The sequence below is a fragment of the Pan paniscus genome, chromosome 9 (assembly GCF_029289425.2).
Source record: "Pan paniscus chromosome 9, NHGRI_mPanPan1-v2.0_pri, whole genome shotgun sequence".
NCBI classification, from domain to species: domain Eukaryota; kingdom Metazoa; phylum Chordata; class Mammalia; order Primates; family Hominidae; genus Pan; species Pan paniscus.
The window spans coordinates 67,682,779-67,814,190 of record NC_073258.2 but is presented as its reverse complement, the minus strand read 5'-3'; the positions used below and the strand labels follow the sequence as shown (position 1 = coordinate 67,814,190).

The window sequence follows — 131,412 nt, the reverse complement described above, 5'->3', positions numbered from 1 at the left end:
CTCTGTTGCTCAGGCTGGAGTGCAGCCTTGAGTGGGGGATTTCATTTCCTTTTCATTCATTCATTCATCCATCATATATTTGATGTACATTGTCTATGGGTGTGGCAATGTGCTAGGCAGTGAAGAAGCAGCAATCAGGAAAGCTGAGAAATCTCTGCCCTCGAGTAGGTTCAGACAGAACCAATAAACACATACAGTGGAAATAATGGGGGAAAGAGGCATGGGGAGTCCTGTGGATCACCCATGACCTGCAGCCTCAGAGACATTCCCTTCCTCCCACGAGAGTCTTGGCTAAGTATAGATTCTACCTGAGCCTAACCAAGCTCTGTGATCTGGCCTTTGTGTTTCTCACCTCATTATAGTTTTATCCTATGCCTACAAGACATCATCATGCTCACTTCACAGGTGAGAAATGCTCAGAGAAGCAGAGCAATTTGCTCAAAATCTTAGAGACCAGGTCCTTCTCTGTCATCCAGGCTGGAATGCAGTGGTGCAATCATAGCTCTCTGCAGGCTGGAACTCTTGAGCTCAAGCCATCGTCCCACTTTGCCCTCCCAAAGTGCTGGGATTACAGGCGTGAGCCACTGCATCAGGCCTGCTCAGGTCTTACAGTTAATAAGTGATAGATCAAAATGTAAAACTTGTGCTTCTGTGGACACCATCAAGCAAGTGAAAGACACAGAATAGGAGAAAATATCTGTGATCATAAACCTGATAAGGGAATCGTATCTAGAATATATAAATCTTAACAATTAAGAAAGGCAAATAACTCAGTTTTTACATTGGTGAAGGATTTGAATAGATATTTCTCCAAAGATATACAAATGGCCAATGAACACATAAAAAGATGCTCAATATCATATTTACTAAAGACAGGCAAATCAAAACCACAATAAGATACCACTGCACACACACTAGGATAGCAATAGTCATAATAAAAAGGACAACATGGAGGCCGGGTGCAGTGGCTCACAGCTGTAATCCCAGCACTTTGGGAGGCTGAGGCTGGCAGATCGCCTGATGTCAGGAGTTTGAGACCAGCCTGGTCCACATGGTGAAACCCCATCTCTACCAAAAATACAAAAATTATCTGGGTGTGGTGGTGCACGCCTGTCCCAGCTACTTAGAAGGCTAAGGCAGGAGGATCCCTTGAACCTGGGAGGCAGGGGTTGCAGTGAGCAGAGATTGCACCACTGCACTCCAGCCTGGACAACAGAGCAAGACTCCATCTCAAACAAAACAAAACAAAACAAAACAAAACAAAACAAAACAAAATCATGCTGAATGAAAGACACCAGACACAAAAGATCACATATTGGATGATTCCATTTATATGAAATATCCAGAATAAGCAAATTTGTAGAAATAAAAATTAGATTAATGGTTACCAGGGGCCGGGGGAGGTTGGGGGAAATGAGAGTGACTGCTAATAGGTATGGGGTTTATTTTAGGGGTGACGAAAATACTCTAAAATTGATTGTGGTGGCTGGGCGCAGTGGCTCACACCTATAATCCTAACACTTTGGGAGGCTGAGGTGGGCGGATCACTTGAGCTCAGGAGTTCGAGACTAGCCTGGGCATGAGCTGGTAGATTTTGGGGGTCTTTGTGGGCATTAATGAGCGGAGGTATGGGAAACCCCCTGCTGGGCACAGTGATTGGGCTGCTCAGCACATAGCAGTTGCCCAGTTTGTTTTTTCTTTTTCTTTCCTCCCAGGCCAGTGGCCTAGTCTCTTAGCTGAGTTCATGGTTAAAAGCTGACAACAATTAGGAGTCTACAGGACAGAAGACTTTAATGGTTGGGGCAAAGTGGGGCAGTGGGGCTCTATGAATAGGCAGTGAGCACAGGGCCATGGCAGAAGATGAGATGGAACCAATGTCAAAAAGGACCTCCTGGCCGGGCGCGGTGGCTCACACCTGTAATCCCAGCACTTTGTGAGGCCGAGGCGTGTGGATCACCAGAGGTCAGGAGTTCAAGACCAGCCTGGGCAACATGGCGAGACCCCATCTCTAATAAAAATACAAAAACTAGCTGGGCATGGTGGCGCACACCTGTAATCCTAGCTATTTGGGAGGCTGAGGCAGGAGAATTGCTTGAACCTGGGAGGCAGAGGTTGCAGTGAGCCAAGATCGCACCACTGCACTCCAGCCTGGGCGACAGAGCAAGATTTTGTCTCAAAAAAAGGACCTCCTGGTGCCTTGTTCTCCCTTATCCCCATGGTAGCAGAAAGACACAGGCTTTGGAGTCACCCAATTTCTACTATTTATTTATTTATTTATTTTTGAGATGGAGTTTTGCTCTTGTTGCCCAGGCTGGAGTGCAATGGCACGCTCTTGGCTCACTGCAACCTCTGCCTCCCGGGTTCAGGCGATTCTCCTGCCTCAACCTCCCGAGTAGCTGGGATTACAAGCATGCACCACCACTCCCGGCTAATTTTGTATTTTTTTAGTAAAGACGGGGTTTCTCTGTGTTGATCAAGCTGGTCTCCAACTCCCAACCTCAGGCAATCTGCCCACCTCAGCCTCCCAAAGTGCTGGAATTACAAGTGTGAGCCACCGCGCCTGGTGAGATTTCTTTTTAAAAATATTTTTCTTGTTTGTTTCTGAGACAGAGTTGTACTCTGTCAGCCAGGCTGGAGTGCAATGGCACCATCTCAGTGCACTGCAATCTCCACCTCCTGGGTTCAAGTGATTCTTGTGCCTCAGACCCCTCAGTAGCTGGGATTACAGGCATGTCCCACCATGCCTGACTAATTTTTGTATTATTAGTAGAGATGGGGTCTCACCATGTTGCTCAGACTGGTCTTGAACTCCTAAGCTCAAGTAATCCACCTGCCTCCCAAAAGTGCTGGGATTACAGGCATGGACCGTTGTGCCCAGCCCTTGAGATTTTTTAAAATTATTATTATTATTATTTTTTTAAATGGAGATGGAGGCCGGGTGCGGTGGCTCATGCCTGTAATCCCAGCACTTTGGGAGGCCAAGGAGGGTGGATCCCAAGATCAAGACCATCCTGCTAACATGGTGAAACCCTGTCTCTACTAAAAATACAAAAAATTAGCTGGGCTTGGTGGCGGGCGCCTGTAGTCCCAGCTACTTGGGAGGCTGAGGCAGGAGAATGGCATGAACCCGGGAGGCGGAGCTTGCAGTGAGCTGAGATCATGCCATTGCACTCCAGCCTGGGCAACAGAGCGAGACTCCATCTCAAAAAAAAAAAAAAAAAAAAAGGAGATGGAGTCTCTGTCTCTACAAAAAAAGAAAAAAAGAGAGAGGCAGAGGCAGAGAGAAATATGTTGCAGGTGCGACTGGCTGGAGCCAGTGTTGTGGGCAGTAAAAGAATTTACCAAGACAATCATGGGGAAAGAAAGGCAGATTTATCAGAGGGAAAGTACGTTGCAAGGAAGCAATGGGCAGCACAGCAGAGAAGGGGCTGTCTGCAAAGAGGCAGGGGCTGGAGGGAAGTTTTACAGAGTTGTCCTGGAGGGGCTACATGCGAAGAGAGGTATTGGGGAACAGAAGTTGTGCCAGTGACTTGTCTGTGATTAACTGTCTCTTGGAACAATTGTTCTCCCCCACCTGGGACTCCTCTCTTGTTGCTTACTGATTTTATAAGTGTAAAAAGTAAAGTAGAGATTCCTCTTCAAAGAGATTTTCCTCCCTGTCTAATTAGGAATAAATAGTAACTTCTCTTAGAAGCAAAATGTATTCAAATATCTGTGCTAACATTCTTAGATATCTGCTAGCTGTAATAAAAAAATCAATGTGCTTTGTGTTCTTAGCTCCCACAATTTAGCCTAAATACTTGCCCTGCCATGCTTATACTGGTCCAAGCAAGCATTAGGTCATAGCCTGTTCCTCCTCCTTATTTGGAGGTGTTTTTACCTTTCTCAGCATTCCACAAGTTACTTCCTTCTTCCTTTGTTCTCTGCCTTTGCCTCTTTTAGAAAGTTCTAAGTTGCTAGCCAATCGGGACAAATACAGAATGTGAGGTCCTCTTCCAGCCAATGGAAATTGGACACAGCAGTAGGGTGGATCCATCAGGTTATAAACAACCCAGTCTCCTTTGTTCAGTGCACTCTCGTGGCAAAACTGCTGGCGAGTATACCCTTTCTGCAGGAAGTAAAAATGGCCTTGCTGAGAAAATTAAATTTATGTTCAAGTGCTATTTCTTTGTGGCACTGGGGAAGAAGCATTTCTAACATCAGGACTCCACAGATATGGCAAAAACAGAGAGAGAGAGAATTTATAATTTTTCCATTTTCTTTAAGAAAATTTTTTTGGGCTGGGCGTGGTGGCTCACACCTATAATCCCAGCACTTTGGGAGGCCGAGGCAGGTGGATCATAGGTCAGGAGATCAAGACCATCCTGGCTAACACGGTGAAACCCCGTCTCTACTAAAAATACAAAAAATTAGTCTGGTGTGGTGGCGGGCGCCTGTAGTCCCAGCTAATCAGGAGGCTGAGGCAGGAGAATGGCGTGAACCCGGGAGGCAGAGTTTGCAATGAGCTGAGATGGCGCCACTGCATTCCAGCCTGGGCAACAGAGCAAGACTCCATCTCAAAAAAAAAAATACTTTTTTTGTAGGCTGGGCACAATGACTCAGGCCCATAATCCCAGCACTTTGCAAGGCTGAGGTGGGGTGGATCACTTGAGGTCAGGAGTTTGAGACCAGCATGGGCAACATGGTGAAACTCCATCTCTGCTAAAAATACAAAAATTAGGGTGGGTGCAGTGGTTCACACCTGTAAACCTAGCACTTTGGGAGGCCGAGGCAGGTGGATCACTTGAGGTCAGGAGTTCGAGACCAGCATGGCCAACATGGCGAAACCCTGTCTCTACTAAAAACTCAAAAAATTAGCCAGGTGTAGTGGTGCGCACCTATAGTCCCAGCTACTCGGGAGGCTGAGGCAGGAGAATCGCTTGAACCCAGGAGGCGGAGGTTGCAGTTAGCTGAGATGGCACCACTGCACTCCAGCCTGGGTGACAGAGTGAGACTCTGTCTAAAAAAAAAAAAAAGAGAAAAATTAGCCAGGCATGGTGGCTCATGCCTGTAATCCCAGTTACTCCAGAGGCTGAGGCAGGAGAATCGCTTGAACCCGGGAGGCGGAGGTTGGAGTGAGCTGAGATTGTGCTGCTGCACTCCAGCCTGGGCGACAGAGTGAGACTTTAATCTCAAAAAGAAAAAAAAAATTTTTTTTTGTAGAGACAGAGTCTCACTATGTTGCCCAGCCTGGCCTCAAACCCCTGACCTCAAGCAATCCTCCCACCTTGGCCTCCCAAAGTGCTGGGATTACAGGCATGGGCCCCCCACACCCGGCCCAGACAGATTTCTTGCAGCTCTTGCATCACAGGCTTCCACACTTGTACCCACCCCCACCCCACAGATGGTGGTGTTAGTCCAGGTGTGTGACTAGCTTCAGGTTTTAAATCAATATACGTAAATCTGACCAAACCTCCAAATGACGACTTGCCAGCTGGTTAAGGCAGGGATTTAATTGTTAAGATGTCATGCCCTCCTAGGTCTGCAGGCCTCAGACCACCTAAGATGACCTTTTTAAATTAAAAGATAATTCCTGAGAAGGATTTCGCACTGAGCCCAAAGCAAGCACTAGCTGAGTATTATTATGATTGTTGTTGAATGTCTCCTCTGAGTTATGCAAAGGTGAGGTGAGTTAGAGGTCATTCTGGGATTACGGTGTAACAGGAAGCTTTTGGAAAGCTCTAAAGTGCTATAGCCTGAGATCTTGGCAAAGAAAGTAGTGAGGAGGATGTGAATCCATTTGTGTATGAGGCCCTGGGGCTTTTAGGGGTGGGAGTGGAGGTGGGGAAAGTCAGTATCCCAATCTAACTCTTGACGTGATTCAGCAGGAAGATCTGGAGGTGGATCAGAGCTGCCCACGCAAGGCTGAGGGACAGTCCCTGAGATAAATTCAGTCCAGGAAAGAAGTCTGGTCTCAAAACATGAGGCCCATGGTCGGGCGCGGTGGCTCACAGCTGTAATCCCAGCACTCTGGGAGGCCAAGGTGGGCGGATCACCAGGTCAGAAGGTCGAGACCATCCTGGCTAACACAGTGAAACCCCATCTCTACTAAAAATACAAAAAATTAGCCATGCGTGGTGGTGGGTGCCTGTAGTCCCAGCTACTTGGGAGGCTGAGGCAGGAGAATCGCTTGAACCTGGGAGGCAGAGGTTGCAGTGAGCCGAGATTGCGCCACTGCACTCCAGCCTGGGGCCTGGAATGTCTATCCTTCTATCCATCTATCCATTCTATCCATTCATATGCCCATCCATCCCCATCCATTCATTCATTCTACAAATATTAGGGCAAACCAACTAAGGGCCAAGCCGTGCCATTTTTTCACCCTTGTTGACCTTAGTCCCTCTTGGAAGCCCCAACCTTATCATACTTGATCAAGTTCACCTATACCCCATCTTAAGTAATGTGATATTGTAATTTTTTTTTTTTTTTTTTGAGATGGAGTCTCGCTCTGTCGCCCAGGCTGGAGTGCAGTGGCACGATTTCGGCTCTCTGCAACCTCTGCCTCCCAGCTTCAAGCGATTCTCCTGCCTCAGCCTCCCAAGTAGCCGAGATTACAGGCGCCCTCCACCATGCCCAGCTAATTTTTTGTATTTTTAGTAGAGACGGGGTTTCACTATGTTGTCCAGGCTGGTCTCAAACACCTGACCTCGTGATCCGCCCACCTCGGCCTCCCAAAGTGCTGGGATTTCAGGAGTGAGCCACCGTGCCTGGCAATCGTTGTTTTTGAGGCAGAGTTTTGCTCTCTTGTGCAGGCTGGAGTGCAGTGTCAGGATCTCCCCTCACTGCAACCTCTGCTTCCTGGGTTTAAGCAATTCTCCTGCCTCAGCCTCCCCAGTAGCTGGGATTACAGGTGTACGCCATCATGCCCAGCTAATTTTTGTATTTTTAGTAGGGATAGGGTTTCACCATGTTGGCCAGGCTGGTCTTGAACTGCTGACCTCAGGCGATCCACCTGCCTTGACCTCCCAAAGCGCTGGGATTACAGGCGTGAGCCACCGTGCCCGGCCGGTTTATGTTTAAGGAGGTCCCTCCAGCTGTGGCCTGCAGAGGAGCTTGTTGGAGGCAGGAGTGGATTCGGTCAGGCAAGCAATGGTGAGGGCTTGGTCATGAGCGGCGGCTGCGGGAATGGGGAGAAGTGGACAGATTGGAGAGATATTGGGGGGAGGGCTGGACTCCAGGGCACTTGGAGATGGGCTAGACGTGCGGCATGAAGGCAAAGGAAGAATCAATGACATTTCCAATTCTCTGGACTGAAGAGCTGGGGGAATAGTGATGCCATATGCTGGGATGGGAGATTCCTGAGGACGGGTGAGGATGAAAACAATACGCAGCTCTGGCTAAGTTTGACATCCAGGCGTTGATGCTATGTAGGTGGTGTGAAGCGCAGGGCCCAGATCTGTCCATTTTAACTTTTAGCCACACGTAGGGGATGTAAATTACGGCTGATTTTTATCCGGTGATGCCAAACTCCTCTCTGGCCCTGCCTCCCTGACTCAGTGGTTGCGCTTCGGAGTGCAGTGGCTGCGTGGGAGGTGAGAAGCCTGCAACTTCTTCCAGGGCTCCTGACCCTCGGGAATGCGCAGGACCGAGCCTCAACAGCGCCACCGTGTGTCGATAGTCATGACCGCCGTGGACCCCCGACTCCAGTTGCTCCGCCAGCACCCTCAGAATCCAGTCCTCCCTCACTCCCCTGCTCTTTCGGACGAATAAATCACTGTGGATTCTGGAACGCTTAGCGGTGGGAAGAAGGGGTGGCCTCAAAAGAAAGACGTAGGCCGGGCGCGGTGGCGCACGCCTGTAATCCCAGCACTTTGGGAGGCCGAGGCAGCGGATCACTTGAGCCCAGGAGTTGGAAACCTGCCTCGGCAACATGGCAAAACTCCATCTCTACTAAAATAATAATAATAAATAATAACAATAATAATATAATAGTGAAATATTGGCCGGCCTCAGTGGCACACGCCTGTAATCCCAGCATTTTGGGAAGTTGAGGCAGGTGGATCACTTGAGGTGGAGAGTTCCAGACCAGCCTGGCCAATATGGTGAAACACCGTCTCTACTAAAAATACAAAAATTAGCCATGTGTGGTGATGCTGCGTACCTGTAATCCCAGCTACTAGGGAATCTGAGGCAGGAGAATCACTTGAACCTGGGAGGTGGAGGTTGCAGCAAGCAGAGATCGCGCCATTCCACTCCAGCCTGGGTGACAGAACAAGACTCCATCTCAAGAAAAAAAGAAAGAAAGAAATCTACATTTCCATATGCACAGCCTTGGTCAGGATCACACTAGAAGACATCTGAAATGGTCATTGTGAAGTGGGACTGTTCTCTTTTTTGTTTTCTCTTCCTTCCTTCCTTCATTCCTTCTTTCTTTCTTTTCTTTTTTCAGATGAAATCTCATTATGTTTCCCAGGCTGGTCTTGAACTCCTGGCCTCAAGTGATCCTCCCTCTTTGGCCTCCCAAGCAGCTGTGATTACAGGTGTGAGCCTGGCTTGGGACCACTCTTAAATACAGACTGATACAGGCATGTTAACTTCAGAGACATGATCTTGTGAATGGTGAATGACTCCTTGTAAAGATCTGAACTCATGTAAGGAAAATTCTTTTGATTTACATTTAGCTACATTCCTGGAAAATTCAGTATATACTAAAACTGTGTATATAATATAATGTGTTTACATAACTAACAGAGGGTTTTCAGCTCATAACTATAAGCAGGTTTTCCACTCATGTAAATAACTTATAGGACATTAGAAAGTTGTGCAGGACATGGAACAATGATCTGTTTTGCAGGACTGTCCCAAACACTGCAGGGTGTCCAGCATGCCTGGCTCATGTCTACTAAAGATCAGAAGAGCCTAATCAGGCCGGGTGCTCTTTCTGTATGTACAAATAGGCTCCAAAAACAAAGTAACTTGCTCATGGTCACATAGTCAATTCGAAGAGGCAGAACCAGAATTAGAACCCAGGTTGGTCAGTCTGACTCCAAAGGCTATGATTTTACCCTCTTTTAAAATTTTTTATTTAAGAGAGATGCAGGTTTCTCTGTGTTGCCTAGGTTGGACTTGTGGGCTCAAGCAATCCTCCTGCCTCAGCCTCTCAAGTAGCTGGGATTAGAGGCACCCACCACCACACCTGGCAACTTTTTTTTTTTGAGACAAAGTCTTGCTCTGTCTCCCAGGCTGGAGTGCAGTGGTGCAATCTCAGCTCACTGCAACCTCTGCCTCTTGGGTTGAAGTGATTCTCCTGCCTCAGCCTTCTGAGTAGCTGGGGTTAGAGGTGCATGCCACCACCCCTGGCTAATTTTTGTATTTTTAGTAGACACAGGGTTTGCCATGTTGGCCAGGCTGGTCTCGAACTCCTGACCTCAGGTGATCCACCTGCCTTGGCCTCCCAAAGTGCTGGGATTATAGGCATGAGCCACCGTGTTTGGCAAGAGCCTGTCTTTAAAAAAAAAAAAAAAAGAAGAAGGCCCAGTGTGGTGGCTCACGCCTGTAATCCCAGCAGTTTGCAGCAGTTTGGGAGGCCGAGACGGGCGGATCACGAGGTCAGGAGATCAAGACCATCTTGGCTAACACGGTGAAACCCTGTTTCTACTAAAAAAATACAAAAAATTAGCTGGGTGTTGTGGTGGGCGCCTGTAGTCCCACCTACTCAGGAGGCTGAGGCAGGAGAATGGTGTAAATTAGCGAGACTCCCTCTCAAAAGAAAAAAAAAAAGAGAGAGAAAGAAAAACAAAATAAATTAAACTTTACTCCCATGTAAGCGTCTCATGCTCTACCGACTGAGCTTGCTGGGCCCTCCACTCTCTTGTAAAAATTGCTGCAGATTTTCATGCGCGTCCGTGTGAAGAGACCACCGAACAGGCTTTGTGTGAGTAACATGGCTGTTTATTTCACCTGGGTGCAGGCGGGCTGAGTCCAAACAGAGAGTCAGCGAAGGGAGATAAGGGTGGGGCCGTTTTATAGGATTTGGGTAGATAAAGGAAAATTACAATCAAAGGGGGTTGTTCTCTGGCGGGCAGAGTGGGGGTCACAAGGTACTCAGTAGGGGAGCTTTTGCTGGTTCTAGGACAGGTAAAATGGGGGAATTGTAAGGAGAGTTTATAGGCTTTAAAAGGCCATGCTGTAGCAGGCGAGTGATAACAGGCTTTAATCCTTTTAAAGCGTGCTGTGGGATGGGATCTTGGCATTGAGCGGGGTAAGGGTGATTCGGTTTTAATGAGATGGTAACGGGTGCGTGATCGGTCTCCAAGGAGGAAGTAGAGGTATCTTACACTTGTGGGTTAAGGTCGGGGGATACAAGAGGAGGACACAAAGGAGGCTTTGGATTGGGAGGAAGGGCGGCAATGAGATGTAGTTGTAGTCCAGGAATAGTCAGGGAAGCAGATAATTTAGTTAAAGTGTCTTGGCCTAATAAGGGAACTGGGCAGGTGGGGATAAGTAAAAGGAGTGCTTAAAAGAGTATTGTCTAAGTTGGCACCAGAGTTGGGGAGTTTTAAGAGGTTTAGAAGCCTGGCCGTCAATACCCACAACAGTTATGGAGGCAAGGGAAACAGGCCTTTGAAAAGAAGGTAATGTGGAGTGGGTAGCCTCCATATTGATTAAGAAGGGGATAGATTTACCCTCCACTGTGAGAGTTACCTAGAGCGTCTGTGATGCTCTTGTAGGCTTCCGAGGAGATCGGGCAGTGTCAGTCTTCAGCTGCTAAGCCGAGAAGATCTGGGAAGGAGTCAGTCAGAGAGCCTTGGGTCAGAGTTCCAGGGGCTCTGGGACTGGCTTCCAGGTGAGTTGAACAATCCGATTTCCAGTGGGGTCCCACACAGATGGGACACGGCTTAGGAGGAATCCCAGGCTGCAGGCATTCCTTGGCCTGGTGGCTAGATTTCTGGCACTTGTAGCAAGCTCCTGGAGAAGGTGGTTCTGGAGGAACGCCTGGCCACTGCGGTTTAGGCGTTTGGAAGTTCTTGTGTGCTGGAGATGTGGCTGGGGTTTGTCTCACAGTGGAGGCAAGGAATTGCAACTCAGAAATATGTTGCTACTTGGCTGCCCCTATTATTGTACACCTTGAAGGCGAGGTTAATTAAGTCCTGTTTTGGGGTTTGAGGGCCAGAATTTAATTTTTGGATTTTTATTTAATGTCGGGAGCAGATTGGGTAATAAAATGTATATTGAGAATAAGACGGCCTTTTGACCTTTTAGGGTCTAGGGCTGTAAAGCGTCTCAGGCTTGCTGCTGAATGAGCCATGAACTGGGCTGGGTTTTTTATATTTGATGAAAAGGAGTCTAAATGCTAACTGATTTGGGAGAGGTCGGATAAAGAAAAAGGAGCATTAACCTTGACTATGCCTTTAGCTTCAGCCACCTTTTTAAGAAGAAATTGCTGGGCAGGTGGGGGAGGGCTACTCACGGAATGAAACTGTAAACCGGACCAGGTGTGAGGAGGGGAGGTGATAAAAAGATTATAGGGTGGAGGAGTGGAGGCTGAGGAAGAATTGGGACCTAGCTCCGCCTGGCAAGGAGCAGCCTGGGGAGCAGGGAGGAGGGAAGAGGTCAGATGGGTCTGTAGAAAAGGAAGATTAGAAAGACTCAGCGACACTTGGGGTTGGGACTGAGGGCACAGATGGGAGGGAAAGTCTCTGTGCACTGGGCACAGAGACTAGGGAGGGACCGATGTGTAAAAGAATGCCTGGACGTCAGGCACCTCAGACCGTTTGCCCATTTTACGACAAGAATTATTTAGATCTTGCAGGATGGAAAAATTGAAAGTGCCGTTTTCTGGCTATTTGGAACCACTGTCGAGTTTGTATTGGGGTCAAGCGGCACTGCAGAAGAAAATAAGGCATTTAGGTTTTAGGTCAGGTGTGAGTTGAAGAGGTTTCAAGTTCTTGAGAACACAGGCTAAGGGAGAAGAAGGAGGAATGGAGGGTGGAAGTTTGCCTATAGTGAAGGAGGCAAGTTTAAAGAAAAGGGAGAGTAGAGACACGGAGGGAAGCGGTTCGGGGGTTCTTACCCTCCAGAAAAGCAGGAAAGGGGTCAGGGCGCAGATACGAGGTCGGGGCACGGAAATAAGGGATCAGGGCGCAGAGACATAAGAGGTTGGGGTGCAGAAATAAGGGATCGGGGCACAGAGATATGAGGTTGGGGTACTTGCCCTTCCCCCAGAAAAGCAGGACTTGCCACTAAGGGTGAAGGAGAAGGGGTTGAGGGGTTCTTGCCTCTCCCCCAGAAAAGCAGAGAAGGGGTAGAGACAAGGAGAGAAGGGGTTGGGGTACTTGCCCCTCTCCCAGAAAAGCGGGACTTGCCGCTAAGGGTGAAGGACTAAGGCAGGCATCCCTGTGTGGTCTGACACCTCTGAAACGTGGGTGAATAATCAGAGAGGCATCCCTGCAATGATTAAACACCAAGGGAAAGCTGCCTTCCCAGTCCGTGACCGGCGCCGGAGTTTTGGGTCCACGGATAAAATGTGTCTCCTTTGTCTCTACCAGAAAATAAAAGGAACTGAAATTAAGAGAAGGGAGAGATTGAAGAGTGGAAAGGAGAAAGTGGTTGAGGGATAGAGAGGTTGGAGAAGAGAGTAAGAAGAGGCTGCTTACCCGATTTAAAATTGGTGAGATGTTCTTTGGGCTGGTGGGTCTGAGGACCTGAGGTCATAAGTGGATCTTTTTCACGGAGCAAAGAACAGGACAGGGGATTGATCTCCCAAGGGAGGTCCCCGATCTAAGTCACAGCACCAAATTTCATGCGCGTCCATGTGAAGAGACCACCAAACAGGCTTCGTGTGAGCAACATGGCTGTTTACTTCACCTGGGTGCACGCGGGCTGAGTCTGAAAAGAGAGTCAGAGAAGGAAGATAAGGGTGGGGCCATTTTATAGGATTTGGGTAGATAAAGGAAAATTACAGTCAAAGGGGAGTTGTTCTCTGGCGGGCAGAGTGGGGGTCGCAAGATGCTCAGTGGGGGAGCTTTTTGAGCCAGGATGAGCCAGGAAAAGGACTTTCACAAGGTAATGTCATCAGTTAAGGCAAGGACTGGCCATTTTCACTTCTTTTGTGGTGGAATGTCATCAGTTAAGGCGGGGCAGGGCATATTCACTTCTTTTGTGATTTTTCAGTTATTTCAGGCCATCTGGGCGTATACGTGCAAGTCACAGGGGATGTGATGGCTTGGCTTGGGCTCAGAGGCCTGACACAGACCTTTTTTTTTTTTGAGGCAGAGTCTTGCTCTGTCACCCAGGCTGGAGTGCAGTGGCACGATCTCGGCTCACTGCAAGCTCCGCCTCCTGGGTTCACGCCATTCTCCTGCCTCAGCCTCCCGAGTAGGTGGGACTTCAGGTGCCCACCACCATGCCCAGCTAATTTTTTGTATTTTTAGTAGAGACGGGGTTTCACCTTGTTAGCCAGAATAGTCTCAATCTCCTGACCTTGTGATCTGCCCGCCTTGGCCTCCCAAAGTGCTGGGATTACAGGCATGAGCCACCCCGCCCTGCGGACTGTAACATTATTATGCAGATGAAGCCTACAGGTAGCAAGCTTCAGAGATAATAGATTGTAAATGTTTCTTATCAAATTTAAAAAGATGCCAGAGGCCAGGCATGGTAGCTCATGCCTATAATTCCAGCACTTTGGGAGGCCGGAAAGCCGAAGTGGGTGGATCACCCGAGGTCAGGAGTTCAAAACCAGCCTGACCAACATGGTGAAACTCCATCTCTACTAAAAATACAAAAATTAGCTGGGTGTGCTGGCACATGCCTGTAATCCCAGCTACGAGGGAGGCTGAGGCAGGAGCTACTAGGGAGACTGAGGCAGGAGAATCGCTTGAACCCAGGAGGCAGAGGTTGCAGTGAGCTGAGATGGCGCCATTGCACTCCAGCCTGGGCAACAAGAGTGAAACTCTGTCTCAAAAATAAATACATACGTACATACATACATACATATGTAAGATGCCAGATTCGGCTGGGCACAGTGGCTCCCACTTGTAATCCCAGCACTTTGGGAGGCTGAGGTAGGCAGATCACAGGGTTAGGAGTTTGAGACCAGCCTGGCCAACACAGTGAAACCCTGTCTTTACTGAAAATACAAAAAATTAGCCGGGCATGGTGGCAAGTGCCTGTAATCCCAGCTACTCAGGAGGCAGAGGCAGGACAATTGCTTGAACCCAGGAGGCGGAGGTTGCAGTAAGCTGAGATCGCACAATTACACTCCAGCCTGGGTAACAGAGCAAGACTCTGTCTCAAAAAAAAAAAAAAAAAAAAAAAGCCAGATTCTTAGTGAAGTCTCTCCTGGATCAGGAAAAAGACCTAGAAATGGAAAGGGACTCTGGAGAATGTAGATTTTCCCCACAGGGACAGCTTTGCAGGGCCATTTCAAAGTATGTCAAATAAGTATATTTTAGGGTAAAATACATCAATATCTATCATGTGATACTATACTAAAGTCAGGATGGTGTCTTTTTTTTTTGAGACAGAGTCTCACTCTGTCGCCCAAGCTGGAGTGCAGTGCTGCGATCCCAGCTTACTGCAACCTCCGCCTCCCAGATTCAAGCCTCAGCCTCCTGAATAGCTGGGGTTACAGGCACGCACCACCACGCCTCGCTAATTTTTGTATTTTATTTTATTTTATTTTTTTTTGTAGATGGAGTTTCGCTCTTGTCACCCAGGTTAGAGTGCAATGGCGCAATCTCGGCTCACTGTAACCTCCGCCTCCTGGGTTCAGGTGATTCTCCTGCCTCAGCCTCCTGAGTAGCTGGGACTACAGGCATGTACCACCATGACCCACTAATTTTTTTTTTTTTTGAGATGGAGTCTCACTCTGTTGCTCAGGCTAGAGTGCAGTGGCGCAATCTCGGCTCACTGCAACCTTCCACGTCTCGGATTCAAGCAATTCTCCTGCCTCAGCCTCCTGAGTGTCTGGGATTACAGGCGTGTGCCACCACGCCCGGCCAATTTTTGTATTTTTATTAGAGACAGGGTTTCGCCATGTTGGCCAGGCTGGTCTCGAACTCCTGACTTCAGGTGATCCGCCTGCCTTGGCCTCCCAAAGTGCTGGGATTACAGGCATGAGCCACCGCGCCCAGCCGAATTTGATGTCTTATTGCTACATTCTTGAATATACTGCAAAAAAGTCTTAAGATCTCTGGCTTTTTTTTTTTTTTTTTTTTGAGACAGAGTCTTGCTCTGTCACCCAGGCTGGAGTGCAGTGGCGCAATCTCGGCTCATTGCAAGCTCCGCCTCCCAGGTTCACGCCATTCTCCTGCCTCAGCCTCCCGAGTAGCTGGGACTGCAGGCGCCTGCCACCACGCCCGGCTAATTTTTTGTATTTTTAGTAGAGATGGGGTTTTACCATGTTAGCCAGGATGGTCTCCATCTCCTGACCTCGTGATCCACCTGCCTTGGCCTCCCAAAGTGTTGAGATTACAGGCGTGAGCCACTGCGTCCGGCCCTTTTTTTTTTTTTTTTGAAACAGGGTCTTGCCCTGTCACTCACGCTGTAGTGCAGTGGCATAATTATGGTTCACTGCAACCTCAACCTCCTGTGACTAAGAGATCCTCTCACTTCAGACTCCCAAGTAGCTGAGACTATAGGCGCACACCGTTATGCCTGGCTAACGTTTGTATTTTCGTAGAGATGGGGTTTTGCCATGTTACCCAGGCTGGTCTCAAACTCCTGAGTTCAAGTGATCTTCCCAACTCTGTCTCTCAAAGTGTTGGGATTATAGGCATGAGCCACCATGCCCAGCCTAAAATCTCTGTTGTAATGTTAATGCTGGTCAGTTGTGCCTCAATTCCAAAGGGAGGAGAGTATAATGAAACATGCCTAACTTCCACTTCCCATTATGGCCTGAACTATTATCGTTGTTGAGGTTAACGTTGGAATGTCTTTGACTGGGAGGAAGGGTCCATTCAGATGGTTGGAGGGGATTAGAATTTTATTTTTAATTTACAGAGGGAAGAGCATAATCAAGGAGAGATTAGTATCTGCTGCAATCCCTCAGATCCTCTCCTCTCAGACCTCAGCTGGCAACTGGAAGCATTGAGATGGCTCCACTCTGGCTCCAGCACTAATGTCTGAGTAGCTGGAATGTCACTTTGTCTCTCTAGACCTCTGCTGCTGTAGCAATTCTGGTTTGAACTAGATGATCTTGTAATCCCCAGATGGGTTCTTCCTGCCTACTGCACAAACAAAATCAATTCAGAGACCATAGCATTGCAGAAAAGAACGAGTTTAACTGACACAAGACCTGCCATGACACACAGAAGACAGGGTTATTAATCAATCTCACTGAAGGCTTGGAGGTCAGGGTTTTTCAAAGATAGTTTGGTAGGCAGGCGGCTAGGATATGGGTGCTACTGATTGCTTGGGGATGAAATCACAGTAGTGTGGAAAATGGCCCTCCTGCACTAAGTCTGCTTCTGGGTAGGGGTCACAGGACTGGTGGAGTTACACGTCAGTGTGGGGCCATTCCATAGTCACAAATGCAAAAGCCTGGAAGAGACAGCTCAAAAGATCAGTCTTACATTCCATGATAGTGATGTTATTTACAGGAGTAATTGGCAAAGTTGCAAATCTTGTGACTTCCAGAACAATGGCTGGTAATCCTTTAACTATGCCTACATCTTAGTAGAATTCAGGCCCCTCTCATCCTCCTAACTTGGTGGCCTTTCATTAGTTTTACAAGGGTGGTTTAGTTTTCAGGAAGGTGTATTCTAATTTAAAGTATAAGCTAAATTTATCCAAAAGTTACCTTGGCCCATGCCCAGGAATGAGTGAAGACAGCCAGCCTGTGAGGCTAGAAAGCAAGATGCAGTCAGCCATGTCAGATTTCTCTTACTGTCATAATTTTGCAAAGGCAGTTTCAATTTTTTTTTTTTTTTTTGAGATGGAGTCTCACTGTCTTACCAGGCTGGAGTGCAATGGTGCGCTCTCAGCTCACTGCAACCTCTGACTCCCTGGTTCAAGCGATTCTCCTGCCTCAGCCTCCTGAGTAGCTGGGATTACAGGCACGTGCCACCATGCCCAGCTAATTTTTTTGTATTTTTAGTAGAGACAGGGTTTCACCATGTTGTCCAGGATGGTCTCCATCTCCTGACCTCGTGATCCGCCCACCTTGGCCTCCCAAAGTGCTGGGATTACAGGCGTGAGCCACTGCGCCGGGCCTAAAAATATTTTTAGTAGTGACGGGGTTTCACCTCGTTGGCCAGACTGGTCTCGAACTCCTGAGCTCAGGTGATCTGCCCGCCTCGGCCTCCCAAAGTGCTGGGATTACAGGCGTGAGCCACTGCACCCAGCCCATCTGTCGTTCTTCTCTCTAGACTGTGAGGTCCAAGAACGCGGCACTATGCCTGTAATGCATCTGTGCATGCTTTCCCTTGGTAGACCCTGGAACACAGCAGGTGAATGCTTCAAGGGACAGTCTCAACCCTGTGCACCCTGCCTTAGTGGTTACTGAATGCTTGCATGATTGCATTTGAACCTCACAACAGCCTGAGACGCTGCCAGCACTCAAAAAATTACCTGCCATCTCGCTGTTGAGAAGAGGGGCCTGAAAGAGGCGATCAAGCTGCAAACCCAGGCTCAGAAGCCAACTGCCTGGATTTAAGTTCAGCTCAATTCCTTACCAGATATTTGGCAAGCCACTTAATATTTCTCTCTCTCTCTTTTTTGAGACGGAGTTTTGCTCTTGTTGCCTAGGCTGGAGTGCAATGGCACGATCTGAGCTCACTGCAACCTCTGCCTCCTGGGTTCAAGTGATTCTCCTGGCTCAGCCTCCCAAGTAGCTGGGATTACAGGCGCCCACCACCACGCCCAGCTCATTTTTGTATTTTTAGTAGACACAGGGTTTCACCACGTGTGCCAGACTGGTCTCAAACTCCTGACCTCAGGTGATCCACCCGCTTTGGCCTCCTAAAGTGCTGGGATTACAGGGCTGAGTCACAGAGCCCGGCCACGCCATTTAATCTCTCCAAGCCTCGTTTCCTCCACTGTACGATGGGGATAGCACCTACTTCAGAGATTGCTACGCCGAATAAAAGGAGCTGGCATATCATGCCTAACATATAAGAAGCACGTGATAGAGGTCACTGACTAGCTTTAGCCTCAGGCCAGCAGCCTCCCGCTCTCCCTACCCTGCGCGCCCCACGTGCCTCCTGTAAACAAGAGAACGCGCAGGCGCCGCAAACCAGCGCCCATTGGTCGGCGCGCCGTCGCCCGGCTGGAGGGAGGACTCAGGCCCCGCTGGCCGCGGGCTCGGTACCCGGTGTGTCGGTGGAGCGTCTGTTGGGTCCGGGCCGCCGGCTTCGCCCTCGCCATGGCGCCCTGGCTGCAGCTCCTGTCGCTGCTGGGGCTGCTCCCGGGCGCAGTGGCCGCACCCGCCCAGCCCCGAGCCGCCAGCTTTCAGGCCTGGGGGCCGCCGTCCCCGGAGCTGCTGGCGCCCTCCCGCTTCGCGCTGGAGATGTTCAACCGCGGCCGGGCTGCGGGGACGCGGGCCGTGCTGGGCCTTGTGCGCGGCCGCGTCCGCCGGGTGAGTACGCGCCGGGGGCGGGGGCGCCAGGCCCGGGTCCAAGGGATAGGAGCTTTGACCTAACATTGGGATGGGGCCTGCCCGCTGGACGAACCGATCTCTGGTGATGGGGAATGGGCAGCGCCGCACGGGCGGGGCCTTGGGCGCCGTCAAGGGCCGACCGTGCCCGCCTCACCTACTCCTCTCTCCAGGCGGGCCAGGGGTCGCTGTACTCCCTGGAGGCCACCCTGGAGGAGCCACCCTGCAACGACCCCATGGTGTGCCGGCTCCCCGTGTCCAAGAAAACCCTGGTGAGTGATGAGGCTCTTGGGGTTCCCCGCCCCGAGGTCGAGTAAAGCAGCAGTTGGATGATGACGGGTCAGGTCAAGACGCAGGGATCTGAGGTAGCTGCTGCCCCACCTTGAGCCACTTCCCAGGCCCCGAGGTTTGGAAACCAAGATGCTATGAAGGGGAGGATGCCCCGGTGCAGGCCGTGCCTCACTGTCCACTGTGATGGGGTGATTGCCTTAGGGGTGGCTCTCATCTGAGGAGCCTCCAGCTCCATCTTGGCCAGATCTTGCTCCCCAGATCCAGATCCAGGCCCCCAGAGCAGCTTCTTCCTCTCCCTCCAGCTCTGCAGCTTCCAAGTCCTGGATGAGCTCGGAAGACACGTGCTGCTGCGGAAGGACTGTGGCCCAGTGGACACCAAGGTTCCAGGTGCTGGGAGAGCCCAAGGCTGCTGGGGAGCCCAAGTCAGCCTTCACTCAGGGCTCAGCCATGATTTCTTCTCTGTCCCAAAACCATCCAGACAACAGAAACGAGACTTTCAGCTCAGTCATTTCCCTGTTGAATGAGGATCCCCTGCCCCAGGTGAGGAGCCCTCAGCTTGAGGAGCCCTCAGCTTGAGGAGCCAGCCGCTGCCTCATCACCCTTCTCCCTTCCCTCTGGAGTGGGTTTCTCTGGTCAGCCTAAAGACTGGTCTGCCTATCCAGGACTTGCCTGTGAAGATGGCTTCAATCTTCAAGAACTTTGTCATTACCTATAACCGGACATATGAGTCAAAGGAAGGTGAGGACCCAGCCTTGGCTGTACCTGTTCCTATCAGAACAGGACTTTCCCCCCAACTTGGCACCTTGGTGTGTGGGAGGAGAAAGACAAGAGGCAGTGTACCTGTTCAAGGACCCCATAATTCCTGAGCTCTCCCTAAGCCTTCCCAGCCTGGCAGCCACCCTGAGTACCTGGCCCCTTCTCCCACCTTATCTTCCCGCTCAGAAGCCATGGGTCTTGGCCGGGCGTGGTGGCTCACCTCTGTAATCGCAGTACTTTGGGAGGCCGAGGTGGGCAGATTACCTGAGGTCAGGAGTTCAAGACCAGCCTGGCCAACATGGTGAAACCCCATCTCTACTAAAAAAAAAGTACAAAAATTAGCCAGGTGTGGTGGCGCACACCTGTATACCAGCTACTCGGGAGGCTGAGGCAGGAAAATCACTTGAACCTGGGAGGCGGAGGTTGCAGTGAGCAAAGATTGTGCCACTGCACTCCAGCATGGGTGACAAGCGAAAACTCTGTCTCAAAAAAAAAAAAAAAGAAGCTCTGCGTCTCCATCACTCTGGCAGGGTGGGATGGGGCAGAGGCTGGATTTTTTGTGCTGGAGAGTCCTTGACAACATGGCCTTTCCCCACCACCTCTTGTGGGTGGTGTCCTTTAGACCCCATTTACTGCTTTTGCACCTGGGAAGTCATCACTTCAGTTTGGCCCTAAAAGTTGATCAGACCTCCCACTCCATCACTTGCATGTCTGGCCCCCACCCCTACCTGCTCCCCGGGGAAACCCCTGCCTGCTAGCCCCAATTGCCCTTCCTTTTATCTGCCTGGGGTCGAACCCCTCCTCTTCTGCTCCTTGGTCCTCAGAAGCCCGGTGGCGCCTGTCCGTCTTTGTCAATAACATGGTGCGAGCACAGAAGATCCAGGCCCTGGACCGTGGCACAGCTCAGTATGGAGTCACCAAGTTCAGTGATCTCACAGGTAGGGATAGTGGCCACAGTCCTCATGGATCCAGGAAGAGACAGGACCTTGCTCGCAAGGCCTCTGGTCAGGTCTGGCTTAGAACACTCTTCCTCCCCATGCCCTGCCCACCTTTGCCCGCAGAGGAGGAGTTCCGCACTATCTACCTGAATCCTCTCCTGAGAAAAGAGCCTGGCAACAAGATGAAGCAAGCCAAGTCTGTGGGTGACCTCGCCCCACCTGAATGGGACTGGAGGAGTAAGGGGGCTGTCACAAAAGTCAAAGACCAGGTTGGACCCCTGGAAGTGAGGGTGGGACATGGACACTGCACTGGGGCTGACGAAGGGGCCCGGCTCTGACTCCAACTCCACCCATCTCTTGTAGGGCATGTGTGGCTCCTGCTGGGCCTTCTCAGTCACAGGCAATGTGGAGGGCCAGTGGTTTCTGAACCAGGGGACCCTGCTCTCCCTCTCTGAACAGGGTGAGCATCTCGCTCTACTCCTCTGTCCCCAGCCTAGCCCCTCAGGAGGGCTTCTTGGGACCAGCCTTCTGTCTCCTAGAGCTCTTGGACTGTGACAAGATGGACAAGGCCTGCATGGGCGGCTTGCCCTCCAATGCCTACTCGGCCATAAAGAATTTGGGTATGCATTAATGGGGTCAGGAGGGGCAACCGGAGCCACTTCTCCCTGTACAAGAAGTTACTTCATAATGGGGGGGAGACATGAGCATGAGAGTCACACAGAACTGGGTCCAGGTCTTAATGCTGACCCAGCCAGGCGTGGTGGCTCATGCCTGTAATTCCAACACTTTGGGAGGCCAACTTGGGAAGATCACTTAAGGCCAGAAGTTCAGGACCAGGTTGGGCAACATAGCAAGACCCCATCTCTACAAAAAATTAAAGACATTAGCCAGGCATGGTGGCTTGCATCTGTAGTCTCAGCTACTTGGGAGGCTGAGGCAGGAGGATCGCTTGAGCCCAGGAGGTTGAGGCTGTAGTGAGGCATGTTTGTGCCACTGTACTCCAGCCTGGGTGAAAGACTGCTGGGATGAGCTCTTGGTGAGGAGTCAGAAGTTGGAGTTGAGTTCTGTCTCTGCCACTTTTCTTGCTGGCTACTGGTCCCTCCTCCCCATCTCTCCCAGCCTCAGATGTATCATTTCTAGAATGAAGACATTCTTCAGAGGGGATGGCCTGTGGCCTGGGGTGGACGAGGAATGTGAAACCTCGCGTAGAGGGCTTAGTCCATTTCTGGCTGTGAATGGCAAATGGGAGCCTGCCCTTCTCTACTCACCCCCACCGTTCCCCAGGAGGGCTGGAGACAGAGGATGACTACAGCTACCAGGGTCACATGCAGTCCTGCAACTTCTCAGCAGAGAAGGCCAAGGTCTACATCAATGACTCCGTGGTGCTGAGCCAGTACGAGCAGAGTGAGTGAGGGGCAGGGTGAGGTGAGGTCAGGTGGGGCCGGGGCCTGGGTGCCTACTGATGCCACCCCTTCCCATCTCAGAGCTGGCAGCCTGGCTGGCCAAGAGAGGCCCAATCTCCGTGGCCATCAATGCCTTTGGCATGCAGGTGAGGCCCTAGCCCCACTGCCCCTGCCCCATCTCTTGTTGACCTCCCCGACCTCTTCTTGGAGTCGATCCCCTACTCCTTCTCCACCTCCAGTTTTACCGCCATGGGATCTCCCGCCCTCTCCGTCCCCTGTGCAGCCCTTGGCTCATTGACCATGCGGTGTTGCTTGTGGGCTACGGCAACCGTGAGTTCCGCTGCCTGTCCTGCATCCAGCCAGGCCACAGGCAGGGGTGGGATCACAGCATCTCAGGTCCTCTAGAGGGGAAATAGGGGGAATGCCTAGGAACCCTGTCCTTACCCACTGCCTGGGCCATGACCAGGTGGGCATCATCTGTCCTCTCTATGGAAGGGAAGCTGAGCTGTGGGAGGGTAAATATTGATGGCCCAATAACCTGCAATAGGCGGGTGGGTGCGTGCTTCCTCCCTGCCCCAGGGCTTCTCCCTGAGGCTGGTAGGTGGGCCCCTCGCTTTCTGCTCTTTTCCTAGTCCCTGTCACACAGTAGGCCCAGTGCAAGTATTTGAAGGGTGCACAGTGATTAAGGATCTGCCTGGAGAATTAAGGACCCTGATCCTTGTGCTCTGCACTGCACCCCAGGCTCTGACGTTCCCTTTTGGGCCATCAAGAACAGCTGGGGCACTGATTGGGGCGAGAAGGTGAGTCTTGCTGGCTTGGCCCCTGGCCCTCCAGCCGCCATCCTACCCTGGTGCCCTCACCAGCTCCCCCTCTCCCCCAGGGTTACTACTACTTGCATCGCGGGTCCGGGGCCTGTGGCGTGAACACCATGGCCAGCTCGGCGGTGGTGGACTGAGGAGGGGCCCCCAGCTCGGGACCTGGTGCTGATCAGAGTGGCTGCTGCCCCAGCCTGACGTGTCCAGGCCCCTCCCCGGGAGGTACAGCTGGCAGAGGGACAGGCACTGGGTACCTCAGGGTGAGCAGAGGGCACTGGGCTGGGGCACAGCCCCTGCTTCCCTGCACCCCATTCCCACCCTGAAGTTCTGCACCTGCACCTTTGTTGAATTGTGGTAGCTTAGGAGGATGTCGGGGTGAAGGGTGGTATCTTGGCAGTTGAAGCTGGGCAAGAACTCTGGGCTTGGGTAATGAGCAGGAAGAAAATGTTCTGATCTTAAGCCCAGCTCTGTTCTGCCCCCGCTTTCCTCTGTTTGATACTATAAATTTTCTGGTTCCCTTGGATTTAGGGATAGTGTCACCCTCCATGTCCAGGAAACTTGTAACCACCCTTTTCTAACAGCAATAAAGAGGTGTCCTTGTCCCGAGTGTGGTATAAATGCTCAGTCCCCGGGGGTGAGGAGAGATGGCAGGGACTCCTGGCGGGTCAAGGTGGGATAGCTGGTCCTGCCCAGGAGCCTGAGGGGCCAGCTTCTGCTTCAGGAACTAAAAGGAGATGGGGAGAGACCCACAGAGGGATCTTTATTCAGAAGCACTTGGCTGGCTTTTCTCTCAGGCCCTTGCTCCGAGGGACGGATGGGATCAGCCACAGGGTGCACCCTCTCTCCATCTTGCATAGAGAAACTCAGTGGTTGGGGTCAAAGGTCGCTCTCCCCATAGAGGGCACTGGAGAAGGCCACGTAGTCCAGGGCTCCAGCCGGGGCCCCAGATCCCTTGTAGGGCACCATACGGCGGATGCAGTACTCGGCCTGCTCGGCAGGGAGCTCGCGCCGCAGCTCCTCGGGGGTGATGTAGTTCTGGGGAGAAGAGGCGTTGAGGACCCACAGGTCCCGTGCCCTGCCCTAGCCCACCAGCCCCTCCACCGCCTGGGACTCACCTTGTCTCCTGCCAAGATCTTGAAGGAAGCTACAACTTGCTCAGTCGTGTCAGTCTCGGCTGTCTCTCGGGTCATGAAGTCTATGAAGGCCTGGAAGGTCACCACCCCAGCTGCGTTGGGGTCCACCATGGTCATGATGCGAGCAAACTCCACTTCCCCCTGCAGGGATAGAGGCCAGGCACTATGCCCATGAGCACTAAAACCAGGAGGGCTCCCGGTGTCCCCTCCTGGGGACTGTCCAACCTCAGCTAGCAGAGCCCCAGTAACAAGGGTGTTCCCTTCCTCCAGAGACCTTAGCCCTGGCTGTAGGAAGTCCTTTATGGTAGGCTGAAATCTGCATCCTACCCACGGCAGGAAGCAGATTTGCTCCCTGGTCCTGATTTTTTTTCCAGGGCCACACCCGTTTGTGTAGTGCTGTTTCCCTACAGGTAAAAATGTTGCAAGCTCAGACTTTGGGTCCACACAGAACTGGGTCCAAGTGAGTTTTACCTCCCTGAGCCTTGCTAGCCCCTGTGTGGATGTAATGAAGATGCAGGGGATGATGTATGTGAAGATGGGAGGTGCACAGTAGGTGATCAGCACAGAGGAGGGGGTACTTTGGGACTCCTGGGAAGGAGCTGGGGAGCTCTCACCAGGTCATAGCCCATGGAGATGAGGCAAGCTCGGAAATCATCAGGCTCCATCATCCCATTCCGCTTCTGTAGGGGGTGAGTGGTTATCAGGCTTGGTCTCCAGCCTCCACCAGCCCCCAAGTGTCTTACCCCACAGGGCCAGGCCCCTGCTGACCCTGTCAAAGTGGTTGAAGGATGCTCGGAACTCGTTGAGCTGCTCCTGGCTCAGTCCCTTGGCGTCTCGGGTCAGTACCTGGTTCTCCACTTCATTGATGGTGCGGGCAATGGAGGTGAGCAGCTGCTCCCAGCCCACGCGGATGTGCTGGCGGTCAGGGGACAGGCCACTGTCAGTGGGCGGCCAGTGCCTGGCCACTGGCTCTAGCTCCACATCCAGTTCACTGAATGACCCTGGGCAAGTCCTCCCCCTCACTGGGCCTCCATCCCCATCTGGAGGCTCCACTGAGTACCCCACCCCCACCCCAGCAGTCCTTCCTGTCTTTTGATAACCAGCTATGGCCAATCTTGGCCTGGTTTTGGACGGCTTTGTGACTCTGGAAGGGTCACTTTCCATCGCTGGGTCTTAAGGGACCTGGCCAAGCTGAACTGGGGACTCTGCTGGGACACACATGCTCTGTCCAGCTGTGATCTCCCTGGGCCTCCTCAGCCAGTGCTGCCTCCCCTCTCTCCTGAGAGGGTGTGATCCCACCTCCATGCTGTAGACAGTGTGCTTATTGTCGAACACCAGGCTCTCCTGCAGCAGCTGGTGGTCACCCTCTAGCCGGTCAATGTTAGTCTTGTAGTTGATAATGTTCTGCTCCTGCTGCCGTAGCCCAGCCATCTGCTCCTCCAGAGAGCCGGCTAGCCCTGCTGCCAGCCGCCCCACTTCCTGCAGGGGTTCCCAGGCAGCATGAGGGCTCCCAACTCCCTGTGGCCCAGCCCCGGCCCCATCCCCCCAGGTTGGACCCACTATCCCAGCCCTTACCTCCACCTTCGCCTGGATCCAGGGTCCAATGGCATTGGCCTGGGCCGCAAACTGTCGCCGGAGCCTCTCGTTTACCTGCTGCCGTGCCAGCTCCTCCTGCAGTGTCTGGTCACGGCTGGGCACCAGCTTTCGGACCTGGGAGGAGGGCAGTTATGCCAGAGCCAGCTCTGGGGGCTGGGAAATGGCTTTAGGGGAGATGGGCTCCAGCTCCTCAAACCTCAGCCCCTGTTGCTTTGAGCCAACTTGTCTGGGATATACGAGAAAGCTCCTGGGCAAGTCACTAACCCATGTGGGCTTCAGTTTTCTCATCTGCAAAATGGGGCTGATGGCATCATTTATAACTAATATGGGTGGATTTATAAAAGATGTCCACACACAAGGCTTAATTCTACTTCACATCAGTCCTGGCAGGAGAATGCTGCTGTTACAGCTCATCATATACAGATGAGCCCGAGACAGGCAAGGCGATTTATCCAATCCCACTTGGAGTCTGTGGCAGACCCCACATCTGAAGATGGACTTTATTCTCCATATCTTGGGCCACCCGAGATTTCAGGGTGGTCACAGTATGCAGGAGGGGGTGGGAGGAAGGCTGCAGGTGGCACTGACCATATCCCACTTGGTGTTGATGTCCTGCGGGCTGAGGGTGATGTAGGGATTGGTGGAGCAGGGCCGCAGCCCATACGTCTGGCAGATCTTCTGGATCTCACCCTGGATGCCCATGATGGCACCTCGCTCTCGGTCAGCCTCGGGCAATGTTGCCTTGAACTGATCGTGCGCTGTCAGCAGACTCTGGGGACGACAGGCAGGAAGTGTCAGCTGGTGTCCCCCACTTACCACAGGCAACAGAAAGGGCAGCAGTGTGCCCCAGGCCACCCACCAGTCCTGGGCGGTCCTGACACAAGAACCCCGGCCTCCTGTCTTCCAGCCCAGCACTCGGAAACTGGGGTTTTCCTCCCATCCCTATGCCCCAGGAGCCTAAAGTTGTGGGTGGCAGAATTTGGGGCCAGCTTTCCTGTCATCCTATCCATCCCCTGCAACCCTGGCACCCACCTGGGTCTCCTCCACAGAGTGTACCAGCCACACGTCCTGCAGGTCCTCCACGGCACCATCCAGCCAGTTGTTGAAGGGCGCGGCCCGCCGGGCAAACTCCAGTTGCAGCTGGTCAATGGTCTCCAGGAGCTTCTCCATCCGCTAGAGGTGGGAGGCGTAGTGGGTCAGAAGCCTGCCCTGCAGACCTGGCCTCACCCACCTACCCACCCCCCAGCTCCCCGGCCCCCAGCCCCACCTCTAGCGCATCCCGCCTCTTCTGGGTCAGGGTGCCCAGGTTGTCCCACTGATCGCAGATGGCCTGGCAGCGGCTATTCACTGAGGCCGCCTCGTGGTAGTCCAGCTCACTGGGAGCGAGAAGTAGGGCGAGTGTGGGGCCAGCCCCAGCCCAGATGTCCTAACTGCACTCCCAGGGCTGGAACCTGCTCCCCGGATGGGGGTGAAGGCGTGCAGGAGCCAGGGCAGGTGGTGGGTAAAGCTGGGTGCTTTCCAAGAGGGGCGGTACCGGCGCATCCCTCTGGGCAGGTGGGCGCCCGCGGGTCCTTAGCTGCAGTCCATGGAGGTGCTTGGGTGGAGGGGCGGGGTTGCGCAAGAAGGGGCGGGTTCATGGGAGGGGGTGGCCAGGCCAAGGCTGATGGGGAGGGTTTGGAGCAGTAAGCCGGGTGAAGAGAGCCGGCAGGTTAGAGGGCAGGTCACGGAGTGAGACAGGTCAAGCGCCAGTGGGAAGAGTGTGAGCAGCAGAGCGGGGTCCGGAGGTGGGGGTGGGGTTCCAGGAGGGGCGGAGCGAATGGGACCTGGGTACCACGGCGGGGTTACAGAACCCGGAAGAGCCTAGTGTCTTGAGAAGGGCAATGGGGATCAGGGTGGGGCTCGCCACCGGGGGCGGGGCCGGGGGTGTTGGGGGCGGGCCCCGCGAGGCCCCGCCTACTTGAGCTCCTGGGCCAGCGCGGCAATGTGCTCCACGCGGTCCTGGTGCGCCGCCAGGTCGCTCTCAAAGGCCTCGTGGCGCCGCAGCAACGCCCGCACCTCCTGTAGCGAAGCCGAATCGTAGTCGCGCTGGCTCAGCATCTCCTCCTTTCCTGCTCAAAGAGATGCCGGCTCCGGTCACCCAGTGGCGGCAGGGGCAGGGGTGCGCGGCGGGCTGCGTGACCATGAAGCCTCATCTGCTAAGGTGGCGATCGCACCGGCCTAGCCCGTCCTAGGGGTTTGCTCTGCGGCGTCGGTGTAATAACGTAGGTGAAAGTCCTCTTCCGTGGCGTGATCCGCAAATGACATCAGCGTCCCCTGAGCGAGCTACGTCCAGGGGGCCCTTGGTACAGTTTTAGCATAATTTGACCTTAAAATAGCTCTCAACGATTCTGTAACCCCCATGAGCCCCTGACTCGGCCTCCTTTGTTCACTACAGAAATCCTCAACAGAACAACGAATGGATGTTTCTATCCAGAGTAATATATTTGACTCGTGCAATATTTTAGCGTCAGTATACTTTGAGTATGACATAAGTGATGTTAGGGTGAGGAATGGACTCACCTTTGAACACCTGATACATATAAAATAAAATGCTAAATTGAATTAATCAGAGCAGATCTACAGAAGACCAGAGCAGGGCTGGGGGGTGAGGGGGAAGGCTGAGTTTATAGAAAACAGGCGGGTGTGCGGTGGCTCATTCCTGTAATCCCAGCACTTTGGGAGGCTGAGGTGGGTGGATCGCTTGAGTCCAGGAGTTTGAGACCAGCCTGGGCAACAAAGTGAGAACCCATCTCTACAAAAAGTACAAAAAGTTACTGGGCGTGGTGGTGCACGCCTGTGGTCCCAGCTACTTGGGTGGCTGAGGCAGGAGGATCGCTTGAGCCTGGGAGGCAGAGATTGTAGTGAGCCGAGATTGTACTAGCCTGGGCAATAGAGCAAGACTCTGTCTCAAAAAACAAAACAAACAAACTGTGGCCCACAGAGGGGCAGTGGCCAAAAGAGAGGCCTAGGTTGCACCACAGCAAGTCAGGGTGGGACTAGAAATCCAGTCTCTGGCTTTCCTGCAGAGCACCTACCCTTGTCCTGTGCATTTTGCCAAGAACCTCCCCTCCTGCCCCTGCACACCAATCTCCACCCCAAGAGACAGTCCAGCCCCATGAGGTAGGTCTACCTACCCCGGGTCCAGGCTTCATGCAGGGAGGCCTTCTGCCGGAACTTCTCAGCCAGGTGCTGGAGTCGCTGCAGGCGCCGGATCTCCGAGAGCAGCCAGTCCTCATAGCCCTTTTCCACCTGCTCCAGCCCCCGCCAGGCGTTGGCTATGTCCTGTGGAGCAGGCAGGGGTGCGCTCCATCACGGTTTGCCCATTGTACAGATGGGATACGGACCCCAAGGTCACCTAGGGAATGTGTGTAGAGCTCACCGAGACCAGCTTGCCCTCGGAGGGCATGAAGGCAGGCCGGTGGCTGAGCCGCAACTTGGTCTGCAGTGTGTTGAAGTTGATCTCCAGCTGGCACTTTTCCTGAACACGGGGCGGCTTGTGCAGACGCCGGTAGTCCCGAAAGTCCTCTAGTTTTCGCTGCATGGCACTCATGCTGGGCTCACCCACACGGTTCTCCAGCCATGGGACAGTGCGGCGGATCCACTCCAGCAGCTGACAGGGCCAGGCAGGGGCAAGGCAGACAGCTCTGCGCTGACTTGCCCAGCTCACCCACCCCTCTCCACCCACACCCAGGCTGTGGCCAGAGTGTAGGTGGGGGTGACTTTGACAACTACGAAAGCAGGATGGGGTAGTCCCCACAAGTCAGAGAAGAAGTGGGATGGTTGATTTCTGAGTCCAGGGGCTAGTATAAGTTGGCACAGAGCAGAGGGCCATGTGACTACCTAAATACGAGTGAATGGATCGATGCAGAAGTAAATGGATGAATGATGAGTGAATCAATGACTGACCAGGAGCATGGGTTGGCAGAAGGGCAGGTGATGGGTGGGGATGGACAGGAGGAGGCTGGGAGGAAGCCAGGGCTACTCTGAGCAGAGGGAGGCTCTGCAGGCCCACGCTTGGGGTTAGCAGGGTTGGGAGAGCCAGTAGGGCTGGGGTGGGGAGAGCACAGTGGGAGCCCAGCCTCACCTCACTGGCAAGCTTCTCATACTCCTCCATCAGCTTCTCGTTTTCCTGGTTCACTGCCAGCACCTTGCAGATCCTGTTGGCAGCTGTCTCTGCCTGTGGGGGGAGTGGGCAGAGGGCTGGCATTAAAGCAAACTGCTTCTGTAAAGCCCTTAAAACCCAGAGCCCCGCCGGGCGCGGTGGCTCACGCCTGTAATCCCAGCACTTTGGGAGGCCGAGGCGGGCGGATCACGAGGTCAGGAGATCGAAACCATCGTAGCTAACACGGTGAAACCCCGTCTCTACTAAAAATACAAAAAAATTGGCCGGGCGTGGTGGTGGGCGCCTGTAGTCTCAGCTACCTGGGAGGCTGAGGCAGGAGAATGGCATGAGCCTGGCAGGCAGAGCTGGCAGTGAGCCGAGACCGCCCCGCTGCACTCCAGCCTGGGCGACAGAGCAAGACTCCGTCTCAAAAAACAAAACAAAACAAAACACAAACAAACAAAAACAGAGCCCCCAGCTGGGCGTGGTGGCTCATGCCTGTAATCCCAACAGTTTGGGAGGCTGAGGTGGGTGAGTTACTTGAGTCCAGGAGTTCGAGACCAGCCTGGGCAACATGATGAAACACTATCTCTACAAAAAATACAAAAATTAGTCAGGTGTGGTAGCACGTGCCAGTAGTCCCAGCTACTGGGGAGGCTGAGGCAGGAGGCTGAGGTCAAGGCAGCAATGAGCCATGATCACGCCACTTCACTCCAGCCTGGATGACAGAGTGAGACTCTGTCTCAAAAAACAAACAAACAAAGAATGGAGTCCCTGCAAATTGGGAAAGGGATGGGGGGAGCACGGCTCTTAGGTAGGGAGGGAGTTTCCAAACCAGGGTCCTCTGCTCCTGCTGAAGACTGAGTGTGTGCAGCTGGCACAGTGGCACTCCAACCTCCGTGGTCTGGCGCCTCCAATGTTGGACTACAGCCAAGGTTGGGCCCTTGGGTCCACAAGCCCAGGCAGCAGCAGTTGGGCCGCCTTACCTGCTCAGCCCCGGCAAAGGCATGGTAGAAGCAGGACACATAGGTCATGATGGCCTTCTCGTCCGGCTTTGGGGTGTTCACAATGTCTAGGGGAGGACAGCACGGTGTCTACTGGCCAAAGCCAGGGGTCCCTCCCCAGGCAGAGAACTCTCTCTGGGTGGGAGGGCTGGAAGCATCCAGTCATGGCCACCAGCAGCCAGCCACCCAAGCCCAGTGTTTTCTCTTCCTTGAAACCCTCTCTCCTTACCCCAGGGCTCAGCAACTTCCCCATCTCCCCACCTTGGGGTGAGCAAAGTATGAGGGACTGGGTGGGTGAGTGTGAGTGGGCAGCCACTGTGGCCCTCGTGAGGGACTGGTCCACGCTGTCTCATGCCTTGAACTATCCTATACCTCCCTCGGTCTGTGTGTCTTTCCCCCAAGTCCACAAGCTCCTCAGGGCAAGAAAAAGTTCTTCTCCAGCAGTGCCCACACAGCCTGGGCATCATGCATAGTAGATGCTCAGAAAGTGTTTGCTGCTTCAGTTGACTATTGCCTTGCCTAGGCATGGGGACCACAGGCAGGACGTGAGGGGAGCTGCCAGTCTTGGGGGACCAACATCCCAGGTAACCCAGGTAACTGGGATGTGAGGCAGAAGGTAGGGCCATTACACAGGGGAGAGGTGGCAGAGGCTGGTCCTCTTTGGGGGATGGGGCATGGGACAAGATAGAGGACTCCTGGAGAAGGGGGACTGTGACCAGGGAGTGGGGTGGGGGTGGTCGGAGCATCCCAGGAGGAGGAAACGGCCGTGCAAAGGTGTGGAGGTTGTACCAGGCCCAGTGTGGAGAATGTGGGGTCTTCCCCTGGGCTAGCTCACTCTCACCTTCTGCATCCAACATCTTGGGGATGTCCAGGTATTTCTCTGCCACCTCAAAGGCAGTGTTCAGGTTTCCGATGGGGTCATCCTAGAAGGGTGTAAGGGAGGAGGGTGAAAGGTCAGCTGCAGGCAGAGGCCTTGGGCTGGGGTGGCGGGGGCCTCTACCTTTCGCAGTTTGGCGTAGTCAATGAGGTCAGGGCGGTGTCGGTGGATGAGGGCACAGAGGGCCAGGCCATCCTTCCAGCTGGACAGAGAGAAGAGGGGGGTCAGGCCTGGGTTCAAGCTGGGGCCCCGTTCTCCCCTTGGCCCAGGAGCACCCCCCAGAAGGACAGCCTCATCTGTAAAATGGAGTAAAGTACAAATCCCTTAGCTTGGCGTTTGAGGCCCTTCATGACCAGATCTGGACCATCTCCTGCTAGCTCATCACGATTCCGTCACACACTCATGCTTAGGCCCGACCAGTTTCTAAATATTTTTGGCCTCCAGCTTCCCTCTGGCTGGAATGGCCTTCCAGGGAAGTCTCAAACACTCCCTCCTCCAGGAGTTACTGGAACCCTCCTGGATTCAATTCCATTCCACTCAACAGTTACTGAGCCCTCTTTTCAGACACTGTTCCAGGAACTGTGACCTTTCCTTCCCTGTGGCTTGTGACAGAGACCAGCTCAGTGCCCTTCACTGACCAGGGAGGGCTCCTCTCTATGCCCAGTACCCCACAGAGGCCCAGACACATTTGGTAACCAGCTGACAGACCTGGTGTGGAAGTTCTGCACGTTGACGTTGCGGTACGGTGCTGTCTTCCTCTGGCACCACAGAAGCAAGCCTTCCTTGGCTGAGGTTTCTGGGTCGGGGGGAGGTGGGAGGATTCATTGGGAAGGGGTCCAGGTCAGCCCTCTCACACTCCTTTTTTTTTTTTTTTTTTTGAGACAGGGTCTTGCTATGTCATCCAACTGGAGTGCAGTGACACGATCATGGCTCACCGCAGCCTCAACCTCCCAGGCTCAAGCCATCCTCCTACCTCAGCCTCCCTAGTATCTGGGACTATAGGCACATGCCACCATGGCCAGCTTTTTTTTTTTTTTTTTTTTTTTGTATTTTTTGTAGAGATGGGGTTTCACCATGTTGTCCAGGCTGGTCTTGAACTCCTGGGCGATCCTTCAAGTGGTCTGCCCGCCTCGACCTCCCAAACTGTGGGGATTACAGGCCCCAGCCACTGCACCTGGCCCCAACCTCCTTTCCCATTGCTCACCTTCCACAGAGATGTCCTGGATGGCGAAGCGAAGGATGATGGTCCAGATCATGCCCAGGGTCATCTTCAGGTTCCCGTCGACAATCTCTGCAGGGCAGGGGTCAGGGGACAGATTTGCCTGGCATTCAAGGTCTGTGCTATCTGGCCTCAGCTTACCTTCCCCTCTGATCAGCCCTCTGGCCCTTGTCTCCCATTTCAGGGCTGGCACCTAGTAGGTGAGCACCTAGCAGGTGCTCAATAAGCATCTCTTTTTCTTTTTCTTTTTTTTTTTTTTTTTTTTGAGATGGAGTCTCGCTCTGTCACCCAGGCTGGAGTGCAGTGGCGCAATCTCCGCCTCCCAGGTTCACACCATTCTCCTGCCTCAGCCTCCTGAGTAGCTGGGACTACAGGCGCCCACCACCACGCCCGGCTAATTTTTTTTATTTTTAGTAGAGAAGGGGTTTCACCATGTCAGCCAGGATGGTCTCAATCTCCTGACCTCATGATCTGCCTGCCTCGGCCTCCCAAAGTGCTGGGATTACAGGCATGAGCCACCGTGTCTGGCCTCTTTTTCTTTTCTTTTTTTTTATTATAATTTTTTCCCATGGAGTCTCCCTCTTTGCCCCGGCTGGAGTACAGTGGTGCAATCTCAGCTCACTGCAACCTCCGCCTCCTGGGTTCAAGTGATTCTCCTTCCTCAGCCTCCCTAATAGCGGGGACTACAGGCTGCACCACCAAACCCGGCTAATTTTTTTTGTATTTTTAGTAGAGATGGGGTTTCACCATGTTGGCCTGGCTGGTCTCGAACTCCCGACCTCAAATGATCTGCCCACCTCAGCCTCCCAAAGTGCTGGGATTACAGTCGTGAGCCAGTGCACCAAGCTGAATCTATTTTTTGGGGGGTGACAGAGTCTTGCTCTGTCGCCTGGGCTGGAGTGCAGTGGCATGATCTCAGCTCACTGCAACCTCTGCCTCCCTGGTTCAAGCAATTCTTCTGCCTCAGCCTCCCGAGTAGCTGGGACTACAGGTGCATGCCACCATGCTCAGCTGATTTTTGTATTTTTAGTGGAGATGGATTTCACTGTATTGGCCAGGCTGGTCTCGAACTCCTGACCTCATGATCTGCTTGCCTTGGCCTCCCAAAGTGCTGGGGTTACAGGTATAAGCCATCACCCCTGGCCTGCATCTATTTTTTTGTTTAGTTGGTTGGTTTTGGGAATTTTTTGAGATGGAGTTTTCTCTTTGTGTGTGTGTGTGTGTGTGTGTGTGTGTGTGTGAGAGAGAGAGAGAGAGAGAGAGAGAGAGAGAGAGAGTGTGTGTCTCTCTTGTCACCCAGGCTGGAGTGCAATGGTGCAATCTTGGTTCACTGCAACCTCCGCCTCCCAGGTTCAAGGGATTCTCCTACCTCAGCCTCACGAGTAGCTGGGATTACAGGCGTGTGCCACCATGCCCAGCAAATTTTTGTGTTTTCAGTACAGACAGGCTTTCACCATGTTGGCCAGGATGGTCTCAAACTCCTGACTTCAGGGTGATCCATTTGCCTTGGCCTCCCAAAGTGCGAGAATACAGGGGTGAGCCACTGTGCCTGGCCAAGATGGAGTTTTGCTATGTTGCCCAGGCTGATCTCCAACTCCCGGGCTCAAACAATCCTTCCGCCTCAGTCTCCCAAGTAGCTGAGACTACAGCGCTACCATGCCTGGCTTGTTATTTAGCAATTATTTCACTGAACTCTTACTAGGGTTCGGGGGCTGAGCTGGCACTTTGGGTATATTGGCTTTTCTTTCTTTTTTTTTTGAGACAGAATCTAGCTCTGTCACCCAGGCTGGAGTGCAGTGGCAAGATCTCAGCTCACTGCAACCTCGGCCTCCCGGGTTCAAGTGATTCTCTTGCCTTAGCCTCCTAAGTAGCTGGGATTACAGCCACGCGCCGCCACACCCAGCGTATTTTTAGTAGAGACAGGGTTTTACCATGTTGGCCAGGATGGTCTTGATCTCCTGACCTCGTGAGCCCCACACCTCAGCCTCCCAAAGTGCTGGGATTACAGGTGTGAGCCACCAGGCCTGGCCGGCATTTTTTTTTTTTTTCTTTCAGACAGAGTCTCTCGCTCTGTTGCTCAGGCTGGAGTGCAGTGGTGTGATCTCGGCTCACTGCAAGCTCCACCTCCCAGGTTCATTTGATTCTTGTGCCTCAGCCTCCCAAGTAGCTGGGATTACAGGTGTGCGCCACCACACCCAGCTGATTTTTGTATTTTTAGTAGAAATAGGGTTTTGCCATGTTGGCCAGGCTGGTCTCAAACTCCTAGCCTCAAGCAGTCCACCGGCCTCAGCCTCCCAAAGTGCCGAGATTACAGGCGTGAGCCACCGTGCCTGGCTGGTACACTGGCTCTTTACAGGCTCTCTTGCGAGGCAGGGATTATTCTCATTGCTGAGATGAGGAAACTGAGGCTCACAGAGGTGATTTGCTGATGTCAAGAGAGGCCCCCGTGCCCTGCCCAAGACCCTTCCTGCCACCTCCTCACCTTCAGCACCAATGGACACCAGTTTAACCCCCTTGCTGGCAATGAAGTCCAGGGCCTTGTTAACGTTGGCGATTTTGTGGAAGCGCATCTTGCCTTTATCTGGCCTAGGCAGCCTCTCACCTGGGTTTAAGAGGAGAGGCCAAGGGCCAAAGGTCATGAGAGGCAGCTGAAGCTATTATCCGCAAACTCTCCCCTCCCCACCAAATCCCGTCCAACACTCCGCCACCCTATTCCCCCTGCTATCCAGATGTTCCTGGGTCCTGGGGCCCAGGTGCACTGATTTGCCATCCTCACCTGAAATGACCTCCAGGAGCAGCATGAGTTTGAGGCCATTGCGGAAATCTTCCTCGATGTTCTCGATCTGGGTGCCTGCCTTGCGCAGGTGTGAGTTGCACCAGGCAGTGAAGGTCTAGGGGCAGAGGACAGCACTCAAACCCTACGACTGGCTCTGGGGGATGTGGGGCACAGTCCTGTCTCCTCAGTCAGGGTAGGTCTCAGAGCCTTGTATTTCTGGATTCAAGTCTCAGCTCAGCTCAGCCACTGACTTGCTGTGCATCCTGCGCCAGTCCCTTTCCCTCTCTGAGCTTTCGTTTTCCTGAGAGGGGAGAAATGGGGTCTGTGACCCATGCAGGTCCCAGTTCAGACTTGGGGCACCCGGCCACCAGCACCCCAGCCTTGGGGGTCTTAAACACTGGAGGGCCCTTAGAAAATGTTAACACATTCAAAGTGTGGGGCCCTCTGAGATTTTGAACCATAGGAGCCAGTGCAGGGTGATACTGCCTTTCTGAAATCTGAAAACTCCTGGACTCAAGCACATCTGGCCCTCAGGGTTTTGCCTAAGGGACTGTCTCTGTATTTCTGTTTTCTCAGTGCTACTGACCTTCTAGGGTTGTTGTAAATTGGCCTCCAAGTAGACCCTAGATGAGTAAGGACTCTGAGGGCTGTTGGAGCGTCAGCTGGCACTCGGGCCCAGCCTGATCTCATTTTGTTTTTTTAGAGAGAGACGGTCTTACTATGTTGCTCAGGCTTGTCTCAAGCTCCTGGGCTCAAGTGATCCTCCTGCCTCGGTCTTATTATGTTGCCCAGACTGGTCTCAAGCTCCTGGGCTCAAGTGATCCTCCTGCCTTGGCTTCCCAAAGTGTTGGGATTACAGGCATGAGCCACCATGCCTGGTCTGATCTCATTTCTGGGGGTGACTGCCCACCCCTTCCCCAAAAGTCAGCCTCAGCCTCCTTCTGAGATGGGAGGGATGGTACAGGGCTGTGTGTCTGTTGGGGATAGGGGTGACACGACACTTGGTACACAAGTTTCTGCCAACCTACCGCCCTTCAGGTCCTGAATTCTGCCTTTCCATAGACTACTTGGTAGAGTCAGGGTGGGCTCCAAGGCCAACTGAGCCACTCATGCTCTGTGATCTAGGGTCAGCCCCTTTCCCTCTTCGGGGCTTGGTCTTCCCATTTGTGTAATTAAAGGATCAGAATCTATGATGGCTCAGGTCTTTCTTCTTCCAGCCTGGCAGGATTCTTGGATTCAGAGCATCCCCACACCACAAAGCAGATACTCCTGGGAGGTGGCCCTGGGAGCCATTTGGAATTCTTCCCCTCAGCCACCTTTCCTTCCTCAGACCAGCTTGCCAGATGCCCTGGGAGCTGGACATGGAAGATGATGCGTTAAATACTTGAGGGGCTGTCATTGCTAAGGAAAGGGAGTGAGCTTCCCATCACTGGAGGTATGTAAGTAGACACTGAGTACAACTTGATGGGAACCTAAGCACTGAATAGGGCAGTTCGATTTCCCACAGTTCCCTCCAACCCTGGAGTCTAAGATGCTTTGAGTTTGGAAAGGGCAGGGGGATAGGCAGGTCTGGGTGGTGCCAAACATGACTCTTTTTTTTTTTTTGGAGACAGAGTTTCGCGCTTGTTGCCCAGACTGGAGTGCAATGGTGCGATCTCTACTCACTGTAACCTCTGCCTCCCTGGTTCAAGCGATTCTCCTGCCTCAGCCTCCCAAGTAGCTGGGATTACAGGCATGCGCCGCCACGCCCTGCTAATTTTGTATTTTTAGTAGAGATGGGGTTTCTCCATATTGGTCAGGCTGGTCTTGAACTTACAACCTCAGGTGATCCGCCCCCCTCTGTCTCCCAAAGTGCTGGGATTACAGGCATGAGCCACCACTCCCAGCCCAAACAAGACTCTTAATGAGATGTGGTTCCTGCCCTAAGGGAGCTCACAGTCCATCCAAGAGTCATTTTGGTCTGAGAAGCGCTGTAAGAGGTTGCCGAGGAATTTATGGGAGGGACGCTGCGGATCAGGGTGGGGGCCTCTTGGGGAAGGCGAGTATTTGATCAGAGCTGTGATGGGCAGGAATTATTCAGGAAGGGAAGGGCAGGCAAGGGCATTTCAGGCAGGGGCTGCCATGCAGGCAAGTGCTCGGTGGCTGTGAGAAACACTTGCTACATTTGTCAGACTACAAGGATCTGGGCACTGCTGGAATGGAGCTGGGGTTGTTGGGGTATAAGTGGTGAGAGGCAGGCCAGAGGGGCAGCAGGGGCCAGGTCATGCGCGATCTTGGGTGCTAAGCTGGGGAGTTAAAATTTGATCCGGAGGGCAACAGAGAGTCAGGGAAGCCTCAGGCAGGAGGGAGGTGGGCAGAACTGTCCATGCTGGTTGCAGAGTGGAGATGAATGGCTTGGCGTGGCAGAAGGCAGAAGTGAGGACGCAGTCACTGGGATCAGGGCAAGAGAGGAAGGGTGTCAGTGTGGGGGACAAGGCAGGATTGGATGGATGAGACAGAAATGTTGGAATGTAAGCTCCCATGGCAGGGGCTTTATTTTGTCTGCTGCCGAATCCCAGCACCTGAAACAGCGCTGGCACATGGTAAGACATCAGGTGGGAGGAGGCAGCGTGCTGCTCCAAGACTGTGTGAAGGAAGCCCTTGGATGGAGGAGTCACTGGGGAGAAAGGGAGCATAGAGCAACAGGGAGGGGTCAGGGCTAAAGCTGAGCACAAGGATGTTTATTACCACCTTGCAATAAACAACGCTGGACGAGAAAGAAATGAGCCAAATGTCCAACTACAAGGGATGCTGATTGATTTTCAGATCCTCTATGCTGTGCAGCCATTGAATGAGTAGATGATGAGATGGTGACTGCAAGTTGGGATGAACAGATGTTCCCGATAATTTGTTAGGTGACAAAGGCAAGTTACAGACTGGCACGTGTCATATGGGGGGCACGCAGACCTGGATCTCGGAGAGGCCCGGGTGGGTGGGGGTAGGGATAGGAGATGTTGCAGAACAGGTGGCAGCTGGAGCCAAGGACAGGGATGACACCACCGGGAAATTGCCAAACCTGGGACTGCAGCCGTGCTTGGAGACAGGTGCAGGGGGAGCCTAAGGGGAGGCCTGTCACCCGGGGCACCCCAGCCGAGTCAGCGGAGCCTCTCGGCCCTTGGGGTCATCTCCTGTCATCTAACCCAGCAGAAGTACTCTGATTCTAAATTCTGGGACTCTCAGATCATTTAAATTCCACTGAGTACCCCAGTACCCTGCCCTCTCCTGGAGTCATACAGTGTTGGCACACGCTGAGCAGGGTCCAATGGCCTCATAGTGCCCTCCTGGTTACCCCTGGCCTGCCACTCTCCAAAGTATTCTCCCTCTGGCCTGGATCATTTTCCCTTTGGGAACCCAAGTGTCCTGCCCCCTCTACTTGGGAAAGTCTGGGAGTGAAAATAGCTCAGGGAGGGAGGGGCCCTGAGCGCCCAACGGGCTGGGCCTGGGTAGCAGCTGCCCCTGTGCCCCTCTTTGGCGCCCCCGAGGTGCTGCCTCAGCACTAAGTGTCCATCTGGCTGGAGAGTCAGGTTACAGCGTAAGGGGACCCAGGTCTCCCCTCCTCCCCGACCTATGGCCTTTTCAGCAGACTCAGGGCCCCATGCCTGGGGTATCTTGGGAAAGAATGGGGGTAGGGAAAAGGGTAAAGATCCTCAGGTTGCGGGGGTCCTGATGTCTGACAGTCTGTGATGTGGGGCCTGTCTGTGCTCTTTCTGGGCTTCAGTTTCTTCAATTGTTAAATGAGATACAGCGACTATGGACCCCACCCTGGAGACGAGGTGGGGTGGGGTCTGAGAGGACCCTTCTCACCACCCCCACACTCCCAAGTCCACTAGTTGCCTGACTGCAAGCCTTCAGGGTGGGGTCTGGGAATATTTAACTAGAAGAAGATTCTTCTTTCTGAACCCCCTAACTTGGATCTCCTGGGGTTTGCCCAGCCTGTTTTCAGCAGCAGAAGTGGGGCAGTGGGCCCAGGGGAATGAACCCTGGTGGGGGTGGGGAGCCCAGAAACTCTCTTGTCATTTTAAACCCCTCTTGAGGGCTCCCAGCCCTCTCCTCCAGCCCTGGGGACAGCAGGCAGCTGATGGGCAGAGCCTGGGCTGGGGATTAGCACTCTAGGTTAAAGACAAGCTCTGCCCCTGCACTGCTGAGATGCCCAGGACAAACAGCCCGGCCTCTCAGGCCTCGGTTTTGCTGTCAGGAAATGGGCGAGCACTCACTTTCCGCTGCTGCTTCTCCCAGGCCGGGTCCAGCAGCAGGTCGCGGTCCCAGTCCTCCTCCTGTTCCATGTACTCGCCGCCCCCGCCGCCGCCCGCGAAGCGCCCCTCCCCGGCCCCCAGACCCTCGGGCTGCATAACCATCATCATCTCGATCGGGCTCCTGGCTTCGCTCCGCTCGGCACGCTCTCGGACACCCGGGCCCCATTAAGTAGGGCCCAGCCCAGCCCCAGATCGAATTCGCACTAAATATGGGGGAGGAGGGAGGGGCCGGATGGGGGTGAAGGAGCTCGGGTTGGACCTGGCAAGGGGTTGTCCTGAAGCCGGGAACTGCGGGACTCGGGGGCGCCGGGGTGGATCTCGCGGCGGAGATCCTGGGTTTGCATTCCTGCTCCGCTGCTGGGGCGCTGTGTGACCTTGAGAAATCCACGGGACCTCTCTGAGTCTGTTTCCTCCTCTCCACAATAGAAAGGCCGATAATAATAGTGGCCGCGGGCCGCTCTAGAGGCTGCCCTCTGGAGCTCCTCGTGAGCCTCTTCCAGCACCTCGCTGGTGGGACACAGAGCCCTAACCCCATTTCACAGTCAGGAACACAGAGGCGCCGAGCTGTTTTGCAAGTTTTCTGGGGTGATGGAGACACCCGGGCATGGGGAACGGCTCTGAGCCAGCTGGATGGGCTGCGGCAGGGCTATTAATATCGGGGCGGCTGTGGGGAGTAGGGGAGAATGTGCTGAGCCGGGAAACCCCGACACCACCCCGGCTGCAACTCAATCCCCCGGGCACTCCTGGCCCCAGCGCCAGCGGGCGGGGCTCCGACGGGATGGGAGGGGCCTCCAGGGTGGGCGGGTCAATCACTCCGCGGCGTCATCCGGGCTCCAGCGCCGCGGGATTCCGAGCGCCTCCACTGCTGGTCCGTTGGCCAGATCAACTCGCCGCGTGGGCCGGCCGTTCCCTGAGAGTCGGAGCGCTCGCCGCACCCCCTTCCGAGCTTCTATTGGCCGTAGCAGACGTCCGTCTGCCGCTATCTCCGCCCCAATACGGAAGCGGCCTAGTCCTCCGGCTCCGACAGCTGGGTGTCCAGGCCATGGGGCAGCACTGGGCGTCTGGGAGCACGGACGGGGCGCCCGCGCAGCTGCCTCTCGTGCTCACCGCGCTGTGGGCCGCGGCCGTGGGCCTGGAGCTGGCTTACGTGCTGGTGCTCGGTCCCGGGCCGCCGCCGCTGGGACCCCTGGCCCGGGCCTTGCAGCTGGCGCTGGCCGCCTTCCAGCTGCTCAACCTGCTGGGCAACGTGGGGCTCTTCCTGCGCTCAGATCCCAGCATCCGTGGCGTGATGCTGGCCGGCCGCGGTCTGGGCCAGGGCTGGGCGTGAGTGGGGTGCGGGATCGGGCGGGGAGAAGTGGGAGCCTTGGACAGGGGGGAGGGGCCCCAAGACCTGAGATGTTAGAACCAGGTTACATTAGGATCCAGGTTGTTAGAATCAGAAATTTGTTTAGAACCTGGGATGGAAGAGCTAGAATTGAGTGTTATTTATTCACTCGCAAATACTTATTGGGCGCCTACTAGGTGCAAGGTTTTGTTACAGGGACGAAGGGTACAATAGAACAAATTCCTGATTTGAGGGGGGTGCAGATGAGAAACTAGAGGAATAATAAGCAAATCATATAGAATGCTAGAAGGTGATAGTAGTTTGGAAACAAGAAGTAGAGCAGGGTAAAGGGGTTGCAAGTTTCAATATTAAATAGGTGGTTAGGCCGAGTGCGTTGGCTCACATCTGTAATCCCAGCACTTTGGGAGGCCGAGGCCGGCGGATCACTTAAGGTCAGAAGTTTACCAGCCTAGCCAACGTGGTGAAACCCCGTCTCTACTAAAAATATAAAAAAATTAGTCGGGCATGGCGGCACGTGCCTGTAATCTCAGCTACTGGGGAGGCTGAGGCAAGAGAATTGTTTGAACCTGGGAGGCGGAGGTTGCAGTGAGCCGAGATCGAGCCACTGCACTCCAGCCTGGGTGACAGAGCGAGACTCCCTCCATCTCAAATAAATAAATACATAAATACATAAATAAACAGGTGGTAAATTCTCATCACAAAAATATGAGTGTTTGAGGTAATGGCTATCCTAATTAGCTTGATTTATTCCAAGCTGTACTGATAAATCATAACATCACTTGGTATCCCATAAGTATATACAACTGGAATTTGTCAATTTATAATTAGAAAAAAAAATTACACCAGGTACAGGCTCTACACACACATTTTATGCCAGGCAGAGGCTTTCGCTGAGACTGAGGCTGTAGTGTGCTATGATCACACCTGTGAACAACCACTACACTCCAGCCTGGGTAATGTAGCGAGACTCTGTCCCTAAAAATTTTTTAAAATTAATTTTAAAAATAATATACATAAATGTGTGGTCAAGGTAGACCTCATAGAGAAGGAGGCATTTGAGCAAAAAACTTGGAGGGCGTGGGGGCGGTTAGCCATGTGGGAATCTGAGGGAAAGATGTTCCGGGCAGAGGTAACAAGTGGTGCAAAGGCTCTGAGGCAGTTGTGTACCCAGCATGTATGTTCCCAGAACAGCAAGAAGGCCAGTGTGGCTGGAGTGCAGTAAGAGAGGGGAAGAGATGTCACAGATAGAAGGATGTTGTAGGACACTGAAGGCTTTGCTTTTTACTAGAAATAAATTGGAGAACCACAGGAGGGTTTTAAGCAGAGGAGGGTCAGTTTGGTTGCTGGGGAGAGACCGTACGAGGTGGGGCAAAGGTGGAATCGGAGACCAGTCAAGAGGCTATTGCAGTAATCCAGAGAGTTCCTAGTGACCTGGACAAAGGGGTGACCGTGGAGGAAGGGAGAGATTTGCTGCTGGATGTCAGTGGCTTGAGAAAGGTCTCAGGACTGGGGATGTTAGGGCTGGAAGAGACCTGAGACCTGTAGTGCTAGAACTAGAAGGGCCTGGGACATCTTGTTTAGCCTGCATTTACTTGTAAATAAATTGAGGCTTAGCCAGGGCAAATGGCTGTTGCCACTTCCGCAGGATGGGCTCTGGGGCAGCCCTGTGCACAATATGGGGCATCTGAGCTGCTGGGGGAACTGACGCTGTGGTTCCTTCCTGCAGTTACTGCTACCAGTGCCAAAGCCAGGTGCCGCCACGCAGCGGACACTGCTCTGCCTGCCGCGTCTGCATCCTGCGTCGGGACCACCACTGCCGCCTGCTGGGCCGCTGCGTGGGCTTCGGCAACTACCGGCCCTTCCTGTGCCTGCTGCTTCATGCTGCCGGCGTCCTGCTCCACGTCTCTGTGCTGCTGGGCCCTGCACTGTCGGCCCTGCTGCGAGCCCACACGCCCCTCCACATGGCTGCCCTCCTCCTGCTTCCCTGGCTCATGTTGCTCACAGGTGGGGAGCCTGGGAGGCCTCTGCACAGAGGCAGGGGCCCTGGTATTGGGCTGGGGAGTACAGCCCATTCTGGTGGGAGACGGGCTTTCTGGCCTGGGGGACCCAGCCCCAGTGTCAGTGATGGCCAGTAAGGGCAGCTTGGTATTCACCCGGGGGTGCAGTACGGAAACTGGTGTGTTGAGACAAGTGCAGCGTTCTGGCTGGAGAATTGGGAGATTCCTGGAGTCGTTGAGAGAGGAGAAAGACTCGTGGGAGTCTCTGCATGGCGGGATGTGGAAGTGCATTCTAGGAGCATTTCTAAGTGAGAGAAGCAATAGGAACAAAGGCTTGGAGAGTGGGCAGGGAATTGTGAGAATTAAGGCCAGATTGGTAGGGGAGGCCTGGCTGGTGGGGTCCTGAGAACTGGTGTGAGGAGATGGCTCCTATTTGACTGGACAGTGGGGAGCCAGTGAAAGTGACAGGCAGGAGAAGGCCCAGTTATGGGAAGCTGGGGAGGGCAGACTTGGATCAGCAGGCTGCCTGAGATGCCATGTTCTAGACGACACATATGTTCCTCTTCCCCCATCTACAGATAGAAGCCTCGCTGGTCCTTTTTACTCTTTGTTCTCTACCCCTAGAATGCTTTGGCCTTTCTCGCCCCCATTCCTTCCTCCTGACCTTTCCATGGTTCCCTCTGTCACTTTGATCTGTGGTTGAGGAACCTCCCCGGCTACTCCGGGTAGTCACTGTGCCTCCTCATCCTATCCAAGCCCAGCTCTGTGCATGGACCCCACCTACAGCCCAGGGGAGGCCTCGGGAAGTGGCCCACTGGGGTTATCAGAATCTTCATCTGCCCACACCAGCTTCCCAATGGGTCCTCCTCTGCCCTCTTCAATGATTGCTCCCTCCATGAGTCCCGGCCCTCCAGCCGCACTGCCCTACCACCTTGTGGTCAACACTCACTCCCCTCAGTCACGGAAGACTCTGGCTCCAGTCACAGACTCTCTCTTCACCCTGGGCCCTGTGGAAATCAAGGGTGTCTGGAAGTTTGCATGAACAGCCCCCTCAATGCCTGGATGGCTTAGCTCTTGGCCTCCTCCTTCATTTTTCCTTCCTTTCCCTCCTCCCATGTCCACACCCCAGTCCTGGTCAGAATCCAAAAATGAGTCACCCCCACAAACCACCCATCTTCCTCTTTCTGCTGCCCACCTCCTCTTCTCTCCGTCTTTTACTCCTCCACGCCCTGGCACCTGCTCCATGAGCCTGCAGGCTCGTGGCCCTCACCGCCCGTCTGTGCCTTTCCACCTTCGCCACCGACGTCCAGCTCAGAGCTCATCCTTCTCACCATTCTCCTGCCAGCATCGCAAACTTCCTCCCTCATCTTCCTTCCACAGTGCTTTCCTGGCTTCTCTGTGTCTGCCTCTGGCTGCTGAGAGCCAGAGGCATTGGCAGTCTGTGGCAGGTTGATGCCATGCCATGCCATGTTCATGGCTGCTGACCTCAGCAGGCCCTCGGCTATGCCTGGCCTTCCCGTTTGCTTGTAAGCTTGCTACCCCCAGCGACAGCAGCTCAAACCTTCCCTGCTCTCCCACACTCCAAGCTCCGGCACTGAGAAAGTGAGACATCAGCTGGCACATCCCAAATTGTGCTGTCCTCAACTCCCCGAGCCCAGCTGACTGCCCCCAGCTTCTTGTATTTGGTGCCTACCTCCCTGCTTGGAGGCCTCAGGCTGTGGCATCTGCCTCTCCTGCAGGCCAGGCCTCTTCTGCCCTCCTGGTTTGCCACCTTGGACAAACCCTCCCGTGCCCTCATATCCTCCTCCAGCGCTTGCCCTGCTCTAAGCTTCCCAAGGGACTTGCCCAGGCTCATGGCTGCTTATTCCCTGCCTGCTCCAGCCTGGCTTCTGCCACCACCACTCACCCAGGGATCTGTCTCCACACACTCCAGGACCCTTTCTTGCTTTATGAGACCTTTTAGACTCATGACACTGCTGGCCCCCAGCCCCCGTGAAGCGTTCTCTGCCTGGCATCACCAATGGCTGGGACCTTGGTGCGTTCACCTTCCTTTGTGGTTGCCCTTTCTCATCTTTTATCTGATCCCCAAGAACCGATTTCCCCGTGCTCCTGTCTAGGTGCCATTCCGCCCTCACTCTACACACTTTGGCAGGTCTAGCTGCGCCCACAGTCTCAGGGTTGCTTTGCACCCCCTACTCGCAGAACTGTTTGTCCAGCCTGGGCTTCTCCCTGTGCTTGCAGACCTGCAGACTGTCCACCTGCTTGTCTCACAAGTGCCTCTGGCCTGCCTCAGGACCTTCAAACAGAATGGTTTTTTTTTTTTGATTTTTTTTTTTGAGATGGAGTTTTGCTCTTGTTGCCCAGGCTGGAGTGCAATGGCGCGATATCGGCTCACCGCAACCTCCGCCTTCCAGGTTCAAGTGATTCTCTTGCCTCAGCCTCCCGAGTAGCTGGGATTACAGGCATGCGCCACCACGCCCGACTAATTTTTTTTGTATTTTTAGTACAGACGGAGTTTCTCCATGTTGGCCAGGCTGGTCTGGAACTCCTGACCTCAGGTGATCCACCTGCCTCAGCCTCCTAAAGTGCTGGGATTACAGGCATGAGCCACCACACCCGGCCCATTTTAACTATTTTAAAGTGTACAATTCAGTGGCTTTTAGTACATTCATGATGTAGTGCAACCATCACCACTGTCTAATTCCAGAACATTTTCACCCTAAAAAGAAACCCCGTACCCATTAGTGGTCCCTCCATGTTCCTCCCTAATCCCCTTAGCCCCTGGCAACCACTAATCTTTCTGTCTCTGTGGACTTGCCTATTCAGGATGTTTCACATAAGTGGGATGATAAACATGTGACCTTTGGTGCCTGGCTTCTCTCACTTAGCGTAACATTTCATGGCCTCTCGTAGTCCGTTAGTTCAGCAGGTACTTGTTGCTGACTGTGGGCCAAGATGGCACAGGATACTGGCTTTTCTGTGGCGGCACACATTAAGTAACTGAGAATGGCTTTTTTTTTTTTTTTTTTTTTTCTCACTCTGTCACCCAGGCTGGAGTGCAATGGTGCAATCTTGGCTCACTGCAGCCTCCACCTCCCGGGTTCAAGCGATTATCCTGCCTCAGCCTCCTGAGTAGCTGGGATTACAGGTGTGTGCAACCACACCCGGTTAATTTTTGTATTTTTAGTAGAGACGGAGTTTCACCATGTTGGTCAGGCTGGTCTGGAACTCCTGACCTCATGATCCACCCGCCTCGGCCTCCCAAAATACTGGGATTACAGGCACGAGCCACCGTGCCCGGCCTTTTTTTTTTTTTTTTTTTTTTTTGAGATGGGAGTCTCGCTCTGTTGCCCATGCTGGAGTGCAGTGGCGTGATCTCAGCTCACTGCAACCTCTGCCTCCCAGGTTAAAGCGATTCTCCTGCCTGAGCCCCCCAGCCTCCTGAGTAGCCGGGATTACAGGCGCCTGCCACCACGTCTGGCTAATTTTTGTATTTTTTAGTAGAGACGGGGTTTTACCGTGTTGTCAAGGCTGGTCTCAAATTCCTGACCTCAGGTGATCTATCTGCTTTGCCCTCCCAAAGTGCTGGGATTACAGGTGTGAGCCACCGCATCCAGCCAAGAATGGCCTCTTTAATGTCTGTGAGCTCCCCAAGGGCAGAGACACCCTCTAGTGCCTGGCACCACCTCCAGGGCTGAGGAGGTGCTCACCAAGTCTGTGATGCAGGAATGAAGCCGTATCCCAAGTAGGGGGCTGCGTCTGCCCAGTTTACCAGTGCGTTCTTGTCACCCAGCACGGGCTGGCCAGCGAGTATCGACACAGGGTTTGCTGAGCGGAGGAATGAGCCCTGCTTTGTGGTGGAGGGGAGCGGGTGGCAGGAAAGCCGGACCCCACTGCCCCTCCCTGACCCTCTCTGCTCTTTTATTGCAGGCAGAGTGTCTCTGGCACAGTTTGCCTTGGCCTTCGTGACGGACACGTGCGTGGCGGGTGCGCTGCTGTGCGGGGCTGGGCTGCTCTTCCATGGGATGCTGCTGCTGCGGGGCCAGACCACATGGGAGTGGGCTCGGGGCCAGCACTCCTATGACCTGGGTCCCTGCCACAACCTGCAGGCAGCCCTGGGGCCCCGCTGGGCCCTCGTCTGGCTCTGGCCCTTCCTGGCCTCCCCATTGCCTGGGGATGGGATCACCTTCCAGACCACAGCAGATGTGGGACACACAGCCTCCTGACTCTAGGAAGAGCCAGAGCTGTACAGGGAGGAAGGGGTGAGAGGGGGGCCCCCACACCTAGACTCAGTAAGGAAGTCGGGTTGGACCTTAACATCTGCATTGGACAACTCCACCCCTTCCTTGGCCTTGCCCCTGCCGCCTACACTCCTACGTGTCCAGGGCTTGGGCCGTGACTTAGGCAGAGGAGTGCAGAGGAGGGTCTGGCAGGGGCTGCTCAGGCCGCCTAGCTGCCCCTTTGCCAGGTTAATAAAGCACTGACTTGTTTCTCAGCCTCCCTCCATCTTTGCATAGTTTCTGGCCCCTCACTTTGTTGCTGGGGCTGTTTCTGGGACCCTCTGTAGGGCCTGGAAACCGCAGGATGCCTGAGGGTCTCAGGGGCTGGGGCTCTACCTCCCCTGGCCTGGGTGAGTTGGGGGTGGGGCACCAGCACGCCAAGGCAGTGTCCTACTGATCCAGGCTATGAGAATCCAAACATTCTTTCCCAGGTTTGGCATTTTATAGTTAGAAGCATTTCTGCAACAGCAGTTTCATGGAACCTCTCTTAGCTAACCTGGTCCATGGGGCAGCAGTTACGCTCTGAGAATCCATGTGGTAAGATCATGGTGCGGCAAATGGAGGCAGGGTCCAACCCAGGTCTTTGTGCTTTTGCCTTTACCCTTGCACAGCTGGAGGAAATGAGTAGGAAAGAAATCAAGGTAAAGAAATGCGCTGGGGCTGTTTGGGCATCTGTGGAGGGTGGTGCTGACAGGGCTAGGTCTGCACCTCTCTGGACTCCTCAAGAGCTGCTTGTTAAATGTTTCTGTGTAAATAGAGTGAATAGAGACCGCCATTTCCACATGGCAGGCCTAAACACATGTGTTCGTCTCAGTTTTCTCTTAGGATCTCTCTAAGATGATAGTAAAGAAAACCAAAAATATATACAAAGGGAAAGAAAACAGGAGGGAAGACAGTAGAACACAGAGCCTGACCACATTTTCTTTTTTCTCTCTGTTGCCGGGGCTGGAGTGCAGTGGCACGATCTCGGTTCACTGTAACCTCCACCTCCCGGGTTCAAGTGATTCAGCCTCCCGAGTTGCTGGGATTACAGACACCCGCCACCATGCCCGGCTGATTTTTTTTTTTTTCTTTTTTGAGACGGAGTTTTGCTCTTGTTGCTCAGGCAGGAGTGCAATGGCGTGATCTCGGCTCACTGCAACCTCCGCCTCCTGGGTTCAAGCGATTCTCCTGCCTCAGCCTCCCGAGTAGCTGGGGTTACAGGTGCCCGCCACCATGCCTGGCTAATTTTTGTATTTTTAGTAGAGACGGGGTTTCACCATGTTGGCCAGGCAGGTCTCAAACTCGTGACCTTGTGATCCGCCCACCTTGGCCTCCCGAAGTGCTGGAATTACAGGTGTGAGCCACTGCGCCTGGCCATGCCCAGCTAATTTTTTTGTATTTTTAGTATAGACAGGGTTTCACCATGTTGGCCAGGCTGAACTTGAATTCCTGGCACCTGCCTCCACCTCCGTCTCCCAAAGTGCTAGGATTACAGGCGTGAGCTACCGTGCCTGGCTGACAATTTTTTATTTTTTTATTTTATTTTATTTGAGACAGACTCTTGTTCTGTTGCCAGGCTGGAGTGCAGTGGCACGATCTCGGCTCACTGCAAGCTCCGCCTTCTGGGTTCACGCCATTCTCCTGCCTCAGCCTCTCAAGTAGCTGGGACTACAGGTGCCTGCCACCATGCCAAGCTAATTTTTTGTATTTTTAGTAGAGACGAGGTTTCACCGTGTTAGCCAGGATGGTCTTGATCTCCTGACCGTGTGATCCACCCGCCTCGGCCTCCCAAAGTGCTGGGATTACAGGTGTGAGCCACCACTCCTGGCCGGCCAGGATGGTCTTGATCTACTGACCTCGTGATCTGCCCGCCTTGGCCTCCCAAAGTGCTGGGATTACAGGTATGAGCCACCGTGCCCGGCCGCCTGGCTGACATTTTCAAAGATGGAAAGTGGATGGAGAATTAAGAGCTGAAATTATGTGTTCCCAAAAGGTGGGGCCAAAAGGCAAGTGGAATTACCTGCCAGAGCCCCGGAGGGGCTCAGGAACTCCACCAGGACCATGGAGGGTGAGGTGAGGCTTCGGCCAACAGTGGGGACCGACGGAACGTCTATGTAAGGATCAGTGGGGTGCTGCTCCCCCACATCCCACCCACATCATGCAGCCAGCAGCTACACCTCTGGGTGGGGTGGTGTGACGTGAGGATTATTTGAAGGATAAATGGAACCAGAGAAGCTTCGGGTCTTAGGCGTACTGGGGAGGGGTGGGTGAGAGGCTAGACCAAAAAATGGGGTTAAGTGAAAGTCCATAGATACTGCTGGGGGGCCTCCCATGAAAGAACATGCTTGACCCCCAAGAACCTTCAGAGAAACCCACCCTCTGACAGGCTCTGCCCAGGCCCACAAAGATCTGAGCTGCTTGGCTGGTTGTTTTTGTAACAGGCATGCTCTGTTGCTATTTTTTAATGACAGGAGGAACTTGGTGTGCCTGGCACTTTGGGCTGCACAGACGCATTAGCAGACTCACCTTGTCCTGTTTCATCCCTCGCCCTCCACAATTTCTTATTTTCTTTCTTTCTCTTTTTATTTTTTGAGACAGAGTTTCACTCTTGTTACCCAGGCTGGAGTGCAATGATGCGATCTCGGTTCACCGAAACCTCCGCCTCCCGGGTTCAAGCGATTCTCCTGCTGCAGCCTCTCGGTAGCTGGGATTACAGGCATGTGCCACCATGCCCGGCTAATTGTTTTTGTATTTTTAGTAGAGACAGGGTTTCTCCATGTTGGTCAGGCTGGTCTGGAACTCCTGACCTCAGATGATCCACCTGCCTCGGCCTCCCAAAGTGCTGGGATTACAGGTATGAGCCACTGCGCCCAGCCCACAATATCTTATTTTCATGTTTTTTTGTGTGTTTTGTTTTATTTTTCGAGATGGAGTCTCTCTGTTGCCCAAGCTGGAGTGCAATGGCGTGATCTTGGCTCACTTCCTGGGTTCAAGCGATTCTCCTGCCTTAGCCTCCCAAGTAACTGGGATTGCAGGCACCCGCCATCATGCCCTGCTAAATTTTGTACTTTTGTAGAGATGGGGTTTCACCATGTTGGTCAGGCTGGTCTTGAACTGCTGACCTCAGGTGATCTGCCCACCTTGGCCTCCCAAAGTGCTGGGATTACAGGCGTGAGCCACCATGCCTGGACTCGTTGTTGTTGTTTTTAATTAGTGAGGAGCTACAAGAACACATTTATAAAATTAAGAGGAAACAACAGCCCCACTGCATTTGAGAAGGTTACCATTTCCTTCGAAGTTCCTGCTGTTGCCCCTCCCTGGTGGGGGAGACACTGTCCTGTTTCAGTCATTCCGTTGCTTTGCTTTATAGTTTTATTAATGTGTTTGTGTTGGCTTTGCATGTTTTCAAATATATGAATGAAATCATGCCGAGTTTATTCTTTTACAGTTTGCCTTTTCACTTGATTATGTTCCTGAGATGTATCCGGATTATTGTGTGTAGCTGTATGGCATTCCTTTTCCCTGCTGCCTAGTGATCCATTGAAAATACCATAATTGATTTTTCTATGTGGTTCCACTGGTCATTTTTCTGCCCCTGTGCCCTTTGGGAATCATCTCCTAAACTCTAGTCTCGGCCCTTGCTCTTCCATGTAACCTTGAGAATCAGCTTGTCAAATTCCCCCCAAAAACCCCTTGAGATGTAGAATGGAACCCAGCTGAATCTATAGATCAGTCTGGATAAAATCAGCACCTGTGTAAAATTGAATTTTCCCATTCATGAGCAGGGTTTATTTCTGCACTCAATGTTTTCAATAAAGTTGTGCACCTTTTCCCATAAAGATCATGCCTTTTTAAATTGGATTAATTCTTAAGTATCTGATATTGTATGCTATTATACATGCACTATCAAAATAGACTGTGAGCCTGGGCAACATAGTGAGACCCTGTCTCTGCAAAATACAAAATTAATGGGGGCTGGGCACTGTAATCCCACACTTTGGGAGGCTGAGGCGGGAGGATCACTTGAGGCCTGGAGTTTGAGACAAGCCTGGACAACATAGTGAGACCCTGTGTCTTAAAAAAAAAAAAAAAGCCTTGTGTGGTAGTGCGTCTGTAGTGTGGGGGATGGGGGTGGGCTGAGGTGGGACGATGGCTTGAGCTCAGCAGGTCGAGGCTGCAGTGAGCTGTGACCGTGCTTCTGCACTCCAGCCTGGGTGACAAGAGCTAGACTCTGTCTCAAAAAAACTAAAACAAAAACAAAAGTTGTGTCCAGGCCAGGTGTGGTGGCTCATGCCTGTAATCCCAGCACTTTGGGAGGCTGAGGCAGGCGGATCACCTGAGGTCAGGAATTCAAGGCCAGCTTGGCCAACATGGTAAAACCCTGTCTCTACTAAAAATACAAAAATTAGCCAGGTGCAGTGGTGCATGCCTGTAATCCCAGCTACTCGGGAGTCTGATGGAGGAGAATCACTTGAGCCCGGGAGGCAGAGGTTGCAGTGAGCCGAGATCACGCCAGCACACTCTAGCAGATCACGAGGTGAGGAGATCGAGACCATTCTGGCTAACACGGTGAAACCCCGTTTCTACTAAAAATACGAAAAATTAGCCGGGCATGGTGGCAGGCGCCTGTAGTCCCAGCTACTCGGGAGGCTGAGGCAGGAGAATGGTGTGAACCTGGGAGGTGATGCTTGCAGTGAGCCGAGACCGCGCCACTGCACTCCAGCCTGGGCAACACAGTGAGACTCCGTCTCAAAAAACAAATAATAAAATAAAATAAAATAAATGAAAAAAATCTTTAAAAACTCTAATGACTTTATTTTTTTTGGTAGGGACAGGGTCTCACCATGTTGCACAGGCTGGTCTCCAGCTTATGGGTTCAAGCGATCCTCCTGCCTTGGCTTCTCAAAGGGCTGGGATTACAAGTGTGAACCACTATACCCGGCCTCTAGTGACTTTTTTTTTTTCTTTTCTTTTGAGACAGAGTTTCGCTTTTTTTTTTTTTTTTTTTTTTTTTTGAGACAGAGTTTCGCTCTTGCCCAGGCTAGAGTGGTGTAGTGGCACGATCTTGGCTCACTACAACCTCCACCTTCCTGTTTCAAGCAATTCTCCTGCCTCAGCCTTCCAAGTAGCTGGGATTACACGCGCCTGCCACCATGCCTGGCTAGTTTTTGTATTTTTAGTAGAGATGGGGTTTCACCATGTTGGCCAGGCTGGTCTCGAACTCCTGGCCTTGTGATCTGCCTGCCTCGGCCTCCCAAAGTGCTGGGATTACACGTGTGAGCTACCACGCCCAGCCAGTTTCGCTCGTTTTGCCCAGGCTGGAGTGCAGTGGCACAATCTCAGCTCACTGCAACCTCCGCCTCCCGGGTTCAAGCGATTCTCCTGCCTCAGCCTCCCAAGTAGCTGGAACTACAGGTGTCTGCCACCACGCCTGGCTAATTTTTGTATTTTTAGTAGAGACAGGGTTTCACCATGTTGGCCGGGCTGGTCTCAAACTCCTGACCTCAGGTGGTCCGCCTGCCCCGGCCTCCCAAAGTGCTGGGATTACAGGCATGAGCCACAGTGCCCAGCCTTCTGGCCATGACTTTTTAAAGAAGATATCTGAGGATATGTTTCACCAAATGAGGGTGAACTGAGAAATAGGAAGCCATCAGGCCCAGGAATCAGGATCTAGCCCAGGAGAGAGGCAAAGGCAATTTACCTGGAAAACAAACAGTCCTCAGTGAAGCAGGGGATGAAGGGAAGTGTCTAGAAAAAAGAGGAGCTGTCAGATGGTGGGGGAAGAATTAGCAATCAGTCCATCAGAAAACAAAGTAAATGAGAAACTCAGGGCAACTCATTAACTCCATTAAAAAGAAAGTACAAGGAAGGTAATTTAATTATAGTCCAACTCTTGGCTCCGCAGTTAATAACTTTCACATAGTAATAGAAATAGTAATCTGAGTATTTTTTAACCTAATAACTAGGGATGGGGGAGGGTTGTTGACAAAAGAGAGCTAAAGCCTCATGTATGACAACAGGGAGTCAACAGGTAATGTCTAAGATTGATATATCAAGCAAGAGTCATATAAGCACATTTTAAAAATAGCTGAATGAACTGGAAGTGACTGCTGGGTAGGGGAGCAGTACTAGAGAATGGGAGAGACTGTTTTCTTGTTACAAACTGTGTAATTCCACATTAGTAAGTGGGTATGTGTTTTTAAATAAGTATGTTTTAGAAAGACACCAATTCTCCTTGTCCTTAATGTTCACAATTTCTCTCTAGTGTGTGCACTGGGCACCCTGCACTGTTTCTTGCTTCATGTTGCTTTATGAACACTTACTGTCCTCATGGCACGGTTCATGTATTTCTTAGTGGTAGGTACATAATATTACATTATATAAACTTACATCAGGTGCTGGGCATATGTCTCCCATTTCATCCTCAGAAATAGCTATGACGAGAAAGGCCCTGCCTTTCCTGCTAATTCTCACGATGTGGCCACTGCCCTGGGAACTTCCCACCCACATGACTGATTTGGGCTCCAGGACGTAGAAGGGCATCTATATGGGCAGTTCTGGACTTCTGCCTCCCGTGGCACTTCCCTGGAGCCCCAGAAACGCCTCTCCTGGTGCGCCTGGCCCTGGCTCTGCTCTGTCGCACTCTGCCTTCCTCTCCTGGGCTTGCTTTCTGGGCATGAGCATCCCTGTCAGGAGCAGCTGCTGTGTGATCTTTAGGAGCTCTAGTGGGGCTGGAGCCACCAGCTCCCTGCGGGGCACCCTCTGCCTCCTGCACCCCCTTCTCCCTGAACAACCTTTGTGTGGCATCGTAGGCCTAAGACTGGCTAAGTCTAAGATTTCAGAGAAGTTTCCTGGGGAGAGGAGGGCTATTCCCTGGGTTTGCTCAGCTGACAAGGAGAGAGGAGAGCACGTATTTTGCCCGCAAGCTGAGTGGGCTGCAGCCCAGCCTCCGGAACTCCAGGGAGCAACAGGAGGCTCAATCTCACCCAAGAAGAGCTTCTGATTTCCCTGGCCAGGACTAGCCCAATTTTGGCCTTGGTCTGCAGCAGGAGATGAGTGATGTGCATGAGGGACGTGGCAGTGGAGAAAGGCTGGGCCTGTCCTGCTCAGCTCACTTTGACCGCTTCGGAGCTCTGATCTGAGCCCAGTATGGTTTCTGGAAAAGGCTGGGGAGGGGAGGGCGTAGTAGGACTTCAGTGGGACCATGCTGGGTTGGTGCTGTGGGAGGAGTTGAGCCACCCTAGGTACTCACTAACCTGCTACTATAGGCCCAACAGTGGGGGTGGTGAGGAAGCGGGTGCTTAAGAGAGGGGAGATGAGCTGTCACCCCAGCACACTGCTGCATGAGGAGTGGGCCTGGGGCCACTGAACCCGCCCAGTTCTCCCTGGCTGATTGCGCAGGGGCTTTCACAGCAGCCCAGGGCTCAGGCGGCCGCCAGCCCCTCGCTCCCAGGCATGTTGACGTGGGCACTCAGCAGGGGTGCACTTTGGCCTTCTCGAAGCACCAGCACCTATGGAGGAGTGGCCATGGCAGCAGGGGGCATACACCCCTGACCCCTTGCCTGGTCTGCGCTGGCCCTAATGACAGGCCACAGGGCTCCACTGTGCAGATACCCCCACCCCCACCCAGGAGCCCCCCAAGGTCTTTGTTGGCACTCACCCTTACTGTCCTCCCCAGGGTCCTGCTCACCTTCCACGTGGTACAAGTGCGGGGCCTACCTTGATGATGTCTGAGATGCCCTTGTTACTGAGACTCTCCACAAAGGTCTCCAGGGGGTAGTTGAGCCCTGGCACCAGCAAGGGTACCTAAGTTTGGGGACAAAGAAGTAAGGAAACCAGCCCTCGTGCCAGTGTTTGGCATATTCTGGTGCATTCAGGCCCGCAGTCTCCACTGAGCCTCAGCACCCCTGCAGGGTGGGCAGGACAACTGCTGGGTGGAGGAGGATGCAGGTGTGGTGGGGAAGTGAATGGCCCAGGGCCACATGGTGAGTGATGAAACCTAGACCTCTGGACTCCCACCAAGTCTGGGGCTGTTGATTGCATATTCCAGCCTTTTGCAGTTTCTGGTCCTCCCAACTTGGGGTCAGACCTGGGCCCTGGGGGAAAACCAGGCCCTTCACACTCTGGGGTCCCCCAGACCCTTCTGGGAGGTGTAGGTGGGGTTCAGGCTCTAGCAGTTTTCCCAGCACCTTCTGTATGGCTCGTGGAGACCCCTCACAGGCTGCAAGAAAAGCAGCAGAGGCAGGGCTTGGGGCTCCCTCCAGAGGCCCCTACTGGGGCCTTGGCCTGGTCTGTGGTGGGAGAGTAGGTCTGCTGGCCACCTGGCAGCCACCCGCACGCTCTGACCCTGACCTGGCGGGGCTCTGTGGGCATCTCATCAGGCCCCTGCCCTGGCCTTTCCCACTCCATATCTAAGTGAGGAGCATCCAGTACCTTGAAGAAGGGCCGGGGCAGGGAATAGAGCGCCTCGTTGTACAGGAAGCAGACCAGCAGCCCCAGGACAGGACGGGTTGTTGAGGTGTTCTGCAGGTGAAGTGTGAGCTTAAAGGTGGGGCCAAGGCCCTGAACCTATGGAGAGGGTGGGTGGAGAAAGCCCTTAGGACCTGGCGGCCTTGGGCACGGAGTACAGTGTGCTCTGCCTGCCTTCCACCAATGCCCTCATGTCCCCTCCTCCTAATCAATCTGCCTCCCAGCAGACACAGAAGACCAGAAGGGGCAGAGGGATCAGAAGAGGCCAGAGAGGGCAAGAGCCTGAGGGAGGCCAGGCAGCAAGTCAGAGGCAGAGCTGGCCTGGGACTGCAGGCCCCGACTCTCACCTGAGCCCCTCACCCCCACCCCCTGCCTGTTTCACCTCCCACTCTCATCCTAGGGTAGCTTGATCAGTTCATTTTTCTCCTGCTTCCCCGGAGTTGCCTTGTAGCCTCTTCCTCCTCTGCATCTATCCACTCTTTAGGAAAAGAGAACTCAGAACCTGGTTGGGTCAGATGCCACACCTCAGGGACGCATTTAGGGCTGGTCGGAGCCCTGCTGACCCTAAGCTCATTTGCGTCTGAGCCTTGCGGGGTTCCTCCTTTTGCCTGTGCTGGTCTCGGTGCTTACGGGTGAGGCCGGGATGGCCCCTTCCCTGTACCCAGCAGTCCTAACACGTTGGGCTGCCCACAGTTACCAAAGTGACAGCCTTCTTCCTTGTACCATAGCTGTAAGGATCCCTTCAGGTTCTTGGGAAGAAATGTCCTAATATGACTATTCTGGGGGCCTATCTGAGCTGGAGAGTGTCCCACGGCATGGCCAGCCGAGGGGAGAGGTGGCACAGGAGGGTGGGAAGGTGAGGGCTGCTCTCACAAAGGAGGACATGAGACTCGGTCCCCAGGTCTGCGGGAAGGTGATGGGGAGCACGGGCTGAGTTGGCTTGGAATTGGCTCTGGGGCTTAGCTGTGTGGCAGAGGGGTTCCTGCGCATCCTGGCCTCTGCCCCTCTGGCCCTGACTCTGCCCTCACCCAGATGCTCACCACGGCGTGCAGCTTGAGTGGCTCTCGGGCTGTCGCGGACAGGGGGCTCAGGCTGGACTCGAGGGCCTGCAGGTAGGCGCGGGCAGCACGTAGGCGCAGCAGGTATAGGTCTGTCTGGAAGGCCCGGTGCATGGCTGTGGAGAAGGGTCCCAGAGGCTGACGGTGGAGGTGGGGGGTGGCAGGGAGGAGGCAGCAACGGGGCACTCCTGCTCAGGTTGGTGTGGGGAGGGTGCAAGGGGAGGGTGCAAGTGGAGGGTGCTGCGGGAGGAGTCTGCAGGAGCTGGGGAGGAGGGAAAGAGCCCAGCCTTCTGGCAAAACTCGACGCCATGGCCTCGCCCTGCCTCTTCTCACTCTCTTACCACCTCCCTGCCTGCACTATCTAGCTCCTTCACTGGCTTCTCTGTCCGGCCCTAGAGGCTGGTGTTCTCCTGAGTCTGGTCCATGGTCCTCTTCTCATCCTCCATCTTCTTCCCCCAGACAATCCATGTCCTGCCACAGCTCTGATCACCACAAAGAGGAGTCCTCAGTGTCCACGCTCAATATTGTGCATGTGTCTCCAGCAGCTTAGTGAGCACCCTCGCCTGCCTCCTGCTCATCTCCACAGGGAGGTCCCATCAACACCTCAGGCTCAACGCTGCGGAAACCAGCCTCATGGTCCTGCCTCCGTCACTGCCTCCCTGTCCATCAAGTCACCTAGGTCCACCCCTCACATCTCACCGTTTGCAGGATCACATGACTCTTCCCCAAGCCACCTCCAGGGCCCACCCCGCCCCCACCCCACTGTCCCTCCTCTTCCAGACTGGGCACCTCGGTCCCCCAGGCTGGCTTCGCTCTTCCGTTTATGTGTGAAGTGGCTTCTGCCATTCAGGAGTTTCACATTTTATGTGCTTTTTCTCTAGTACTTTTACAATTTATTTTTAATCTATCCAGAATTAATTTTTGTGGCTGGTATGAAGAAAAGGTCTGATTTTCTTCCTTTTTTTTTTTTTTTTTTTTTTTTGAGACAGAGTTTCACTCTTGTTACCCAGGCTGGAGTGCAATGGCGCGATCTCAGCTCACTGCAACCTCTGCCTCCCGGGTTCAATCGATTCTCCTGCCTCAGCCTCCCGAGTAGCTGGAATTACAGGCACGCGCCGCCAAGCCTGGCTAATTTTTTGTATTTAGTAGAGACGGGGTTTCACCATGTTGGTCAGGCTGGTCTCGAACTCCTGACCTCAGGTGATCTGCCCACCTCGGCCTCCCAAAGTGCTGGGATTACAGGTGTGAGCCACCGCACCTGGCCGAAAAGGTCTAATTTTCTTTTCTAGAAGCAAGTTGTCCTGATTGTGTGTTTTTGGACAGTCTCACATTTCCCTGCCAATTCAAAATGACACCTTTCACACACTCTGACTTTCCACATGTTCAGGGTCAGTTTCTGGACTTCCTAATCCTGCCCCGATCTCCATTCTATTTCTGCATCCACACCACAGCTTCTGATTCCCACAGCTTGAGTTCATTTTGCTACCTGATAGGGTAAGTCCCCTCATTCTTATTTTCCCCAATCTTCTTAGGTTTACTCTTTGAATCAACTGGCCAGGTCCTTAAAACAAACCCCACTGGGATTTTAACTGCAACTTCAAGCTTTACAGCATTAGGTCTTCCCATCCTGCAACTTGGTAACTCTCTCCACTTAAGCATTCTTGAAGGTGGTCTTTTCTGTTCTTGAAGATAGTTTTACAACTTTATTAGACTTTGTACATTTTCTTTTTCTTTGAGACGGAGTCTGGCTCTTGTCACCCAGGCTGGAGTGCAGTGGCGTGATCTTGGTTCACTGCAACCTTTGCCTCCTAGGTTCAAGTGATTCTCCTGCCTAAGGAGATTACAGGCGTGTGACACCATGCCCAGCTAATTTTGTATTTTTAGTAGCAAGGGGGTTTCACCATGTTGGCCAGGCTGGTCACGAACTCCTGACCTCAGGTGATCTGCCTGCCTCGGCCTCCCAAAGAGCTGGGATTATAGGCATGAGCCACCGAACCGGGCCTGCTTTCTTGAATCCAGGTCAACACCCTGTGCCTCTGCCTATATTACCCTGCCCTGCCCTGTCTGGGGGTCTGGCTATCATCTTTTAGGGTGAAGCCCAAAGTCACCTCGCTCTGAAGCCTTTCCCAAGCTTCCCAGGCAGAAGTCCTTACTCCCTCTGTGTGCTCCAAAAGCTCTTTGCAGAAACCCCTTCTACACATGATCATGAAGTTGGCCCCAGGTAGACTGAGTTCCTAAGGTAGGGACTATTATTTATTCTTTTTTTTTTTTTTTTTTTTTTGAGACGGAGTCTCGCTCTGTCACCCAGGCTGGAGTGCAGTGGCATGATCTTGGCTCACTGCAACCTCCGCCTCCTGGGTTTAAGCGATTCTTCTGCCTCAGCCTCCGAAGTAGCTGGGACTACAGGTGCATGCCAACACGCCTGGCTGTTTGTATTTTTAGTAGAGACAGGGTTTCACCATATTGGCCAGGCTGGTCTTGAACTCCTGACCTCATGATCTGCCCATCTCCGCCTCCCAAAGTGGTGGGATTACAGGCGTGAGCCACTGCACCTGGCCCAAGGTAGGGACTATTCTAATTAAAGGCACCTGGCACAAGGCCTGGTGTAATCATAGGTACTGAATGAATGAATGAACGAACGATGAATGAATGAACAAATAAATGGGCAGGAAAAACTGGACAAGATGACACTGGTCAAATTCTACTTTTCTCTTTCTCTTTTTTTTTTTTTTTTTGAGAAAGAAGTATCATTATGTTACCCAGGTAGGTCTTGAACTCCTGGGCTCATGCTGTCCTCCCACCTCTGCCAAAGTGTTGGGATTACAGGCGTGAGCCACCATGCCCAGTCAAAATTCTACTTTCCTCATGAGAATTCCTGCGTTTGGAAGTGACTGCTCCCTTCCCTGAATTCTAAGGGCTCTTGCTGTCACCCACAGCACCTTCCAGCCTGAGGAACAGTGATTTGCAGGCAACGTGTACCTCCTAGGCTGTCCCTGGATTTGCAGAGGTGAGTGACCTACCTAGTTGGCCGAGATCTCCTCCCAGTGCACAGGGAGGCTGGGCAGCATTCCCCTAGCTTTGCTGTGTAGGAGCAATGGAGGAGGAAGAAGGGAAAGGACCCAGTCTGAGGCTCACCGGTGCCAGCCTCCCGCTCTCGCAGTGTCTGATCCACGTAAAGCCGGGTCTTTCGGGGCACATTGAGTTTCATGGCCTGGGCTGGTGGGGGACCCACCTCACTTCCTCCCTCTACAAACACTGCTGTACGCTTCAGGATCTTGATGATCAGGCCACCACCTAGGGAAGTGGACAGTGGAAATGGATTTGTCCTCCCCAGTTCTACCCACATTCCCATTCTTTCTTCCCCAAACAATCTGCCTCCTATAGAGTTGCTTCTGTACACATCCGTCTTCCAGACGAGACTGTTTCTGGAAGTAACAAAGTGCATCTTAATAGTCTCTCATCATTAATTCATTAATCCACTTAGCAGTTATTTGTGGAGTACTGTGATGTTCCTGGCATCGTGGCAGGCACTGGGGATGCTGGGTGAACTAGAAAGATCGAATCCAGCCCAGGACCCAGCCATTGGGCTGTCCCAGTGGAGGCCTAGCTCCAGAAGGACACTTCTGTAGGCCTTGCTTTCCACACCCAGGTCCACCCATGCTTCATTCCCACCTCCCCCTTTCCCCAGAAGCAGGCCTGTCCCTTCACTCCCGACTTCAAAGCCCTTGCCAGGTCTGGCTCCACTCACCTCGAGTGGTCATGATGAGGGTGTTGTCCTCCCGCCCGTACCGGCCAAAGCAAAGGCTGGTCACTGCATCCTATGTGGAGACGTCAGAGTTTAGTTGGGGAAATATCTTGGAGAGGAAAGCAAGACAGGGGATGGGTAGGGGAGGCCCCAGATATAATAGGTGAGAAGTGATAGAGACAGGCCTGGGGAATCGCTGCCTCTGAAATATTTCCTATATTTCTCATCTCCCCTCCAATCTCACTACCTCAGTTCCAGACCAAATATCACTGGCCCTCACTTTTGGGGTCAACCTCCTAATAGATCTCCCAGACTCGTCTTTCGGGTCTTTCTCCCCAGTCTGTCCTTCACAATGCTGCCTTTGCTACCTTTCAAAAACACAAATATGTCTGGTCTCTGATAGAAAACCTCCAATGGCTTTTGTTCTCTTTCTTAGGACACTGAAGGCCTTCCACATTTGACTCCAACCCGCCTTTTCTGTCAGTTCTCTCCTCTTTACCCTTCTTTCAACGAGCATACCACCGGCCCTCCCAGCACCTATGGCCCAAGCCAGTTGTTTGCAAATTTTATACTGTGACACAGGACAATTTACACGCACACACGCACATACACAGTTTCACTTGTGACATACTTTTTTTTTGAGATGGAGTTTCACTTCATTGCCCAGGCTGGAGTGCAGTGGCGTGATCTCCAGCTCACTGCAACCTCTGCCTCCTGGGTTCAAGTGATTCTGCCTCGGCCTTCCCAGTAGATGCGATTATAGGCATGCACCACCATGCTTGGCTAATTTTTCTATTTGTATTTGTAATTATTTATTTATTTTTGTTGTTTTGTTTTTTTGTTTTGAGATAGAGTCTTGCTCTGTGGCCCAGGTTGGAGTGCAGTGGCGTGATCTCAGTTCACTGCAACCTTTGCCTCCTAGGTTCAAGTGATTCTTCTGCCTCAGCCTCCCAAGTAGCTGGGATTACAGGTGTGCCATCACACCCGGCTTTTTTTTTTTTTTTTGAGATGGAGTCTTGCTCTGTCACCCAGGCTGGAGTGCAGTGGTGCGATCTTGGCTCACTGCCTCCCGGGTTCACTCCATTCTCCTGCCTCAGCCTCCTGAGTAGCTGGGACTACAGGCACCTGCCACCATGCCCAGCTAATTTTTTGTATTTTTAGTAGAGACGGGGTTTCACCGTGTTAGCCAGGATGGTCTCCATCTCCTGACCTTGTGATCTGCCTGCCTCGGCCTCCCAAAGTGCTGGGATTACAGACGTGAGCCACCGTGCCCGGCCCATACCCGGCTAATTTGTTTATTTTTAGTAGAGATGGGGTTTCACCATGTTGGCCAGGCTGTTCCAGAACTGTGATCGCCTGCCTCAGCCTTCCAAAGTGCTGGGATTACAGGTGTGAGCCAATGTGCCTGGCCCTCACTTGTGACATACTTTGAATTTACTATTCTATTTTTTTAAATGTTGCTGGTTGTGATCTACTAAACTGATTTAATGATTCACAACTTAAGAGTCTGAAAACCTCTGGTCCAAACTCATCAAATGACCTGGATTCCTTAATCAAGAGCCTTCATACTTCTCAGGCTTTGTGCATGCTATTCTCTGTGCAGAATGTTCTTCCTCCATTTGTCCACCTGACAAACTGTTCTGAGGCCCAGTTGAACTGTCACTTGTTCTGTGAAGTGTCCCATGGAGTCCATCCCCATTTATCTCACCCCCCACCCTTGTCACTCAGCACCCTCTGCGCTTTTTAGCACTTTGCTCTGCTTCAGTCGGCCCTGCTTTTAAATTTGCTATGTCTCTGGCTGGCTGTTACCTTAGACTGTAAGCCTCCTGAAAACAAGGACTTAGTCATCATTTTACCCCCCACCCCTACCAATATGGTGACTGGTACATATGAGGTGCTCAACACATTTTTTTTTTTTTAAGATGGAGTCTCGCTCTGTTGTCCAGGCTGGAGTGCCGTGGTTTGATCTTGACTCACTGCAACCTCCGCCTCCCAGGCTCAAGCGATTCTCCTACCTCAACCTCCTGAGTAGCTGGGATTACAGGTACGCGCCACCATGCCCGGCTAATTTTTGTATTTTTAGTAGCAAGGGGGTTATGCCATGTTGGCCAGGCTGGTTTTGAACTCCTTACCTCAGGTGATCTGCCCACCTTGGCCTCCCAAAGTGCTGGGATTACAGGCATGAGCCACTGTGCCTGGCCTCAACAAATGTTTTTGAAATGCATCAATGTGTGGTCGGAAGAGGCAGCTAAGAAGCCCCAGAGGTGAGACGAGGGCAAGGAGGAGTGAGTGGCAGATGCCAGAGATGGGGCTCACCGGGGTGTGGATGACGTTGAGCAGGGCCTTGTCACGATAAATGCGGACCTCTCCATTGGCCAGCCCAGCCATGACGGCCTGCAGGCCCCGGGAATGCTGCTCCAGGAGGTTCATGGTCAGGATGGCTGCGGGCATCTGCACTGTCCACAGCTTCTTCCCCTGGCAGGGAACAGCCAGTGTCTGTGGAGGGCTCAGGGCTTACAGTGGAAAGAACGGTTTCTGGGGTGGGGAAGCCAGAGGAAACTCTTGCCAAGTGGGGGCTAGGGGCATAGGCGTGGAGGGGCTGCTGCTTGCTGGGGGCTGCACCTTGTGGGTGAAGCCATGCAGGCTGTCTTGGGTGCTGCCCACCACTAGGACCTTGTGTACCCGGATAAGTCCCACAGGCTGGGCGCTCAGCTCGATGCAGTACTTGGGGTGCTTGGAGTCTCTGTGGAATAAACAACACACTGTCTGGCCCCAGAGAAATCCTCTCCACTTCTATGGCTGACCCTCCTCTGTCTAAACCCCATGGACTCACCTGGGAGGAACACTGGCCCCAAAGCAGATGACCCTGGGATTATTTCCACTTCTGCCACCTTAGTAAATGTGTGGCCTTGGAAAACATCAAGTGTGTCTTCCTCCCACCTTCACTATGGTGTCTTGTCTTCCTCCCACCTTCACTATGGTGTCTTGTCTTCCGCCCACCTTCACTATGGTGGCTTGTATGATCATCTGGCATTTAACAGAGTTTTCAGTGAGTTTACCTTTGGCTGGACTAGCCAGGACAAGTGGACTTAGGCACTTTATTATGAGAAAAGGATGAAGAGCTTTGCCCTGTGTCAATGCAGTTTTTAGTTTACTGGCCTCTCAATTTTAGTTTCCCTTTCCAGAAAGTACAGTTAGTTCCTCTCTATTCGAGGAGCACACGCCAATGTCTTTCCCACTTTGAGTTGGCCTACAACACTCTTCCCGACTTTCTCACCAACTGGTTCCTTTTTAACTTTCAAGCCATCTCCACAGAGAGGTGTTCCTGATCACCCTTACCTGTTATTTTTCCCCACTGAGCTTGTATTTTTTCTCCATAGCACTCATCCAATTTGTAGTAACATCTTGGTTTCTTCACTTTAATACATCTGTCTTCGCCATAAGGACAGGGACCATATTTATCTTGTTCATCAATATATCCCTAATACCACATACTGCATAATGCATAGTAGGTGCTCAATAAATATTTATTGAATTAAAAATGCATGTTAGGCCGGGTGTGGTGGCTTATGACTGTAATCCCGGCACTTTGGGAGGCCGAGGCGGGTGGATCACAAGGTCAGGTGTTCGAGACCAGCCTGGCCAATATGGTGAAACCCCGTCTCTACTAAAAATACAAAAATTAGCTGGGTGTGGTGGCACGCACCTGTAGTCCCAGCTACTTGGGAGGCTGAGGCAGGAGAATCGCTTGAACCCAGGAGGCAGAGGTTGCAGTAAGCCGAGATCGTGCCACTGCACTCCAGCCTGGGTGACAGAGTGAGACTCTGTGACTCTGTCTCACAAAATAAAAAAAAAAAAAGCATTTTATATGGAATATTAAACTAATGCATAAACAAGTGTCATGTCATGTACCCTAGAAAGTAACAAATATGGGAAATTATTTTTTTATTTCTTCCCATCTGTTTTCTTTTCTTTTTTTTTGAGACAGAGTCTCGCTCTGTGCCCAGGCTGGAGGGCAGTGGCGTGATCTCGGCTCACTGCAAGCTCCACCTCCCAGGTTCACGCCATTCTCCTGCCTCAGCCTCCCGAGTAGCTGGGAGTACAGGCGCCTGCCACCACGCCCAGCTATTTTTTGTATTTTTAGTAGAGATGGGGTTTCACTGTGTTAGCCAGGATGGTCTCGATCTCCTGACCTCATGATCCACCCACGCTGGCCTCCAAAGTGCTGGGATTACAGGCGTGAGGCAATGCACCCGGCAGCCCCCTGCTTTTTTTTTTTTTTTTTTTTGAGATGGAGTCTCACTCCGTTACCCAGGCTGGAGTGCAGTGGTGTGATCTTGGCTCACTGCAACCTCCGCCTCCTGGGTTCAAGCGATTCTCCTACCTTAGCCTCCCGAGTAGCTGGGGCTAGAGGCATGCGCCACCACGCCCAGCTAATTTTGTATTTTTAGTAGAGATGGGGTTTCACCATGTTGGCCAGGCTGGTCTTGAACTCCTGACCTCAGGTGATCCGCTTGCCTCGGCCTCCCAAAGTGCTGGGATTACAGGCGTGAGCCACAGCGCCCAGCCTGTCCTCTCATTTCTGATCACTCCTGTACTATAGCCACCCAGCCTAGTCTCTCACTGTGCCAGCCCCATCTCACAAGCCTCCAGGTATCCTCTCCTGTGTTTGTGGGCTCAGCCTCCTTTATGAAGTTCTCAGCTCTTTGCATTTCCAAATTCCAGCCTTAAAGCCCACTCTCATCTTGCAAGCCTCTGAAGCCACCAGTTTTCTGAGATGTTCCTCCCGGCCCCGGAGACCACGGATGTGGCTACCTTCTCAGAATATAGATGTTTCCATTGCGGCAGGCCGCGGCAAGCCGGAACTCAACATCAAACTGGCCGGAAACCTCTAGGAAGACGGGGACGCTGGGAAGGCTCATCTGCAAAGAAGAAGCGCAAACACTCCAATTTCTCTGGAGCCCCCGTCCCTCCCTGCCCTGTCAGTAACTCCTCTGAGTGAGTGCCTGGTCTAAAGTCCCAATCTCCTCACTTACACCCAGTTTAAATTCATACAGTTTTTCAGGAGGGAAACTTGGGGCAACATTTAGCAAAAGCCTTTTAGTCTGTGCCTTTTGACTAAACGATGCCACTTCTAGGACTGCATCCTAAGGATGTACTTAAACAACCGTGCAGCTGGGTGTGGTGGCCCACACCTATAATCCCAATACTTTGAGAGGCTGAGGCGGGTGGATCGCTTGAGCTCAGGAGTTCGAGACCAGCCTGTCCAACATGGCAAAACTTTGTCTCTACCAAAAGTACAAAACTTAGCTGGGCGTGGTGGTCCCACAGATGAGAAGATGAGGTGAGAGGACTGTTTGAGCCCAGGTGGCATAGGTTGCAGTAAGCTGAGATTGTACTACTGCACTTCAGCCTGGGCAAGAGAGCAAGACTGTCTCAAAAACAAACAAACAAGCATGCAAGGATATTTGGGTAAAAAGGTCTATAGCATTGGTATTAATAGCAAAAAATGAAAAACAGTTTAAATGTACAATAGGTGGCAGGGTAAATAAATTATGGTACCTCAATATGATGGATATTGCGTGGTCTTTAAAAAGGCTGATGTGGGGTCAGGTGTGGTGGCTCACGCCTGTAATCCCAGCACTTTGGGAGGCTGAGATGCAGAGATCACTTGAGGTAAGGAATTTGAGACCAGCCTGGCCAACAGGGTGATACCCCATCTCTACTAAAAATACAAAAATTAGCTGGGTGTGGTGGTACATGCCTGCAGTCCCAGCTACTCAGGTGGCTGAGGCATCAGAACTGCTTGAACCCGGGAGGTAGAAGCTGCAGTGAGCTGAGATAGAGCCACTGTACTCCAGCCTGGGTGACACAGCAAGATTCTGCCTCAAAAACAAAAAACAAAACAAAAGAAAATAAAAGGCTGATGTGGTTTTATAGATATAGAAAGACACTGATGATATACTGCTACATGAAAAGAACATGTTACATGATCCTCCTGCTTTTATTTATTTATTTACTTATTGTTTTTAGAGACAGGGTCTCACTCTGTCGCCCAGGCTGGAGTGCAGTGCCACAATCATAGCTCACTGCAGCCTGAAACTCTTGGGCTCAAGCCATCCTCCTGCCTCAGCCTCCCAAAGCACTAGGGTTAGAGGCATGGGCCACCACACCCAGCTAATCCTGTTTTTATAAAGAGAAATATTTACATAAAGTTATATATCTATGTCTAAATATGAAAATGTCTAGAGAGACCTATGCCTCAACTTTAACAGTATATATCCATAGGCGGTAGGATTTTTGGATATATATCTTTTTTTATGCTTATCTAGTTTCTAATTTTTCTACAAGGAACATATATATTACCCAGAACTAACTGTGGAGCATGGGGAGAGAATGCAGCCTGGGCCTCCAGTGGGCCCAGGGCCAGACCTGACGCTGACCTTGGCTAAAATGGTGAAGGCCTCGGGGTCAAGCACCAGGAGCTCCTTGTTCTCGGTGCCCAGCACCAGGCAAGACACAGCATCCTCGTCAGCCAGGTTCTTCTTCAAGGTGGTCATGGTGGTGATGACTGTCTACAGAAGGACTCCAGGGGTCACCCAGGGAACCTCCACACACCACCCCCAAGATACTCCCAGAATGCCACATGAGGGAAGAAAGAGGGCAAAGGAGGATGAAGAGGAAATATCAGAGATGTGACAGAAGATTTAAGTACAAAGGTGTTTATTGCAACAAATCTAACTTTCTAACAAAAGAGGATTGTCTAAGTCAATTATGAGCCATCCATATCATCAAAAACTATGCAGTCTTTTTTTTTTCTTGAGACAGGTTCTCGCTCTGTCGCCCAGGCAGGAGTGCAGTGGTACAATCTCGGCTCACTGCAACCTCTGCCTCGCAGGTTCAAGCAATTCTCCTGCCTCAGCCTCCCAACTAGCTGGGATTACAGGCGCACGCCACCGTGCCCAGCTACTTTTTGTATTTTTAGTTTCACCATGTTGCCCAGGTTGGTCTTGAACTCCTGACCTGTGATCCACCTGCCTCAGCCCCCTAAAGTGCTGGGATTACATGCATGAGCCACCATGCCCGGCTGCAGTCATTTCTTAAAAGTCATATTTTAAAAGAATATTTGGGCCAGGCTCAGCAGATCATGCCTGTAATCCCAGCACTTTTGGGGACCAAGGCAGGTGGACTGCATGAGCCCAGGAGTCCAACACCAGCTTGGGCAGCAAAGTGAGACCCCAACTCTACAAAAAATAAAAATAAAAAATCAGCCAGGTGCGATGGCGTGCACCTGTAGTCCCAGGTACTCAGGAGGCTGAGGCAGGAGGATCCCTTGATCCCAGGAGTTCAATGCTCCAGTGAGCTATGATCCTGCCACTGCATTCCAGCCTGACTGACAGAGTAAGACCCTGTCTTAAAAAAAAAGAAAAGAAAAGAAAAGAAAAGGGCTGGGCGTGGTGGCTCACACCTGTAAGCCCAGCACTCTGGGAGGCTGAAGTGGTCAGAAGTTCAAGACCAGCCTGGCCAAAATGGTGAAACCCCGTCTCTACCAAAAAATATGAAAATTAGCCAGGCATGGTGGCATGCACCTGTAATCCCAGCTACCCAGGAGGCTGAGGCAGGAGAATCGCTGGAACCCGGGAAGCAGAGGCTGCAGTGAGCCAAGATTGCACCACTGCACTCCAGCCTGGGTGACAGAGCAAGACTCCATCTCAAAGAAAGAAAAGAAAAAAAAAAAAAAAAAGAAACCTCATCTGTACAGAAATACAACCATTAGCCAGGCATGATGGCGGGTGCCTGTAATCCCAGCTACTTGTGAGGCTGAGGCAGGATAATTGCTTGGACCTGGGAAATGGAGGTTGCAGTGAGCTGAGATCGTGCCATTGCACTCCAGCCTGGGTGACAGAGCGAGACTCCGTTTCAAAAATAAATAAAAGAAAAGGCCGGGTGCGGTGGTTCACGCCTGTAATCCCAGCACTTTGGGAGGCCGAGGTGGGCGGATCACGTGAGGTTGGGAGTTCGAGACCAGCCTGACCAACAGGGAGAAACCCTGTCCCTACTAAAAATACAAAATTAGCCGGGCGTGGTGGCGCATCCCTGTAATCCCATCTACTCGGGAGGCTGCGGCAGGAGAATCGCTTGAACCCAAGAGGCGGAGGTTGCGATGAGCTGAGATTGTGCCATTGCACTCCAGCCTGGGCAACAAGAGCAAAACTCCATCTCAAAAAAAAAAAAGAAAAGAAAAAAAAAAGTGACGTTAGTATAATCCTAGTTTTAAAAATATGTGAATATAGGCCAAATAAGGTGGCTCATGCCTGTAATCCCAGCACTTTGGGAGGCCCAGGTGGGAGGATCACTTTAGATCAGGAGTTTGAGACCAGTCTGGGCAACATGGTGAGATCCCATCTCTTAAAAAAAAAAATAAATAAATAAGATGGGCGTGGTGGCTCACACCTGTAATCCCAGCATTTTGGGAGGCTGAGGCAGGCAGATCACGAGGTCAAGAGATCGAGACCATCCTGGCCAGCATGGTGAAACACCGTCTCTACTAAAAATACAAAAATTACCTGGGCGTGGTGGCGTGCGCCTGTAGTCTCAGCTACTTGGGAGGCTGAGGCAGGAGAATAGCTTGAACCCAGGAGGTGGAGGTTGCAGTGAGCTGAGATCACAGCACTGCACTCCAGCCTGGCGACAGAGCCAGACTCTGTCTCCAAAAAAAAAAAAAAGGACAAAAATTTCAAAATAAAAAATACATGAATGCAAAAACATGTGGAAGGCTAAACCCTTAAACAAACACTAGTTATTGTTAGACAATGATATCACAAGTGATGTTTAATTTCCTCATGATGCCTATCATTTCTACAGTGGGCACATGTTTCTTTTGTAATTATAATTGGAGGGAAAACAAAAAAGATCCCCTTGTAAGGAATTTCTCCTACAGAAATTAGCAGAAGCAAAATGTTTTTCTTTTTTTTTTTTTGTTTTTTGGTTTTTTTTTTTGAGATAGAGTCTTGCTCTGTCGCCAAGGCTGGAGTGCAGTGGCGCGATCTCGGCTCACTGCAAGCTCCGCCTCCCGGGTTAACACCATTCTCCTGCCTCAGCCTCCTGAGTAGCTGGGACTACAGGCGCCCGCTACCATGCCCGGCTAATTTTTTGTATTTTTAGTAGAGACAGGGTTTCACCATGTTAGCCAGGATGGTCTCGATCTCCTGACCTCGTGATCTGCCTGTCTCAGCCTCCCAAAATGCTGGGATTACAGGCGTGAGCCACCGTGCCCGGCCAAGATGTTTTTCTTTAGATAAAGGTGCTCATTGTGTGATTATCATCAAGATTGAAAAAGACAGCTGGGCACAGCAGCTCATTCCTGTAATAGCACCACTTTGGGAGGCTGAGGTGGGAGGACTGCTTGAGCTCAGGAGTTCAAGACTAGCCTGGGCAACATAGTGAGACTCCATCTCTACAAAAAATAAAAATAAAAAAATTAGCTGGGCATGGTGGCATGCACTTGTAGTCCCAACTACTCAGGAGGTTGAAGGAGGAGGATCACTTGAACCCAGTAGTTTGAGGCTGTAGTGAGCCACAATCACACCACTGCACTCCAGCCTGGGTGACGGAGGAAGACCCAGCTCCCTACCCTTCCCCAAAAGAGATTAAAAAAGAGGAATGATTTTCAGTGCCTAATGGAAGGAGAAAGCTTACAAAAATGTGGACAAATATTAGTGGTAACTATTCCCATACCAAATGTTAATGATAACTCAAAAATGTAAGTGGTTGGCATGGCACGATGGCTCACACCTGTAATCTGAGCACTTTGGGAGGTCAAGGTGGGCGGATCACCTGAGGTCAGGAGTTCGAGACCAGCCTGGACAACATGGTGAAACCCCGTCTCTACTAAAAATACAAAAATTAGCTGGGCGTGTTGGTGCATGCCTGTAATCCCAGCTACTTGGGAGGCTGAGGCATGAGAATCGCTTGAACCCGGGAAACAGAGGTTGTAGTGAGCTGAGATTGTGCCACTGTACTCCAGCCTGGGTGACAGAGCAAGACTGTCTCAAAAAAAAAAAAGCTGTCACTACTAACTGGAATGTGGAAGGCACTGCAGCTTTATGACTACACACACATGGCATGGCTGGAAGGGATATAGCAAAGAGATACTGGTTGGGTTTGCTTATAGAATTTACCACTGATGTTAAGTGGTCTTTTAAAAAAATGTAAATTTTTTTACAGGGAAATAAAAAGAGAAGGGGGTATTACCTGCCGCTTGATGGAGTTGGACTTGTGTTGGTTTACAAATGCCTCCATTTCACTTAGCTCCAGCTGCAGAAACCTAGACACACAGAGAACTGGCATCTGCAGGCCCCGGCCTCGCTGCCCTCCTCCATCATTCTGGCACATTCTGGCGGCTGCTTCCTCTCCCTGGAGCCTCCCAAACCCTGGCCCTCCACAGGGTCCTTACCTGAGTGACTGGATGGACAAAGGCTCCTCTGCCGTCTCCCTGCAAGGAAAGGGGCCAGCATGGCAGCCGAGTGGAAGAATGGGGCCCTGGGGCTCAGATGGGATGAAGGAGTGAGGGGGGTATGAAGGGGAAGGCAGCCTCTCACCGGATGCTCTCCAGCATCTCCTTCAGGGTTAAGGGGTCGATTCGGTCCTGTGACAATGTGGGAAGAGAGCCTGTGAGCTCAAGCCAGGCAGGAAACCCAATGTCTACACCCCCAGACAGCTCCACACTTCTAGGGGTACCTCTTGGTCTCTGCCTCCCTGCCAGCCTACCTCTGCACTGAGCACCAAACTCACGCCCTTTATCTGAATCCAGTCTCATGGCCATGTACATCATCCCTCCCCAAATCCATGCCTCCCCAAATTCCCCTCCTCTCTTGGTGTTTCCAGTCCTCCTCCTTCTCTGATAGGCCCCTACCTTCTTTGGTTTCATCTTCCTCAAATTTGGGCAGGGATGTGGCTAGTGCAGAGAAATTTTCTGGGTTCCACTCTCCAAGAGAATTGGCTCAGTGCCTCTCTGGGAGCCATGCTGAGTAGCCAAGCACAACACCTTGTCCAGAAGTGCCATCACTAGGCTGGGCATGGTGGTTCATGCCTGTAATCCCAACACTTTGGGAGGCCGAGGTGGGTAGATCATATGAGGCCAGGAGTTCAAGACCAGCCTGGCCAACATAGTAAAACCTTGTCTCTACTAACACATACAAAAAATTAGCCAGGCGTGGTTGCTGGTGCCTGCAATCCCAGCTACTCAGGAGGATGAGACAGAAGAATTGCTTTAACCCGGGAGCCAGAGGCTGCAGTGAACCAAGATCACGTCATTGCACTCCAGTCTGGGCAACAAGAGTGAAACTCCGTCTCAAAAAAAAAAAAAAGTGCCATCACTGCTGCTGTCAGAGATGGACTATAGCTGACCTCCTGCCACCAGCCCACCTTCTTCCCAGGAGCCCAGCCCTCCTCACCCAGTGGCTGCCATCTTTGCCTTCTGGTTCCCAACTCCCATGTTATTTATTTACCTCTTTGGCCTGGTTCCAAAGGTCTTGTTCCAGAGGATTTGGAGGCAATTGGGGCAGGCTGAACTTGAAGTAGGGTCTGAGATTCTTATACACATAGACACAAGGGCCTGAAGCAAGTGCCAGAGCTGGGGTCCGGGGCTCATGTTGCTCCATGAGGAAGGTGGCAGCAGCAGCTGGCAGAGCAGGTAGCGGGCTTTCGTTCATCACCAGTGGTCCTTTGAGCACCTTCAGGCAGGGCTGCTGCCCACCAGGGCCAAGGTCCCCTACCACCAGCTGCAGGGAGAGGATGGCTCATTCTAGGCTCAGGGTCTGAAGACCTCTCCACTGACCCTCTTCTTGCCTTATTGCTGGTGCACATTCATTCATTCCTGCACCAATAAAGGCTTTGCCCTCAGGCTTTCAAGCTGCCTGACCTTGGGAAAGTTGACTAACCTTTCTGAATCTCAGGTTTCCCGCTTGCAGAATGGTGATACTTTCACGGTATGTGGTGAAAATCAAGTGAGATAATGAGTTACAGAACCTGGTAAGTGCTACTGAGGAATAAGTGGCAGTTGATGTTTTTATTATTCATTCAGCAAACATTTCTTCCACACCAGGCACTTCTAGAGAGACACTGGGACAGTGGTAGAGGTCAGTGTGGGAGGGGACGGGGACACCCATATCTGGGCTGCTGAAGCCTGGTTTCCAAATGCAGGGCAGGATGTGCTCTGTGGACACACAGAGGGGAAACAAGCTCCTTGATCTCTCAGCTTTCCACCCTCTAATCCATCTTCCAAGCTGCTGGAGCTGCCACACAAGCCCATTTCCCTGAATGAGGCCTGGAAGGCCTCTCTGATCTAGTTCCCAACTTGTTTCCTATCACCCTTCCCATTGCTGTGCTCCGGCCAGAAAGGGGATACCCAAGAACGCCTGGATACTGAGCATGCAGTATATGCCAGGGACCACATCAGAAACTGCATGCATCGTTTCATTTAACCCTCTCAACAGTCTTATTATTTTTAAGCGACTGGGTCTTGCTCTGTCACCTAGGCTGGAGTGCAGTGGTGCGATCATGGCTCGCTGCAGCCTCAAACTCCTGGGCTTAAGCAGTCTTCCCACCTTAGCCTCCCAAGCAGCTAGGACTACAGGTGTGTGCCACTACACCTGGCTTTCAACAACCTTATGAAGTAGGCACCATTATTAGCCTCATTTCTCAAATGAGGAAGCTGTGTCTTAGAGAAGTTAAGTAAAAGTCATACAGCTATTAAGTGGTAGAGCTAGTTCTGTCTGAATCCAAAGCCATAGTCTTAACTACTATTTTATGTGGTAGTTATTTTATATGGGTCTCAACTTCCTAACTTCACAGTTATTCTTTCCAAATATGCTATGAACTTCTAAGTCTCTGTCCTTCTGCTTGTGCTGTTTCTTCTACCTGAAATGCCTTCCCCATCCTCTCATCCTTGACTTCTTGATAGACTTCATTCATCCTTCAATGCCCAGTTCACACATTACTACCTCCTGGTGCCTCCAGACAGAATCCATTGTTCTCGTTGGCGCTCCCGTAATACTTTCTACATGTTCAATTTTAGCATCTACTCACTTCCCCACAAATATTTATCAAGTACCTACTTTATGTCAGGTACTGGACTAGATGCTGGGACTCAATGGTGAATAAACTAGCCATTAAACATTCTATTATGTGAAGATATTTAACATTTCTTTTTTTTTTTTGAGATGGAGTCTCGCTCTGTCACCCAGGCTGAAGTGCAATGGCGTGATTTCGGCTCACTGCAACCTCCGCCTTCCGGTTTCAAGCCATTCTCCTGCCTCAGCCTCCCAAGTAGCTGGGATTACAGGCACCTGCCACCACGCCCGGCTGATTTTTGTATTTTTAGTACAGACAGGGTTTCACCATGTTGTCCAGGCTGGTCTCAAACTCCTGACCTTGTGATCCACCCGCCTTGGCCTCCTCCTAAAGTGCTGGGATTACAGGCATGAGCCACTGTGCCTGGCTAACATTTCTTATTAGCTACTGTGTCTGTGGTTTCTCTTCCCTCACTATTGTAAGCCCAGAGCCAAATACAAACTAGGTATTCAATCAATATCATGGAATAATTGTCGACAGTGTATCTCCTCCTGACCACATGCTGATGCATTTCTGAGTGTAGCGTCCCCACGATGCCTGACACACAGTAGGGACTCACTATACACTTGCTGAATTACTGAATACATTATGGGTAGGAATTTGGGGGCAAAAACCACTGAGTCCTATTGCACTCTCTGTGTGGGATGGGATTCCAGGACTATCTTCTAGCCACCCACATGATATATCCATTGTGGTGTTGTTGCCCATGGTGAGGGCTGAGCTTTGGTAGAAAAAGCACAAAACTTGGAATCAAACAGACCCAGTTACAAATTCAGTAAACTTCACCTCTTTGAAACTATTCCCATTCACAAAATGGGAATAAATAAAATCCATGTTTATGTGCCTCCATGGAAGGTCTAGTCCAGAAATGGATACTGAATCCATGCTAACTTCCTTTCTTTTATCCCAATATATTTCTCTACCTTTAAAAAACTTGTATCTTTTTAAATTTACATTTTTATTTAAAATTAAATATATGTATATACATATATACACATATATACACATATATATGTGTATATATACACACATATATATACACATATATGTGTGTATATACACACACATATATACACATATATGTGTATATACACACACATATACACACATATATGTGTATATACATACACACATACACACATATATACACACATATATACACATATATGTGTATATATACACATATACACACATATATATACACATATGTGTATATATACACATATACACACATATACACACATATGTGTATATATACACATATACACATATATACACACATATGTGTATATATACACATATACACACATATACACACACACATATGTGTATATATACACATATACACACATATACATACACATATATGTGTATATATACACATATACACACATATACATACACATATATGTGTATATATACACATATACACACATATACATACACATATATGTGTATATATACACATATACACACATATACATACACATATATGTGTATATATACACATATACACACATATACATACACATATATGTGTATATATACACATATACACACATATACATACACATATATGTGTATATATACACATACACACATATACATACACATATATGTGTATATATACACATATACACACATATACATACACATATATGTGTATATATACACATATACACACATATACATACACATATATGTGTATATATACACATATACACACATATACATACACATATATGTGTATATATACACATATACACACATATACATACACATATATGTGTATATACACATACATACACATATGTGTATATATACACATATACACACATATACATACACACATATGTGTATATATACACATATACACACACATACATACACACATATGTGTATATATACACATACACACATACATACACACATATGTGTATATACACACATACACACATATGTGTATATACACACATACACACATATGTGTATATACACACATATACACATATATGTGTATATATACTGTGTATATATACACATATATACACATGTATATGTATATGTGTATATATACACATATATACACATGTATATGTATATGTGTATATATACACATATACGTATATATACACACACGCGCACACGCGTACACGTACACACGCGCACACGCGTACACGTACACACGCGCACACGCGCGCACACGCACACGCGCGCACGCACGTGTACGCACGTGTACGCACGTGTACACACGTGTACACACGTGTACACACATGTACACATATATATTTTTGAAACGGTCTTACTCTGTCATTGAGGCTGGAGTGTAGTGGCATGGTCTCAGCTCACTCAACCTCCACCTCCTGGGTTTGACCAATTCTCCTGCCTCAGCCTCCCAAGTAGCTGGGATTACAGGTGCCCATCACCATGCCCGGCTAATTTTTGTATTTTTAGTAGAGATGGTGTTTCACCATGTTGGACAGGCTGGTCTCGAATGCCTAAGCTCAAGTGATCCACCCACCTCAGCCTCCCAAAGTGCTGGGATTGCTGGCCTTAAAATTAAATTTAAAATGTAACATTTTTACTATGGAAAATTTTCATTCACATACAAAAGTAGAGAGACTCATATAATGAGTCCCCATATATCCCATTATCCAGCTTCAAAAATTGACAGCTCATGGCCAATCTTAAAATCTTTTGATAAACATCAAACGTTCACTTCCCTCCTTTTTACTTTCCCTCCAGATTCTAGTGCCCACCCCCAACCAAGGGATTTGCCCTTCCAACAAAGAAATCAGGTTAACTAAGAGGCTTTGTCTTAGTAGAATCCCCAGAAATATTTGATCTGCTTTACTTTCTGCAGTCTGTATTATGAAATCAATAAGTTCTCTTCACTTTCCATATAAAAACAAAATTTAACGCTAAATGTGCTTTTTCACAGTATATGTGAATTCCAGAGTATGCTGGGCCTATTTTCAGCCGTCAGGAAATCTCATTTCTGGGTACACCCCCCTACCCTCAACTCTCCTGGCTAGGGTGATATGCTTACCTTGTATTCCCCATCCCCATGTAAATCTGCCAGCGCTGGAAAACAAAAGGGCCAAAACCAGAGTCTCAGAATCCCAGAGGCTTCACTACAGGACCATTGTCTGACTCCCCATCCCACTAGAACCCAGGGTTCCTGGTTCCAGAGACTCACCTAGGCAGGCAGAAAAGGTGTGGATATTGGCCATTGGGTCGTAGTGCGCATCCAACCACTTCGAATTGGCCTCATTGCTGGAAGTGGGGGAAAGACAGTTGGGGAGTGAGTCCCATGGGAGGGGAAAAAAAAACTTTGAGGAAGCTGGTACAGGTCACTCTGAACATAAGGTACAGAACGTCTGGGTACAAGTCCAGGCTCCGCCACTGGCTCACCGAGCGACCTCCAGACACACATATGCACATCTTAGGCCTCGGTTTCCCTATCTGACCTCTTAAGAGTCCTTCCAGACTGTCCGAGAACAGCAGGAGCCCAGAGCCCGGGGACCAAGGGACCCTCTTTACACGGGTGGGAAAAGAGGCCTTGAGGAGCCCTGCCTTCACCTCTCAGCTCCGCAGGCGTCGGAATCCGATGAGGACGCAGCGGCCATCTTCGCAGGCGTCGTCCTGGCAACCGGCCCCGCCCCCGCGTAACGCCCAATAGTGCCCGAGCACAGGGAAGCGCGAGTACAAAGGTTCCGGGCGCCAAGCTTTCCCACCCAGGCTCAGGAGGACGGGCTGGCCACCTTCCTGGGTTGAGGAATCTGTCTCAGATTCCTCAAAGATATTTATCTTTGCTCCTTCCCAGTCAGAGCCACCTTTCCAGGCGTCTGGGTCCTACAATCTCTGGGTCAGCCACAGAGCCCTCTGGCTTCCAGGGTTGGAAAGAAGCCCCTTCTAGCATTTATGAGCAGCAAAAAGAACTCCTCCTGTCTCCATCTTCATGGTTACCCGGTTGAAAAGGACCATGTCCTGCCTTGCTGCGTTACTGTAGAGGTCCAGGCCCAGAGAAACAAAACACGAGGGTTATGGGACAAATGCAGAGGATTCTGACTGAGGTTGAGTTTGTAGGTTCCCAGAACTTTTTTTTTTTTTTTTTTTTTTTTGAGACGTAGTCTCGCTCTGTCGCCTGGGCTGGAGTGCAGTAGCGCGATTTCGGCTCACCGCAACCTCCGCCTCCCGGGTTCCAGGGATTCTCCTGCCTTAGCCTCCCAAGTAGCTGGGATTACAGGCGCATGCCACCATGCCCAGCTAATTTTTTTATTTTTTAGTAGAGACGAGGTTTCACCATATTGGCCAAGCCGGTCTCGAACTCCTGACCTCGTGATCCCCTCGCCTCGGCCTCCCAAAGTGCTGGGATTACAGGCATGAGCCACCGCGCCCGGCCCCAGAACATTTAAAAATGCAAGGAATGCCACAAAGGAGAGCTGCAAAAATTGTGCTATGTTCAGCTCTGTGACTGCGTATCCTCATCTAGAGATAATGTCAACATCCTGTTGTGGAAGGGAGGCTAAAAATGGCCCTCCTTGCCCCCTCCCCAGGCCTTGAGCCCATCACTCTGCTGGGAGTAAATGAGAAGACAGGCAAAGGCAAGGAGGAGCCACACACGCCGCAAAGATGGTGGTTGTCTCTAATATTTATTTGTCTGGTTATAAAATTAATATGTGAGGAGCATTGGATTTGGTGAGAACGTTTTGAACCCTAGCTGTCATGTGCCATCTGCGGGATCTAGACCAGTGACTTCTCAGAACTGCCATTTCCTCATCTGGTAGACAGGATGGTAAGCCCTGTCTTGCTCACTCCACGTATGGCAGTGCAGATGAAATGAGATCACAGAGGGGAAGCAATTGGCAGGCTGGAAAGTGCTGACAAATGGAAGGGGTTGTGTCACCACCCTCAGCTGAGGTAGTACCAAGGTCCAAGCTCCTGCCCCTCCCCCTCCCCAGCCCCTAAATACACACACGAATGGAGGGCCACTTGCAGCCTTGGTTTGATGGAATTGGGGGCAAGGCCACACATCTTCCTCAAGCTTGGCCAGATGGGGCCTCACTGGGGCCCTTCCAGAATCGGGCATCGGCTGTGGCCAGCTGTGTGAGGATCTCCTCCAACTCGGGTCCATCCTCTGGGAAACGCTCAGAGAAGGATCGGATGAGGCCAGCAGCTGAGGCCTCGTATTCCAGAAGCTGCACGTCTGAGCCTGGGGAGGAGATGGAGAGAAAACAGCAGGGAAAGGTCTGAATAGGGAAACTGAATCATCATAAAAATCTTAATAATCACAATTACAGCAGCAGCTGTTTCTTACTGAGCTCTGCCAAAAAAACCTGTGCTCTACGTTTTAGGTTAATTACTTAATTTACTCTTTACAGTAACCCTGTGAGGAAGGAAATACTACAGGGGGAGTATTAAATGCATTGCTGCTTTCGTTCATTCAGTCAATCAAATAAAGATTTAGGCTGGGCATGGTGGCTCATGCCTGTAATCCTAGCACCTTGGTAGGCTGAGGTGGGAGGATCACCTGAGGTCAGGAGTTTGAGACCAGCTTGGCCAACATGATGAAACACTGTCTATACTAAACATACAAAAAAATTAGCTGGGCGTGGTGGCATGAGCCTGTAGTCCCAGCTACTCGGGAGGCTGAGGCTGGAGAATTGCTTGAATCCGGGTGGCAGAGGTTGCGGTGAGCAGAGATCGTGCCACTGCACTCCAGCCTGGGTGACAGTGAGATTCCACCTCAAAATAAATAAATAAATAAATAAATAAATAAATAAATAAATAAATAATAAAAGACACCAGGTGCCACACTAGGTGAAACAGATACAGTCCTTGGTGTCCTGAAGCTCACAGTTCAGCAACGACTTCATCTGTCTACTGTGGGACCTGGGGCAAGTGTTGCAACCTCCCAAGCTTCAGTCTCCTCATCTGTAAAGGAGCTGCAGTGATGACATAGTCACACATCGAGGGGGTGCTCAACAAATGCTAGCCACCATGGCATCATTATCTCCGAACCTGTTTACTGATTTATTAAATGGGCTGTTCTGAGGGTCCCCTGAATACTCCCAGGAAGCACTGCCCTCAAACACACTTCAACTGCTCTACCCTCTCTCTGCACCTTGTCGTGTTCCATGACATCACAAGCTGTACAGCAGCAAAGAGCACAAGCTCTGGAGTTCAAGTTCTGGCTCTGCCACCCAACAGCTGTGTGACCGCAGGCAAATACACAGCCCCTCTGTGCCTCATTTTCCAGATGAAAAATGAGGATAATAACCATTTCTCTCTGGGTTGTTAGGAGTTAAGCCATAGAAAGCTTTTACAGTGACCTGGCTGGGTGTGGTGGCTCACACCTGTAATGCCAGCACTTTGGGAGGCTGAGGCGGGTGGATCACTTGAGGTCAGGAGTTCGAGATTAGCCTGGCCAACATGGTGAAACCCCATCTCTACTAAAAATACAAAATTAGCTGGGCATGGTGGTGGGTGCCTCTAATCCCAGCTTTTTGGGAGGCTGAGGCCGGAGAATCATTTGACTCGGGAGGTGGAGGTTGCAGTGAGCCGAGATCTCACCACTGCCTGCAGGACAGAGTGAGACTCCACCTCAAAAAAAAAAAAAAAAACTTTTTACAGTGCACCACCATCACAGCCTTTGAAAATCCAACCTGTTCTTCAGATCTAGTGGGAACCACCCCTTCCTCCCCAGAACGTTCCCGGATACTCTTGAAGATGGATGCGATCTTCCCTCCTCTAAGTGTTCAGAGTTCTGTTTATATGTTTTGGCCACTCATTAACACTTCCCTTGTATGATGATGATGATTATTATTATTATTATTTTATTATTATTATTTTTTTAGATGGAGTCTCGCTCTGTCACCCAGGCTGGAGTGCAGTGACGCAATCTTGGCTCACTGCAAGCTCCGCCTCCCGGGTTCAGGCCATTCTCCTGCCTCAGTCTCCTGAGTAGCTGGGACTACAGGCGCCTGCAACCATGCCTGGCTAATTTTTTGTATTTTTAGTAGAGACGGGGTTTCACCGTGTTAGCCAGGACGGTCTCGATCTCCTGACCTTGTGATCCACCTGCCTCGGCCTCCCAAAGTGCTGGGATTACAGGTGTGAGCCACCGCGCCCGGCCCCCTTGTATGATTATTTATCTCCATATCTTATCATCCCCAGTGAGCTGTGATCACCTCCGGATCCCTAGTGGCTCCCCCATGGCTCGCACAGGGCTGGACATATCAAAGCAATTGATAGTACTGTCCATGTGGCTGGCATGATTTATTAATGCACTCATTTGACAGTCACTGAGCAACTCCAGTGTGCCAGGCTGTGCATGAGGCACTGGGGTATGCTGCTCCTCCCATCATGAGAAGTGACCACCAAGAAAATGGGCAAGCGTGATGGGCGCTAGAAGAAAATGAAACTGGGTAGCAGAACAGAGAGGGACCGAAGCAGTTACTTTAGGTGGAGGGGTCAGAGACAACCTCTCTCACAGGGTGCCGTTTTACAAGGAGCGGAAGGACAAAAAGAACCAGACAGGCAAAGATCTGGAGGAAGATCATGCCAAGCAGCAAGAACAGCTTATTCAAAGGCTGTAGGAGTGGACCCAGCTCAGTGGGTAGAAGAAACAGAAAGGTCGGGAGCCTGGAGTACAGTGAGCCAGAGAAGGGGTGGTGAGGCTGGCAAGGGTTGGGGCCAAATCCCAGGAAGCCTCTGGAGGGCATGGAAAAGCATCTAGAATGAGCGTCTTAATAAATGCTTTTTCCGGCTGGGCACGGTGGCTCACGCCTGTAATCCCAGCACTTTGGGAAGCCGAGATGGGCGGATCACGAGGTCAGGAGTTCGAGACCAGCCTGGCCAACATGGCAAAACCCTGTCTCTACTAAAAATACAAAAATTAGCCGGGCATGGCGGCACGCGCCTGTAATCCCAGCTACTCAGGAAGCTGAGGCAGGAGAATCGCTTGAACCCGGGAGGCAGAGATTGCAGTGGGCCAAGATCGCGCCATTGCACTCCAGCCTGGGCAACAAGAGGGAAACTCCGTCTCAGAAATAAATAAAATAAAATAAAATAAAATAGCCGGGTATGGTGGCTCACGCCTGTAATCCCAGCACTTTGGGAGGCTGAGGTGGGTGGATCACTTGGGGTCAGGAGTTCGAGACCAGCCTAGCCAACATAGTAAAACCCCGTCTCTACTAAAAAAGATACAAAAATTAGCTGGGTGTGGTGGCGGGTGCCTGTTATACCAGCTACTCGGGAGACTGGGGCAGGAGAATCGCTTGAACCCAGAGGCGGAGGTTGCAATGAGCCGAGATTGTGTCACTACACTCCAGCCTGGGCGACAGAGTGAGACTCTGTCTCAAAAAAACAAAAACAAAAAAAAAACCAACCCAAAAACCAAATAAATAAATGCTTTTTCCTCACCAATAATAGGTAGTGACTTTTTGCAAATATTATTCTATGTAACCCTCACAACTGCCCAGGACAATGCTTTTTTTTTTTTTTTTAAAGAGTTGAGGTCTTGCTCTGTAGCCTTGAACTCCTGGGCTCAAGCGATCCTCCTACCTCACTCTTTCAAGTAGCTGGGACTATAGGCAGGGGCCACCATGCCTGACTCAACCACTCTTAATTTGACTCTTGGCTCCTCCACTAAAAAGCCATAAGCCTTGTGCAAATTACTCTCTGTGCCTCAGTTTCCTTACCTGTAAAATGGGGATAACAACAATACCTACCTTATTGGGCTACTGCAAGGATTTAAAAGGTTAATCCCCAGAAAGCACTTAGAAACTCTAAGAAGGAATTCAGGTTCACTATAACATCAGCAAGCAGTCCACACTGCCTTTATGAATGAAGACACCAAAGTCTAGAAATGTCAGGTGACTAGGCCAAAGTCACAGGGTGGTTCTGAAGCTGGTGCTCTAACCTCTCCATAACACACATCATCTTAGGTATCTCAAGTGACAAGTAGCAGGAAAGATGAGTCAAGGGGTGAGAGGAAAGTGAAGGCAGTAAGGGGCTGGAACCCCAGGGGGTCTGAATACGAAAGATACAAGCACCGTGTGGCCAAGGCTCTGGAATTGTCGCTTGAGAAGGAAGCGGGATGATGCAGCTGTTGATCACCATCCTGGATGTGACCAAGTCCACTGTCCCCTGGGTTTCACTAGGCTTGCTGGATCCCAGCTCCCTCCTCACCTGACCCCCAGCCTGGGTACCCAACAGGTCTAATTCTTTGGTATGAACGCCTGGCTTCCCCCTAAGTCTGCATGTTCTGCTATCCCCTGCTCTGGTGGTCTTCTTCAAATCTTCCGTCACTGTCTTACAACTTGCATGACTGTGTGTGTGTCGGGGGGGTGGTGGGTGGTGACAGATACCAAGATAAGGGCCTGAGGTTTGGCATGGGAAGGACCTTGGCAGAAAGGGAAGGGCCATCCCAGGCTGGGTTAGGTTCTTATTGAGCCCTGGGATGGGTTCTTACTGCTTCCCAGAGGGCCCTGTGTGGTGCTCATCAAGGGAGCTCAAGAGCTCCCTCATTACCTCATTACCTTCAAGGCGAGTGTTGGGCTGAACAATGAGCTTCCGAGATTCCTTACGCAGCAGCACTGTGTCCCTGAGGGTGAGGAAGCACTCGGGGGGCGCATCAGTGACCGCCGCATACCCCTCGTACAGGGCCCGCCCTCCGGCCACATCCCCTGTGGACTTCAGCACCTGTGAGAAGGATGGAGTAAATGTCTAGGATGGGCAGTTACCCGGTGTCCACAGGGCTCTGCCACAGGCCACAGCTGATTGTGGTCAGCCCTGGACAGTCTGTGCTATGGTTTGAATGTGTCCCCTCCAAAATTCTGGTGTTGAAACTTATGGTTAAGTTTCAACTTAACCATTAAGGCTCCTTCCTCGTGAATGGGATTAAGGCCCTTATAAAAGAGGCTTCAGGCTGGGTGTGGTGGCTCACACCTGTAATCTTAGTACCTTGGGAGGAGGAGGCAGGGGATCACTTGAGCCCAGGAGTTTGAGACCAGCCTGGACAATATGGCAAGACCATATCTCTATGGAAAAAAAAAAGGCCAGCCATGGTGGCTCATGCGTGCAATCCTGGGCACTTGGGGAGGCCGAGGTGAGAGGATTGCTTGAGCTCAGGAGTTTGAGACCAGCCTGGTTAACATAGTGAGACCCCGTCTCGTCTCTAAAAAAAAGGAAAAGAAAGAAAGAAAAAGGAAAACAGGCTTCATGCCTGCTTGGCCCTGTTGCCATTTTGCTTTCCACCATGTGAGGCCACAGCATTCCTCCCATTCCTCTCCTGCAAATAAGGTATCTTCAACAAGGTATCATCTTGAATGGAAGAGGAGAGCAGCCTTCAACAGAAAATGAACCAGCTGGTACCTTGATTTTGGACTCCCCCACCTCCAGAACTGCCAGAAATAAATTTGTGATCTTTTTTTTTTTTGAGACAGAGTCTTGCTGTCACCCAGCCTGGAGTGCAATGGCCCAATCTTGGCTCACTGCAACCTCTGCCTCCCGGGTTCAAGCGATTCTCCTACCTCAGCCTCCCGAGTAGCTGGGACTACAGGTGCGTGCCACCACGCCCGGCTAAATTTTTGTATTTTTAGTAGAGATGGGATTTCACCATGTTAGCCAGGATGGTCTCCATCTCCTGACCTCGAGATCTGCCCCGCCCCGGCCTCCCAAAGTGCTGGGATTACAGGCGTGAGCCACCATGCCTGGCCAATTTCTGTTCTTTATAAATCACCCAGCCTCTGGTATTTTTGGTGTGTTACAACAGCACAAGACAGACTAAGACACTCTGCAAAATGCTGGGCCCTGTCACTTACAGGCAGTGTAACCTTGGACAAGTTACTAAACCACTCTGACCTGTTATCTCTAAACAAGAATAGTTCTGCTCTCTCATAGTGTTACTGTGCTGAATGAGTGAGAAACACAGATCAGTGATTAGCATAGAGTAAATGCCCACAAAATTAAAGCTAATGTTTCTCGTTTGATTATCTCATTTGACATGTAGACAAGGCAGGTATGACCATTACCCTTTATAAAATAAAACATTTCTGGCTGGGCACGGTGGCTCATACCTGTAATCCCAACACTTTGGGAGGCCGAGGCAGGCGGATCACCTGAGGTCAGCAGTTCAAGACCAGCTTGGCCAACATGGTGAAACCCTGTCTCTACAAAAATATAAAAACTAGCCAGGTTTGATGGTGGTGCCTGTAGTCCCAGCTATTCAGGAAGCTGAGGTGGGAGAATCGCTTGAACCCAGGAGGTGATGGATGCAGTGAGCCAAGATTGCACCATTGCACTCCAGCGTGGGTGACAAAGTGAGACTCCATCTCAAAAAAATAATAAATAAATAAAATAAAAATAAAATAAAACATTTCTTACACATACAAGATACAGTATGTATACCGTAAAGAATATTAAAACAAACACTCGGGCCGGGCGTGGTGGCTCATGCCTGTAATCCCAGCACTTTGGGAGGACGAGGTGGGCGGATCATGAGGTCAGTAGATCAAGACCATCCTGGCTAACACTGTGAAACCCCGTTTCTACTAAAAATACAAAAAATTTGGTTGGGCGTGGTGTCTCACGCCTGTAATCCCAGCACTTTGGGAGGCCGAGGCGGGTGGATCACAAGGTCAAGAGATCGAGACCATCCTGGCTAACACGGGATGAAACCCCATCTCTACTAAAAAATACAAAAAATTAGCCGGGCGAGTGCCTGTAGTCCCAGCTACTCGGGAGGCTGAGGCACGAGAATGGCATGAACCTGGGAGGCGGAGCCTGCAGTGAGCTGAGATCACGCCACTGCACTCCAGCCTGGGCGACAGAGTGAGACTTGGTTTCAAAACAAAAAACAAAAAAATTAGCTGGGCATGGTGGCACACGCCTATAATCCCAGCTACTCGGGAGGCTGAGGCAGGAGAATCTCTTGAACTCGGGAGGCAGAGGCTGCAATAAGCCAAGAACTTGCCACTGCATTCCAGCCTGGGGGACAGAGCGAGACTCCCATCAAAAAAAAAAAAAAAAAAAGACAGACACTCATACAACCCCCACCTCACCTCAGAGTTAGTTCAGCTGCTTCTGCTTGACTGCACTCTGTGGCTGTCCCCATCTAAGGAAACCACTATCCTTGATATTGTACTTTCTTTTTTTTGAGATGGAGTCTCGCTGTTGCCAGGCTGGAGCGCAGTGGCTTGATCTCGGCTCACTGCAACCTCCACCTCCCAGGTTCAAGCAATTCTTCTGCCTCAGCCTCCTGAGTAGCTGGGACTATAGGTGTGCACCATCACGCCCAGCTAATTTTTGTATTTTTAGTAGAGACGGGCCGCCATGTTGGCCAGGATGGTCTTGATCGTTTGACCTCATGATCTGCCCATCTTGGCCTCCCAAAGTGCTGGGATTACAGGCGTGAGCCACTGTGCCCAGCCGATATTGTAGTTTTTAAAAAACTCTCTTGCTTTCCCTGAGTTTTACTCTCAATCATATATTAAGTTCTTGCCTGCCTTTTTTTTTTTTTTTTTTTTGGAGACAAAGTCTCGGTCTATTACCCAGGCTGGTGTGCAGTGGCAGATTATCAGCTCACTGAAACCTCCACCTCCCAGGTTCAAGTGATCCTCCTGCCTCAGCCTCCTCTGTAGCTGGGACTACAGGCACCTGCCACCATGCCCACCTAATTTTTGTATTTTTAGTAGATGTGGGGTTTCACCATGTTGGACAGGCTGGTCTCAAACTCCTGACCTCAGGTGATCCTCCTGCCTCAGCCTCCCAAAGTGCTGGGATTACAGTGGTGAGCCACTGTGCCCGGCCGGTTTTTGAACTGTATATATTGTGATTTTCTTTTTCTGCTTGGATTATGTTTGAGATTCATTTGTGCCAAAACATTCAGCTATAGTTCCCCTTCTCACTGCTGTGTATGTAGTCTTTTACTTATAAACACACAACTTCATCTCCTCTACTGTTCATGTGTAATTTGGTGCTTTTTTTTTTTTGAGACGTAATTTTCACTCTTGTTGCCCAGGCTGGAGTGCAGCAGCACGATCATGGCTCACTGCAATCCCCACCTCCCGGGTTCAAGTGATTCTCTTGTCTCAGCTTCCCGAGTAGCTTGGAGTACAGGATGCGCCACTATGCCTGGCTAACTTTTTTGCACTTTTTTTTTTTTGAGACAGAGTCTCACTCTGTCACTTGGGCCGGAGTTCAGTGGCACGATCTTGGCTCACTGCAACCTCCACCTCCTGGTTCAAGCGATTCTCCTGCCTCAGCCTCCCGAGTAGCTGGGACTACAGGCAAATGCCACCATACCCGGCTAATTTTTTATTTTTAGTAGAAAAGGGGTTTCACCATGTTGGCCAGGCTGGTCTTGAACTCCTAACCTCAGGTGATCTGCCTGCCTCGGCCTCCCAAAGTGCTGGGATTACAGGTGTGAGCCACCATGCCCAGCCTTTTTGTACTTTTAGTAGAGATGGGGTTTCACCATGTTAACCAGGCTGGTCTGAAACTCCTGACCTCAGGTGACCTGCCCGCCATGGCCTCCCATAGTGCTGGGATTACAGGCGTGAGCCAGTGCGCCCGGCCGGTGCTTTTTGCTAATAATGCTGCTGTGAACATCCCTGTATGTCTCCTGATGAACAGATGCAAGTTTTTCCAGAACTGATTCTGTGTCGGTGACAGGAGTGCTCAACTTTAAGAGATGATGCTGCTGTTTCTTAAAATTCGTATGTAATTCAGCCTTCCAAAAGCAGTGGATGGCAGTCCTCATTGCTCAGTCTACTAAGTGGATGCTGGCAGTTGTTAATTCCTGCCATGCTGGTGGGTATCAATTGTAACTTATGCAGCTTAGGTTGAGGTTGCCTAATTACTAACAAGGTTGAGCATCTTCCCTTAGTTGATCAAGGGCTATTCATTTTCCTCTTCTGTTCATTTTTGCTTATTTTATGTTGGGTTATCTTTTCTCCTTCAGTTTTTTAAAAAAAGTTTCTTCTTTCTTTATTTTTGGAAATGGAGTCTTGCTGTATTGCCTGCAATGGAGTGCAGTGGCATGATCTTGGCTCACTGCAACCTCCACCTTCCAGGTTTGAGCAATTCTCCTGCCTTAGCCTCCTGAGTAGCTGGGATTACAGGCACCTGCCAATACGCCCGGCTAATTTTTTATGTTTTTGGTAGAGACAGGTTTCACCATGTTGGCCAGGCTGGTCTCGAACTTCTTACCTCAAGTGATCTGTCTGCCTTGGCCTCCCAAAGTGCTGGGATTACAGGTGTGAGCGACTGTGCTCGGCTGAAAAGTTCTTTATTTATTTTAAATATGAACCCTTTGTCAGTACAGTAGTCCCCATATATCCATGGCATATATGTTCCAAGACCATGTAGTGGATGCCTGAAGCCATGGACAGTACAGGGCCCTATATATACATTGTTTTTTTTCACCATACATACACACCTATGAGAAAGTTTAATTTATAAATTAGGCACAGGAAGAGATTAACAATAACTACTAATAAAATAGAACACCTGTAACAAAATAACGCGATAAAAGGTGAATATAGCCTCTCTCTCAAAATATGTTTTTTTTTTCTTTTTGAGGCAGTGTTTCGCTGTGTCACCCAAGCAGGAGGGCAGTGGCACAATCTTGGCTCACTGCAACCTCCAACTCCCAGATTCAAGCGATTCTCATGCCTCAGCCTCCTGAGTGGCTGGGATTACAGGCACCTGCCACCATGCCCAGCTAATTTTTGTATTTTTAGTAGAGATAGGGCTTCACCATGTTGGCCAGGCTGGTCTTGAACTCCTGACCTCAGGTGATCAGCCCGTCTGGGCCTCCCAAAGTGCTGGGATTACAGGCGTGAACCTCCACACCCAACCTAAAAATATCTTGTTGTATTTTACTGTGGCTAACTGCAGCCTCATAAAGCAAAACTGTGGATAAGCGGGGCCTAACCATATGTGTTATAAATATCCTATCCTAGTGTAAGACCTTTTTTTTTTTGAGGCGGAGTTTTGCTCTCATTGCAGAGGGTAGAGTGCAGTGGCGCAATCTCGGCTCACTGCAACCTCCACCTTCAGGTTTAAAGAGATTCTCCTGCTTCAGCCTCCCAAGTAGCTGGGATTACAGGCGCCAGCCACCACGCCCAGCTAATTTTTTTGTATTTTTAGTAGAGACAGGGTTTCACCATGTTGGTCAGGCTGGTCTCAAACTGCTGACCTCGTGATCCACCCGCCTCGGCCTCCCAGAGTGCCGGGATTACAGGCGTGAGCCACCGCGCCCGGCACCTAGTGTAAGACTTGACACCTTCTTTATGGTAACTTTTGATTAATATGTTATCTTTTCTTTTTCTTTTAGAGACAGAATCTAGCTCTGTCACCCAGGCTAGAGTGCAGTGGTGATCAGGGCTCACTGCAGCCTCTACCTCCCATGCTCAAGTGATCCTCCCATCTCAGCCTCCTGTGTGGCTGCAACCACAGGCGTGCATCACCACACTTGGCTATTTTTAAAATTTTTTGTAGAGATGAGGTCTCACTATGTTGCCCAGGCTGGTCTTGAACTCCTAGACTCAAGGAATCTAGCCTCCCAAAGTTCTGGGATTACAGGCATGAGCCATCACGCCAGGCAAACTGAGCAGTTTTATTGGTGTACAAAGTTCATATTGTATATTTACTCTCAGCATCACTCAGCCATATATCTTATGGCTTATCAAACCTTCTCTCTGGGGCTGTTTCTTTTTCCTAAATTATATCCTGTAGAAGTGTTGTTACTGAGGGTTTATTAATGGTAAACTGTTTTTGTTTGTCCAAAAATGTCCTTCATTCTTAAAAGATGTCCTGGCTGGGCACGGTGCCTCACACCTGTAATCCCAGCACTTTGGGAGGTCAAGGCGGGTGGATCACCTGAGGTCAGGAGTTCGAGACAAGCCTGGCCAACATGGTGAAACCCTGTCTCTACTAAAAATACAAAAATTAGGCCAGGCCCGGTGGCTCACGCCTGTAATCCCAGCACTTTGGGAGGCCGAGGCAGGCAGATCACGAGGTCAGGAGATCGAGACCATCCTGGCTAACATGGTGAAACCCTGTCTCCACTAAAAATACAAAAAATTAGCCGGGCATGGTGGCGGGCACCTGTAGTCCCTGCTACTCGGGAGGCAGAGGCAGGAGAATGGTGTGAACCCAGGAGGCGGAGCTTGCAGTGAGCACAGATCACACCACTGCACTCCAGCCTGGGCGACAGAGCGAGACCCTGTCTCAAAAAAAAAAAAAAAAAAAAAAAAAAATTAGCCGGGCGTGGTGGCAGAAGCCTGTAATCCCAGCTACTCGGGAGGTTGAGGCAGGAGAATTGCTTGAACCCAGGAGAAGGAGGTTACAGTGAGCCGAGATCACACCATTGCACTCCAGCCTGGGCAACAAGAGCAAAACTCTGTCTAATAAATAAATAAACAAACAAATAAATAAATAAAAGATGTCCTTATTCTTTTTTTTTTTTTTTAGAGATAGGGTCTCACTCTGTCACCCAGGCTGGAGTGTAGTGGTGCAATCATGGCTTACTACAGCCTTGACCCCTCAGGCTCAAGTGATCCTCCCACTTCCGCCTCCAGAGTAGCTGGAACTACAGGTGCGCACTACCATACCTGGCTAATTTTTGTATTTTTTGTAGAGACGAGGTTTTGCCATGTTGCCCAGGCTAGTCTCGAACTCCTGAGCTCAAGTGATCTGCCCTCCTTGGCCTCCCACAGTGCTGGGATCACAGGCGTGAGGCACCCGGTGCGCTTACATGTTTACTGGCTACCTTTCCTCACTGCAGCATAAGAAACTGCTCACAGCTTATTCTCCGTGCCTGGTAACACTCAGTGCCCCTGGAGAGGTTGGTGGGGGCCCATCCAGACGAGAGGCCTTTGCTTACCTGAAGTCTCCGCAGGAAGCGCTCTAGAGCAGGCTTGCCCACAGACCGGATCTTGCTGCGGTCGAGGCAGACCCGGGCATCTGGGCGCCCATCGGAGCCTGTGGTGGGAGTGATGGTAATGAGTCCCTCGCCAGCCTCCAGCAAGACTCTCAGGATCACAAACCGGGCCTGCATATGGGCCTGCCGGAGCAGGGGAAAGACAGCATTTGTAGCCTGTATCAAGTGCTTGGTCCTAGGCTTGGTCCTTGGTCCCAGGCTTGGTTCTTGGTCCCAGTTGCCCATTAACTGGCAACTGTTATTGTCATTCTCCCCAACCCTGCGGGTCCTTTTCTGCTTATTCTCCTCCCCTCAAATGCTTCCTCCTTCCTCTTCTCACAGAGAGGGCAGGCTGCCCTAGGAGACAGGGAGGCCATTTCCAGGCGGGACCTGGTGCCCATGCTCCCCATGTCACCCACTGTGATCCCTGCTGCTCCAGATCCCCTGCTGAGGACAGCAGCTACCCCCTCCAGGGTCCCCAAACACTTTCTCCTCCACAACCTTGTTTGTGCTCAAAAGGGGAACCAAGTAGGCATCATTATCCCCAGTTTACAGATGATAAAACAGAGGCCCAGAGAGGTAAAGGGACTTCCTTAGGGGCACACAGCTAATAACGGAAGAGCCAGGACTCAGACCCACATTTCTGGACCCTGAATGACGTCACATCGCCTCCTCAAACCACACCTATTTGATTTTGTCAAAAAGTTTCTATTGCTGGTGGGATGCGGTGGCTCACACCTGTAATCCCAGCACTTTGGGAGGCCGAGGCGGGCGGATCACGAGGTCAGGAGATCGAGACCATCCTGGCTAACACGGTGAAACCCCATCTCTACTAAAAATACAAAAAATTAGCTGGGCGTGGTGGCGCATGCCCGTAATCCTAGCTACTCGGGAGGCTGAGGCGAGAGAATGGCGTGAACCCGGGAGATGGAGTTTGCAGTGAGCCGAGATGGTGCCACTGCACTCCAGCCTGGGTGACAGAGTGAGACTCCGTCTCAAAAAAAAAAAAAAAAATACAAAAAATTAGCCGGGTGTGGTGGTGCGCCTATAGTCCCAGCTACTCGGGAGGCTGAGGCAGAATTGCTTGAACCCGGGAGGCGGAGGTTGCAGTGAGCCGAGATCCGGCCACTGCACTCCAGCCTGGTGACAGAGCGAGACTTTGCCTCAAAAAAACAAAAACGAACAAACGAAAAAGTTTCTATTGCTTACCCCATATCCAAAGGACACATAACTGAGCTGTGGCACCGAATGGCCCTGGAGGCACTGTATGGATGCGAATCCTGGCTCTGCCACTTAGTGGCAAGTTGCTTCATCTCCTTGTGCCTCGACTTCCTCATCTCTAAAATGAGGGTAACAATAGCACCTACCTCCTGGGGTAGTTAATTCATGGAGGGCGCTTAGAATTGTGTGTGGCAGAGAGTGCGTCAACTGTGAGGAGTCCTAATAAAGTCATCTCATCTGATTCACCGTGAAATGGTGGCTGGGGAGAGTCCTACTCCCATTTCACAGAGAGGAACTCTGGGGCTCACAAGAGTGATGTGACTTGCCCCCCAAACAGTGGAGTCTAGCATTAAACCCAGTTCATCTGCCTTAAAGGTACAGTGGTCCCATCCTTGCACCCTGATCTTGGCACCCACTGCAGGCTCCCTTCCGCCTCCAGGGGGCTCCACCTAGGCCCTACCTGTCGCCAGTTGAAGGCCTCAGGTGTGTAGAACTCCAGAGCGAGCAGCCCGGCCCGAACCATGTTGAGCCAGTTCACATAGATCACGTCCTCCGCATCAGCCCCCTCAAAGCCAAAGATCCTGTGAGAGGGGCAGGCAGGTGGCAGGATGGTCAGAGGCTGCCCTGTCCCCATCCCACTGGCCACTACCACCCACCCTCCACGCCCCCAGGGCTGGCCACTGCAGCGGGACAGCCCGCCCCTCAGCCCTGCTGCTCTTACTCCAGCACTTGCGGGTGGAGACAGAGGTAGAGACCCACGCTCTCAGCCCGGCACTCTTCGTAGCTGGAGGCGATGGTGCTGAACTTGCTATCCCAGGTCTCCCCGCTCCGATACCAGCTCTGAATCTGGAAAAGGAGCTCCACTGTCGGGCTTAGGGTGGCCACTGCCCCACCTGTACCCACCCTCCCAGTACCCTGGGGCTCTGCTGAGGCCTCCCTCACCTGCTCGCCCGTCTCTGGGTTGATCACTGTTTCCTGGTCAAAGTTGAATGCTCCTTTTTCGTCCTGCAGAACACAGGGTGGGTGAGGGAAAGGCGCCCCCAACTGGATCCAGGCCTCCAGCCCCAGAATCCACGGGCCGGAAAGTGGCTCAGGAAGGCAAGCGGGAGCGCAGGAGCGGGCGGTGGGAGCGGCAGGTCTGTCCACACACTGACGCCTGCACAGCCCTGAGCCCTGTGACGCTGGCTGCCTCCTCAGAGCCATTGGGAGCCTGAGAACCTGAGCTGCCTACCCCACCACACAGAGAGGAAAACTGAGGACCAGACAGCCGAGGGACTTGCCCCAAGTCCTGTGAGGACCCAGATCTGGTGTCTCCAGACCCCAGTGGGAGATGCCCCAATGGGTAGGCCAGACAGCCCAGCTGTGCCCACCACGGGCTTCTGGCCCGGCTCCTGGCACTGCCAGAGGAGGCCACGGCGTCGTTCTCACCCTCCCACTGCATGCCATGCGTCTTTCATGCAGCATCCTTTGAATCCTCACAACCATCTTCCGAGGACAGTGCTACTATCACTCCACTTCACAGATGAGGAAACTGAGGCTCAGAGCCTAAGAGCCCCACACTGGAGTCAGAGCACACAACCTCCGTGAACACTGTCTCTCAACACTAACACCTGTTTGCTGTCAGGGCTTACTGTGTGTCAGGGCTTACTGTCTTCACCTTTACTCCTCACAACAGCCCACACAGCAGGGGTCAGGAATCTCATTTTACAGATGGGCCAACTGAGGCTCGGTGAAGGTGCTGAATTATCCAAGGCCACACACAGCCTGGATAAAGTCTGGACAAGGCGTTTCGCCAGACTGCTGACCCAGCAGCTGTTCTGCGCATCCTCCTGACCCCAGGGCCCAGTTCCAGCCCTTCCTGATCCAGGGAAGCAGCCCCACACCCCGAGAAGCAGGACCCACCCAGAACCCCGCCCTCGGAGGGGAGGGGCCACACCTCACCCCATTTCTGGTCATCTTCATGCTGGGGGTCCACATCAGCTTTTCAGCCCCCCATAAATGATTGTCTGTGTTTCCATATTCCCTGGGTAGGTATGGAGGGGGCTCCAGCCACTCTGGCCGGCTGGCAAGAAGGGTCTGCTCTGGGGAGAAGTGGCTCCCTACGATACCCGGAAAAGCCCAGGCTCCACGGAACAGCAGCGCAAACAAAGACAGCACTGCTGCCTCAGATGGGAGCACCCAGAGATGCCCCCTGCCCCAAGTGTCTGTCCTGGAGCTGCTGGAGCCACGCCCTAAGCACGCCCTTAGGGTGTGCTTCCTTAGCCTGAGCCAAACAATTCCTCCTGGTGCGGGGAACACCAGCTGAACTGTCCCGAAGGGCCCTCTACATCCAGGCTCTACATCCAGGCTCTACACCAGGCTCATCCCTGAGCCCCAGATGTACACCCAGGCTCTACATCCAGGCATCTGAGCTCCTGGGACATCTTGAGGGAGGGCAAGACAGGGTCTTCTCTGCCTAAGGGGCCATTTTCCCCACTCAACCCATAGCTCCTGAGGGCAGAGGCTGGAGCAGCTTCACCGCTGGGTAGGGCAGGTTGTGGGGAGTGGAGCTGTAGGCTGGGGTGCCAGGGCTGGCCGCTGCCTTCTCACCTGTACGAAGAGCTTGCCACTGCCATGGCCCAGCAGCTCGTGCAGGCCCACCTGCACATCGAAGGAGGGCCCCTTCCAGAGGATGTACAGGTCCTGCCAAGACAAGCAGAGACCCGCGCTGTCCACTGGCCGGCCCTGGCTATACAGCCTGTCGGCCTCCCCTCCCCTGGGCCATGGACCCATCTCAGTGCATGTGCTTGGTAAAGGCCAACTGTGCTCCACCCCACAGCCCATTTCATCCTTGCAACAACCCAGGAGGAAGGGAGGGGTGCCTCCCTAGTGTGACCCAAGAGGAAACTGAGGCTCCAAAGTCCACACAGTCACATGGTTGGGAAGTGGCAGAGCCAGGACTGAAGCTATGTGCTTTCCTCTCTACTGCTCTGGGCTGTCTCTCTTCCTGAGTCTGCTGAGGAAGGTGAGGCCCAGCCCCGACCCTCCGACTGCTGGCGCCCACCTTGTCATCCTCCTCCAGAAAGGTGAGCTTCTCCCGCTGCGTGGCATAGGCCACAGCCAGCACATTCCCCAGCGACACGTTCTTAAAGCCTTCCGTCTGCCTCAGATCATCGTCTGGAGAAGGTGGAGAAGGACCAGAAAGAAGAGGTGAGGGTCAAAGGTAACAGACAAGAGGCACAGGGCAGTTTGTGGAGGGTGTGTGTGTGGACAGGGAGGGGCGACTCTAAAAGAAGGTTTCTGGGGCTCGGGGGCTGGGCCTGAGACACTCACAGTTGGGGATGTTGATGCCGGCAGGGATGCCGGAGCCAGCGAAGGTGAGAACATCCAGGGAGGTGAAGTCAGGGGTGAGGAACTTGTCCTTCTCAAAGGTTGGGGGCCAGGGCAGCTCCTTCAGCAGCTGCTCTGCGCTCGCCACCAGCCGTTCAAACTTGGCACTCATGGCCTTGTTCACCACAGCTACGAAACCTGCAGAGGAGGGAGGGGGTTGTGACTTGGCAGGGTTCCAGTAGGGCTCCCACTTCACCCTACTCCAGCCATCACGCATGTACTGAATGCCTACTGTATGCAGTCACCCTGGGCTGGAAGATGGGGATAGCAGTGACCCAGGCCTGGGCCCTACTGGGTCACGACCTGGACAGGAAAGATGCAGCTGCACAAACCCGTCTCTCCCTCAGGCCCCTGGGCCGCCTGCCCCTTCTCCCTGGGCCTGGGTCATCCCTGAGCCCCAGCAGGTGTGTGCTCTCCTCCCAGGCTAATCTCTCCAGCTTTAGCAGGCAGATGCTCAGACTCTTCTAAATCCAGGGGCTGGGGAGGATTAGGGCAGTCAGAGAAGTGGCTGAATCCTCAGGCTGGATGCCCTGCCTTGCACAGGTGGGTCCCCTGGGGAAGGGGATGGGGGCCGCGGCAGCCTGCCACCAGCCTGGGATGACAGCCCCGGGTCAGGTCCACAGTCACAATGTCCATCCTGCTTCCAGCCACTGAGTGCAGCAGTCTGCATCCTAATCACATTGGTGCTCAGAGGTCTGGCTATTTGGCCCAAGGTCACACAGCCTAGGAGTGGTAAAGCTGGGCTTGGGAGGCACATGGCTACCTGGAGCCTGTGCCCTGACCAGACACCAGAGGCAGCACAGCAAAATAGCTCAGAGCCAGGGTTCCTGGGCCACCCCCCAACTGTGCCCCAGTGCTCACATCTGCTAAGTGAAGATAAACATCCTCATGGGATGATGGACTCTAAATTAGTTAATATAGCTAAGCTTCTTACAACAGTGCCCAATACATTGTAAACGGTGTTTATTTACCATGGCTGTTCTTACTGTTATGGTTATGGCTGAGCGGGGGTGGGGAGAACCATCAGGGGACACTGGAAACGTGGACTTGGATGTGGGGGAAGGGACTGTGACTGACCTCCTCCCTGAGGAAGTTACCTTCAAATTCTCCTCGGGAACCAAAGGGGTCGCGGTAGCTCTCGATGAACCCGATGTAACTGGGGGAGAGAAGGGCAGAGGTGGAGGAGGGGCAGGCAGGAGGGGGCAGGTGGGGTGGAGCTGGCGCCTCACCTCTCCACGATGGGGCCTTTGTCCTGGATCCAGAAGCGGGAGCCCCTCTTGTGGGCCTCGATGGAGCCCTGGGTGAAGCTCTCTATATACTGGGCCAGCATCTGCCCCTGGTGGCTGTTGGCTGCATAGGCCTGAGGTGAGCGGGGGTCGGTCAGCCTCGGGCCACCCACCCACCTCCACACCCGCTCTGCTGCCCAGAGGGGTCCTCAGCCCGCACCCCTCAGCCCCCAGCCAGTCCAACCTTGGCTTTCTCCAGCTGCTCCACCACCTTCTGGAGGATGGGCGCGTAGTCCCCCCGGGTCACCTGGAAAGGGCTTCCCCGGAATTCGTAGCTCTTCAGCTTGGAAGTCACCTCAGAGTCCAGGGAAGGCTCTGGGGAAAGAAGGTGTCACTCAAGAGAAAAGGCTGGAGTAAGAGGCCTCACTCAGAGAAAAGGCCTGAGTAAGACACCTCAGCCGGCTTTTCCCCATAGCACTCTTTCACTCTAAGATTTTCAATGGCTCCCTGTAGCCAACAGACATGAGCATAAACTCTCAACTTCAAAAAAATATATATCAGCCGGGCATGGTGGCTTACGCCTGTAATCCCAGCACTTTGGGAGGCTGAGACGGGCAGATCGCCTGAGGTCTGAAGTTCGTGACCAGTCTGGCCAACATGGTGAAACCCTGTCTCTACTCAAAATACAAAATTAGCTGGGCATGGTGGTAGGTGCCTGTCATGCCAGCTACTCGGGAGGCTGAGGCAAGAGAATCGCTTGAACCCGGGAGACAGTGGATGCAGTGAGCTGAGATCGTGCTGCTGCACTCCAGCCTGGGCAACAGAGAAGAGACTCCATCTCAAAAAAAAAAAAAAAAAAAAAAAACAAAACAAAACCCAAAAACTAAAAAACAAAAATATATGTATCACATAACATGTGCTTTCCGTGTGTTAACTCCTTTAAGCCTGACTCCAACTCTGGGAGGAGGCGGACATTATCATTTCCATTTCACCGATGGGAAACTAAGGCACCGAGAGCTTAAGTGGATAGCAAGTGGCAGATTGGATTTAAAAAGACAGCCACATCCCAAATGTAATCGACAGTCCCACGGGGAGACAAGAGGGTGACTGGGAGGAGGAGCTGTGACGATAGCAGAGGGGAGCTGGAGTGAAGTTGGGGGGCTGGACAGCCTTCCAGAAGCTGGAAAAGGCAAGGAAGCAGGTTATTCCTGAGACTCCAGAAGGAATGCGGCCCAGCCTTGCTTTTAGACTCTGGACCTCCACAAGTGTAATAGAATAAGTTTGTGTTGTTTTGTGCCAGTAAATTTGTGGTAATTTGTTACAGAAGCAATGGGATGCTTACACACTACTGTATTTTCCTTGTCTCTGATCAATAAAATATACTTCAAGGCTATGTAAAAACAAACAAACAAGCAAAAATAGCCACAGTATTTCCTGTCTTACTGCTTTTTTTTTTTTTTTTTTTAATTTTAGATAGGATCTCGTAAGGTTGCCCAGTTGATCTCAGACTCCTGGGCTCAAGCGATCCTCCTGGCTCAGCCTCCTGAGTAGCTGGGATTACAGGTGTGAGCCATCATATCCAGCTCAACTGTGACTTTGCCCATGGAGATGTGGGATCTGTGTTCCCTCCTCCTGAAGCCAGGAAGGCTGTGACTTCAGCAGCAGGGACACCATGTGCTTAGGCCAGGTCACACAAGGTGTGACCAGCTTCCGCCTGGCTCTCCTGGGATGCTCACTCTTGGAGCCCAGCTACCACGAACAATAGGAGGGTGCCACATGAGGTATTTTAGTCAACAGCCCAGCTGGGTTCCAGCTGGCAGCCAGCACCTGCGTGTGAGCCAACAAGCCTGGGGATGCTTGCGGCCCCAAGCTGTTGTCTTCCCAGCTGAGGCCCCAGACATGGTCACCCAGCGACCGGCTGTTCCTACTGTGCTCCACCTGCATTCCTGACCCAGAGTCCATGAGCATGAAAAGGCGGTTTTGTATCACTAAATTTGGGGAGCATTTGTTCCACAGCAATAGATTATGACCCACTCAGGCAGTCCGGCTCCAGGGCCACATTCAACCACTGCCCGAAACTGCATCTTGTACTCTAAGTATAGGCCCAGCTTATGTTCCAGTGAGATCCACTCCTGTTCCTCTGAACCCACATCTGCCATCATCTCCCCAGTGGATGCTCGGATCCACCAAGCGCTAGGCACCAGGGAGACAACAGTGGATGAAACACACAGGCCCTCCTCTTGGGGAGCTTGTAGTCAGGGAAACTACTGAATGTGCCGATGGGAAGAAAGAAGGGCACAGACTCAGTTATGGGAAGATAGGGAAAGGTCCTGGGGAAGGCAAGTCCATGCATGGCCTAGAGGATGGGGAGGAGGTGGCCAGGGGACAAGGAGAGGCTGGAGGGGGTTCCGCATGAGAAGCAGGGAATGGATTGTGCAAAGACCTGGACAGGGGCCAGGCGCAGTGGCTCACGCCTATAATCCAGCACACTGGGAGGCCGAGAGGCAGGCGGATCACCTGAGGTCAGGAGTTCAGGACCAGCCTGGCCAAATGGCGAAATCTCATCTCTACTAAAAATACATAAATTAGCCAGGTATGGTGATGGGCACCTGCAATCCCAGCTACTGGGGAGGCTGAGGCAGGAGAATTGCTTGAACCCGGGAGGCAGAGGTTGCGGTGAACCAAGGTCGCACCACTGCACTCTAGCCTGGGCGCTCCAGCCTGGGCGATACAGCAAGACTCTGTCTCAAAAAACAAAAACAAAAAGACCTAGAGAGGGTCCATCAGAACTGGATGCTGTCGAGCATGGCCAGAGCACAGAGTCTGAGTGGGAGGATGTGGAGATGAAGCAGGGGTGGGGTGCGAGTGGGGAACAAAGAGCCAGGTGGCAAAGGTCTTCATAAAGGCCTGGACACTTCTGTCCACACTATTTCCTCTCTCCTGGGAATGGACCCCAATTTCCCCTTGAGAATACCGCCCCAGGCCCCACTACTACTACCCCAAGTGCAGGTGGTTTGGGAAGGGCCAGCCTCTTTTTTTTTTTTTTTTTTTTTTTCCTTGATCTGGAGCTTCGCTCTGTCACCCAGGTTGGAGTGCAGTGGTAAGATCTCGGCTCACTGCAACCTCTCCCTCCCAGGTTTAAGCGATTCTCCTGCCTCAGTCTCCCAAGTAGCTGGAATTACAGGCACACGCCACCACGCCCGGCTAATTTCTGTATTTTTAGTAGAGATGGGGTTTCACCATGTTGGCCAGGCTGGTCTCGAACTCCTGACCTTAGGTGATTCGCCCACCTTTGCCTCCCAAAGTGCTGGGATTACAGGTGTGAGCCGCCATGCCCGGCCTGAAGGGTCAACCTCATCGCCTGACTCCAGGGTAGGCTTGAGACCAGGTTGAGCCAATCAGAGACCTGTCCCTTGCCAGCCCTCAGGGATTGGTTCACAGACAAATAGGGGACTGATTTAGAGAAACTAGAGCCATTCCCAGGACTTATGTAGAAACTCCTGGGAGAGAAGGATGCTCTTTCTGCAGGAGTGGCAGAGTTGGCAGGACCTGAGCCACCCAGGTCCGGAAATGCCCGGGAGGGAGCAGAAGGGAAGCCTGGGGCTAAGCTCACCTGAGCCAAGCACTGAAGCCAGCCGCACCTCGTAGTGGGGCTTCCCTTCTCCATCGACCTCTTTGAAGAGCCGGGTGTTGTAGGCACTGAGGTTCTAGAAGAGACCAGGACAGGGGTTAAGAGTGAAGTCTGGAGAGGGCAGTGGGGTGGGAGGAAGGAAAATGGGTCAACCCTAGGGGAGAAGGCATGGAGGCAAAGCAGGCTGGGCCTTCTGGGTTGGCTGGGAGCAGGAGTGGGAGAGAGTGGGAGTGGGCAGCCCAGGGCCGACTCTCCTGCTCTGCTCAGGACACTGTGCACTTCTACTAAGCACTGACTGCAACCACTATGCCAGGCACTGCACGGCCTCTGCGAACCCAGGGCTACTGGAGGTGGGTACCACTTCACAGACATGGAAACTGATCACATGGCTGGTGAGTGGCTGAGCTGGGAGCACCACTGACACATGGACCCCAGAGCCTCACACCCCTGTGGCCTGAGGTCCTGGTTCCTCACCCTGCCCTGAGGCTGTCATTAGGCTCTATAGCCTGGGGTGGGCAGGGGTCGCGCCTTCCCTAGTACACAGGGAGTAGTCAAGCAGAGACCCAGGAGTGGTCACCAGTTGTGAGGGGGCTGGGACTAGGAACCCCACCAAACCTCTGCTACCTTGAGCTCCCCTAACCCCAAACCTGTGAGTCCAGAAAGTCCTGGGCCAATTTGGCATCTTCCATGGTACAATTCCCAGAGAAATAGGTGGTGATTCCCTGTTGGGGAAGACAGGGGACATGAGAAAGAGGAGTTGCCAAGGTCAGGGCTGCAGGGACGTCATATTCCCAGGCTTCCCGCCCCTCCCTCCTTTCAGCAGCCTCTACCCCTTACCCCTCCATCTACCTCCAGGGGAAAAAGTTATAAAACAAACAAACATGCTCATCTCCAGCGTTGCTGCAGCTCTGCCCAGGCCTCTCTCTGGCTGGCCCACCCCTAAGGCTTGCCAAGGTCCTCATCCCATGCAACGGATGTGGCCTCCAGAGGTGGGAAACCTGGGACCCCCCTCCTTCCCTGCCATCCCCTCCTCAGCTCCCTCCACCTCCAGCCTTCCTCTCCTTCCCTCCATCAGCACATGGCATCCTGTGTACAGAATGTCAGATCTGGGAGGGCATTCAGAAAGCATTCGACCCAACATGCTTACCATTCTACAGATGACAAAACTGAGGCCTGCAGTGGGGAGCAGCATTGCCTCAGGAGTGTGAGGCAGAGCCCACTGCCTCCCCATCCTGTGTCCTTCCCTCCTTACCAGGTGGCCTTGAAGGATTCCCTCCACTCCCTGTCCCCTCGGGGGAGTCAGGGGCCTCACCTCCTTCCCCAGTCCGAGGTGTCGAAGCCTTGGCTCCAGAGAGAACATAAGCTCCCCGCAGGTCTGCCAGAGGCCCCTGACTTCTTCTGGGTGCTGCTGAGCAGCCTCACTCCCTAGGATCACCCGTTCCAGCTTTTCCTGCAAGGAAAGGGAGGCCAATGGCCCAGTCACACCACCCAAACCTGCCTTCCAGAGCCTCCCTACCCACTCCCAAGCTCTTCTCCTATGATCTAAGAGCTCTGGCTCATTGTGTGGTCCATGGACCAGCAGCACTGGTAGGTCCTGAGAAATGTCAAGCGTCCATGTGTGGTGGCTCACGCCTATAATCCCAGCACTTTGGGAGGCAGAGGAGGGAGAGATGCTTGAGGCCAGGAGTTCAAGACAAGCCTGGGCAACATAGAGAGACCCCATCTCTACAAAGAATAAAAAAAATTAGGCCAGACGCAGTGGCTCATGCCTGTAATCCTAGCATTTGGGGAGGCCAAAGCATGAGGATTGCTTGAGCCCAGGAGTTCAAGACCAGCTTGGGTAACACAGTGGGATTCTGTCTCAACAAAAAATTTTTAAAAATTAGCCAGGTGTCATGGTGGCAGGCATCTGTGGTACCAGCTACTCTGGAAGCTGAGGAGGATCACCTGAGCCTAGGAAGTTGAGGTTGCAGTGAGCTGTGTCCGTGCCACTACCCTCCAGCCTGAGTGACAGAGTGAGACCCTATCTCAAAAAAAGAAAAGAAAAGAAAAGAAAATTTAGCTGGTGTGGTGCTGCATACCCATATTCCCAACTACTTGGGAGGCTAAGCCAGGAGGATCACTTGAGTCCAGGAGGTTGATGCTGAAGTGAGTCATGATCACACCACTACACTTCTCTCTGGAGCCAAGTGTCACCTGGGTGACAAAGCAAGACCCTGTCTCAAAGAAAAAATGTCAAATCTTGGGTCCACCACAGACCTGCTGAATCAGATGCTGCATGTCAGCATGACTGCCAGGTGACTTGTGTGCATATTGAAGTCCCGGCTCTTATACCTGCTGTAAGAACCACCTCTGCCCGAGATAGGCTCAAGTCTCATAACCCTGGGAGGGATGCCCCCGGCCCAGCACTTCCCGCTGTTCCTGGTGATGACCAACAAGCTCCATTTTTGAGAGCACCTAAAAGTTCACAGAACACTTCCACATCTCGCCCTTGTTCAGCCTGCAGATCAGCAGTCAGGGCGAGTGGTGCTTTTCCTTTATACACGAAGAGGCCGCAGCACCCAGTGAGGCTGGTGACACCCACAGTCATGCAGGGTGGAAGTGACAGGGTCCATGCTCTGCTCAGGGCTTCTGACACTCCAGTTGGGGCTCCTTCTACTGCATTTTCCATCCCTACCCCACCAGGCCCCCATCCCCACCTTCCCCAACCCTCCCTTGGCTCACCTTGGGCAAGTTGGGAACAAACTTGGTGTCACCAAAGGACTTGTAGTTGCCCATGTTGGAGTAAACACCCGCGGCATAGACCAGGAACGCCTGAGGGGGAGGCAGGCATCAGAGACCCAGGAAGCACAGCCTCCCTGACCCCAGCGACACCTCCTCCTGAGATGCGAATGCCCCAGCAGAGCCAGTGTGGGTGAGGCTGGGAAATGTGTGGGCAGGACCTAGGTCCTGGGAAGCCCCAATCTGGCCCACACTCACTTCCACAGACCCATTTTCACACCCTCGTTGTCTGGCCTAACTGATCTTCTGGGCAGTTCCCAAACACACCCAAGCATTCGTCTGCCTTTTCCCTCCCCACCCCAGCACCCTCTCAGCCACCTGAAGCTACTATGTCCTTTAAGGCCCAGTTCCAGCAGCACCTCCCTCTTTCTCCAGAGCCTGTCCTCAGCCTCTGACCTGTCAGGCAGCTGGCCTTGGAGGCATCACATGTTAGAGCCGGAGAGGCCTTAATCATCTGTCTATTCTATGGCTTCTGCTGGCCCCAGATCTTCCTCTGGTAACAAGACCTCAATCCTCCTTTTGTGGGTGGGAGGGTGGGGTGGGGGATCTCCCTTCCCCCAGCTCCAGGGGTGGGCATGTAACCTGGCTCAGTCAGTCTGAGAAACCACCATCCTTGGCTACAGGATGGACACAAGGCTCAAGCTGGCATAAGAGAGCTACCCAGGACATTTCCCATTGGCAAAGAGCCTCTGTACACCAGGGATCATCAGGCCTGGAACTCCTGGAGCTCCCCTCCAGGAGTAAGAAAAGCAAGCAAGCTGAGAGACGAAGACTGCATCCCAGTGGTAGCACTGAGTCCGAGTCCAGCCATGCCTGAAACTTCCTCTAGACCTGGACTTTTCAAGCATGTGACCCAACAATTCTCCTTTTCATGTAAGCCAATTTGAGCTGGGTTTCTGCCACTTGCAAACATACGAATTCCCCTAAATGGCCAGGCGTGGTGGCTCACGCCTGTAATCCCAAGCACTCTGGGAGGCCGAGGCGGGCAGATCACGAGGTCAGGAGATTGAGACCATCCTGGCCAACATGGTGAAACCCCATCTCTACTAAAAATACAGAAATTAGCTGGGCGTGGTGGTGCATGCCTGTAATACCAGCTACTCAGGAGGCTGAGGCAGGAGAATCGCTTGAACCAGGGAGCTGGAGGTTGCAGTGAGCTGAGATTGTGCCACTGCACTCCGGCCTGGTGACAGAGCAAGACTCCGTCCCCCCCCCCCAAAAAAAAGAATTTCCCTGAAAATAATAACGCTTGGGTTGCACCTTTCTGTTTATAAACATTTCCACGGATATTAGCTCTTTTAATGAGTAAGCCAAGGCCTCAAGATGGGAAGTGAATGCCCAAAGTTCAAAAGAGGTAGAATAAACAGTACATCAGCTCAGAGAGAAACAATCCAATCCCTTTATTTCACATATAGAAAAACAGGCCATATTCTTATACATTCTTGGTGGGAATATAATGCAGTGAAGCTTTTTTAGAAGACGATTTAACAGAATCAGTCAATTGTAAATGTACAGAGCCTTTGACCCAGCAGTTCTTCTAGAAATAGATCCTCCTCACATGTGTGCACAAGTATGCTCACCATGGCACTGTTTGTAAGAAAAACGGGACAAGCTAAATGTCCAGTAATGAAGATTAAATTGATTATAGTGTACACTGCTGTGGAATGCTTTACAGTCAATAAAAAAGAATGAGGTACATTTAAATGTACCCCATTCTCCAAGTTCTTCAAGACATGGCATTCAATGGAAAAAGCAGGACACAAAGCAGGAAAAGAACATTATCTCATTTCTATAAAAAAGAAAATAAGGAACTGATTCACCATGCATATACACATAAAGGTATGTAATACACAGATGGGATTGAAAAGGCTGTAACCAAGGCTGGGCACGATGGTTCACGCCTGTAATCCCAGCACTTTGGGAGGCTAAGGCAAGTGGATCACTTGAGGCCAGGAGTTCAAGACCAGACTGGGCAACATGGTGAAAACCCACCTGTACTAAAAATACAAAAATTAGCCCAGCGTGGTGGCACATACCTGTAGTTCCAGCTACTTGGGAGGCTGAGGCATGAGAAGTGCTTGAACCTGGGAGGTGGAGGTTTGCAGTGGGCCAACATTACGCCACTGCACTCCAGCCTGGGTGACAGAATGAGACTCTGTCACAAAAAAAAAAAAAAAAAAAAAAAAAAAGAGAGAGAGAGAGAAAGAAAAGGCTGTATCAGCCTCAGTGGGTTACCTCTGAGGAGGGCACTGAGAATGAGTGATCTTTGTGTTTTCTTTTGTGTCTTTCTGCATTGCTGCAATGCACTAAGAATTTGTGTATTACTTGGCCAATACATCCAAAAACAAAAACCGAGGGACAGGCAGAACATTCTGCCCAGGGCCACACAGCGTGGTAGAAAAGAACTGGTCCTGAACTCAGACCTCCTGATACCTACTCTGGACTCCTTCTTCTGCCTTCCCTGAATCTCCACCACAGTTTCTTTTGTTATAATCACAGCAGCCATCATTTATCTTGAAGTCAGGCACTGTTCTAAGTGGGTCATCACAACACTAAGAGGTACAGACATCCCACATGCATATTTTACGGGTGAGAAGACTGAGGCTCCAGAGAGGGGAAGTGCCTGAATTTGTAACCTTTGGTCTAATCCTCCACCTACCCCTTGAAAGAGACAGACATTTGCATCCTGGTCTTTCACACCCAGAAGCCACTCAGGTAATGTGGGTTGGCCCAAGAGAACTGACCTGATACTCCTCCTCGGTAAGGCCCTCAGCCAGGGCATGTTGGCGCAGCTGGTCGGGGTCCTGGGCGCGGAAGAGGCGGCTGAGCAGAGCATAGATATAGGGGGCCTCAGGGGAGGTCTGAAGCAGCACAGCCAGGCCTCCGTACCAGGCGGCACGGGACAGGTGGTGGGCATAGAGGCGCTCTGTGGGTGACAGCAGGCGGAAGGCCTCACGGCAGTCCAGGCTAGACACGCCGATGTCATTGGGCAGGATGTACTGGGTGTCCGCCATGGGCCCTGCTGAGAACCATCACTGTCATCACAGCTGTTGTTTACCCCATACCAATTGCATACCTGGCTCTGAACTCTTATGATCGCATTTAATCCTCCCAAAAGCCCATGTGGAAGGGAATACTATTGTACCCATTCACCAGATATGCTAACTGAGGCTTAGAGAAGGTGAGATGACTCACCCAAGGGGTCACAAAATACACTGGTGGACCATATTTGGTCTGTAGTCCCTAAACCTTAAAGATTGACTCTAAGGTCAGGCATGGTGGCTCACACCTGTAATCCCAGCACTTTGGGAGGCCGAGGTGTGTGGATCGCCTGAGGTCAAGAGTTCAAGACCAGCCTGACCAACATGGTGAAACCTCCTTTCTACTAAAAATACAAAAATTAGCCAGGCTTGGTGCCAGGCACCTGTAATCTCAGCTACTGGGAAGGCTGAGGCAGGAGAATCACTTGAACCCAGGAGGTGGAGGCTGCAGTGAGCTGAGACCACACCATTGCACTCCAGCCTGGGCAACAGAGTGAGACTCCACCTCAAAAAAAAAAAAAAATTGATTGACTCTAACTACCTAGTATTACAGATGGGGAAACTGAGGTTCAGAGAGGCTAAGAGCCTTGCCTAATCCCACAATGGAGACATCAGCAGCAGAGATCCTCATCTCTAGGCTCCCAGCCCAGGCCCCTCCCTGCTTCCTTGTTCAGTATTCTTTTTTTAAGACGGAGTCTCACTTAGTTGCCCAGGCTGGAGTGCAGTGGCATGATCTTGACTCACTGCAACCTCCGCCTCCCGGGTTCAAGCGATTCTCCTGCCTCAGCCTCCAAAGTAGTTGGGACTACAGGCGTGCATCACCATGCCCAGCTAATTTTTTGTATTTTTGATAGAAACGGGGTCTCGCTATTTTGTCCAGGCTGGTCTCGAACTCCTGGCCTCAAGCGCTCTGCTTGCCTTGGCCTCCCAAAGTGCTGGGATTACAGGCGTGAGCCACCGCGCCTAGCCTTTGTTCAGAATTCTTTACACTTTCCACTGTGCTCACAAGGATAAAGTGCCAGGCCGCCAGCTGGAAGGCTCAGCCTTTAGCCAGGACTCGGCCCCAGACTCCTAAAAGTCAAGTCCATTGCTTCACTTTTCTGTGCCTCCGTTTCCTCCTCTATAAAAGAGAGAATAACCCCAATATTACCAGGTGGGTGCGCTAATCAGATGAAGTCGCCCTGGACGGAAAGTATCCACAGCAATAAATGATTTTGCTTGAAACTGTCCCATTCTCATCCCTCTAAATGCCTTTTCCTTGGTCCTCCATTCTCCTGCTCGCTCCCTGTGCTCCACCACAGAAGTTCACAACCAGAAGAAAACCCATTTTACAGATAGGGAAACTGAGGCTTGGAAAAGCCAACAATTTACTGAAGGTCTGACAGCCCCGTTGGAACCCGGGGATTCCCCAACCCGGGGCATTCTCCCCGCCACGCCCCGTCCCGGCTGGGACAGTTTCCAGCCTCCTCGCCCTGCCCCGGCCTCCAGAAGCCCCGCCCCAATAGCACAGCCTCGAGGTTCGGAAAGGGCTGTTAACTCTTTGCTCCCCGGAGCACTCCTTGGCCTCGAGGGCGGGGTGAATTTGGAGGGGGTACTGGAGAGTGGGCAGAAAGGGAACGATTTTGCGCTCAGTACGGATTCGCCTTGGTCCCCCGGGATGACACGCTTTGACCCCAAAAGCCCAGGCGCCGCGCCTCACCTGCAGCAGCTTCTCCGTTCGCAAACTCACTTCCTGCTTCCGGCTCCCCCATTCATTGGGGCTCTGCGAACCCCGCCCCCCTTGGCCAACTGCCTGGCCTCGGGGTCCGGATGGGCGTCAGTACCAGCCAATAGACGCGCCAAGACGAGCTTCTCGGCTCGCCCGCTCCCGCCCCCAGGCGCTACGGGGTGGCGCGCGGATTGGCCCTGCGAGCTCGGCCTTTTGTCAGCAGGCCGCACACGCGCCGGACCGGGTACCGCTGTGCCCGGCCTGGCCGCGGCCTAGTCCCGGCAGACGGGACTGACGAGGTCACCAAGCCCAGGCCGAGACGGCGCGGGTGTCAGGGACTTGGGAATCCCCCTCCCCCAGTCCCGATCCCGCTTTCCTTTGGGGTTTCACCTCAGAGGACCCGACATCACTCTTGCAGGTGGGAACCTACACAATAGGAGTAATGTGGCTCCACCTTCCTCTCGGGACTCGGGACCTGGGGGTGGAGACTTGGAAGTTGCAAAGCTCTCGGTGCCGGGAATCGGGGCTACGGTTGAGTGGGATCGGGCCAGGGCTGAGGTGGTCCCACCCGTGTAGGGGCGCGGAGAAACGCCTCGACTGCTTCACTGTACCACCACCCACCCGCCACGGGCCTGGAAGGAGCCGCTAAACATTCCCGAGCCTCAGTTTCCTTAGCACAAACAGGCTGGCAGTTTCCTGGTGCTTGCCAGATGCCTGATGGATGAGAAAGCCTCCTGCGGCCCCGAAAGGGAGTCCAGAGCAGAGGCGGGCCCGCGGTCCACTTTTACAGGTCTGGACGGACTCACGGGACCACGGTCTGGGTGGGGCATGCGGAAGGGCCTAGGCCAAATGGGGAGTAGTGGTGAGGGCCCAGGGTCAGACTAGGGGGTGGAGTGAGGCTGTCTGGGAGTCTTGGCTTTATGAACCGGAAAACCAGGCTAATAATTGAATCCAATCCAAGGGATATTGTAAGTTGTGATGTGTTGACTGCAGTGCCGCTCCCTATAGTTGCGCAGGGTGAGGGGCGTTTGGGTACTGAAATCCCGCACGGTCTCCTTGCTACGCCCGTGTCTAGGCCAGACAGCCTCTGCTTACCATAGACATCAGTTTCTCATCCACAAAGGTGCCCAAGGCCCTGCTTGACACAACAGTGTTACAAGCTGTTAGCTTTGATGATTACTTGTTATATGGGGGAGTTCAACAAGTTGGTCGGTGTCCTTAGGAAAGTCACCCCTCTTCTTTCCTGTGCCTCCGTTTTCATTGTCTTTAAAATGGGTATAAAGTTGGCTGACAGGTGAAGTTGAAATGTGCACAGGTAAGGGAGGTAGTGCTGCCCACTCCCAGCAGGGGGCAGCTCAGGCAAGGAAAAGATCCCAGTGCTCTCAGGACCCCCCAACCAGCTACGTGATCACATTTTTATGATCACAGATAAAATGAGCATGTACTGAGGTCCCTTGCTAGCAGTTTGGCATGGAGGACCTCATTTAATTCTTGCAAAAATCCTGAGGTATCATCACTTTACCCATTGTAAAGATAGGGAAACTGAGGCTAAGAGGTTCGCCGACTCCTATAACACCACACAGTTCAGGTGTCCCTGGCCCCAACATAGAGATACACACACACAGTCACTCACATGGAGCAGTCTATCACTGGAGTCATAACTCCCCAGCCTTGGCTCTTCCCCATGGGAATGCAAAAGGGGTCGGTGAGGAGCAACAGTTACGAATCAACTGTGTTACAGGTGCTCTCCGTATATTCACAACCACCTGGCGAGGTAGTGACTGTTATCCCCTTTAGCACTGAGGAAACTGAGGCTCTAACAGCTGGCAAAGGCAGAGCTGGGACAAGACCAGGGCTGTCTGACCCCCTCCACCAATACCTCTGAATCCTCCCTATCATCTACTGTGGTGCCCTTTGCTGGTCTTTCCTCCTAGGGTCTGAGGTTCCCCACTGGAAATGGGATCAGAATGTTCCCCTGCCTGGTTCCCAACAGGGTCAGAAGAGAGAACTTGGAAGAGTTGGATTTTGAGTGCTTTGTGTGTTGTGTGTATGTTGAGGGGAGAGAAGTTGGAATGCTCCCACACCTCCTGCAGCATCCCCACCCTCCCCTTCACCCCCACTGCAGCAGTGCCATGCTCTGGAAGCAAGAATCTGATCACACCCTCCTCCTTCTCTCATCACATTCGGGTGCCCTCTGTCTTCTCAATAGCCCAGGTCTGATCTCCCTGGCCGCAACCAGCTGTGTGGCCTTGGTCAGGTCCATCCCTCCCCTTGGAATCTGTACTTCCCTAGGCTCTGTCATCTATTGGGGACGATGCCCAGGTCAGGCCTATACTCAGAGCCTTCTTCTCTTCATCTCCAGAACAGCCGTCTACCTGTCTTCCTGGCTCACTCCCTGCAGGAATGGTCTGGGGCAACCCCAGCAACACGCCCACCTGTGGCCAGGATGAATAGGAATCCAGTTCAGGCTTGGCTTCCATGGCAATCAAGGCCCACCAGGCCCCAGCAACCTTCCCTACCCCCCATTCCTTTTTGCTGCCCCCCTCCACACCAGGCATGTTCCCTGCCACACCATGCTGTTCCCCTCACCTGGGCTGCCCTCCCAACTCCTCTCTGCCTCTGGAGATGCTCTGCCATTCAAGACTTGGCTCAGGCTCCAGGTCCTCCCTGGGCCTTCTAGAGCCCCTGGTTCTCACTCCTCTGAACACTTCTAGCCTGGCTAATAGCCCACTGCATCCTGGCCTGGGGTACAGGTGGCCAGCACAGGTGTGGGGGCCAGCTTCCAACACAAGCACGGGTAGGTCCCTCTGCAGACCATGGGCTGCGAGAGGCCCGGCCTTGCCCACTGCAGGGGCCCTGCGCAGGGCTGGGCACGAAGCAGGTGGGTGTCCACCAATCTAGTATCCAAAACCCTGCTTGGTTCACCCCCACCTCTGTTGAAGGAAAGCAACACTGTGATGGAGAGGAGCAGCTGTGGATTCAAATCCTGGCTTGGCCACTTTCTAGTTGTGTGACTTGGTGCATCTGCCCTTAACTCCTCAGAGACAAAAATGGCAACACCTCCCTTCTTGGGTTACTATGAGGATTAAATAACAAAACCTCCAAGAAGCAGAGCCCGGTGTCTGGAGAGTGCTCAATGGACGTAGTTATTATTATCATCATCAGCACAGTGCGGGGCACATGGTGGGCATTCAGGGATGATGGCCCTTGTGTCACAGCCGACACTCTTGACCAGTGAGTCCTCTCTCCTCCCTTTGTTGACTCCTGACCGTCCACAAATGAGGTTCAGAATCCTCCATCCAGCATCTTCCCTGGTCACATGGTCCCAACCTTTTGCTCCACCCCCTTCTCTGTTCCCCCCGCAGTCCATGCTCCAGCCATCCTGACTCTGTCCCTGGATTTCTGGCTTACTGACACCTGAGCCTGTGCACAGGCCCTCCCTTCTGTATAGATCACGCTTCCCATCTTGTGGACTCGCTTCCCATCTTGTGGACTCGGAGGGTTCCGAGCAGCCGTCGAGGCTGAGCTCCTATGACACCTCCTCCGTGAAGCCTCCCTCACTTTTCCATTACCAGTGAGGCCTGCCACAGCCCGATTTGTACTCTGATCCTGGCACGCATGAAGCCGTGTTGCCATTTGTTAACAGTCTGTCCTCCACTAGACTGTGAACTCCACCAGGCGGGGAACCAGGTCTGATTGCCTCTGTGTCCCCAGATACCACTTAGCACAGAGTCGAGCCCATAGTGGCTATCAGCAAGTGCTAGGCCCAGCCTGCCACCCACCCACCACTCACTTGGGGGCTGGAGGCATTGCACGCATGCGGGGCATGTGGGACTTGTGGGGGCAGCTGAGCAGCGAGGTTTATAGAGGAACCCAGGGCGGCAGCAGGAAGGATGAAGGATGAGTGTCTGAAACTGGGTTGGCAGGCTCAGGGCATAGCCAGCCTAAGCTGGGGGTCAAAGGCCCCTGGCCCCTTCACTCCCCCAGGGGCACACAGTGTCGGCGGCACGATGTGGGATGCCCCAGGAAGGGCAAGGCCATGGGGCTGGGCTTTCCTCCATCGACCCAGGACAGAGCTGGTGCTGAAGGCCCCATCAGCATGACTGGGGTGGAGATCTTGGGGACCTCCTTGGGGGGCCACAGTTGGGGGGAAGGGCACAGCCCATCCAACATGTCCATCTGGTGTGGCTGTGCCAGCAGGGAGTGTCCCACATGCAGAGCTCCCTCTGGGCTGCAGGAGGTGGGGACCTGGGTGGGCAGGTGGGCACAGCAGCAGGGGGCCCCAGGGAGCCTAATCCAGCGGGCCCTGGAAAATGAGGCGGACGCAGCCATGCTCGCCAGTAAGCCAGGCCCCGCAAAAGGGGCAGGCGGCATGGAAAGCATGGGTGCCGTGGGGCAGTGGTGTCTGGGCCCAGTAGCGGGCAGTCTTCTCAGAGCAGACGTGGCCGCAAGGTGCAAAGGCATGGCTAGGCGGCCCAGGGTCCAGGCAGAGGCCGGCCTCCTGGCCAAGCCATAGAGGCACATAAGGCCCCACAAGGCGGCAGAGAGGACATTCGCGCTCCTGGGGGCCCCGCTCCCGCCGGCAGCCCCAGCCGTGGTAGCCGTGGACGTGCCCGCAGCGGACGTAGACCCAGGGCTGCTGTTTGTCGGGCGCTGTGCGGCCACGGGCTGGGCTGGGGAAGGCCAGAGTGCTGAGGCCCACGGGGCACTGGGGCCGCGCTGCATTTGCCTCCTGCCGCTGGGCCTCCAGTTGCTTCAGTGTGGGAGCCCGCAGCAGCCCCGCCGGTGTGCGCCACAGCAGTGTGGCCCCACACAGGTCGATGAGAGAGCCGTCCTGCAGCACGTTGGACTCGTTTTCCACCTGCCAGAGGCAGTAGAAGGGCCTTACTGCCCAAGAGGCCCCTGCTGAGCCACGGGTCCATCCCACGGAGCCTCCCTGGAGAGGACACCCTGGCGGGCAGGGCAGGCAGGGCAGAGGAGCAAGGCAGGCTAGGAGGCCAAGTGGGCAGGCAGGTGCATCCCAGGCACATGCTGATCCCCCCTCCCAGCGGGGCATGGGCCTTGGTTTCCCCATCTGTCTAATCAGGAAGTCTGACCCAGACAGGGTTTTTCTAAAATAAGATGTTTTCTGAAGTGCCCTCCTCCTGACAGAGGCAGGAAAGGCCTCTAATGAGGAATGCTGGGTACTTAGCTCAAAGCTAATGGGGAATGCTGGGTACTTAGCCCAAAGCAGCTGTCCCAGTAGTTACAGTTAAAAGCAAAAACTCAGGAGCTAGGCTGCCCAGGCTGAATTCTGGCCTCACCGTTGACTAACTGTGTCCCTTGTCGAGTAACTTAACCTCTCTCCATCTCAGTTTCCTCATCAAGATGGACTGCACCTTCTGGCATCTCAAGTGGTTCTTGTGAAGATTAAATGAATCCATCAGGCCGGGCGCGGTGGCTCACACCTGTAATCCCAGCACTTTGGGAGGCCGAGACGAGCACATCACCTGAGGTCAGGAGTTCCAGACCAGCCTGGCCAACATGGTGAAACCCCATCTCTACTAAAAATACAAAAAGTTAGCCAGGTGTGGTGGCTCATGCTTGTAGTCCCAGCTACGTGGGAGGCTGAGGCAGGCGAATCACTTGAACCCAGGAGGCGGAGGTTGCAGTGAGCCAAGATTGTGCCATTGCACTCCAGCCTGGGGGATAGAGTGAGACTCCATCTCAAAAAAATAAATAAAAAAAAAATAAATGGATCAATCAGTTTAAAAACTTAGAACAGTGCGTGGCAAATAGTGCTCAAGAAGAGTAGGCTTGTGAAACATTCACATGCATCGTTTTAACGAACAATGCTTCCCCAGACCTCCCCACAGAGTTGATGCTCTGGAAAGAAAAGCCAGGCTTTTCTCTGAGGTTTTGCATCTCCTTGGCCAATGTGCTCATGCCAGAGAAGAGCAGTGCATGGCCAGTTTGAGGAGCACGGCCATGTGACCTTGGACAGCCCCTGCCTCTCTCTAGGACTCACTCCCGGCTGCTAACCTCAGCTCTCTGATCTGTACCACAAGGAGCTGCCACTAACACCTGTGTCAGAACTACTGTAAGGACCCTTTCCTCCTGGGAGAGGAGAACAGTGCTAAACCTGTCTGAACGTGATAGACATGCTACAAACTGCCAACCCTTTAGGCTATAAACTGCTCACACATGGGCCAAGTGTCACTCTCATAAGAAGGTGTGATTTTTTTTAAGCTGCCAGCAGCCTTGAAGCCACCTGGGACTGCACAGTATGTTTGTGTGTGCCTTGATCGCATCACCCCCTGGACCTCCAGTGGTATGCATGCTATGCTTGGGGACCCTGGTCTGTCTGCCTGTCTGTGGGACAAGTGGCTCATGCTAAGAACTCCCTGGGCCTGGGATTCCCTGATATGGAGCCTGTTGGGGCTCCCTGGGGCAGAAGGACTGGAGATCATCTCCTGGCTTGGGCAGGGGGATGGGCAGCTTGTGAGGGCCTGGCAAGGATAGGGGTGGGGAATGGAGCAGGCCACCTACCAGCTTGCCCCGCTGCTGGGCTGAGCGGCTGTCCCGCAATGTGTACACATTCCCACAGACCGAGATCTCCCGCCAGACACCCGGGGCTGAGTCCTCGGAGAAGCCGCCTGCCGGGTGCATCACCAGGACTCCATTGGTGGTCAGTCCATCCATCAGGCCATCTGGGGTCCGCCATTTGGCCGCTCGCTCCTGGGACCACATGAGGAATCAGATCACATCCCCCAGGGGCCCCCCAGCAGGCCATGTGCCAGAGGCACTGCCCCCCCTACCCTCAAGTTCAGAGGCGGCCCAGAGAGGACTGGCATTGAAGCTGCATGACTTGAGCGTCTCTCTGGGCCTCACTTTGCTCATCAGTTAGGTGGGGTTGCTAACTGCCAGGACCACCATTTGGATTACTGTGGGCTGGTTCATCACCTCAAGATGCTGCACCTCCCAAGCCTACCCTTTGCTTCACAGATGAAGAGTTGGTCCCTTCCTAGGGCTCACTCACTCCAAGGAAGATGTTGCTAGAGGCGTCGAAGCCAGCGGCATAGATGCGGGCAGTATAGGGTGGCCGGCGGTCACAGAGGATGCGGCAGGCATAGCGAGAGATGGTGCTCTGGGCAGAAGGGCCCTCGGCAGCCCCTCCTCCAGGGGACGTGTCTGTTACCACGAAGTCAATCATGTTCTCTGTGGAGCGGCCGATCTGTGAGGACAGGGAGAGCAAGCAGGGACTGTATGTACATAGGGGACTCTCATGGGCCTTCCCTCCCAGAGTACCAGCAGCTGCTCTGTATGCAAGGTCACCAAAAAAGGAGGCTGCCAGGCCCTGGAGAAGGGGCAGCACCAACTCCATAGGCCCTCTAGGCTCCCAGGTGGGGTCTCCAAGTCCAAGAAGCCATGGCCTGGAGCAGCTTCTCCTTCTCTGTTGCCCCCACAGCACTAGGGATCGCCCCATTCAATAAATACAAGTTGATTTGCTGATATAATTATAAGAGGGTGCTCAAATGTTAGCAGTAGATAGTGACTTCTAAGTAACTATTTGCTATATGCCAGCCACCATGCTAAACATTTTATATGCAATGCCTAAGTTAATCTTCCCATGGGGTGGGTACTATTATGGGCCTCATTTTACAGATGAGTAAACCAAGGCCCAGAGAACTTAAGTGATGCTTCCCCAAAGTCACCCAGTGGTAAGTGATGGAGCCAAAATCTGAACCCAGGCATTAGGCCTCTCACACCTGAACTCCTGAGCTGTGTGACCTCCCACAGTCTAGGAGTCTTGAGTTTGATCCTTGATATAGCCACTGACTTGCTGTGTGACTCTGCAGTCAACAGCCCACACTGGGACATCCTGCTTCCTCGTCTGGAGAGAAGCAGCTTTCCCATGGCCTCCCAGCCTGTAGCCTCACCTGAAATGCTTGCAGAGCCTAGAGGCCTGGTGGCCAGGAGGTGTGTGGAGAGGCCTGAGCATACCTGGAACATGTCTGTGTCGCTATCATGTGTATACTCCACTATGACCGAGTGGCTCCGAGACAGTGTATACGAGATGCTGTGCTGACCACGGTTACTCAGTGCCTGGTGGGGAGAAAAAAGTCACTTGCCAGGGTGTGCAGCCATGATAAGTGTATGCCTTGAGCAAGCACCTGGAGCTCAAGGCCCAGCAGCCACTCCCTGGGAAGGGGGCAGCTCCATCCTTCTCAGAGGGTGGACAGTGCAGCAGATGTTTCACATGATTTAAGCCCTACAGTCACCCTAAGGATGGGGTTATCAGGCTGGGCGCGGTGGCTCACGCCTGTAATCCCAGCATTTTGGGAGGCTGAGGTGGGCGGATCACTTGAGGTCAGGAGTTCAAGACTGGCCTGGCCAACATAGTGAAATCCCGTCTCTACTAAAAATACAAAAAAAAAAAAAAAAAAAAATTAGCTGGGTGTGGTGGTGCACGCCTGTAGTCCCAGCTACTCGGGAGGCTGAGGCAGGAGAATGGCTTGAACCCGGGAGGCAGAGCTTGCAGTGAGCTGAGATCGCACCACTGTACTCCAGCCTGGGTGACAGAACGAGATTCCGTTTCAAAAATAAAAAGAATGGGGTTATTGTTCCATTTTAGAGTTGAAGAAACTGCAGGTCAGAGAGAAACTGGCCTAAAGGCACACAGCTGGAAATATCAGAGGCTGAATTCTAACCCAAATCCTCTAAAGTCAAAGGTTTTTCCTTTACCATTGCAGTATGACTGTCACCTCCCACTCTCTGAACCTTGGCTGCCTCTAAAATGGTGCAGCTCATTTCCACCCATTTCCATTTCCATTGGATGGAAATAAGCAGCACCATCTTAGAGGCAGCCAAGGTTCAGAGAGGTCCAGTGGTTAAGGCAACATTTTGCAAACTGTAAAGAACTGCGCACACTGCAAAGGATTTTTCATCACCATTCTCGGATGGCCCAATAAGCAGTGAGTGATGACACAAAGTGGGCTCCCCTGTTAAGGTGTGGGGGCTGTGGGCAGGTAGGACCTGGAAGGCCGAAGACCTGGGCCTTGGGCAGGAAGGGCAGGACCTCAGGTCTATGGGTCAGTTGCTTGCCTTGGAGACGAGCGGCGTGGAGATGTGGTGCATGACGTCTGGCTTCACCCCGTTGGCGTGCGGCCGGCGGCTCAGTGCCAGGCGGCTTCGCCGGCGGCCCTTGTCCCCACTTGCCAGACACCCATTGTAGCTGTAGATGTCGGGGGTTAAGAAGAAGGGGTTGCAAGAGGAGAGAGAGAAAGAGAGAAAGTGAACCCCTGATGAGACTTGGAGTAAACTGCCAACTTCTAGGCAGATCCTACCTTAATAAACAAGCTCTACAAGCACCTGAAACTAGAAGACCCTACAATAACAAATTGGTACCTTGGGGAGTGGGAGGGGGGTGTCAGAGCAGTTTCAAAAGCACTTTCATTCAGTTAACCAAGTATTTCCTGGACACTTGAGCCATGCCTGGATGGGTGCTGTGCACTGGGGCGGTAGAGGTGATGCACCACGGGTCAGTTGTGGGCCCTCAGTGGAGGGGTTCCTCAGCTTCTCCAGGAACCTAGGTGCCACCTGCCACACCCAGGCACAAGCCAAGGATGCCATAAGCCTAGAGGAAGAAAAGGGAATTCTCGCCCTAGGATCAGGTTTCTGGGAGAGGGAACACCTCTACTGGGTTTTGAAGAACTAGAAAGGGTTCACCTGTAGTAAGCTGTCACTTATCACACCACTACTCAAAACCAAAATGGAAGGAAAAAATGACACACAATGCCAGTACCTCCATATGTCCATACATGTCAAATTTCCACCTGCCTTTCCAGCTCTTGTCTGGAGGGGATGGCTGTGAGAGGCACAGAGGGGGTGAGGCATAGCTCTCATCGCTGCCATGGGCTGCTGCCTCTGTGTTCCCGGCCTTCATGTTATCAATCACCTAATGGAATCTGTGCAGTGGCCTGCCAGGCAAGTGGCTTTCTGCCCATCTTACAAATGAGAGAAATCAAGGCTCAGGGAGGTAATGTGACTTGCCTCTGGCTAGTAGGTGAAAATGTCCAGATTTGAGCCCAGTCTCTGACTCCAGAAGCCCCTCTAGATGGAGGCTCACCCTAAGCAAAGGGCCCAAGGCTGGCAGGGTCTGATGAGATCAGGGAATGGTGGCTTTGGTGGTGAAGTATGTGGGGGAGATGACACTGGTGGGAGGGCTCTGAACTCCAGGCTGAGGACATTATTCAATAACCAGTGGGGTGCCAGGAAGGTCTGGGAACAGGAAGTGACAGGACAAAGAGCTGCCAAATACAGACAAGGCCACTTGAATCAGAATCTTGTAGTGAGTTTGTTAAAATCCAGATGAGGCCGGGCGCAGTGGCTCACACCTGTAATCCCAGCACTTTGGGAGACCGAGGCAGGCAGATCACTTGAGGTCAGGAGTTCAAGACCAGCCTGGCCAACATAATAAAACCCCGTCTCTACTGAAAATACAAAAACTAGCCAGGCATGCTGGTGGGTGCCTGTAATCCCAGCTACTCAGGAGGCTGAGGCAGGAAAATCACTTGAACCCAGGAGGTGGAGGTTGCAGTGAACTGATATCGTGCCACTGTACTCCAGCCTGGGTGACAGAGCAAGACTCTGTCTCAAAAAAAAAAAAAAAAAAAAATACAGATTCCCTGGTCCCACCCACTGCGACTGTGATTCTGTAGGCTTGGAGAGGGCCTGTCAATGTGTATTTTCAGTGCCCTCCAGCCAGCTCTGATATGCAGCCAGTGTGGACTCTGCTCCGCAAGGGGGCTGACAGGAGGGTCCATACCCATGGGTCTGCAGCCTCCCACATTAGTGGCCTTGCCTTGGGCTGGAAAGCCAGTCCTGCCTTTGGGATATGAAGCAGCTGCTTTTCCAAGGCAGCTTCTCCCAAGGGAGACATCACTTTTGCCCTTGTGAGCTCTTCTCACACATGGGGGGCAGGTCTTGAGGTGGGACAGTTCAGGACACAGGCTTGGGACACAGATGGGCCTGGCTTAAATCTGGCTCTTCCACTTATCACATGACCTCTGTAAAATGGAGCTAATTTTTTAGGACCTACCTCGCAGGTTCATTTTGAGAACTAAATGAGACAAAGCATTTAAAAGCGCTTGGCACAGAGTTTGGCATATTTATAGGAAGCCCTTGATAAGTGTTCACTATTACTGCTTTTTTTTTTTTTAAAGCATGTGTCAACAAACAGCCATTAAAAAAAAATCTTAATGATAATATAGCTTATCAAATAGTTTCTTTAGGACTGATGGCAAAGAGAGGCCAAAAGGAGATCTAGATGGGGGAGGAGGAAGAGGGTCTGTCCCTGGGGAAAGATCTGAGTGGATGGTGCAGGGATCCTGGTCAGGCGAAGACCAGGAAGGGATGAGGTTGGCCAGGCCGCCAGATCACGTTGCTTCCTCTCTCCTGGCCTTGGCTTTCTCATCTGTAGTGTGAGGGTCAGCTGTGGCTTAGTGAAAGCGCACTAGACCTAGAGTAAGAAAGACCTGGGTCCAAATCCCAGCCCTGCCACTTACCAGCTGTGTGCCCTTGGGCCAGTCACTTCCCCTCTCTGAGCCTCGGTTTCCTCACCTCCTTCCTCACAGCATCTTTGTGAAGATTGAAATGAAATAATGTCCATGAAAGGGCTTGGCACAGGCCTGCCTCCCAGAACACTCGATATGTGCTAGGCGCTGTTCTATGTACTTTACAGAAATCACCTCATTCATTTCTTCCGACAACCCTCTGAGGAAGGGATTATTATCATCCCCATTTGCAAAACAGGGGAAACGGAGGCACAGGGAAGTTCAGCAACTTGCAGAGGCAGGATTTGAACCAAGCAGTTTTGCTGGAGAACCAGAGTTCTTCACCCCACACCACACACACTAAGTGCTTTAGGAAAGGCAGCTGGTGTTAACGTTTTTCTCATCTGATCAGGAAGTTGGGTGGTTAGAGTTGTCACAGTACTTTGTGAAAAATGGGAAGATAAAATAATAATTATGAATTGAGGTGGGTTTGGTCAATTTTGTCTTTCAGCTAGGAAGGTGAGGAGGGACGAACAGCAGAAGGCCCTATGTGGGGGGAGGAGGGGTCAGGGCCCTTGTTCTGGCTGCGTTGGGTGGGTGTCTGGTGCTTCACCCCTTCTAGGCCAGGGATGCTCACCCCAGGACGATGAGTTCACCATACTTGATGGGCTCCTCGCCTGGCTGCGCATCTTCACCGGGAGAGGAGAGAATGCAAGAGCCCTTGTTCCCCCGGTGCTGGAGGTCTGAGGTTCGGGGGGACCCCACTTCAGGGTTTCCTTCCAGCACCATTCTGGGCAGAGTGGGAGAGAAAAGAGCTTTGTAGGTTCCCACCCCAGCCCGGCTCAATTCCAGCTGCAGCCTGCTGCAGGGCCGCCTAGGCTAAGGCAAGGGTGACCTTTCACCGCCTCTACTGCTATGGCAACCACTTCCCCTCTGCCTCCTCAAAACTGCCCGAGGTTGCTGGGATACCAGGGAGGGGTGGCACAGTGAAGAGAGTCAGGATATTCAGTGGTGCCAGAGAGATGGACCAACTTGGGGTGGCCAGAGGCTGCTTTTTGGCCAAGATCCCAGTCTGGGATGTGCTTCAAAGCGGGGCACCCAATGAGTTGGGGGCCGTTACCCCTCATCTCAGACTCAGTTCCTGCTTATAGCTCTTAGCCTCTGGACCTCTGATTTAGCCTCTCTGACAGGTTCTTTGAATCCACCTGTCCATCCGAATCTTTCTTGCCCCTTTGAGGTCTAGGCCTCTGTCTGTCCATCTGCTTTCTCAATGACTCTCTGTCCTCCCAGCCGCTGTCCTTTTCGCCGTCTCTCTCCCCCCATTCCCCGTCTCTGCCTGTCTGCCCGCCTCCGCCTCACCATCTGCCTCAGTCTCCCCATCTCGGCCTCCCCCTGCGGGTAGGCCAATAGACTCCTCCTGGGTGCGCGCTCTTCCCTCCCTCCCACCCTCAGGTGTCTGTCTGCGTCCCCAGCCGCCCGGGTCTCAGGAGGCCTGCGGAGGCGGCGCTCCCCCCTCGAGCTCGGGCTGCAGCACAGCCGTCTCCCGCAGGCAGCCCGTTTGGAAAACATCCCCGCGCCAGAGGGACCGCGCCGGGGCAGGCCCGCGCCCTGCGCCCCGGGCGGGCAGAACGAGAACCGCGGCCCAGCACCTACGCAGGTCCACACCCGGCGGCCCCTCCGCACAACACGCGCGCGTGCACGGCCCCGCACGCCCCGGGCCCGGACGGCGCAGAGACCACCCGCACCCGCGACCGCAGGGACGCGCGGGCGCGCAGCAGCCACCGGCGCCCGCCCTCGGACCCACTCCCTCCACCACCCCCAGACACGCAAACACGCCCCCCGCGCCCGCCGGGGCCCGCCCGGCGCAGCCCCCGCCCCCTCCGCCCCGGCGGCCTCACCTGGCCACGCTCCGGGCCCCGCTGGGCGCCGCTCCCTCCCCGCCTAGCCCCTGCTCGGCCCCGGGCCGCTGCGGCGGGATGGGCCCGGCCCGCGGCGGCTTCGCGCTGCCTCGTCACGGGGACACCCGGGGCCGGGGGAGGGGGATGAGCGCGAACAGCCACGCTCCGCCCCCTGTCCGGAGGCCCCGCCCCATTTTCCCCGCCCCTAGGAGAGCCCCGCCTCGCTCCAGACTCCGCCTCTTGCGGCGATGCTCAGCCTTCGTAGGCGGAGCTCCGCCCCTTCGCAGGAGACCTCGCCCTTCCCCTGGTACCGCCCTCTGACCAGGGAAGCCCCGCTCTCCACTCTGTCTGAGGGACTCCCTTGCCCCTCCTAGCCGGCTCAGGACTCCGCCGTAGTCTACACGACCCCTCCCCCATTTCAGACTCCCCAAACTCCGCCTCCATTTCCGGGGACTCCGGGGTTCTCCCAGAGACACGGGCGCCCCTCCCCACCGTCGGTCAGGGCCCTCACACGGCGCTGGAGGCCCCTTCCCTAGCCTTAGGCCCGGGACTACCCACCCCCAGCTCCGACACCCCGCCTACCATCTGGGGACGCCACGCAATTAGAGGAGAGGAGGAAAATGCTAAAGGCAAAGGGGGTGTGCGGCAGCGGTGGAGGCCGGGGAAAGCAGCTGCAGTTGACCAGAGTCGCAGACCCGTCTTCCAGCCCAGCTCGGGCACCCCCCATTCCCCTCCCCTCAGTCCCCTCCCCTCCGCCAGGATGCACACACCCCCCGCTGTGCTGCAAAGGAAAGAGACTTTTGGGGGAGCACAGCCCCTTCAGGGCCTGGGGCTTGCGAGAGATCTATCAGTCTACGTTAGGCGCTGTGCGCTGTGCTTTGAGCAAATTAAACCCTTTTCTTTACTTTAATCCTGGGAGGCAGGCACGATAGTTGCCCATTTTACAGATGAGGAAATAGATTTACAAAAGTGACTTGCTTGTTGTAGTTTGCTAGAAACGGGCCAAGAGTGAATCTCAGCTGTATGAGTGGCTTCAGTCTCAACTCCTAACTTCGTACCTTGTCGTTCTGACTAGGGATGGAGCCTAAGAGGTGCAGAAAAGAAACCTTGTCTGCATCAGGTAAGGTCCCTATTGCTCAGTACTCTTGGTCTGGAACTATAAAGGCTGGATTATAGTTCCAGATCAAGTCTTTGGTCTTGTGGGGGGCGGCGGGGGTGTTTAATGAGAAAATCAAGGAAGACTGCACAGAGGAGGTGGCTTTTGACTTCCATTATGAAGGATGCATGTTTAGTTTGCCTAAACATTCCTGAGAGGGAGCCGCTGCCACTCCCACCCCCACAAACTTGTTGCACCTGAAGTTCCCCATCTACCAGACTCCCCTGGGGCCCTACTACATCCACCCCGCTAACTCCTCCACCTAAAAATAGCCAAAGATACCAACTGCTTTGCCAACTGTTCTGGGGCCCAGCGGCTAGATGAAACAAGAAAGCAGCCGACGGCACATCCTTTAGGGGAAAAGACACTCGTTAGTCACAGAGAATCTCCCTGCGAGACTTCCACCAAGCAGGCCACCACCAGACCGCTGGGCTGCTGGCTGCAGGTCACACAAACCCTGTGACACAGGATAGCTGCCCTCACTGATGCCACCAGAGGCGTCCATTGTGCTGGGTGTGCACGGGGACCCTGGGACAGCCTCACTCCCTTGTGTACCCCCAGCTTTTAATGCATTGCCTGCCAGAGCAGGTCCTCAGTGAATATATACTGAATCCCTGTTATAATCCCCAATTTACACACCAGGAAGCTGAGGCTCAGGCAGAAGAAGAAACTTGCCCCAGGTCACAAGCCAGGCAGATGCGGAGCTGATGCTTCACAGGAGCCCCAGTGCTTCCACCTGACACTGGACTGCATGGAAGAAGGTCTGAGAGGGATCACCAAGACTCACTGGAGGAGGAGGCAGGGATTTCTCCTGGGGCAGTACTGGGATTGGAGCTGCATGGTGGCACAGCCAGACCATCAGGCCTCAGGGAGGCTGAGGTGGGCCCGACACCAGGATTGCCCAAGTAAGGGAGAGGAAGGGAGAGTTAGGACACCAGTAGCAGATGCCTAAGTTCCAACCTTGGCTTCTGGCTCTAAATCCAGCGCTCTGCTCCAAGAACTCCAGCTTCTTAATCTCACTAAGCTTCAGTTTCCTTATGTGTAAAATGGGAATAATAATGATACTTACTTGTGGTGAATAGGATTTTGCAGTATTGCTTTGAAATTCCTTTGTCAACCCTCCCTTTTCTCTCTTCAATCTAGATCTTGTCCCTGTTGGTTCAAAGAAAGGAATAAAATAGAAACTTTATTTCTTTTTAAAAAATTTTTATTATTATTATACTTTAAGTTTTAGGGTACATGTGCACAACGTGCAGGTTTGTTACATATGTATACATGTGCCATGTTGGTGTGCTGCACCCATTAACTCGTCATTTAGCATTAGGTATATCTCCTAATGCTATCCCTCCCCCCTCCTCCCACCCTACAACAGTTCCCGGTGTGTGATGTTCCCCTTCCTGTATCCATGTGTTCTCATTGTTCAATTCCCATCTATGAGTGAGAAAATGTGGTGTTTGGTTTTTTGTCCTTGGGATAGTTTGCTGAGAATGATGGTTTCCAGCTTCATCCATGTCCCTACAAAGGACATGAACTCATCATTTTTTATGGCTGCATAGTATTCCATGGTGTATATGTGCCACATTTTCTTAACCCAGTCTATCATTGTTGGACATTTGGATTGGTTCCAAGTTTTGCTATTGTGAATATTGCCGTAATAAACATACGTGTGCCTGTGTCTTTATAGCAGCATGATTTATAATCCTTTGGGTATATACCCAGTAAAGGGATGGCTGGGCCAAATGGTATTTCTAGTTCTAGATCCCCCTTTTTTTTTCTTTTTTTTTTTGAGACGGAGTCTCGCTCTGTCACCCAGGCTGGAGTACAATGGCACAATCTCGGCTCACTGCAAGCTCCACCTCCCAGGTTCACGCCATTCTTCTGCCTCAGCCTCCTGAGTAGCTGGGACTACAGGCACCCGCCACCACGCCCGGCTAATTTTTGTATTTTTAGTAGAAACGGGGTTTCACTGTGTTAGCCAGGATGGTCTCGATCTCCTGACCTTGTGATCCACCCGCCTCTGCCTCCCAAAGTGCTGGGATTACAGGTGTGAGCCACCACGCCCGGCCGAAACTTTATTTCTTTAATTCTTGGGTTCTAATGCCTGAAGGGGAGAGGCTTGGAATAGTTTGGAAAAGTAGTTGTATATCTAGTTGAGAAAACATGTGGAAAAAACAAAACAGGGCTGGGCGCAGTGGCTCACCCCAATGCTTTGGGAGGCCAAGGCAGGAGGATCGCTTGAGGCTAGGAGTTTGAGACGAGCCTGGGCAACATAGTAAGACCCTGTCTCTACAAAATTAAAAAAATTAGCTGGGCATGGTGGTGCCTGCCTGTAGTCCCAGCTACGCAAGAGGTTGGGTCAGGAGAATCATTTGAGCCCAGGAGATCGAGACTGCAGTGAGCTATGATCACATCACTGCACTCCAGCCTGGGCAACAGAGTAAAATCCTGTCTCTAAAAAAAATTAAGAAGAAGAGAAAAAAACAACAGCGGCACATTCTTTCTGGGCTGGGAGATTTGGAGAGGAGAAGGAAGAGCTAAGATGCTAGGTTCTGCCCTTGAGGCCATGCCAGACGGGGAGGGTGGGGTTGGGAAAAGACAGATCCCTCACATGGATTTGGGGATCCAGAGCAGAGGCGACCTGGGCTTCAGTTCTCGGTCTCTAGCTTTAGAGGAAAGCCCTTGAAGCAAGGCCTGAGAATAATAATCCATGGCTCTTGGTCTCTTAGTTCTACTTCCTGAGTCATCTTTCATTTTCCATAAAAGGTAGTCTGTGTTTGCAGCTGAGCAATTTTCTTGGCCTGCATCCTGTCTATAGAAGTTGAGGGTTCGAATGCCTCTTTTCCATTTCTGTTGTCTCTGTCCTTTACAGTCCAAGTTGTCAGTGTTTCTGCCAATACAATTCTCTTAAAAACTTTGTAGATTTCTATGGACCTTATTCACTTCATTAGACTATGCCCACAAATCTCTTTGAGATAAGCCCCCCTACCTTGGGCTCATGCTGATAGACAAATCCTTTAACGTTTCTAGAAGCCCTTATTGTTTGAATGGTTCTATTGCCTTAGACCTGAAGTCTTAGGGAATTTACAGGCATACTCTTGGCCTCTTGGCTTCAACTTTATACCATGTTTTTCTGATGTGATCTTTTTCCAGAAGCCATTTCTTAATTTTAGCATTGTTTTTGGCTGGAGAGGCTGGGAATTTTCTTCTTCTTCTTTGTTTGTTTGTTTGTTTGTTTTTGAGACGAAGTTTTGCTCTTGTTGCCCAGGCTGGAGTATAATGGTGTGATGTCGGCTCACTGCAACCTCCACCTCCTGGGTTCAAGTGATTCTCCTGCCTCAGCCTCCCAAGTAGCTGAGATTATAGGCATGCATCACCACTCCTGGCTAATTTTGTATTTTTAGTAGAGATGGGGTTTCACCTTGTTGGTCAGGCTGGTCTTGAAGCCCTGACCTCAGATGATCCACCTGCACAGCCTCCCAAAATGCTGGGATTACAGGCATGAGCCATTGCACCTGGCTGAGGCTGGGAATTTTCAAAATCATCAAATTCTAACTATTTTTGGTTTAACAGAGCTCCTGTCAGTTTATAACTTGCCTCTCACCTCTCATGTTTTACTCTAAGCAGGAAGAAGAAATAAGGTACTACCTGTAACATTTTGCCTGGAAATCTCCTTAGCTAGATCACATATTTCATTAGGCACATCTTCTACCTTTTTCTTCTTTCTTCCCTTCCCTTCCCCTCCCCTTCCCCTTCCCCTTTCCCTTTCCCTTCCTCTTCCCCTTCCCCTCCCCCTCCCCTCCCACTCCTCCTCCCCCTCCCCCTTCCCCTTCCTCTCCCACTTCTCCTCCCCCTCCCCCTTCCCTTCCCTTCCCCTTCCCTTCCCCTCCCCCTCCCCCTCACCTCCCCTCCCCTTCCCCCTTCCCCTTCCCCTCCACCTCCCCTTCCCCCACCTTCCCTTCCCCTCCCTTCCTTTTCTTTCCTTGCCTTTTGTCAGAGTCTTGTTCTGTTGCCCAGGCTGAAGTGCAATGGTGCATTACTTGCAACCTTGAGCTCCTGAGCTCAAGCAATCCTCCTGCTTCAGCCTCTGCAGTATCTGGGACTACAGGCACATGCTACCATGCCCAGCTTAGTTTATTTCTATTTAAAAACATTTTTTAGAGATAGAGTCTAGCTATGTTGCCCAGGCCGTTCTGAAACTCCTAGTGATCCTCCAGCCTCAGCCTTCTGAGTTGTCGAGATTGCAGGTAGGAGCTACCATACCAATCTACACATTATGAAGGATGACAATGTTGCTAAATTACCTGCCACTATACAACAAGGATCTCCTTCCCTTGAGATCCAATAATATTTTCCCACTTTCCTTTCAGCTTTCACTATCAGCCTTCTCTAAGGCCATCAGTCTTCTTAAAGTAGTCCCATGATCCCTCACTCCTGGTATTCACACCTTTATGTCAACCCCTTCCCTTGAATGTGGGTGGGCAGGACCTATGACTTTCTTCTAACCAACAGTATATGGCAAAGGTGATGGGTTGTGCCTGATTACATGCACATAGTGATGTTATTATGTTATATAAGTTTGTAGCACCTGTCTTGCTGGGGTCTCTCTCACTCCTTGCTGGCTTTAAAAAAGCAAGCTGCCATTTTGTGCACTTCCTATATGGGGAGGCCCATGTATCAGGGACCAAGAGTGATCTCTAAGAGCTGAGAATGGTTTGCAGCCAGCAGCCAGCAGAAGGAAAAACAAAAAAACAAAAAAAACCCCTCAGTCCTGGAGCTGCAATTGAATCTGCCAACAAAAGTGGATTCTGGGCTGGGCGTGGTGGCTCACACCTGTAATCCCAACACTTTGGGAGGCTGAGGTGTGTGGATCACCTGAGGTCAGGAGTTCAAGACCAACCTGGCCAAAATGGTGAAACCCCGTCTCTACTAAAAATACAAAAATTAGACAGGTGTAGTGGTGCACTCCTGTAATCCCAGCCACTAGGGAGGCTGAGGCAGGCGAATTGCTTGAACCCAGGAGGTGGAGGTTGCAGTGAGCCGAGATCGTGCCACTGCCCTCCAGCCTGGGCAACAGAGTGAGACTTTGTCTCAAAAAAAAAAAAAAAGAGGATTCTTCCCCAGTTGAGTCTCAGATGAGACCACAACCCTAGCAGACTCCTTGATTGAAGTCATGTGACACCCTATGCTGAGGACTCTGCATAGCCATGCCTGGACTCCTGATCCCACAGAAACCGAAGTAATAAATGTGTGTTGTTTTAAGCTGCTGTGTTTGTGGTATATTGGTATACAGCAGTGGATGACTAATACAAAGGCTTTCAGACTTTTGCTAACACTATACTTAAAGTATTTCTAGCCTCTGCTCACTACTCCCACATTTTTAGGTATTTTTTATTGTCCTCACTCCTGGCATTAAATCTTTTTTTTTTGGCTGGGCACGGTGGCTGACGCCTGTAATCCCAGCACTTTGGGAGTGAAAGTGAAACACAGTGAAACCCCGTCTCTACTACAAATACAAAAAAATTAGCCGGGTGTGGTGGCGGGTACCCGTAGTCACAGCTACTCGGGAGGCTGAGGCAGGAGAATGGTGTGAACCCAGGAGGTGGAGCTTGCAGTGAGCCGAGATAGCGCCACTGCACTCCAGCCTGGGCGACAGAGCGAGACCCTGGCTCAAAAAAAAAAAATTTTTTTTTTTTGAGCCAGGGTCTCGCTCTGTCGCCCAGGCTGGAGTGCAGTGGCATGGTCATGGCTCGCTGTAGCCTCAAACTCTTGGGATCAAGCAATCATCCTACCTCAGCCTCCTGATTAGCTGGGACCACAGGAGCATGCCACTGTGCCTGGCTAATTTTTATTTTTATGTTTTGTAGAGGCAGAGTTTCACTATGTTGCTCAGGCTGGTCTTGAACTCCTGGGCTCAAGTAATTCTCCTGCCTCAGCCTTCCAAAGGGCTAGGATTACAGGTGTGAGCCACTGTGCCCAGCTGGCACCAAATCTGTCTTAGTTATTGCTGAGTAGCAAATTATCCCAATCTAAGCAGCTTAAAAGAGTAAGTGTTTAATCTCATACAGTTTCTAGGAATCAGGAACTTGAAAGCAGTTTAGCTGAGTGTTATGAGCAGTTCCATGCAAACCTACCCCCAAAGTCCAAGAAAGCTGAGAGGCTGAAGAAAGAGACTGACAAATCCAGTTTCTCAGAAAGAAACATTTAATGACTTAGAAACAGAAGTGATGTCTTAGGCGGCTGCAAGATAATGGATCCCTGCACCCACACTCCAGAAGGTATCCTTTCTCTTTTAGGGTAAAACATGTGCAGCTGGTCATGTCTTCAGACTTCTTTTTGCCAAGATCCATGACCACTGGCGGGGTTTAGATAAGCATCTTTGTGAGGGGCTTTCTATGCTAGAAGGTGTTGTTTAAAGAGCTTACTGCAGAGCACCTTGGTATGTGGGGGTCAAACATCAGTCACCACAAGAGTTTCACTTCCAGATGGTGTCATATTTGCCATGAAATACACTGTTTTCCTATGCTGGGACCTGAGTTCTGGCTCAAGTGTCTCATGGGGTTGCAGTTAAGAAGTCAATTGGGACTTTAGTCATAAGAAAGCTTGAGGGCCGGGTGATCTACTTCCCGGAGGCTCACTCATATGCCTGGAAAGTGAGCACTGGATGTTGGCAGGAAGCCTGGGTTCTTCTTCATGTGGACCTCTCTGGAGGACAGCTTGAATGTTTTTACAACACCAACACGGCAGCTGGATTCTCCCAAACAAGTGACCCAAGAGTCTAAGACAAAAGCCACAGTGAGGCTGAGCAGTGGCTCATGCCTGTAATCCCAGCAGCTTTGGGAGGTCGAGGTGGGAGGATTGCTTGAGTCCAGGAGTTTAAGAACAGCCTGAGCAACAATAGTGAGACCTCGTGATATAGTTTGGATATATGTCCCTGTTCAAATTTCATGTTGAAATGTAATCCCCAATGTTGGAGATGGGGCCTGGTGGGAGATGATTGGTGGGGCAGTTCCTCATTAATGGTTTAGCACCATCCCTTTGGTGCTGTGCTTGTGATAGTGAATGAATTCTCATGAGATCTGGGGTTAAGTGTGTGGCACTTCACTCTCTCTTGCTCCTGCTGGCCATGTGACATGCCTGCTCCCCCTTCACCTTCCACCATGATTGTAAATTTCCTGAGGCCTCCCCAGAAGCTGAGCAGATACCAGCATCATGCTTCTGGTATAGTTGGCAGAACTGTGAGCCAATTAAACCTCTTTCCTTTATAAATTACCTAGTCTCAGGTATTTCTTTCTTTTTTTTTTTGAGACAGAGTCTCCTTCTGTCACTCAGGCTGGAGTGCAGTGGTGTGATCTCGGCTCACTGCAGCCTCCACCTCCCAGTTCAAGTGATTCTCCTGCCTCAGCCTCCAAAGTAGCTGGGATTTACAGATGTCTACCACCACGCCCGGCTAATTTTTGTATTTTTAGTAGAGATGGGATTTCACCATGTTGGCCAAGCTTGTCTTGAACTCCTGACCTCATGTGATCTGCCCATCTCGGCCTCCCAAAGTGCTGGGATTATAGGCATGAGCCACCACGCCTGGCCATCAGGTATTTCTTTATAGCAATCTGAGATTGGCCTAACGTGCCTTATCTCTATGAAAAATTAAAATATTAGTCAGATGTGGTTGCACATACCTGTAATCCCAGCTACGCTGGAGGCTGAGGCAAGAGGATTGCTTGAACCTGGAAGGTAGAGGGTACAGTGAGCTATGATCGCATCAGCCTAGACGGAAGAGTGAGACCGTGTCTCAAAAAAAAAAAGCCACAATGTCACACAGTGTCACTTCTGCTTTATTCTATCAATCAGAACAATAACATGCCCACCAGATTCAAGGGGAGGAACTTAGACCCCAACCTTGATGAGAGGAATTGTTGCCTGTGGGCCAGTTCAGGTTTTTGACTTCACAATACAAGAGAATTTGAGAGTGAGTCCAAAGTAGGAGTAAGCAAGAGCGTTTATGGCAAAGCAAAAGTACACCAGCACTTTGGGAGGCCAAGGCGGGTGGATCACGAGGTCAGGAGTTTGAGACCAGCCTGACCAACATGGCAAGACCCCGTTTCTACTAAAAATATAAAAATTAGCTGGGCGCAGTGGGGCGCACCTGTAATCCCAGCTACTCAGGAGGCTGAGGCAGGAGAATTACTTGAACCCAGGAGGTGGAGGTTGCAGTGAGCCGAGATTGCACCAGTGCACTCCAGCCTAGGTGACAGAGTGAGATTTCGTCTCAAAATAAATAAATAAATAAATAAATAAATAAATAATAAAGAGAAATTACACTCTGACAGCTGATCAGAACTGGCTGCCCAAAGGTGAGACAGCACCAATTGACACTGGGGAGACTTTCTTTATGAGAGTCTTACATGATTATTCATAAAGGGGGGAATCATTATTCATGATTATTCATGTTCTATGTGGTCCCCTGCATGCACATGTGCTATTATTGTGCATGCTAGTACATACATGGCATATCTCATTAGCATCTTAAATCTCCACCCAGGAGTGTGTTTTTTACTATTATAATGAGCATAGGTCAGCCCAAGGACACTAAACAAGGGTTTCTGCACTTACATGAATTTGGGGATTTTCCCTTCTACTTTTTTTTTTTTTTTTTTGTGACGGAGTCTCACTCTGTCGCCCAGGCTGGAGTGCAGTGGTGTGATCTTGGCTCACTGCAACCTCTATCTCCCGGGATCCACACCCGGCTAATTTTTGTATTTTTAGTAGAGATGAGGTTTCACCATATTGGTCAGGCCGGTCTCGAACTCCTGACCTCAGGTGATCCACCTGCCTTGGCCTCCCAAAGTGCTGGGATTACAGGCGTGAGACATCATGCCTGGCCCCCTTCTGCTTTTCTTTTTTTTGAGACCGAGTCTTGCTCTGTCGCCCAGGCGGGAGTGCAGTGGCGTGATCTCGGCTCACAGCACGCTCCGCCTCCCGGGTTCATGCCATTCTCCTGCCTCAGCCTCCCAAGTAGCTGGGACTACAGGTGCCCGCCACCATGCCCGGCTAATTTTTTTTTTTTTTTTATTTTTTAGTAGAGATGGGAT

At 52.1% G+C, this 131,412-nt stretch overlaps 8 protein-coding genes and 1 long non-coding RNA gene across 18 annotated transcripts in view; 3 read left to right on the top strand and 6 right to left on the bottom strand.

The window, feature by feature from the left end:
• The first annotated feature begins 18,224 nt into the window (after positions 1-18,224).
• Positions 18,225-23,383, top strand: CTSF (cathepsin F). Its single transcript, XM_063608590.1, is given in 14 exon segments — positions 18,225-18,556; positions 18,748-18,846; positions 19,168-19,272; positions 19,274-19,405; positions 19,528-19,603; positions 20,446-20,559; positions 20,683-20,828; positions 20,923-21,019; positions 21,099-21,179; positions 21,844-21,963; positions 22,044-22,108; positions 22,202-22,292; positions 22,704-22,762; positions 22,843-23,383. Coding segments are annotated over 14 exon segments (1,473 nt in total). The 5' UTR covers positions 18,225-18,343; the 3' UTR covers positions 22,918-23,383.
• A 134-nt stretch (positions 23,384-23,517) lies between these two features.
• ACTN3 (actinin alpha 3) lies at positions 23,518-41,077 on the bottom strand. Of its 2 annotated transcripts, none has more exons than XM_055094551.3 (21): positions 40,075-41,077; positions 35,524-35,638; positions 35,230-35,349; positions 32,733-32,819; positions 32,237-32,324; positions 31,652-31,730; positions 31,493-31,574; positions 30,634-30,719; positions 29,630-29,722; positions 28,925-29,155; positions 28,680-28,827; positions 27,464-27,614; positions 26,774-26,882; positions 26,539-26,679; positions 26,095-26,277; positions 25,486-25,620; positions 25,210-25,389; positions 24,679-24,825; positions 24,525-24,590; positions 23,893-24,051; positions 23,518-23,812 (listed from the first exon to the last, which is right to left on the bottom strand). In XM_055094551.3, exons 1-21 carry the CDS (start codon positions 40,348-40,350, stop codon positions 23,654-23,656), a joined length of 2,835 nt encoding a protein of 944 aa, XP_054950526.1. In that variant the 5' UTR covers positions 40,351-41,077; the 3' UTR covers positions 23,518-23,653. The 2 variants fall into 2 exon arrangements, with proteins under 2 accessions (XP_054950526.1, XP_003828721.2); XM_003828673.6 differs by lacking the exon at positions 40,075-41,077 and adding an exon at positions 39,777-40,043.
• Positions 40,819-59,811, top strand: ZDHHC24 (zinc finger DHHC-type containing 24). 2 transcript variants are annotated; one of them, XM_003828680.5, is made up of 3 exons: positions 40,819-41,138; positions 42,887-43,164; positions 47,088-47,652. In XM_003828680.5, the coding sequence occupies exons 1-3, from the start codon at positions 40,858-40,860 to the stop codon at positions 47,381-47,383; spliced, it is 855 nt and encodes a 284-aa protein (XP_003828728.1). In that variant the 5' UTR covers positions 40,819-40,857; the 3' UTR covers positions 47,384-47,652. The 2 variants fall into 2 exon arrangements, with proteins under 2 accessions (XP_003828728.1, XP_034788981.1); XM_034933090.3 differs by lacking the exon at positions 47,088-47,652 and adding an exon at positions 57,406-59,811 and having other exon boundaries at positions 40,858-41,138.
• On the bottom strand, positions 53,280-54,625 carry LOC134731242 (uncharacterized). The gene has a single exon (XM_063608603.1). It carries the CDS (start codon positions 54,623-54,625, stop codon positions 53,963-53,965), a length of 663 nt encoding a protein of 220 aa, XP_063464673.1. The 3' UTR covers positions 53,280-53,962.
• BBS1 (Bardet-Biedl syndrome 1) lies at positions 53,280-77,509 on the bottom strand. 2 transcript variants are annotated; one of them, XR_608899.5, is made up of 18 exons: positions 77,408-77,509; positions 77,025-77,101; positions 76,875-76,909; positions 72,202-72,474; positions 71,293-71,339; positions 71,148-71,186; positions 70,946-71,018; positions 67,135-67,266; positions 65,507-65,613; positions 63,314-63,434; positions 63,008-63,166; positions 60,695-60,764; positions 60,082-60,240; positions 56,929-57,062; positions 55,853-55,987; positions 55,139-55,225; positions 54,676-54,930; positions 53,280-54,585 (listed from the first exon to the last, which is right to left on the bottom strand). XR_608899.5 is itself a non-coding variant. In XM_003828677.6 (17 exons), exons 1-17 carry the CDS (start codon positions 77,452-77,454, stop codon positions 54,844-54,846), a joined length of 1,782 nt encoding a protein of 593 aa, XP_003828725.1. In that variant the 5' UTR covers positions 77,455-77,509; the 3' UTR covers positions 53,280-54,843. The 2 variants fall into 2 exon arrangements, 1 of the variants encoding a protein (XP_003828725.1); XM_003828677.6 differs by having other exon boundaries at positions 53,280-54,930.
• A 952-nt stretch (positions 77,510-78,461) lies between these two features.
• On the bottom strand, positions 78,462-107,966 carry DPP3 (dipeptidyl peptidase 3). 6 transcript variants are annotated; one of them, XM_003828675.7, is made up of 18 exons: positions 107,727-107,966; positions 105,731-106,005; positions 102,930-103,019; positions 101,518-101,655; positions 100,853-100,927; positions 100,188-100,281; positions 96,819-96,949; positions 96,578-96,708; positions 96,446-96,504; positions 95,292-95,486; positions 95,023-95,135; positions 94,569-94,661; positions 92,922-92,984; positions 92,701-92,825; positions 92,440-92,560; positions 90,723-90,902; positions 83,371-83,533; positions 78,462-79,040 (listed from the first exon to the last, which is right to left on the bottom strand). In XM_003828675.7, the coding sequence occupies exons 1-18, from the start codon at positions 107,776-107,778 to the stop codon at positions 78,868-78,870; spliced, it is 2,271 nt and encodes a 756-aa protein (XP_003828723.1). In that variant the 5' UTR covers positions 107,779-107,966; the 3' UTR covers positions 78,462-78,867. The 6 variants fall into 6 exon arrangements, with proteins under 6 accessions (XP_003828723.1, XP_008952367.3, XP_008952369.1 ...); XM_008954119.5 differs by having other exon boundaries at positions 83,363-83,533; positions 105,731-106,008; positions 107,727-107,865; XM_008954121.6 differs by having other exon boundaries at positions 105,731-106,008; positions 107,727-107,865.
• Positions 107,967-108,014: 48 nt separating this feature from the next.
• On the top strand, positions 108,015-115,226 carry LOC134731243 (uncharacterized). Its single transcript, XR_010113457.1, has 2 exons — positions 108,015-108,153; positions 113,090-115,226. It is a non-coding gene; the product is annotated as an uncharacterized LOC134731243 (long non-coding RNA).
• PELI3 (pellino E3 ubiquitin protein ligase family member 3) lies at positions 110,859-121,315 on the bottom strand. 2 transcript variants are annotated; one of them, XM_034933088.3, is made up of 8 exons: positions 121,168-121,315; positions 119,907-120,059; positions 119,282-119,353; positions 116,820-116,949; positions 115,719-115,820; positions 114,754-114,948; positions 114,264-114,452; positions 110,859-112,596 (listed from the first exon to the last, which is right to left on the bottom strand). In XM_034933088.3, the coding sequence occupies exons 2-8, from the start codon at positions 120,056-120,058 to the stop codon at positions 112,027-112,029; spliced, it is 1,410 nt and encodes a 469-aa protein (XP_034788979.1). In that variant the 5' UTR covers position 120,059; positions 121,168-121,315; the 3' UTR covers positions 110,859-112,026. The 2 variants fall into 2 exon arrangements, with proteins under 2 accessions (XP_034788979.1, XP_034788980.1); XM_034933089.3 differs by lacking the exon at positions 119,282-119,353 and having other exon boundaries at positions 121,168-121,314.
• A 9,046-nt stretch (positions 121,316-130,361) lies between these two features.
• The window catches only part of LOC100974965 (glutaredoxin-like protein C5orf63 homolog), a 3,779-nt gene continuing 2,728 nt past the window's right edge, over positions 130,362-131,412 (bottom strand). The window contains exon 1 of the mRNA XM_055093850.2: positions 130,362-131,412. This exon is cut by the window's right edge and continues 2,728 nt beyond it. The gene's annotated coding sequence lies outside the window, so the exon portion shown is untranslated.

What these genes read in the sequence shown, in the direction of transcription:
- ZDHHC24 (XM_034933090.3), top strand. Translation starts at nt 40,858, where the DNA reads ATGGGGCAGCACTGGGCGTCTGGGAGCACGGACGGGGCGCCCGCGCAG. An exon ending in GGTCTGGGCCAGGGCTGGGC is followed by an intron (nt 41,139 to 42,886) that starts GTGAGTGGGGTG and finishes TCCTTCCTGCAG; the next exon opens with TTACTGCTACCAGTGCCAAA. An exon ending in CTGGCTCATGTTGCTCACAG is followed by an intron (nt 43,165 to 57,405) that starts GTGGGGAGCCTG and finishes TTCTTCCCCCAG; the next exon opens with ACAATCCATGTCCTGCCACA.
- ACTN3 (XM_055094551.3), bottom strand. Translation starts at nt 40,350, where the DNA reads ATGGGGTTAGGGCTCTGTGTCCCACCAGCGAGGTGCTGGAAGAGGCTC. An exon ending in CAAGATGTTGGATGCAGAAG is followed by an intron (nt 30,720 to 31,492) that starts GTGAGAGTGAGC and finishes GTCCTCCCCTAG; the next exon opens with ACATTGTGAACACCCCAAAG. An exon ending in ACACTGTCTACAGCATGGAG is followed by an intron (nt 24,826 to 25,209) that starts GTGGGATCACAC and finishes CCTGACCGCCAG; the next exon opens with CACATCCGCGTGGGCTGGGA.
- DPP3 (XM_008954119.5), bottom strand. Translation starts at nt 107,778, where the DNA reads ATGGGGGAGCCGGAAGCAGGAAGTGAGTTTGCGAACGGAGAAGCTGCT. An exon ending in TTCCCGAGGAGAATTTGAAG is followed by an intron (nt 95,487 to 96,445) that starts GTAACTTCCTCA and finishes CCTCCTCTGCAG; the next exon opens with GTTTCGTAGCTGTGGTGAAC. An exon ending in GTGGCAAGCTCTTCGTACAG is followed by an intron (nt 92,985 to 94,568) that starts GTGAGAAGGCAG and finishes TGTGTTCTGCAG; the next exon opens with GACGAAAAAGGAGCATTCAA.
- BBS1 (XM_003828677.6), bottom strand. Translation starts at nt 77,454, where the DNA reads ATGGCCGCTGCGTCCTCATCGGATTCCGACGCCTGCGGAGCTGAGAG. An exon ending in TGCATGGCTTCACCCACAAG is followed by an intron (nt 63,167 to 63,313) that starts GTGCAGCCCCCA and finishes GTTCCCTGCCAG; the next exon opens with GGGAAGAAGCTGTGGACAGT. An exon ending in AGAGCGGGAGGCTGGCACCG is followed by an intron (nt 57,063 to 60,081) that starts GTGAGCCTCAGA and finishes CCTTCTCCACAG; the next exon opens with CCATGCACCGGGCCTTCCAG.
- LOC134731242 (XM_063608603.1), bottom strand. Translation starts at nt 54,625, where the DNA reads ATGGTCCCACTGAAGTCCTACTACGCCCTCCCCTCCCCAGCCTTTTCC.
- PELI3 (XM_034933088.3), bottom strand. Translation starts at nt 120,058, where the DNA reads ATGGTGCTGGAAGGAAACCCTGAAGTGGGGTCCCCCCGAACCTCAGAC. An exon ending in CCACGCCGCTCGTCTCCAAG is followed by an intron (nt 115,821 to 116,819) that starts GCAAGCAACTGA and finishes TCTCCCCACCAG; the next exon opens with GCACTGAGTAACCGTGGTCA. An exon ending in GCGACACAGACATGTTCCAG is followed by an intron (nt 114,949 to 115,718) that starts GTATGCTCAGGC and finishes CTGTCCTCACAG; the next exon opens with ATCGGCCGCTCCACAGAGAA.